At 37.5% G+C, this 143070-nt stretch overlaps 10 protein-coding genes and 2 non-coding genes across 18 annotated transcripts; 6 read left to right on the top strand and 6 right to left on the bottom strand.

Annotated features, from left to right (window-relative positions):
* Positions 1-5714: 5714 nt before the first annotated feature.
* LOC141646741 (ERAD-associated E3 ubiquitin-protein ligase component HRD3A) lies at positions 5715-13933 on the bottom strand. The gene is made up of 6 exons (XM_074454676.1): positions 13201-13933; positions 11541-12032; positions 10974-11189; positions 7419-7742; positions 6800-7042; positions 5715-6180 (listed from the first exon to the last, which is right to left on the bottom strand). Exons 1-6 carry the CDS (start codon positions 13753-13755, stop codon positions 5959-5961), a joined length of 2052 nt encoding a protein of 683 aa, XP_074310777.1. The 5' UTR covers positions 13756-13933; the 3' UTR covers positions 5715-5958.
* A 3529-nt stretch (positions 13934-17462) lies between these two features.
* Positions 17463-21597, top strand: LOC141646743 (uncharacterized). Of its 2 annotated transcripts, none has more exons than XM_074454680.1 (8): positions 17463-17707; positions 18273-18349; positions 19267-19308; positions 19756-19797; positions 19906-19989; positions 20147-20234; positions 21100-21197; positions 21326-21597. In XM_074454680.1, exons 1-8 carry the CDS (start codon positions 17524-17526, stop codon positions 21356-21358), a joined length of 648 nt encoding a protein of 215 aa, XP_074310781.1. In that variant the 5' UTR covers positions 17463-17523; the 3' UTR covers positions 21359-21597. The 2 variants fall into 2 exon arrangements, with proteins under 2 accessions (XP_074310781.1, XP_074310782.1); XM_074454681.1 differs by having other exon boundaries at positions 17466-17707; positions 21335-21597.
* Positions 21561-32339, bottom strand: LOC141646742 (elongation factor G-1, mitochondrial-like). Of its 3 annotated transcripts, none has more exons than XM_074454678.1 (20): positions 31778-32339; positions 29801-30022; positions 28509-28630; positions 28278-28428; positions 27967-28038; positions 27436-27531; positions 27271-27359; positions 27076-27142; positions 26000-26038; positions 25723-25783; positions 25258-25367; positions 25028-25171; positions 24809-24930; positions 23793-23918; positions 23480-23600; positions 23175-23275; positions 22800-22860; positions 22428-22481; positions 22218-22336; positions 21561-21860 (listed from the first exon to the last, which is right to left on the bottom strand). In XM_074454678.1, exons 1-19 carry the CDS (start codon positions 32177-32179, stop codon positions 22232-22234), a joined length of 2265 nt encoding a protein of 754 aa, XP_074310779.1. In that variant the 5' UTR covers positions 32180-32339; the 3' UTR covers positions 21561-21860; positions 22218-22231. The 3 variants fall into 3 exon arrangements, with proteins under 3 accessions (XP_074310779.1, XP_074310780.1, XP_074310778.1); XM_074454679.1 differs by having other exon boundaries at positions 22228-22336; XM_074454677.1 differs by lacking the exon at positions 21561-21860 and having other exon boundaries at positions 22119-22336.
* Positions 32340-91961: 59622 nt separating this feature from the next.
* On the top strand, positions 91962-98190 carry LOC141646740 (ABC transporter I family member 6, chloroplastic). The gene is made up of 7 exons (XM_074454675.1): positions 91962-92375; positions 94273-94323; positions 94708-94929; positions 95452-95574; positions 96005-96181; positions 96715-96815; positions 97670-98190. The coding sequence occupies exons 1-6, from the start codon at positions 92049-92051 to the stop codon at positions 96799-96801; spliced, it is 987 nt and encodes a 328-aa protein (XP_074310776.1). The 5' UTR covers positions 91962-92048; the 3' UTR covers positions 96802-96815; positions 97670-98190.
* Positions 98191-99139: 949 nt separating this feature from the next.
* On the top strand, positions 99140-104491 carry LOC141646738 (sucrose-phosphatase 2-like). 3 transcript variants are annotated; one of them, XM_074454670.1, is made up of 9 exons: positions 99140-99245; positions 100221-100297; positions 100395-100694; positions 100783-100884; positions 101464-101658; positions 101929-102219; positions 102508-102694; positions 104071-104117; positions 104212-104491. In XM_074454670.1, exons 2-9 carry the CDS (start codon positions 100238-100240, stop codon positions 104293-104295), a joined length of 1266 nt encoding a protein of 421 aa, XP_074310771.1. In that variant the 5' UTR covers positions 99140-99245; positions 100221-100237; the 3' UTR covers positions 104296-104491. The 3 variants fall into 3 exon arrangements, with proteins under 3 accessions (XP_074310771.1, XP_074310772.1, XP_074310773.1); XM_074454671.1 differs by having other exon boundaries at positions 99146-99245; positions 100180-100297; XM_074454672.1 differs by having other exon boundaries at positions 99154-99245; positions 100203-100297.
* A 265-nt stretch (positions 104492-104756) lies between these two features.
* On the bottom strand, positions 104757-104828 carry TRNAD-GUC (transfer RNA aspartic acid (anticodon GUC)). Its single transcript has one exon. It is a non-coding gene; the product is annotated as a tRNA-Asp (tRNA).
* Positions 104829-104915: 87 nt separating this feature from the next.
* Positions 104916-111433, top strand: LOC141646739 (20 kDa chaperonin, chloroplastic-like). 2 transcript variants are annotated; one of them, XM_074454674.1, is made up of 8 exons: positions 105009-105347; positions 105574-106050; positions 106579-106952; positions 108148-108329; positions 109284-109463; positions 109563-109718; positions 110751-110828; positions 111020-111433. In XM_074454674.1, exons 4-8 carry the CDS (start codon positions 108150-108152, stop codon positions 111191-111193), a joined length of 768 nt encoding a protein of 255 aa, XP_074310775.1. In that variant the 5' UTR covers positions 105009-105347; positions 105574-106050; positions 106579-106952; positions 108148-108149; the 3' UTR covers positions 111194-111433. The 2 variants fall into 2 exon arrangements, with proteins under 2 accessions (XP_074310774.1, XP_074310775.1); XM_074454673.1 differs by lacking the exons at positions 105009-105347; positions 105574-106050; positions 106579-106952 and adding an exon at positions 104916-105005.
* On the bottom strand, positions 106712-106783 carry TRNAD-GUC (transfer RNA aspartic acid (anticodon GUC)). Its single transcript has one exon. It is a non-coding gene; the product is annotated as a tRNA-Asp (tRNA).
* A 552-nt stretch (positions 111434-111985) lies between the features above and the next one.
* Positions 111986-115953, bottom strand: LOC141646737 (uncharacterized). The gene is made up of 2 exons (XM_074454669.1): positions 114801-115953; positions 111986-113384 (listed from the first exon to the last, which is right to left on the bottom strand). Exons 1-2 carry the CDS (start codon positions 115839-115841, stop codon positions 112317-112319), a joined length of 2109 nt encoding a protein of 702 aa, XP_074310770.1. The 5' UTR covers positions 115842-115953; the 3' UTR covers positions 111986-112316.
* Positions 115954-117540: 1587 nt separating this feature from the next.
* LOC141645811 (uncharacterized) lies at positions 117541-119181 on the top strand. Its single transcript, XM_074454001.1, has 2 exons — positions 117541-117759; positions 118260-119181. Exons 1-2 carry the CDS (start codon positions 117618-117620, stop codon positions 119000-119002), a joined length of 885 nt encoding a protein of 294 aa, XP_074310102.1. The 5' UTR covers positions 117541-117617; the 3' UTR covers positions 119003-119181.
* A 4442-nt stretch (positions 119182-123623) lies between these two features.
* On the top strand, positions 123624-134186 carry LOC141646736 (DExH-box ATP-dependent RNA helicase DExH3). The gene is made up of 19 exons (XM_074454668.1): positions 123624-124112; positions 125204-125358; positions 125442-125529; positions 125972-126208; positions 126661-126756; positions 126961-127149; positions 127357-127516; positions 127614-127744; positions 127933-128103; positions 128658-128930; positions 129095-129289; positions 129800-130003; positions 130441-130510; positions 130595-130743; positions 131486-131794; positions 131878-131937; positions 132398-132550; positions 132661-132771; positions 133328-134186. Exons 1-19 carry the CDS (start codon positions 123855-123857, stop codon positions 133802-133804), a joined length of 3486 nt encoding a protein of 1161 aa, XP_074310769.1. The 5' UTR covers positions 123624-123854; the 3' UTR covers positions 133805-134186.
* Positions 134187-136439: 2253 nt separating this feature from the next.
* Positions 136440-138941, bottom strand: LOC141645810 (uclacyanin 1-like). The gene is made up of 3 exons (XM_074454000.1): positions 138877-138941; positions 138490-138664; positions 136440-137270 (listed from the first exon to the last, which is right to left on the bottom strand). The coding sequence occupies exons 2-3, from the start codon at positions 138659-138661 to the stop codon at positions 136774-136776; spliced, it is 669 nt and encodes a 222-aa protein (XP_074310101.1). The 5' UTR covers positions 138662-138664; positions 138877-138941; the 3' UTR covers positions 136440-136773.
* Between the last annotated feature and the right edge of the window lie 4129 nt (positions 138942-143070).

Raw genomic sequence — 143070 nt, 5'->3', positions numbered from 1 at the left:
CTTGAGCGTCGGAGTGAGTACGCTTGGCACAAAGCCAAGCCCTCAGTTCGTTCATTGTTGCAGGAGAGGCCGAGAGGAACGATAAAGACAAGAAGGGTTCAACTCAAGACATTATTCTACAAGCCACGTGTGGTAACGATACTTGCTCTGGAATTACACCCGGAACAATTTATTTTTAAGGATTACCTGATTTTCGTCAGGGACTCGTTTAACGCGTACCTGCACCCTCAAATGTCCTCTATTGCTTCTCAAAATTTGTGTGACGGGTCTAACTGACCCGATGAACCGTTCGTATGATTTATGCACTTTTTTGTCCGTGGACCCTAAAATCCCAAAAATCATGTATAATATACTTAAATTTGAGCTGTTTGGTAGCTCGTACCGAGTCATATTTCTTCTACTTCCAGTATTTCCACCACGTGTTTGTGGTCGCTTCATGAGTTACCGTATTCGATTTCAGCCTTAAATAACAAGTGTATAATACACGGTTTTTCGGGATTTCTGGGTCCCGGAAAAAAATTATCCGGAAATCACATAGAAAGTTTCTCGGGTCAGATAAAGCGGCCACGCAAAATTTGAGTACCAACCGAAGACATTTAGGGGTGCCGGTATGCCATAAACCGGCATTCGTCGAACACCGGATAATCATTTAAAATGTATTACTGCTCGTTATTTGAGGCTGAAATCGAACAGGTTAATTCCTGAAATGAGCTCGGACGCGTGATTGAAAAACCGGGAGAAAAAGAAACAGTGTCCGGTAGGACCTCCCGAAAGGCTCAAATTGAAGTGTATAATACACGGTTTTTCGGGATTCCGGGGTCCCGGAACAAAATTCTCCGGACATCACATAGAAAGAGACTCGGGTCAGATAAAGCGGGCACGCAAAATTTGTGTACCAACGGAAGACAATTGGGGGTGCCGGTATGCCATAAATAAGCATTCGTCGAACCTCGGATAATCGTGAAAAATGTATTAATGCTCGTTATTTGAGGTGTATAATACACAGTTTTTGGGGATTCCAGGGTCCCGGAACAAAATTCTCCGGAACTCACATAGGAAGTTACTCTGGTAAGATAAAGCGGCCACGAAAAATTTGAGTACCAATGGAAGACATTTGGGGGTGCCAGTATGCCATAAACCAGCATTCGTCGAACCTCGGATAATCGTGAAAAATGTATTAATGCTCGTTATTTGAGGCTGAAATCGAATAGGTTAATTCCTGGAATAAGCTCGGACGCGTGAATTAAAAACCGGGAGAAAAAGAAACAGGGTCTGGTACGACCTCACGAACGGCTCAAATTGAAGTGTATACTACACGGTTTTTCTGGATTCCAAGGTTCCGGAACAAAATTCCTCGGAAATCACATAGAAAGTTCATCGGGTCAGATAAAGCGGCCAAGCAAAATTTGAGTACCAAGCGAAGACATTTCGGCGTACCGGTATGCCATAAACTAGCATTCGTCGAACCTCGGATAATCGTGAAAAATGTATTAATGCTCGTTATTTGAGGCTGAAATCGAACGGGTTAATTCCTGAAACGAGCTCGGACGCGTGATTGGAAAACCGGGAGAAAAAGAAACAGAGTCCGGTACGGACTCACGAACGGCTCATATTGAAGTGTATAATACACGGTTTTTCAGGATTCTAGGGTCCCGGAACAGAATTCTTCGGAAATCACATAGGAAGTTACTCTGGTAAGATAAAGCGGCCACACAAAATTTGATTACCAACGGAAGACATTTGGGGGTGCCAATATGCCATAAACCAGCATTCGTCGAAACTCGGATAATCGTCAAAAATGTATTACTGCTCGTTATTTAAGGCTGAAATTGAATAGGTTAATTCCTGAAATGAGCCCAGATGCGTGATTGAAAAACCGGTAGAAAAAGAAATAGGGTCCGGTACGAACTCCCGAACGGCTCAAATTGAAGTGTATAATACACGGTTTTTCGGGATTCCGGGGTCCCGGAACAAAATTCTCCGGAAATCACATAGAAAGTTCCTCGGGTCAGATAAAGCGGCCACGCAAAATTTGAGTACCAACGGAAGAAAATTGGGGGTGCTGGTATGCCATAAATAAGCATTCGTCGAACCTCGGATAATCGTGAAAAATGTATTAATGCTCGTTATTTGAGCCTGAAATCTAATAGGTTAATTCCTGAAATGAGCTCGGACGCGTGATTTGAAAACCGGGAGAAAAAGATATGGTGTCCGGTACGACCTCCGGAACGGCTCAAATTTAAGTGTATAATAGACGGTTTTTCGGGATTCCGGGGTTCCGGAACAAAATTTCTCGGAAATCACATAGAAAGTTTCTCAAGTAGGATAAAGCGGCCACGCAAAATTGAAGTACCAACGGAAGACATTTGGGGGTGCCGGTATGCCATAAACCAGCATTCGTCGAACCCCGGATAGTCGCGAAAAATGTATTAATGCTCGTTATTTGAGGCTGAAATCGAATAAGTTAATTCCTGAAATGAGTTCGGACGCGTGATTGAAAAACCGGAAGAAAAGGAAACGGTGTCCGGTACGACCTCCCGAACGGCTCAAATTGAAGTGTATAATACACGGTTTTTCGGGATTCCGGGGTCTCGGAAAAAAATTCTCCGGAAATCACATAGAATGTCCCTATGGTCAGATAAAGCGGCCAAATAAATTTGAATACCACGGAAGAATTTTTGGGGGTGCCGGCATGCCATAAACCAGCATTCGTCGAACCCTGGATAATCGTGAAAAATGTATTAATTCTCGTTATTTGAGGCTGAAATTAAATAGGTTAATTCCTGAAATAAGCTCGGACGCGTGATTGAAAAACCGGGAGAAAAAGAAACAGGGTCCGGTACGACCTCCCGAACGGCTCAAATTTAAGTGTGTATAATACACGGTTTTTCGAGATTCCGGGGTTCCGGAACAAAATTCTCCGGAAATCACATAGAGAGTTCCTCGGTTAAGATAAAGCGGCCACACAAAATTTGAGTACCAACGGAAGACATTTGGGGGTGCTGGTATGCCATAAACCAGTATTCGTCGAACTCCGGATAATCGTGAAAAATGTATTAATGCTCGTTATTTGAGGCTGAAATCGAATAGGTTAATTTCTTAAATGAGCTCGGACGCGTGATTGAAAAACCGGGAGAAAAAGAAACAGTGTCCGGTACGACCTCCCGAACGGCTCAAATTGAAGTGTATAATACACGGTTTTTCGAGATTCCGGGGTCCCGGAACAAAATTCTCCGGAAATCACATAGAAAGTTTCTCGGTTCAGATAAAGCGACACGCAAAATTTGAGTACAAACGGAAGACATTTGGGGGTGCGGGCATGTCATAAACCAGCATTCGTCGAACCTCGAATAATCGTGAAAATTGTATTAATGCTCGTTATTTGAGTCTGAAATCGAATAGGTTAATTCCTGAAATTAGCTCGGGCGCGTGATTAAAAAACCGGGAGAAAAAGAAACAGTGTCCGGTACGACCTCCCGAACGGCTCAAATTGAAGTGTATAATACACGGTTTTTCGAGATTCCGAGGACCCGGAACAAAATTCTCCGGAAATCACATAGAATGTCCCTCTGGTTAGATAAAGCGGCCACACAAAATTTGAATACCAACGGAAGAAATTTGGGGGTACCGGTATGCCATAAACCAGTATTCGTCGAATCCCGGATAATCGGAAAAAAATTTATTAATGCTCGTTATTTGTGGCTGAAATCGAATAGGTTAATTCCTGAAATGAGCTTGGACGCGTGATTGAAAAACGGGAGAAAAAGAAACAGGGTCTGGTACGACCTCCCGAACGGCTCAAATTGAAGTGTATATAATACACGGTTTTTCGGGATTCCAGGGTCCCGGAACAACATTCTCCGGAAATCACATAGAAAGTTCCTCGGGTCAGATAAAGGGGCCACGCAAAATTTGAGTACCAACGGAAGACATTTGGAGTGCCGGTATGCCATAAACCAGTATTCGTCGAAACTCGGATAATCGTGAAAAATGTATTAATGCTTGTTATTTGAGGCTGAAATCGAATAGGTTGATTCCTGAAATGAGCTCGGACGCGTGATTGAAAAACCGGGAGAAAAAGACAGGGTCCGGTACGACCTCCCGAACGGCTCAAATTGAAGTGTATACACTTGAATTTAAGTCGTTTGGGAGGTCTTACCGGGTCATGTTTCTTTTCCTCTATGTTTTTCTACCACGTGTCAGGGGTCGTTTCATGAGTTACCGTATTCAATTTTAGCCCCAAATAACAAGTTATTATCTATTTTTAAGGAGTACCCGATTTTGTTTGAGACTAGTTTATCGCATACCGGCTCACGCAAATGTCCTCTGTTGCTTCTGAAAATTTGTGAGGCTGCTTTATCTGACCCGATAAACCATCCGTATGATTTACGAACATTTTTTTCCGGGATCCAGAAATCCCGTAAATTGTGTATTATACACTTGAATTTGAGTCGTTTTGGATGTCTTACCGGGTCCTGTTTTTTTCTCCCAATTTTTCTATCACGTGTCAGGGGTCGCTTCATGAGTTACCTTTATCGCATACCGGCACACGCAAATGTCCTTTGTTGCTTCTCAAAATTTGTGAGCCTGCTTTTTATGACTCGATAAACCATCTGTACGATTTACGTACATTTTCGTTCCGGGACTCTGAAATCCCGAAAACCGTGTATTATACACTTAAATTTTAGCCGTTTGGGAGGTCGTACCGGGTCATGTTTCTTTTCCTCCCAATTTTTCTACCACGTGTTAGGAGTCGCTTCATAAGTTACCGTAATCGATTTTCAGCCATAAATAAGAAGTATTCATTTATTTTTAAGGGGTATTTGATTTTCGTCTGAGACTCGTTTATCACGTATTGGCACCTTCAAATGTCCGCTGTTGTTTCTTAAAATTCATGTAGCTGATTTATCTGACCTGAGAAACCTTCCGTATGATTTACGGACATTTTTGTCCCGGGACCCTGAAATCACGAAAACTGTGTATTATACACTTAAATTTAAGCCGTTTGGGAGGTCGTATCAGGTCATGTTTCTTTCCCCCCTAGTTTTTCCACCATGTTTCTGGGGTTGCTTCATGAATTACTGTATTCGATTTCATCCCTAAATAACAAGTTATCATCTATTTAAGTATGTATCCGATTTCAGCCATTCTCATTCCATTGTAATTTGCAAGCATATTCTGCATGTCACCATTGCGACCACCTTAATCGCCATCTTCATGCGCTCCCTACTTCCACAATTGTTACAAACAGAAACCTCCACCCACGAGCCAGGATAAACTTGACATGGCTCTTCTCAATACGTGAGTATTACACTCCAGGTACCCCCCTAAACAAAGGCCTGGGGTGTTGGGTAGACGGTTTGAGCTGGGGTTTAACGAGTTGGGCTGTTTGAGCTCAACCCCGAAGCTTCATTTGCACCCATAAGTTGAGTTCGATTAGAAGATAAAGTCGATTCCATCTTACTGGTCAGAGTGTCAGACACCTGAAATATGGTATTAGCAGTCGAACCAAGGACATAGTTGAGTTTTAATCGATACAACTTATCTCAGTTCGACTCTCATTGGACAATAGTTGGCTAGATAAAGAAGCATGAACCCCTATGGCAATATTGACGACAATACAAAACCGTAGGATGAACAAAGGACCGCGAACCATAATTGTTTTTAACCATCTCTGTTACGAAGGCCAAAACAATGGACCGAAATCCCTAAGGAAGGAAGAAGTGGCATCAAACAAATTTTCAACTATTCAAGTTTCAAGAACTTCAACCCCAGTAAGTTAACACTAATCTACAAATCTAATCTTTCCTTCTTTTGGGGGGAGATATACATAGAATCAGTGGGGTTTTGAAGTACCTGAAACCGAAAACGGTAATTTAAAACAAATGTATAAACCTATACACTATATAAAAGAGAAGAGAAAATAAATACGAGTTTTTTTTCTAAAAGGGTGATTCCCTAGTGAGCTGGTTGAATGAGTTGCTCATTGAGATGCTGCACTGGAGCAGCCTCTGGAGCTGGAGCAGCAACACGACGATGTTGCCACTCACGAAGGTAAAGGACGGCCAAAAGACAAGCAAAAAGCGTAAGAATAGTAGCGTTCCCTTCCTCCAACACCGTGTTTTCAATCCATGCTTCAATTTTCGGATACAATTCAGGTAAAGCATCAATTGTGTGTACCTGCAAAGGGAAAAGTTCACATCCATAGTTCAGTGCAAGTTTGCTAAAAAAAGAACACTCTCGAAGCATTTTTATTTTGGAATTATAATTCCCCTCCAATCTATCACTTTTATTTGGAATCTGAAGAATTGGTTCCTTTATTTCTGGAAAATATTCACTCTAATTATCTGATTTTATACTACACACTTATTTGAGAGTGATGAACAAGAAACTACTAATACCTCCGACTTGTAAGGTTGTGCCTTTTGAAAAATGCATAAGTGGAAGAATAATGGTTACAGACACTTGTCTAGATTTATAATCTTCGTATCAACAGCCCCAAGAAATGAATTAATGAATTACCCCAAAAGGACACAAAGTTCAAAACATGAAAAAGAAAACGCAAGTTACTCCGATATCTTAGTTCCTTTTCTCATGACATCAGCTACATAATATATGCAAAATGGTAATTTTTAGAAAAACAAGACCAATATGTATGATCGAAACATTCTGATTTTCTGAAAATATGGTACTCTCTTTTCCATTTCTCTTGACATCAGCAAGATAAATAGAGCACAGGGTGTATTAAAACTGATTATCACATTTCTGAATATTTAAGCAAGCTAGATTTAAAACTCACCATAATACTGTCAGCGTAATTCTTTCTAATCCATAAGCTTGTAAGTGCAAGTGTGACGGGCAATTTTGCAGCAGGATCTGTCTCCAAAGCTTCATCATAGTAGCGCTTAGCAAGATGAAGATCATATGGAAGTCCTTGGCCATGCTCGTGCATGTAACCTAGATTGAACAGGGCTTGTGCATTAGCCTGTGATTTTGCATGCTTATATGCCTCAGCAGCCCGTTCATAGTCTCTATCCGTTCCCTAAAAAGAATAACCAATATAAGGCACACTCTCAACAGCGATAGTACTCTCACAACATAAACTACTTTATCCCAAATTTAATATCCCCATTTGAATTTGGTAAAACCAAAGTAAACATTGACCATTAGTTTCTCCAAATATAAATTGGGTGAACAATGTAAAATTTGCCGCATCTGGTTTATGAAACAACTTGATTTTATCATCTTTCTGAAAGTTGTAACTAACTATTGTACTATATTGAGGGGAAAAAACGGTCCAAGTTGAGATCGTCTAACCACCAGAGTCAAATGGGATAATGTAAACAGAATTATGGATGGAGAGAGCATTAAATAATTGATAAACATATCAGCAGACAAGTGCATGGAACGATGCGTACCCTGCCGTAGTAATATGCATCTCCTATCAGCAAGGCAGCATGTTCATTACCCTGCTCAGAAGCCAGCCACCATAGAGAATGTGCTCTTTGATGTCTTTCAGTATCTGTGCATAATCCAGATGCTCCCAGACACAGACTTGGTTCATCAACTTTGTCAAGAATCCATGCAGCATTACTTTGGGCTACTTCATAACCCATATCTGCCATTCTCGAGTATAGAAGTAATGCTTTTCCCACATCACCCTTCAGGTAAGCCTCCAGTGCCCACCTAGATAACGAATTCCATGGTCCCCGCTCTGCAACTAACTTGTATAATGCAGTAGCCTAAGAACCATTCAGTGAAAATAAGCTTAGATTAATTTCAAAATACTCAAAAATGGACCAAAGCTCCAGCAAAATAGGCTAAACGGATATAAAGGATGCAGATACCTATCCAACTTAGTTCTTGTTGGATTCTGAGAGCATCTTCAACAACATTTTTCCGCCTTTAGGAAATATTAGTATTGGTCTACACTATTACTACAAACCACATACCTAAAGTATCTTACAAGGACCGAACTAACAAGGTAAAATGATCAGGTATATCTGACCTTAGTCTTCCTCATTACTCAGAAGCAGTGGCGAACTCAGGCGGTAGCAAGGGGTAGCGGCCGCTACCCCAAACCCGGAAAAATAAATGAGAAAGATGACCTTTTGCTACCCCGTTCTGATGGCGTTAATTTAATTATAAGTAAAACTAAAACCTTAATATTAGCGGCATTATGTGTTGGCTGAAGTGGTAAAGTTCAGTGCTTATTGCTTAAGCCTTTCACCCAGCTCACCCGCGTTCAAACCTCACAACAAGCATTTCTTATTTTTTATTTTTCTTCATCATTAACTACTAAATACTTCATACTACCTATTATGTACGAGCACACTATTTAACAAATTATTACTTGTCAGTATGTTACCCCCTCCGTTTCATAATTTATTAACTTATTTTATTCTTTGTGAGTGATATTTCAATCAAAGGTAAACAAATAACGAAGGATGAATACTTTTTTGTATAAATTACAAATTGTGGCATTTTTATTAGTAACTCTTAATATATACGAGTTGTTAATGTATATAAACAGTCACCGGAAGTGCTAAACTAAGATTAGGGCACATGCACAATAAACAGTTTCAAAACAATAAGCGCGAAAACAATGCTTAAATTGAAAAAAATAAAGCGTTATCAGTACAAAAAAATGGTGTTCATCGGTGTTTCTTTTAACAAAAGAAGTGTTACAAAAGTTTCGCTACCCCGTATAGAAAATCCTGGGTTCGCCCTGCTCGGAAGCCAACTACAAGTAAGGATAACTAAAATTGAATTGTAAAATCAATATATCAATATCTATTTCAGGCTTTTTTTGGATGTTTTACTATTAGAATTAGAAAATTATACACTTATTGTTAAGTAAATTAATTATTTACAATTTTCCTATTAAAATTAGGAAATAATTAAATATTTAAAAATTTTCCTATTAAAATTAGAAAATTATTCACTTATTATTATTATTATTATTAAAATAAATTATTTATTTACAATTTTTTCAATTAAACCCATTTTATAAAAAAAACAAAAAAAAAATATTACTTTATGTTAAAAATTAACCACTTTTCATTATTATAAAGTTACCACTTCTATATTATTATAAAATTACCTCATTTAAACATATAGCTACCATTGTCTATCATAAAATGATCACTTTTTTTTTTATCTTTTGGACCATACAATTGCACACAATAACTACTATTCTCTCTTTCTTCAGGCTTTAACTAAATGAGACAAATAGGGAATGACAAAAGAGAGTTTCAATGATTATAATATCTGAATTTTAATCTAAGATCAATATCAATCAATTAAATATAAACCTATTTAAATTTGTCTTATTCATTATGGGTAAGACATGTATCTTATAGGGCGAGAGATGACTTGTGTGTGTACTTTTGTGCATGTGTATTTTTGTTAGACGTAGGGGTAGGGGTAGGGGTAGGGGTATGGCGGGTTTTTGGGGAGGGGGGTGAGTTTCTCGAGGGGTAAGGTTAATCTTTAACGTTTAAGAGTGTAATTTTGCGAATATAAGCAGATATCAATAGAGGGAATTGTTCGTGGATAGAGATGGGGTTGGGTAGGAAGGGTTAGGTTGGTTAATTGAGTAGGAAGGGTGAATGCACGTGAAAATTTTGATATGGTGAGGTAATATTAGAACAGGTAAATAGGTATATTTTATTTGAAGGTCGTAATATGAGAAAAGGAGAAAACACACATATTATATTATTTGAAGGGGTAAGTTTCTCTAAAATATCATATATATATATATATAAACGAAACCATATATAAGTTTCTCTAAAATGGACAATAATAAGGAATGACAAAAGAGAGTTTTGATAATTATAATTTCAGAACTTTAATCTAAGATCAATATAATTTCAATATAAACTACTTAATATTTTCTTATTCATTATGTAATTGGTGTGTTTTTTTTAGGGGTATGCTGGGCTCTTCGGATGGGTTTCTACAAGCCGCATTTGTTCATTGAGATCGAGAAAATGGGCGACAATATAGAGGAGTGGACGCCTTAGAGGAATCGTTCGCTATTCTGCACAATCAATGTTTCATGCTACCAAACATGTAATATCAAATTTGCCTCTATGGGAGATACTGGTCAATCAATCTACTTCCCATCAAAAGCTTTCTTATTTACTTGTTGCTTGCATTCTTAAGAACTATTGCCTTCATTCTTACTAACGAGCATGTGTGTGTCGACTCTTGATGATCGAGACTAGGATCCCGACACATGCAAATCTAGACCGATTACGAATGCACTAGTGGGTGATCACTGACTAGTGCTCAACGCTCTCGCTTGCATTCTTGTCATGAGATTAGACAAGGGTGGGCGCCACGTTCCGGCCCAAAGTAGCCGGACCATGACACCAAGCAAGACCTATAATAACTATGAAACATCCAGAAGCGTGGCATAATGATGTCAGCTCATTTTATTTTTATTTTTATTTAACTGGAAAATATACTACTATTCTCGTTTCTCTAAGTCTTAACAGTAGTCTAAAGGCGAAAGCTTGTGCCTGAATTTTGATAGGTAGGGCACTTAAGCCTACGCACTCTATTTTGCCAAATCACGTATGGCCTATTATCAATGATTCTGATCGTTCAGTGCAAAAACAACCTTATAATTTTACAACATATTGAACCTGATAAGTGGGGGCCTAATGGCATTTTAACAATATTACTACAGTAGTTATGTTAGCTTCATAATATACCACTGTTTACTTTTTTTCCAGGAAGAAAAGCAGTAATGCCTTTCTTGGCTGAATCTCTACGGTTAATATCTAGAGGGTGTGACCAAGCACCACGCTCAAAGCCCTACGTTTGACAAACTAGTTCTAGCCCTCTTTAGCCCCAAACAACCAGGCACAAGACAGATACTAATAGTTAAGACAATGAAAGGGAGACAGAAAGGTTGACCGGGAATGTTAAGTAGATCCAACACAGAGAAGACAAAATCAACATACCGTCTCAAGATTCTTGTTCAAACCCACACCAGTGTGAAACATCTTCGCCAACTGGTAGAAAGCCTTTGGTTGACCATTATTAGCAGCCATCAGGAAATATTGGCGTGCCAGCTTCACATCCCTTTTCACTCCAATCCCTTTGAGGTACAATACCCCAAGATTATAGTAGCCGCCAGAGTCCTCATTATGAGCAGCCTTCTCAAAAAACTCTCTTGCCTATTCAAATAAACAATAAATAAATTAGGTAATTTAAATAAACAAATCCAGTATATCTAGAGAACGAGATCAATATGTTGAAATAAAAAAATGTCGCTAAGCAAAGCATTGTTAAAATCAGGACAGTTATAAAAACCATTTAGGTGCCAGAAAACTTCCAAAAAACCTACTTAAAAGCCATTTAAGTATGCCATTAATAAACTATAACGCTAACTATAACATGCTAACATAGTCTCAACGCTAATTACCAACAAAATTATATTATGAGCAACAACTTATTACCCATCTAAAAGGACGTTAATTACAAAGCTAAAACAAGAAACCCAGCTGTGAACCATAACTTGATCTTACCTTGGTGTAGTTCTTCTTCTCTATTCCGTAGCCTTTGACATACAAATATCCAATGCCATTATAAGCAGAGTAAAGTTGCTGTTTAGCAGCAAGAGTAAGCCATTCCAAAGCTTTAGTATAATTCCGTTCAACCCCAACTCCCCTGACATAAATCTCACCAAGGTATTCCATCGACCTAGGTTCTCCTTTCTCAACAGCTTTCGAGAACCAAGACAAAGCCTTGGCAGGATCACGGCGCAAACCTCTAAGGCCAAAATAATAGAATAAACCCATTTTATACATTGCCCCGGCATTGCCCTTTTGTGCTTGATACTCCAGTATTTGAAAATCCTCATCATCCTCCCCTCTAGACTTCCTCAAAGCTTCCTTGTTTTCCTCTGCGCCAACATGGATCCTCACCGGTTCTATAACTAGCGAATCCTTTGAAATCAAGAAGTTTTTCACCGCAACTTCTGCTAGTTCACAATACAGTTTTGCTGCCTTTTCATGCATCTGCACCACTTTCAACAAATTAAAGCAAACTTGAAAAGAAATATGCTACCTTAATCCATATTAGTTATTAAAGTCAAATGTACATCTCCATTTTGTGCTACTAACACCTTATTTATCAAAAGTAACAGAAATAACACAATACAGCAATTAGCCAAGCTCTCTACAGCAGACGAAAACAAACAAGTATCCACGTTTATCAAATTAAACCTGTTTTTCATATGGCTTTGATAACAGTAAAACATTGCATTAACACCTTAAAATGTGGTTTTCTGAACATAGAGTAATCAAACAAAGAACATTGAATTTCCACATACATCTAGTAAATTCATTCTACCAATTCACTACCGCTAAAACATTCCACCAATTCAATTTTACCTCCTAAAATGTCTGCATTACTACTCTAGTTCTGTCACTCATCAAGAACACATGCCTCACTAAACGAATTCAAATTAAACAAAGGGCTTACACCAAATCATGGTGGTTGTACAAAATACACCCAATTCATGTGCATGAGTATATGGAAATTAATCCATTTCGCTTCCTAAAACCGACCATATCTACACCAAACTAAATAACCTCAATAAAATCAAAACGAACTCAAACTAAATAACTCTCTTCAATCAGGCATGTTTCCTCTACAAAATGCCGGTTTGATAACATCAACACGTCAAATCAGTCATTTTTCTTCATAAAACCGATCATCTGAACACCAAACTAAACAACCTCAATTCAGTCAAAGCGGACAAACGAATTATGCTAAATAAGTATAACACATCAAATTACTCCAACTCGCTTCCTAAAACCGACCATCACTACACCAGACTAACGATCATACACATTACAAAAAATAAGCATTAACTCATCAAATTACTCCAATTCGCTTCCTGCAAACCTCCATTCAATCAAAATCAAAATCGAACAAAGAAATTACGCTAAATGAGCATTAATAACACATCAAACTTCGCTTACTGAATACCTCAATTCAGTCAAAGCAAAATTGAACAAACAAATCAAACTACTCCAATTCGGCCCTGAATAACCTCAATTCAATCAAAACAAACTAACCACGCTAAAAAGCATCAACAACACATCAAACTACTCAAAGCCGCTTCGAAAACAACCTGAATCAAATCAAAATCAAAATCAAAATCAACAGCATTAAACATACATGTTGTCTAGCATAAGTATGAGCAAGCGCCATCTTAGAATGCAAATTCCCACCACTCGCAGCAAAATGATGATACAAAAACGCCTTAGCTTGATCTCTCTCCCTACCAATCCCTAATTGATACAAAAACCCTAACACAGACCTCGCATGAGGATCACCTCCTTTCGCCGCCGTCTCGATTTCGCTTGACGCCTCCTGCATCATCATCACGTCACTGGATGACACCGCGTCGATCAACTTCGATAATCCGGAATAATAAAGTCCCCGGTCTGGTACCGATTCCGATTCCGGTTCAGGTTCGAGGACCGGTCGCCATGAACCGGAGTTTAGGTCATCGGAGGATGAGGAAAGTGATGAGTCCGAGTCGGATTCCGAGTCGCCGAACTCGTCCCACTCGGACGAGTCGGAATCGGAGGCGGCGTTGGAGTCAGGGGTGTCGCGGAGGTCGTCTTGGGTGAGGACAAGGACGTATGGGCGTTTCGCGAAGGTGTGGAGAGGGAGTAAGAAGAGGAGAATAAGGAGGAGGAGAGGTGGTGAGTTGTTGCGCCGCCGCATTGTGGTGGTTGTAGTGGTGGTGGTAAAGAAAAAACGATTATCCGATATCCGCTTTGAATTAGAGGGTCGTGAAGTCGTAATTATGTTGTGTGATATTGCTACGTCAACGGTCGTGGTCTGTTCCAATCAAGTCTAGCCATGTCACTTTGTCACCTATTTGTGTTTGAGTAGTATATTAATATAGACCTAACACCCCAACTTGTATAGCTAGGTAAAATTTGGCCTTTATTATACTTCCTCCAATTTCCTATGTTTGCCCCATAAAATAATGAAATGTGAGGTATATTTTAATGAAATGGGGCAAACATAGAAAATTGGAGGGAGTAACTAATTTTCATTTCCCAATCATACCTATATTCTAATCAATCTCTTTCAACATCTTATTTTTCGTCTAAAGAACATCGTTCACCCAAATGATGTCCAAATACCAAGGACACGCGTCGGACATGTGCCAAAGTTAGACACAGCTTTATAGGTGTTCGACACGTTTAGAGGTGTGTCCGACGAGTGTCGGTGTCGGACACGGGACGGCTGATAAAGAGAAGTGTCCGTACAACCTAGTTGTATAGTTGCAGCAAATTTTTGGTTAGTTCAATCCATTTTGTTTTTGCCTTATATATGATATTTAACCCGTTTTAAATTTAAGCGGATATGTTCATTTTAAATGAAAATTTGCAGTAAGAGTTTGCATGGCCAGATTTGCCTAGAAAATGACAATGAATCAGTTAAAGGCTGGTACGACCTCTCAAACAGCTCAAATTTAAGTGTATAATACAAGATTTTCGAGATTTTGGGATCCCGGGACAAAAACGTCGTTAAATCATACAGATGGTATCTCGGATCAGCTAAATCAGCCAAATTTTAAGAATAAACAGAGGACATCTAAGTGTGCCAGTATGCGATAAACTAGTCTCCCACGAAAATCGAGTACTTCTTAAAATTAGGTGATAACTTATTATTTAGGGCCGAAATCGAATGCGGTAACTCATGGAGTGACCCAGACACGGGGTGGAATGAGAGGAAAAGAAACATGACCTGGTATGACCTCCCAAGCGGCTCAAATTTAAGTATATAATACACGGTTTTCGGGATTTTAAGGTCCCGAAACAAAAATGTTCGTAACTCATACGAATGGTTTCTCGGGTCAGATAAAACAGCCACACAAATTTTGAGAAGCAAGAGAGGATATTTGAGAGTACCGGTACACGATAAACAAATCTGGGACGAAAATCGTGTACTCCTTAAAATTAGATCAATAATTCTTATTTAGGGTTGAAAACCGAATACGTTAACTCACAAAGCGTCCCCAGACATGTGGTGGAAAAATTGGGAGGATAAGAAAAATGACCCGGTACGAGCTCCCAAACGGCTCAAATTTAAGTGTATAATACACGGTTTACGGGATTCAAGGGGTCCCGGAACAAAAATGTCTGTAAATCATACGAATGGTTTTCTTGGGTCAAATAAAGCAGCCACACAAATTTTGAGAAACAACAGAGGACATTTGAGGGTGATGGTACGCGATAACGAGTTTCGGACGAAAATCAGGTACTCCTTAAAAATAGAGGAATAGTTCCTAGACACGTGGTAGAAAAGTTGGGAGGAAATGAAACATGACCCGGTACGACCTCCCAAACGGCTCAACTTTGATTGTATAATACACGATTTTTCGAGATTTCAGGGTCCCGGAACAAAAATGTCTGTAAATGATAAGGATGGTTTCTCGGGTCAGATAAAGCAGCCACACAAATTTTGAGAAACAACAGATGACATTTGAGGGTCCCGGTACGCGATAAACGAGTCTCGGACGAAAATCGTGTATTCCTTAAAAATAGATGGATATTTCTTATTTAGGCCTCGAAACCGAATACGGTAACTCACGAAGAGACCCCATACATGTGTGGAAAAATTGAGAGAAAAAGAAACATGACCAGGTCCGTCCTCCCAAACGCCTCAAATTTAAGTGTATAATACACGATTTTTGGGATTTCAAAGTCCCGGAATAAAAATGTCCGTAAATCATACAGATTCTTTCTCGGGTCAGATAAAGCAGCCTTACAAATTTTGAGAGGCAACAAAGTACATTTGAGGGTACCGATACGCAATAAACCAGTATCGGACGAAAGTTAGGTACTACTTAAAAATGGATGAATACTTCTTAATTTGGGGTGAAAATCGAATAAAGTAACTCATGAAGCGATCCCTGACACATGGTAGAAAAAACTGGGAAGAAAAGAAACATGACTCGATACGACCTCCCAATCGGCTCCAATTTAAGTGTCGGGATTTCAGGGTTCCGGAACAAAAATGTCCGTAAATTTTACGGATGGTTTCTCGGGTCAGATAAAGCAGCTACACAAATTTTAAGAAGAAACAAGGACACTTGAGGGTGCCGGTACGTGATAAATGAGTCTCGGGGGAAAATCAGGTACTCCTTGGCTGGAAATCGAGTACGGTAACTCATAAATCGACCCCTGACACGTGGTAGAAAAAGTGGAAGGGAAAAAAATACGTAATTTATTTTCGCAGTACGTATTTTACTTATTACAGTACTTTTTGCACTAAACTTTCCATTCCTTTACCCTTGGCTAAAAAACACAAACCTAATTCTCTCTAATTTCTCCCTATTGTTAAATCCTTAACTTTCTTCATCACCTTAGAATTCTTCAATTATGAATGATTATTCGAGTATGGAGCAAGTATTTAATTCAGTAACACATTATCATTAATAATCAAATTGACTCTATTATAATTTTGTATCTTTTTTAATTAGGGTTTATGCTGAAATTAATTGAAAAATCATCGTTTATATTCAATTCTCAAAGATATTACAATCATTTACTTTGAAAATCTACTTATCAAAGAAACACATAACATTCAAATGCAATTTAGAACTCAAACTATCATGTCCCATTGTCCCATCAAACGTATTAGAAATCTACTTACGTATTAGAAATAGAAGCTTGCCCCTTGAGTAAATCTAAAGGCCAAGATAACTCTACATTATCGATTAATTGGGTGAAATATGCGACTATGAATACAACGTTACAGGAGGAAGAGAAAGGTGAGCAGCGTAGGTGTTGTTAGTTTAATTAGATCTTTTTTTCATCTTTTTTCAATTTAGTATTCCGTTTATGAATGCAATATATGCGTTTGTAAAAGTTATTTATCAATTATGTGTTTGTAAAAATAAATTTTCAATGAAGTAAAAAAGTTATGAACACACTACTGAATTTATCAATGGAAAATAGGTGTGTTTAATTAGAGAGAATAAGTTAGAAAGAGATTAGAGAGAGAAAATGAAGGGGGAAATAAAAGGGGCATAATTGTCAATAATGTACTACGATGAATAAAATATGTACTACGAAAATCAGCACCCAAAAAAATATTACCCCATAGTTACAGCTCCTGTCAAGCTTCCGAGTAAATGTATATAAATCAACTCAAGTGAAATTAACATACTCGAATTCTTCTAGGCCAAAACTTGCCTATTCATAAATAATTATATTACCCTAATGTCTCAATGACTCCTACAAATTACAGATAAAAAGAAATCAAACTTGTACAGATTTACCCCTTATACTAGCAACATAATATTTCAAAATGACACATGATAAAAATTCAAACTAATTTAACCCGACCTGACCCGTTCGAACCATTTTAGGATCTTGTTAAAAATGAAATGTCCCACATTGGATAAATGGATGAGAAATAATGAAATATATAGTGGGTAAAGTAGATAAAAGGCAGTAGGTGTGACAAACAGCCATGGCCACACATAGTATTAATGGAGTTTGCATCAATGAAATCACTACTTCATATCTTCATTTTCCCAAACTATGTTCACCATTATCATCCCTCTTTACAAGTACTTCTCCCTCAGCTTCTCCATTTTCTTACTCTTACTCCGTCTGTAACAAAGTTTGTCATAAACTCAGAGTTTCTTCTGAAGGTATGCATGCCTACTTCACCTGCTTTTTACTTTGACATTTACTGATTTACTGTTGTAGTGTAATGTTCTCCGAGGGATTTATTCACTGCATGACTCATTAAACTTTGTTGTGAAGTAACGTTTTTTGACGCAATTTTTATCATGGGTCATTCGAAAACAGCTTATCAGATCCCCGTACCCCACAATTTTCGGGAACCTGCAAGGCACTATGGCAGTGGTGGAGCCAGAATTTGTAGTTAGGGCGGCGAGAAATTTCAGCGGGGACGGATAAGTAATGTCATAATCTAAACTTGAAAACAGTTCCAAAATTTAACTAAAAATTTTGAAATTTTCAATTTTCAGCGGGGCGAGCCCCCCTCGCTCCACCAATGCACTGTGGTAATGTTGTTGTTATTGCTACTCATAGTAAACAAAGTTGTCTTGGAATACAAAAGAAATTGTCCTTACTATTTTTAGAAATAAAGCGGATATCTCCGTCCTAAACAAGACCTATATATTGATCCATCATATATGAATGCTGTCCAGTGAACTATTTTTATGATATCTTGTACATGATATTAAACAGGACTACCTAGTAATGTAGAAGAAGAAGAATCAAAGTTTGTTCCTATTAATGATGAAGATCCTGGTTTCGGGCCTCCGGTGAGCTTGCTTTATTTTAGTTGCAGTTTTTTATTCTTAAATATTAATGAAAGGGCTGTAATAGTTCTTTCAGTTATGCACTTATGCCTAGGAATTTGAAGCCAATGGTGGTAATCTTGTGACTGTCAATCAACTACTGGTTTCAATTGGGATTGTATCTTCTTATGACTGTCAAATTTAGACGACTGTCGTTTAAATCGGCCAAAAACAGCTTTTGGGATTGTACCCTCTTATGTCTGTCAAATTTTAGGGGACTGTCGTTTAAATCGGCTAAAAACAGCTTTTGGGATTGTATCCTCTTATTACTGTCAAATTTTAGGGGACTGTCGCTTAAATCGGCCAAGAGCAGCGTTTGGGATTGTATCCTCTTATGACTGTCAAATTTTAGGGGACTGTCGTTTAAATCGGCTAAAAACAGCTTTTGGAATTGTATCCTCTTATTACTGTCAAATTTTAGGGGACTGTCGTTTAAATCGGCCAAGAGCAGCGTTTGGGATTGTATCCTCTTATGACTGTCAAATTTTAGGGGACTGTCGCTTAAATCGGCCAAGAACAGCATTTTATAGGAAAGGGTTTCCCGAATGGAATTCCTTTAATGAGAATGTATGTGCTTTATTTTCATTTTCGATGGAGCCAATGACTAACTATATAATGATGGAACAGACAAAAATTGACTCTTTATACTGTTTGAGCTTCTTATATTGTGAAAATAACACTTTTGGTTGATCATTGATCAGTCGAAAAGACGTAAACTACATCCATGAATTTTCAACACAGTAATAATGTATAAGACCTGTTAACCAGTCATAAGGGGGAGCCTTTAAGAGTTTAAGGCACAATGATAATGGTTTCGGTGTCGTTGTAGTGAATGTCTTCTCTCTGAATTAGACATGAGAAATAATGTCTTGCTTTTACAGGCCATATTGCTTCTCGGATTCGGAGTTGAAGAGGCAGATAAGGTAATTACCTTAACTACTCTGCCAGTCATAATTATATACAGAAACCAGCTTTACATCTCCTTTTTTTCCTCGTTTCATTCGTTACTTCTATATAAAGCACGAATTACAAACGCCCTCCGACATGGTAGGATTACCCAAAAGCCTCCTTACCATACTTGCCCTAAAAATGTTTTGAAGCCTAAATATGAAGTTTGAGCTTTGCAAAATTGCAAAAAACAGTTAAAACTGACAGATTTGCCGCTTCAGGTACACGCTTGTGAGTTTACTGTTCAGACGCGCAAATATTAGACGTCTTCTATGAGTTTCTGTTCATATGACATTTCCTATGAGTTTAAACTAAATGGGCAGTAGCTCATGTTTCCTATGAATTTCCCGGTTTTTCTCTTTTCGAAGCATCTGCAATGCTACTCATTTTCTAAAGATGAAAAATGTTTCTCCTGGCTGTAGATAAAGCAATTCCTGAAGGATTTGGAAGGGGAATTCTTACAGGTATGGTTCAAGTTTCTATATCCTTCTGTTCTATGTCTCGGAACAAACTTGACAACACATTGAATTTGCCGTCATTTATGGAGGATATATGTCTCGGCGTTGAAACAGGTTATATACTGCACAGAAGATATGATCACTCGGTCCCTGTCGGACGCATTGAACAGCAAGCAAGAGAGCTTGGATAAATTGAAGGTTAGATAGTAATTTTATTCGTCTATTACGCTTTCTCGTCATATAATACAGCATCAGTTGATATGGTATCATACTTCTCTCTAACAAAAAAAACATCATTTACCTAATATAATTTACCCTTGAAGATCTCGATGTTTTACTGTGTTCTTTTGCGCAGATTGCAAAATCAGTACCTCGGCTATGCTTTCTCTCAGGGCTAACTGGTGAAGAGATGATGATGTTCATTGACGGCTTTGAAGAAACAGGTAATACAATGCTTAAAACAGTTAACAAAATAAGAACATGGTGCCGGCGACCCGTCTCCTCTCTTCCGATTAACCCTCCTCCCCTTTCTTACCCACACCCGGTTCTGGATCGTACGGGTCTGCCCGTTCCTCTCGGTCTGCGTGGTGTATGTGGGCTGTTCGGATCTTATCGGACGAGTTTGTTGAGGTGGTGTGGCAGGGTGGTGCTTGGATCTGGCGGTGTTGTGGGTTGGTAGGGAGGCGGTGGCTTCCGTTTTTTTCCTGTGTTCCGCTTTGTTTCCTTTATGTTTTTGTTTAATTTCCGTTTTCGTTTTTGTTTCGTCTCTCCTTCTGAGGGCTCTGTCCCCGTCTATCGGTGGTGTCCTTCTCTCAGTTTGAGAGCTTTCGTTTTCTGGTTCGTTTGTAGTTTTCTAATAAGTCAGCAGAAGATCAGCGTTGTTATAGATCGTTGTATGGTTTTACATATTTTGTCCGATTCATGGCTACAATCAATCACGTCAGAAGAAATGGATACTCGTCAAGGAAGATTCGGAGACCCTCTTATGGATGAAAGCCTTTTGCGGCGAATCGATGATAGAGACTCTGTTGCAGTGTTTCATTCTTTTAACAAGAATTTATTTCCTATGGTTGTAATCGATTTGTATCCGATTGAGCTTGGCATATGTTGTAGATGTCGTATGACTTTTTATTAATGATAATGATCTTTTCTCAAAAAAAAATAAAAAAAATAAGAACATGGTGCATTTTTAGTGATGTAGCATTTCTTTTCACTCAGGAAAAAAAAATGCATTTCTGTAGTCGATTTACAGAATCGTAGCCCTCCGGTTTTAGCTGGTTTCTAAAATGGTGTGTTATTATGTTTCAGATCTAGAGGAAGCAGTGTTCGCTGCCCATCTCCCAAACAACTCCAATAGGCCATTGCAGGAGGTAATAGATGAGGTTATGGGGGATCATGAGATGGTGGTAAGTACGCCTATTATCGTTCTTATTTTCCGTCATCTTCTCTTTAAATCTTCATTTTGTTAACTAATTCTATCGTTTCTTAGTTCTTTTACTCTGTTTTTGTTTTTGTTTTTGTTTTTCTATTGTAGTCGGGAGAGTCGGGAGATTCGGAGGAGACATGAGTTAGGAATGTTCGGCAAGGATTGTTTTAGACATAACGAGAAAGAATCCTGTCTCAGCTTAGTCCCATTCGTGGATCTTACCCTTGCGATAATATGCCATTTGTGGCGGAGGTTCATGGATTTGGTCTCTTAGAGGGTGGTTTAACACGAACCACCGAACTATTTACTAGTTCAGATTATGAATTTTTGAACACAAATTATCTTTGCTAATCGAAGCTTATCAATTACTGTTCCATAAATTGGGAGGACCATTTTCAAGAATATTTAATTGATGAGTACGACAAAAATGGTCTCTCAATAACTTATTGAGAGACCGTCTCTCCAAAGTTTTAATGTTTGTAGAAATAGGTACAGTCGTACAACTCTTAACTAGTAAACCAAAAAGATAAGAGCTTCAAATTTGTGCCATACAATCAGCTTCTCTTGTCCTCCATACTTGAGCAGTGGCGCTGTGGCGCCACACCACATGAGCAATAGTTACCCGTCTTCTAATATGCTTGATCTGATTAAACCCGAAAAAAACACGATCTGTCTCATCAAACAATTTACGTAATCCTTTTAATTTGTCTGATCCGATAATTGATGTTTACCATTTATCCATTATCAAATAACTGGACTCTTGCCCCCATTTACAAGACACGAGAAGTATTACAATTAGATTCAGGACAAACCAGTAAATCGTGTACACGTTTTACGAGTCAGAGTTTTTGATTTCAAATTTACACTTCATGCAGACATGTAGAGAATGTGGTTTCAGATATAGGGCAAGTTTTTAATTTATTAAAAATACGATGAAATATCATTCTAGTTATCAAAAATTGGTATCTATACTAATTTAAGCTGGTCGTAGAAGGCGTACAGAATGTTACATTGTTACTGTTCTCCCTTGGCGAGCTTGTAATCATTCATCAATTCCATTTGCACATCTTGAGGAACCGGAGAATGCTCTTTGTATTCCATTGTGAATTCACCTTTTCCCTGCAATTTGAAATAAAAGAAAACGATCACACATCCCAATCACGGATTGAACAATGAACATAGAAAGGTATCCCAGAGCTGATTTATTCACCTGTGTCATCGAGCGCAGGTCGGTGGAATATCCAAACATTTTGTTAAGAGGAACCTGTAAAAGGAAAAGGGGAAAAAGTCTTCAAACAATTGTCTCGTAATGAAACGACTGTCTCGTAATTCGTAAACATTGTTTTCCCTCCAATTAATTGAGGGTCTAATACTTACGAGTTACGACAGTGCCTATCTTGGAACAAAAACTAAACGGGGCCAAAATTCAAACCCTTAATCTAAAGTAACAGCCCAACAGGTTACAATGTTGCATCAGGCAGAGATTTAGGGAAAATCATACTCCGTAGTTCTTATTTCTCACCACAATTACATAGAAAATAGAAGGTGAAATAAATCAAGCAGTCAGCGAAGAGGTGCTTACATGCGCAGTTATTACAGAATCATCACCATCCTGGTCATTGCCAATGATCATACCTTTCCTCCTTTATATCAAACAACAAAATATATTAGGCACAGAGATTATAATTTATAGCAACTACATACTACAAAACTTTCAAAATTTCACAAATAGTCACAACATAAGACTTCTGTGAAAAACTCAATGTTCAGTTTTGAACATTAATGTAGCTTGACTACATCAAGAAAATAATTAACATTGCATGAACAAATTAATTTTGCGAAAATCTTATACAACAATTTTTCTAATGTTAAAAGTGAAAATTCAAAAGACGTGGTTACATGAAAATCCTACATTGTAGCATTACTTGGGGAAGTTTAACTTAAGAAAGGAACTCACTTGTTTATGTCACCAGTCACAGAACCCTGAAACTCCATAGGTACTTTCACCTCCACCAACATTATTGGTTCTAATACCACGGGCTTAGCTTTCGTATAGCACTGTTAAGTATGATCATAAAAGCCAAATATAAAGGTAAACACTGGAAAACATAAGCATGTTCACACAATAATTAAGAACCATCTATACTTTAGTAGTTTAGTTCTTTTGAGGAATGTCTTGGGTCACCAAAACTAGGTTAATCCAGAAATATGAAGCAAAGAAACACAAGACAAAAGATTAAAGCATTTAGGCATGGGCGGGACCTGTCTAAATGCATATATGGATGCCAGTTTGAATGCAAGCTCACTGGAATCTACAGCATGTGCTGCGCCATCTGTTAAGCAAATACGAATATACTCCACTGGATGCCCAATAAGTGAACCCCTACGTCAAGTTCAATTTCAATACTATAAGAAAACCAACTTAAAGCAACACTATTAAGTAAACCACCACTACCACACCCGGAGAAACTGTAACAAAGAAAAAGGTGTGTTAAGAACAACCAGGAAGGCAGGAACTCTTCTTTACAGTTTAGACTTTAGAGTTTAGATGACGGAATAAAATACTGATACTCACGAATTTGCTGCTTCTTTGAATCCTTTCTCAATTGCTGGTATGAAACCTGATGGAATAGCTTGCCCTACCATCATATTCTCAAATTCAAACTTATCAGTCGATCCAAGAGGAAGTGGCTCAATAAATCTGCAACAAAAGCAGCATGATGAGCCAAATTAGCTTGAAGACAAATTCAAAATGACTAGCCGGCAAACTTCAAACAATGGCATTTTCTCAATTTTCAAACTCAAAGCGTTTCCTAACAGAAAGGAAGGTCAAGTCTACTGGAAACCTAGTCGCATTTTGGTCGCCATATAAAGGTCTTGAAATAGGCTTTTCCAAAAAAACTCAACTTTGATATGATGGCCCACATAAGCATGCGGATTCAGCCCCACTCTGTGTGAATACACACAACACACACAATCTGATCATTTGATACGCATAACATGGTATAAAGATAATTTGGCTTCTTCTACTTCATCCCTATCAGCTGGTGATTTTCCCACCTACCTTCCCATCCCTCAGAGAGGAGAAGTTTATGTCTGTCCTCATACACACTGTCTCTCCTTACCATGGTTACCATATTCGTAATATGTCCAATTCGAATACGCGATTTGCTCACAATAGTGAATCCCATACATTTGTAGATATGGCTTGTGGCTTGACCAGGGTTAACTACTAATTAAGGATTAGTACTAGGGCCTAGGTTAAGTACATTTGTGATAGCTCATAGTACTAACCCTTACTTAGTAGTTAAGCTGAAATACTGTGTGCTTAGTTGTTATACTTAATGTCACTTCCTCGTTGAATTATAAATTATGGCAATTTGTGAAACAGCTTTCAGGAAAATCATTCAAGGTTAGATCCTACTGTTGATTCCAGACTGATGAACTACAGAAGTTATTATGAAATTTACTTGCTCTTTTTAATTTTACCACAATAGGTCACACCAGAAACAAGGCACCTGCCAGCAGATTAATTATTCTCAAAAACTTAAAAACGCATATGTTCTGTCTTCTAGTCCAGTTAATTCTTACCCGCACACTCTACCGTACTGCCCCTGACCCCCACTTTGCTTCTTATGTATATAATCAAAATCAGCGCGTTGAGTAATAGCTTCTCTGAAATTAACACGAGGCTTTCCTGTTTGGGCATCAACCTACAGCAAAAGAAAGACGATATATCTGAAATGTACAAGTAGGTACTTTTTTATTTACACAGAAGTGACAATTTAAATATATTAAGAAGTTAAGAACCTTATACTCTCGTCGGATGCGCTCCACATAAATGGCTAAATGCAACTCTCCCATCCCTGAAATAATAGTCTGTCCGCTTTCCGCATCTAATCCGACACGGAAGGTTGGATCCTCCCTCTGGAAACGATTGAGAGCTTTCGAAAACTGTCAAAAGTAGATACTTCAGCAAGAATAGAAATAAGATTACTGAGTCGAGTACAGAAAATACATAGCTGATTCTCTGTACTCACTTGCCCTCCCGAGTCCTTAGAAACAGGTGAAACAGCCAAAGACATCACAGGCTCAGGAACATTCATGGATGTCATAGTGTACTTCACTGTACCGTCGGTAAAAGTGTCTCCTGGTATTAAGCACAAATTTGTATAAGAAATCTGACAGAGTGCAAGAGAGCAGCTCACGAAGAATTGTTAAGATGGAGAAACAGGTTATATGAATACAAAATTTGTTAAAGCTGACTTGCATGTCCTGTCCATTAACGGGATATCAAAGATTTGTTGTTCTTTGGTTTTGGAATACAGTGAACTAAATTAAAATGGCTCGTCGACGGTTAATTTCGAATGAGAAAGGATGTGCAAGTCCAAGCCACCCCACTCCTTCACTTGGAGGGAAGCCTCTTTGGAGACAAACAATGATGATAAGTAGATCAGAGATCCTTAATTTAATTATATACAACAAGAAAGGCAAAGAGCACAAACCTGAGGAACAATCAACTCCAAATACGGCAACAATTTGCCCAGCATGTGCTTCTTGAATGTCCTACAACATTAGATTTCCAAGTCAACTAACAAGTGAAACAACCCCCGCTTTTAGCATAAAATTTCTAACAATTTGAAAAATGGAACTGGATGCCTAGATAACCAGTGGACATGCATGGGTGACAAACATTCGATACCCCACAAGAAGCATTCTTCAAATTCGAGTAAACATTGAACCAGATAAACTTGCCAAGGTTTCATTGAAGTAAGAACTAACCTCCATCTCATTAGAATGCATCCGAACAAGACGAGGAACCTGCAGTTATAAAAGAAAAGGAACATTAGACAGATGCTATAATCAAGTCAACAAAACCAAGTTAATTGTGATGAAATAATACTTCTACATGCTACAACAGCTTAAAAGGAAAAGGAGGAGTTGCTTGCCCACTACCCTTTCAAAACACCAGATAAAATTTAGACATTTTCCGATAATGTCGGTAATAGTTGCTCTACTGAAGTGCCAAAGGACGTACAAAACTAAAACTAACAACAGCAACAACATTACCCTAGTGACTCTCAACTAACAGTGGAAGAGCAAGGAATCAAACGTACATAACCTTACTCTTATCTTGAACAAAATAACGAGGGTGTTTCCAATTTAAATTTCATCAACGCTCACGAGTTGCATCAATCAACACTTACAACAATATAAGAAGTGCACACAGTTTAGTGAGCCATTTATCATATAAAAAAGCTAAAAAAATTAGCGGGGACAAATTAATTAATAGGGCAAACAAAGGAACTATCACAGTTAATCATGTAGATTGTTGATGATTACACTGAAATAACACGGACATGTTAAAGTACAAATCAACCTCACATTTACACAATGATGTAGAAAAATGATACACAGCATACTATCACATTCTGGAAACTAGTTACAAGGTACAAATAACAATCATTTTGTCCCTTCAAATATATGCTTAACACTCCCTCTATTTCAATTAATACATTCTTATTAGACTTTTCTTCTCCTCACTAAAACTGTCAAATGGGGATTATTCATTGAAATGGAGGGAATAAAAAACAAGCAAACCTTATAGAAAATAAGGGTGACTAAATGCACTCACGAACTTAATCAAGTGTCATATATATCACCCATATGAAACTTTCGAGTTGAAAAGAGACTAGAGATTTGAGGGTCTGAAGTTTTGCTCAAATAGCTGAAACAGCACATAAACACCAAAAAAAACATGTAACTTGAATGCCACTAGAGTCATAGACTCATAGGCATCCCACCTCCTTTCTCCGAGTAAAATATATACAATGATGATATTAGTAAAGATACTATACCTTAACTTTCTTGCCCGTATTGATATTATGTATGAAGTCGCCTTTCTTGATAGCACCTTCATATATTCTGCACAAATTTAAACGACTCATGCCATATGAATAATAGATGTATAACACATGGCTTACTAGTTACTACTCCATTAAAAATAAAAACTACCATAAACAAGACTTCTCAACAAAATTGCCTTTTAATACCTCAGATACGTTAATTGTCCGAATTTTCCTTCTTCCAATTTAAAAGCCAGTGCTACAAGAGGTCCAGTTGGAGACCCAGATAGCATAACCTAACCAGTAAAGGACGGTCAGAAAGTAATTTGATCACTTCTATCAGACTAGAGTTGACATGGGCAGGACAAATACCTTCTCTTCATCATTGTTCTGATCAAGAGCATAGTTGCTGACTTCAGTGGGGCATGGCAAGTAATCAAGGACTCCATCAAGAAGTGATTGTACCCCCTGTTACTCAAGAAATGCAAACCAATTATAAAATAGACAACTATCAGAATTCAAAAAGAGGATGGAGAATAGGGTTTCTTTGACATATGGTAAACGAGCAGAAACAAAAATATTACGAAAACCTTCACTAAAATGCTTATGATAATGTCCACTTTGTTGGCCGTGGTGACTGGAAACGAATTCAACTATCCAAGGTTCACATTTTTGAAAGTAGTAAAGCCGCCATGGGCTACACTAACTACATCAAAGGGTTTTGGTTTTTGCTTTTGCTTATTCAAAGTAAGCCTGGAAGCCACGCTTACCTTAGACTCTAAGACAATAGGCACAACCAAAACTGACTTTTGGTGAGTGGAGGTCTAATGAAGAACTCAATATAGGCAACAAAACAAAAGGGATAATTGCAACAAGATTAACATACAATAAAAACCATCATACCTTGTTCTTAAATGCACTCCCCATGAATACCGGAACAAATTTCCGTGATATAGTCACTCTTCGGATAGCATCCTACTCAAGAAAATATAATATTAATAATAATTATCAAATACTCCGTAATAAATAAGAGAGCTCTCGTACTAAAGTCACCATTCAAATAGCTCCATAGCACAAGTTACGAGACCTTGCCATGTTAAACAACCGAATTTTAATCAGATATGTTCGAATCAAAACAAAAACTACCTCTATTTTTAAGAATCACGGGACTCTCTGATTCGGAGTCATTTCAAGAAAATGCATCATCAACTTACCTCAAGATCAGAAGAAGAAATAGGCTCATCTGCAAGAAACAACTCGGCCAATTTATCATCAACCTCAGACACCACCTCTATTAACTCGTGCCGCTTTTCAGCCACTAAAGCTTCCATGTTCGTTGGAACTTCATCCGTAACCATGTTTTCACTGAAAATTAGACAATTTAGTAATAAAGAAGAGTCTTTAGTATTGAGCCGTATCATTGACTAACGAGATAGCATGCACACCCGCTTGACCCACGGAAGTAGTAAGCTTTTTGTTTCACGAGATCCACAAGACCCTCAAAATCCTCTTCAAGGCCAATAGGTACTTGAACAGCAGCACTGTGATGCCTGAGCTTTGCTCTAGCCTAAAAGGTCGGAAAATCATAACCAAAAATCAGTATTCGCAAGAGCCCAGGCTTGAATGTCCTCAATATGAGAACAATTAATACATAAACACATCTCAGAAGAGAACAAAAATATGATCAGACTTAACCAATATCCTCAAGGGGTACAATAATTGGAGCAAAAGATGCATCAAGTACACCCACCCATGCCTGTAAGAACATATTACAGAAATACAGACTAACCAATGTTGCAATGCAGGCAGAGCATCCACTGAAACTTCAGATTACAAGATAGAACGCAGTAGAGATGTGAACACTCATCCTTTCTTTATAAGTAAGATATAATCTTAATTAAAAGGAGCCAAGGGGGTGACACCCACGTACAAAAGATATCATAGAATTGTACACCTACCCGTGTCTCTAAGGATTTACTATAGACTAACGAAAGTGGCAATGCAGGCAGAGAAACCTCAGAAACTTCAGGTTACAAGAAAGAGCACAATACCAGAAGTGAAAATTATTTTTCAAATGAGAAAGTGACAGGAAGGTAAAATATAATATGCAATGAGAAAACCTATTCTGGCAACCGTAAATTTGAAATTCAGAAACAGTCAAAATGGCAAAGACAAAAAAAAAATGTAACTTATCCTCAAAAAAAAGTAAAAAACAAATGTAACATAAACTCAATCAGAAATTAGAAAATAATGACCTTGAAAGTAGAGCCACAGACAAACAGACAGCAAGTAAATAAAATAAAAAAATTAAAAAAAAAGAGGGAGAGAAACATACACAAGTACACAACCGTCAAAATTTAGACCTCAAAGCCATATTGTAAAAAAACTACTCTTCCTAGGGTTTTGTCTTTTCAACAGATCAATAAGGAAAAGTAGTGACTCCAACCAGATGGACATAGTAATACATAGTGTTGGTTACTGATACATTAAAAAGACATCTTAATTAATTGGCATAGTGGACTTGGGCATCAAAAAAGTTTCCCCCTAAAGTATATTTGAAAAGCAGCCACAAATTACTCCAGTTAAATTATTAAACAATTATTCCTTCTAATACCAATAGCTGGAAGGAGAAACTTGCAAGGGAAACAACAGATACTCGCACATTTACTCAGTGACGCTTACACAGTTATACGGATACAAATCAATGCCCAATCTAAGTTCGAAAATTAGTGCATACCTGGTTGAGAACTTTCCATGGATCTGCTCCCATTCTATCCAACTTATTGATGAATGCAACCCTGGGAACCTCATACCTTCTCATTTGCCGATCAACAGTAATTGACTGACTTTGAACACCACCGACACTACAAAGGACAAGAATAGCGCCATCGAGCACACGTAATGCTCTCTCTACTTCAATGGTAAAATCAACGTGACCTGGAGTGTCGATTATATTGATCTGTAGTGAGGAGTTTTAAAGAGTAAGAGAGAAACGAAATGATTGAACTGAAAAACAACATATTTCATATCTTGGTAAATGGTAATACCTACAGCTCATAGGAAAGCATATATGAATACAAAGATATTGCATCAACCAAAATTGTAGGCAAGACCAGCCCAACTGAGTAATGTCTTATTGTCTACTAAAAAATTACCATGATCAACAAAATATCTAACGTCTCAGATATTTCACAAAGTGGAACAAGAGTCAAACTCTTAATTAATAATATCCCGGCACATTATTCCTAGTTCAGGTGGTCTTTACTGTAATAAAATGGCATGCAAACAGCGTTTTAATAAGAAGGAAAAGTACATAGATTCAGCCTTTTTAAAATTTCAATTCATTATAACTATTTGCTTAAACTACTAGCTGAATTGTACTACAATACTATAACCTGGGAGAAAATAGAAATAAATAAAGAAAAGAGGCATAAAAAATGCAGAAGATAGGGATTTAGAGTGAAACTGAGCATGGGAAAAAATCTGTACAGCTTGTCTGGGTAAACAAGTAAGAGAGAAAAGGATGAGAGGGTGGTATGCGGAGGGAAAATAATTGTGGGGGGTGAGTGAGAGAAAACGTCCTAATTTTGGTTCCCAGTTAGTGGAAAGTGGAGACTGAGAAAAGAGGAAAAGAGAATGCTAGTCGAAGGAACGGAGGTAGGGTCATGAGAAGGTTGACTCCCAAACCCAAGGAGGATGGCAAAAATAGATCCTGTTTCCTCTGTTCAGAGCTACAATGGTATTCAATAGCATGTTATTGCCATCGTCATACCATTGTTGTTATTCAAGGCTTGTTTGGATACAAATACTCAAGGAAAGGGAAGGTGAGGGAATAAAAGGGAAGAGAGAAGAAAGGAGCTTGCTCTTCTGTAGTCATTTTCCGGACTATCGAGGGTTTTTTTATTAGATAGGCAAAGAAAATTGACCCCTCAAACTACCTCCCCGTCCTCAAAATCGTTTATCCAAATAAGGGAAAATGATTCCTTCACTCCCCCCCAAATAAGGGAAAATGATTCCTTCACTCCCCCCCCCCCCCCCCAAATAAGGGAAAATGATTCCTTCACCCCCGTGATGATCTTTTGTCCCATTCTGTATCCCACTCCACACACATCTTGACAACTCAACACATTAGCGTATTTGTGGTATATTTTTTATTTGCATTAAGTGATGTGTCAAGATGTAAGTGGAGTGACACACATAATGGAACACCAAAGTGGGACAGAGGATCCTTATTGCCCTCCCCCTCCCTTTTTCATTTACTTGCCCAAAGAGGCTAAGACGGTTGACGAACAAGTGTGTTTGTGTTAACACCTAGGTTACCTGATTTGCTAAACCACAAGTGTGACTCCTCTGTAATTCGCCTGTATTCTATCACGGCATTTGCTTAAAATCTATATATCACTACTCGGCTAACAAAGTATCGCGAATTGGATGGTACATAGGCATATCAAACTAGCTAACCTCTCAACATAACACCCTATATCGCGCTATTGAACACAAATTCACACCAACCATGCTACATCCTATATCGGGATATTGAACACAAATTCACATCAACCATGCTACATCCTATATAGCGGTACTGAACACAAATTCACATCAACCATGCTACATCCTATATCGCGCTATTGAACACAAATTCACATCAACATAAACTACAAACACACATCCGAAAACATCAAAAAATGCCGAAAAATTAAACAAAGAAGCGGACCTGGAAATCTTTCCAAGTACAGTAAGTAGCAGCAGACTGAATAGTAATCCCTTTCTCCCTCTCCAAATCCATGGAATCCATCTTCGCACCAACACCGTCTCGGCCTCGAACCTCATGGATCTCATGAATCTTACCAGTATAATACAATACTCGCTCCGTAAGCGTAGTCTTCCCTGAGTCAATATGCGCCGATATTCCAATATTCCGGACTTTCGCCATTGATTCCTCCCATACCGACGCCTTGTCATTCTTACGCGTCGCCGCCGCAGCTCCGGCGGAGAAGAATCGAAGCTTGTGGCTAAGGAGAGCCGTACACGGCGGCGCGTGGTGGTGGAGAGATTGGGAGTTGGAGAGTGTGTAGATGAGGCGATTTGCTAGGGTTTTGGATGAACGAGTCGCCATTGTTGTGAGGTTGATGATGGTGAAGCAGTAACAATGGCGATTGTAGTTGATCTGTCGGGGAAATGGAGTTCGTCTCAGTAAAACCCTTGCTGTGTTGGTTTCATGCTCGCATTTTATCTCTTAAACCCTATTTTTTGTTTTTACAAACAAAATAAATAAATGTTTTTTTTTTTCATTTTTGCGTCCAATTTGATTTGAAATGGTGTGGATGCGTCACGACTCACGTGTTGATCAAGTGTAATACCCCGTACTTTGGGAGCTTAATTAATAATTATTATAGTAAATATTTTGTTAATAAAATTACTACTCGATAATCGTGTCGGGTTAAATAATAATTGGATAATATTCAGTTGTATACAGGGTGAGACGGAATGATGATAGTAAAGGTAAAGGGTAATAATAATAGTTATATTATATTATTAATATTATGGGTGTTATTATTATAATAGAAGTTAACCTACCCCACGGCCCACACTATTTAAATATTAGTATTATTAATATAATAATAAACCTCAGCCTAACCTAAATATATATACTCCTGAATTTCTATACTCATAAAGACAAAAAAACACAAAAGAAGCTGAGAGGAAGAGAGCGTGGTGCGGGATTTGCTTGGGACTCAGGGTCATCAACATCACGGTACTCCGTCACCGCTATCATTATATCATCATCATCATCATCATCGTTTTATTCCTTCTCCATCGTCATCGTTCCCTAAATTAGCTAAGGTAAGTTGTACGATTATATGACCGTTTTATATCGTAATTTGCTAAGTATTGTCACCAATAAACTTAGACCGTAGAATAGGTTTATTTGGAGTCTGTTTAGGGGCGTTTCGAGATTTACCTTGGGGTTTAGTATAGCAGGTTTAAGACAGGTCGTACTGTTCTCTTTTAGTACGCTTTCGACTAAAACTTCATCGAGACCGTGCAACTGGTATGGACAGAATTAGGGTGCGATATTGATGCGCTGCGTCGGGTGGTGGTTGGGCCACATAGTTACAGCGAATTTTCTTCAGGTTGTTGTCGTTGCGACAACGTCGTATTTTGGGTCCCCTGTTTTGGGTCGTGAGAGGACGAGAGCGAGGCATCTGGTGAGTCGTAGTGTGGTGTGGAAGTCGTGGTGTTAGCGTCAAGCTTGGTGTGGTCCATGGAGTGGTTGGTGGGTTATTCGTGACGGTTAGTGGTGAGCGTGGTGTGTGTGACGGTGCGTAAGATATATTAGAGGTGATGGGTATGTAGGGTATGAATAGTAATCAATGGGTATGCTACGATCTAGTAAGAAACTTGATTTATGTATGAATTATAGTCATGATAAGTTGGGACAACACGCTTTAATTGTATCGTGTTGTCATGCATGATGATAATAATAATTAAGAATGATTAAGTTAGTTTTATTTGTTAATAGTAGTACTGCATAGATAGTGGTGGTTGTTTAAGGAAGTGTAGTAAGGAGTTAATATATTGGCTATTGACACTATTAACTAAGTCTTAATTCATATAAGATAACGAGTTAGCTAAGCTAGTATTAATTTATACATGTTATTAATTGTAGGATTCGATTCTATTGAGGAGCATTTCTAGTATCGCGTGCTAAGCTTGTTGTGAGAAGAATTTGCTAAAAGGTAGGAAACTACTCAATCTTGTCTTATTTCTATTATTGTTAAAGATGGATTAAATGTATGAGGCGGTGGATAGGTGAAGGTTATTTCTTTTATTATCTTTCTGGATTTTCTGCCTTATGTCATTATTATTGATTGTTGTTGGAGTTGGGAAATGAGTTTTGTGTGTATCCAGACTGTGTGTCTGAGGCGGGACTGTGTGTCCAGTATAACCGATTTGTGTGTCCGAGGCGGGATGTGTGTCCATTGACCGTGTGTCTGGGTAGTATTTGTGTGTCTAGAAGTGGAGTATATTGTGTGTCTAGAAGTGGGTGTGTCGTGATGGGAAGTGGGCGAAATGTGATTGTGGAATCTATTTGCGGAGTTCTTTGTATTTTTAATTCATTGTTTAGTTTTCTACTCAACCTCGTGGTTGACAGTGTATTCGTGAACACCTGTGATGAACCATAATGGGGAGCAGATTTGACAGGTATTAAAGATTAGCTGACTCAGGAGCACTGGGATGAGAGCTCGACTTGGACCATAGTTGAAGTCTAGATCACATAGAACAATTATATCACTTAATTTATTGCCGCTGCGAGTTGTAATCATTTTATATTAAGTTTTAAGTTGGATTAAGTTGTAATAAACGTGTAATCGCTAAGTTTTAATTTAAAGTACTTTGGTATTGTTGTACTTTGTTGCTCACTACCTCGGGAAACCGAGATGGTAACAGTCCTATTTATTTGGGAATGTCTAGCTAAAGGCTCCTGAATAAATAGGGGTGTTACAAAGTGGTATCAGAGCAAAACGATCCTCAGGCCTAACCAATGAACATAATAATGAACATAGGATGTCTAATAAAATGAATCCGGATAGAAACTGTTAGGAGCCCACTTAAGGTTTGGGATGAGTTAGGGGCCCCTCACACCAAACTTCTGGCCCTTTCAGTTTTGAACCGGTTTCCCTTGAGAGATATTACAGAGTGGGGTAATTTAAATGAATATTGTTTATTTTGTCGTGGGGGTTTTGGTTGCTTTGTTTGAATATTGTTTTCATTGATGACTGAGTTTACGGGACGTAACCTTGATTTTAAGGGGTGTGGAATGAATGAAATGAGGAGTTGATGTTGAATTGTTTTGATCATGAGCATGAAAGTAATTATAAATTGATATTGATTACATGGTTGAACGTTGTGTGATAGTAGAATCATGTCTAGTGATATGCGGTTGTGTGAATCCCAAAGCCATGTTATTTAAAATATATTATAAAATGATTAAGCTTGTGATATGAATGCTTTAGAGTATATACTAGTCGTGTGTGAAAGTTTATCGACCAAGTTGTGTTGATATAGGGATAGAAGGGTGTTAATAAGGGCTAATGACCTAGTAGAAAGGAACCTAGAGCTGAACTTTATTCCGTCAGATTTTACCTCTATTAGATTTAGTTGCCATTTGACCTCCGTTCATCATACATGGTTGAAATATTTATGAGTGATAACTCAGTGAGTTAGCTTACCAATGCCGTTGGTTTTATGTTTAAAAGTTTTATGGTTTGGGAGAATTAAATAATTTAGTGGACAGTGGTCAGAATGTTCCTGTGCAGTTATGTTTTCGACAAACAATTTTGCAAAATTTCTCATTTAATACCTACTTAATATTTTGCTTAATTCCAACTCCACTGTTTAAAAGATTCAAATATGTGTCCAAATTGATAAAGAGCGTGGCAAGGTAAATTATTGACAATTAATAGTGATTTTTACAAGTTGACCCAAGGTTTTGGCAAATTGCTGATCGGTTTCTGTTTGGACCCACTGAATTGTAAAAATCTTTATAAAATGGTCGTTCGAGATTTGGACTTGATTATTTTTCTCATGATTTGAAAACTCTTTATATTTTCTGGAAAGTATAAAAACTCAATGTAGAATGTAACGGTTATTTAATGGTGATTTTTGAAAGTTACAGCTTGACTTTGATTCCGAAAAAAAAACGCGAGTTTACCAAAAGTTTAATATAAATGTTTTGTCGATTCCTAACTTATGATAATTGAGAGGTAGAAGTGATGATAGGAGGACCTAAAGAGGGGTGAGAAAGGATAGAATTGACCAAACCTTGTTTTGTAAGTATAGAATATTTAAAAATGTTGAGCCATCTTTTCCTCGGGTAGAAACTTATGTTGTCTTGTTTTGATTTTATAGAACCATGCCTCCAAAGAGATCTACACCTACACCCTCTACCATGTCCCAAGAGGAGATTGACCGTTTGATATCTATGAATGAGGCCTTGACTGCGGCACTAAAGGCTAAGGGGTCACTCGGGATCCAAAGAAAGATGAGTGCTAATATTGCAAGACACAACCCGACTAAATATGACGGATTAGGTGAACCATCCTTACTAGGAGATTGGCATAGAGAGTTTGACAACCTTTTTGAGCTGCTAGGATGTCCTGCGGAGTTGCAAGTAGATCAAGCTGCTTACTATTTGAGGGGAAAAGCGGGTTTGTGGTGGAATCGTAGTAAGGAGGTCTTAAGGGAAGCTTGGAGGGAGAGTGATGAACCTTTTATCACTTGGAAGGGTTTTAAGGAGACTATGAGAGCTGTATTTGTGCCAGAACATATTAGGAGTAAGATGAGAGCTGAATTTGATTCTTTTAAAATGACTGATGAAATGACGGTGGAGAGCTATCACAATAGGTTTATGGAATTGTCAGAATATGTAGCTGATTTGAATTTTAGTGATGAGATGTTGGCACTCAGGTTTGAAAAAGGGTTAACAACCACTATTAAGAAGAGGCTTGCGGTGGTCAAAGTACTATGGATGATGTTTACCGTGAGCCGGGCACGCAGAGAGGATTCTTGACATGTTAAAGGAAGAGAAGAAGGAGAAGGAAGGGAAGAAAGAAAAGGGGGAGAAAAGGAAGACTGAGGCTGTGAGTGATGAGGGAAGAAAAAGGACATATGGTGGATTTGGGTATGATGGGAGCATGGGAACTGGCAGTGGAGGTAGTGGTATTGCAGGAAAGCAAGTATGTTACACATGTGGCAAGTACGGACACAAGGCAAGGGAATGCAGAACACCAGCAAGGTACAACAATGGAAATGGAGGCTATAGGAATGGAAACCAAAGGAACTATCAAACCCCGTTACCAAGTATTGGGAGCAATAGGAATCCAGGGCAATGGGGTACCCAGAAAAGCTATAACAATAGACAAGGCAATGGAGGTGATCAGAGTAATGGTGGGAAGACATTTGGAACAGTTAGTACAGTACAAAGGAATGAGGAGAAGGGTAACTAGTTTATTTGAGAGGATTAGACTCTTCTCATTTATATAAGTATTAAGTTGTTAGTAGTTTCAATAAAGTAGTAGTAGTTCCGAAACTTCGGGACGAAGTTTATTTTTAGGGGGGTAGAATGTGACACCTCAAGTTTTAAGTTTATTATGTGATACATTTTCGTGTTTTGAGTTAATTTTGGGATATATTTTGATAAGTATGATATGGTTTGATAATGATTAAGTAAATTGATTGTGTTGCAATAATAATTAGTTGGAATGGCATTTAGATGTATCATAGTTTCATAAACCTTTTGTAGCATTTTTGGGTGAACTTCGGGGACGAAGTTCTTTTTAAGGAGGTAAGACTGTAATACCCCGTACTTTGGGAGCTTAATTAATAATTATTATAGTAAATATTTTGTTAATAAAATTACTACTCGATAATCGTGTCGGGTTAAATAATAATTGGATAATATTCAGTTGTATACAGGGTGAGACGGAATGATGATAGTAAAGGTAAAGGGTAATAATAATAGTTATATTATATTATTAATATTATGGGTGTTATTATTATAATAGAAGTTAACCTACCCCACGGCCCACACTATTTAAATATTAGTATTATTAATATAATAATAAACCTCAGCCTAACCTAAATATATATACTCCTGAATTTCTATACTCATAAAGACAAAAAAACACAAAAGAAGCTGAGAGGAAGAGAGCGTGGTGCGGGATTTGCTTGGGACTCAGGGTCATCAACATCACGGTACTCCGTCACCGCTATCATTATATCATCATCATCATCATCATCGTTTTATTCCTTCTCCATCGTCATCGTTCCCTAAATTAGCTAAGGTAAGTTGTACGATTATATGACCGTTTTATATCGTAATTTGCTAAGTATTGTCACCAATAAACTTAGACCGTAGAATAGGTTTATTTGGAGTCTGTTTAGGGGCGTTTCGAGATTTACCTTGGGGTTTAGTATAGCAGGTTTAAGACAGGTCGTACTGTTCTCTTTTAGTACGCTTTCGACTAAAACTTCATCGAGACCGTGCAACTGGTATGGACAGAATTAGGGTGCGATATTGATGCGCTGCGTCGGGTGGTGGTTGGGCCACATAGTTACGGTAATTTTCTTGAGGTTGTTGTCGTTGCGACAACGTCGTATTTTGGGTCCCCTGTTTTGGGTCGTGAGAGGACGAGAGCGAGGCATCTGGTGAGTCGTAGTGTGGTGTGGAAGTCGTGGTGTTAGCGTCAAGCTTGGTGTGGTCCATGGAGTGGTTGGTGGGTTATTCGTGACGGTTAGTGGTGAGCGTGGTGTGTGTGACGGTGCGTAAGATATATTAGAGGTGATGGGTATGTAGGGTATGAATAGTAATCAATGGGTATGCTACGATCTAGTAAGAAACTTGATTTATGTATGAATTATAGTCATGATAAGTTGGGACAACACGCTTTAATTGTATCGTGTTGTCATGCATGATGATAATAATAATTAAGAATGATTAAGTTAGTTTTATTTGTTAATAGTAGTCTTTGCATAGATAGTGGTGGTTGTTTAAGGAAGTGTAGTAAGGAGTTAATATATTGGCTATTGACACTATTAACTAAGTCTTAATTCATATAAGATAACGAGTTAGCTAAGCTAGTATTAATTTATACATGTTATTAATTGTAGGATTCGATTCTATTGAGGAGCATTTCTAGTATCGCGTGCTAAGCTTGTTGTGAGAAGAATTTGCTAAAAGGTAGGAAACTACTCAATCTTGTCTTATTTCTATTATTGTTAAAGATGGATTAAATGTATGAGGCGGTGGATAGGTGAAGGTTATTTCTTTTATTATCTTTCTGGATTTTCTGCCTTATGTCATTATTATTGATTGTTGTTGGAGTTGGGAAATGAGTTTTGTGTGTATCCAGACTGTGTGTCTGAGGCGGGACTGTGTGTCCAGTATAACCAGACTGTGTGTCTGAGGCGGGACTGTGTGTCCATTGGACCGTGTGTCCTGGAGTATGACTGTGTGTCTAGAAGTGGAGTATGATTTGTGTGTCTAGAAGTGGGTGTGTGCCGTGATGGGAAGTGGGCGAAATGTGATTGTGGAATCTATTTGCAGGTTGCTGTATTTTTAATTCATTGTTTAGTTTTCTACTCAACCTCGTGGTTGACAGTGTATTCGTGAACACCTGTGATGAACCATAATGGGGAGCAGATTTGACAGGTACTAAAGATTAGCTGACTCAGGAGCACTGGGATGAGAGCTCGACTTGGACCATAGTTGAAGTCTAGATCACATAGAACAATTATATCACTTAATTTATTGCCGCTGCGAGTTGTAATCATTTTATATTAAGTTTTAAGTTGGATTAAGTTGTAATAAACGTGTAATCGCTAAGTTTTAATTTAAAGTACTTTGGTATTGTTGTACTTTGTTGCTCACTACCTCGGGAAACCGAGATGGTAACAGTCCTATTTATTTGGGAATGTCTAGCTAAAGGCTCCTGAATAAATAGGGGTGTTACATCAAGCCTTAAATACAAGCATTAATTACAGCCTAGGTTGCACCAAAACGGACACGCACACTGACACGACAGGGACACGTGACACGGCATCTCATGAAATTTAGGACACGGGACACGTCATTTAAATTTAATAAAATATAGAGTATATTTTATAGTTATATATGTGTGATTTTATTTTTGAAAAAGTATTGAATATTAAATTTAAATAAGGGAAAGTAAAACTTACGTTAATTATAACTCATTCTCATTTCCAAAACCAAAAACCAACTTATAATCAATTTATGTCGACATCTCATTACTAGTCTAAACTCTAAAGAACATCATTTGTCTCCAATTCAGCTTATTTCCCCACCAAATTCAACCATATAACAATTCTCGCCATTTATCTTAAATTCAACTTGATTTCGTTTGGAGATGTGTCTAAATACCATGGAACGGCTCAAAATACCATGGACACGTGTCCAAATAAAAGATGAAAGTTAGACACGGCTTTACAAGTGTCCGACACGTTTTGACGTGTGTCCGACAAGTGTCGTGTCTGACACGGGTGTCCGACACGGGAATGCTGATTAGGAGGAGTGTTCGTGCTACCTAAATTACAGCTCAGCATTAAATATAAACATAATAAATGATACATAAATCTCAGCAAATTATTAATCAGAGTTTAATAAATGTATTATAAAATTACAAATAATAATTACGATGATTTGATTTTAAATTTATAAAAAAAAAAATTGATAAAAATTCTAAAATGTAAATCATTACCTTTATCGCGAAAAATGTTTTTACCTTTATCGCGAAAAATATTTTAAATTGAGTATACTTTGCATTATATTTATTGAAATATATTGATATGTATAGATGAAAGTGAGTGTCTCATAGTGTTAAACATTTACTTAAACAAAAACATTTTAAGGAAATTATAACAGTTAAACCATTAAAAATCATTGAGAAACATAAAACTGATTATGAACAACAAGATAACACTTCTACTTTTGAAGACATGTTTAAGCAAAATGACGACGTATTATACTAGGCTAATTTCATAACAAAGTCATAACTAATAATGGAGACATGATGAGGAAATATGAATACATGTATGTATGAATTCAAACAAATTAAGGTCACAAAAATAATGGTTACATTATCATGAATATATGATACATAAATATGTTATCACTCATACTCTGAAGACATTTTCAACCAAATTGGTATCATTTTAAGCTCTTTAAAATTACATAAAAAAGTCACAACCAATAATGGATACATAATTAAGAAAACTGGATACAAAAAAGTCTTTATGAATTTAAAAGGGTAAAAATGGATATTATGAACTCATTAAAAATAATGGTTACATTATCCTGAAAAACGGGGTCATTAATTTGATTTTCAAACAAAACAAGTCACAATTTATATGTTCAAAAGATTTTCAACCAAATTTGTAATATAATCAACACTTGTATATTTTAAGACCAAATCAATCAGCAATAGTAGATATATGATATGGAAAATTGGTCACAAATCAAGGTTAACAAATTGGTCACAAACAAAGGTTAAAAAATCAGATTCATCTTTACTTACCCCATCACGTCGTCTTCCATATCTTCTTCTTCAACAACCTTTCTCTTTCCAATGGCTTTCACTTCAATGACAAATCTTCAACACTTGCATGTGATGTTTGCGTTTTCTTGTTTAGAAGCGTTTTCTTGTTTTTTCATTTATGTTGATGAAGATGATTTATTAAACTTTTTATTTTTTTTCCAGTGAATTTTCCAAGAAGTGAAGAGAGGGAAAGACTAAATTGGAGGAGAGATGAGAAAAGTTCAGAAAATGTGAGGTTGTTAGAGTGAGTTGTTAGAGTAGTGTGTGTAGTACGCTAATTTTGAAAAAATTACACTCTACAATCTATCAAATCCCCTACACATTTGCATGCCTATAAGCAGTCTACTACACACTAGCCTACTTTTTAATTAATTACACTCCCCAACCCGTTTTTAGCTACTTGACCGATATTGTACAATGTGATATCAAAATGACCCGTCTTATTCTTAAGTAAGACTAATTGATATTTAAGTTACATTGAAGACTGGGAGTGTTTTGAATTGCCTTTAGTCTATTCAAATCTTATTTTCAATTGTACTTTCGTAATTTCTAATTATTTATATTGCTGCTATATGATTGATTATCTGTTTCCTTGTAAGTGTTCTAGTTTTTCAATTATGTTTCTCCAATTCCCTTTTCTTTATAATTATTAGTATATGTTTCCTCTTTTGCTGTTTGATCGTCTTTTATTTCCATCCGTAATCTCTAAGATTTTGATTAAATTGTAGTGTGGATCCAATTTCCGATGAATTATACTGTATTAAAACGATTTCGGACGAAATCACATGTTGTTTGTGTAAATTGATGTATCATTTATTTCAGATCTATTAAATTATGCATTTGTAGTCTCTAATTATTTATATTGTTGTTATATTAATTGATTATCTGTTTACTCGTAGATTATTATGTTTCTTTAATTCTATTTTCTTTATGACTATTATATGTTTCCTCTTTTGCTATTTGATCGTCTTTTTTATTTTCATCTGTAATCTCTAATGATTTTGATTAAATTTTAGTGTGGATCCAATTTTTGATGAATTATGTATGAAAATTATTTAGGATGAAATTACATGTTTGTATAAAACTAGTTGTAGCAGGACATTGGAGGAGTGTCATGGCCAAGGATTGTACCGTTTTATGCATTTTAGGTTTTTTTTTTCTGTGTTTGTTTTTATGTTTTCGTCTCTTTAATTTTGGGATTTTCCCGCTCCTTGTAACCAAAAAAATAAAATAAAACTAGTTGTTCCTCCGCACGCGTTGTGCGCGGAGTTCCAGGGACCATATCCGTCTAACTTAGAGATATTAAGGTTGCATATACTCATAAACGTTTTTGCATAAAAAAATTTTACGTAACAATTGTCTTATGTACAAACTGAAACAATTGATAATTCAAATCCCCAAGGCCATGTCCAACTCTTTTCAAGCTATCGCTTGCCTATAATTCGAAAACAATTATCGTATAATATTTTCTTAAAGAACAATTGTCTCAAGATCCATGGCAATATAGGGTTCATACTTATCCCAGGAAACATCATCATCTACAACCTGGGTTAGAGAAAGCTGTGCATAAGTCCAGTTGACGAGGCTAGATATGTACTGTATTATATAAAGCCCCACCGGAGTACTCCCCGTTTCCTCAAAGTAGATAGAATCTCCCAACTTCGAGCATGACTCTATTCCTGTACAATTGATCATTCAGAAATAGTCGGTTCAATAAAGCAAACATGTTGGCCACTCTCCGAAAACACACTACAACCGCAGAAGCTAAACCGCATTCTAAAACTATACAGTCAAAGTGTCTTAACATAATTAATGCAACAGTTATTAACTGTGATATATATCTCAGTTTTGGTATTCTCTCAAGAGACTAACCATAAAAATGGTAATTATTTCAGTAAGCAAACCTGTTCCATATCAACACCAGAACGAATCAAACAAAGTTCCCCATTTATGGTAGCTTCTCCCTCTGGAAACTGCATGACCAAGTGGAAGTATGTAGATCATTACACCTGGTTCGGTTCCCCTTCGTATACCTAAGACACCATTGTTCAGTGGGCGCTCATAGTAATCTGCATATATCATTTCTTTTCTCCATCTAAATAGGTTCCGGGACACCTGAAACATTAGTGATACAAAGTTCAATAATGCTCCGATCAATGTATCAAATTGATGTGTTTAACAAAATGTTACTGAGTATCTGTTTTGAAGATATTTGAATTTTTAACTGAAGTTTATAAGAAAGAAAGACACAAACCTTTAGCATATTGTATGTTGTACAAGTTTCTTCATTCACAGTGTGTAGCCAGTCACCTAACTTTTTCGGATTAGTCCTGTTGATGAAACACATTGATTCTTAACATTTTTGAATTGTAAGTAAGTCGATGAAACGACTTATACCTGGTCATTCTAAAACTCGTTGACAAATGACGGACCTGATTTGACCAACCCTTAGTGCATAAATAATATACTAAAATGACTTGACTCTAACTGGACTCAAATAACCTACTTGCCACGCCTATTTAATACGATTTAAGCACACAAAATTTGAGTAGTAGTAACTATTTTTAGTTATCAAAGGAGTACCAGAATTCAGACACCAAAGACCACAAGTTGTGAAGCTATGTCTTGAGTTTACATCATCCAAGAAAAATGTCCCTATTTCCTACTCAATTAATTAAATTACCCGGCTAAGTAAATGGACATATCTTATTCCACCTTGTTGGAAGCAGATCATGACACTTTTAACACAAGGCAAGATGTGCCAACTGCAATATGTCACCGACCTTATGCAACTCATCAATGGTTACTTCATATTGCATTTGAGCACCAATGACTACCCAAATGTGAGTGTTTACATGAAAGCGTGATATATCGTCAGCCTTCAAGACCACACACTACAAGAAAAAACTAAAACAGGCGACCGAAATTTGGCGACTAATAGATGTAGTCGCCAAATTGGCGACTGATTTTCAAATTGGCGACTGAAATCAGTCGCCAATCTGGCGACTGTCTTTTTTAAAAAGGGAATCAAACGTGGCGACCGAGGTTTTAAATTTGGCGACTGATTAGTGGGTAGTCGCCAATTTGGCGACTGAAATTCAGTCGCCAAAATGAATTTCAGTCGCCAAAATTTTTAATAGAAACCAGCGTCTCTCCTACTTTACTCTTTACGAAACAAAAAAAAAAAGGGAGAGCGTCGAAACAGCGGCGACGACACAACCAACGAACAACACCACACAACCACCCTTCCACCGCCACATCCACCCTCTTCAATTAGGTTAGTTGTTTTTGTTTAATTTCAGTTTAATTAGTTTAATTTGTTAGATTAATTTGTAGTTAGTTTGATTAATTTGTGGTTAGTTGGTTAGATTTATTTGTAGTTAGATTTAGTTTAATTTGTAGTTAGATTTAGTTTAATTTGTGTTTGAATTAAAAGGGAATGATTAAGGGGGTTTTTGTCTTGGTTTAGGGTTATGGGTGGGGGTGGTTTGGTGGGTGGCGGTCGGCCGGCGGTCGGCCGTGGTGGGCGTGGTTGAGGTGGGTCGTGGGGTGGTGTTTGGTGTTGGTAGCTAAGTGAAACCGTCTCATTATCATTAGTATTAAGCTAAGTGGAACCGTCTTAATTAATATTATTATTATTATTATTACTAAGTTAAGTGAAACCGTCGTATTATTATTAATATTAAGCTAAGTGGAACCGTCTTTTGCATTAATGGAATTAGCTAAGTGGAACCGTCTTTTGGATTAAGTGAAATTAGCTATTAGCTAAGTGAAACCTTCTTTAGGACTTGATTTTGATAAATTTAGTTTGATAATTCATGTTATTGATGAATTGAGGTTGAATAACCTTGTTTTTTTTGTTTTTCTTTTCTCTTTTCAGGGTTGTCACCGCGGTAGCTGTTGCTTCTTGTTTTCTTTTGATTTTTGCTTTTACTTGATTAGGTAACCTCTTCTTACCAGTTACCTTTTAAATTTACTAATTTTAGTTCAAATTATGCTACGGACTTTAGGATAGAAACCTTTATTATGTGGTTGAATTGTGCTATTGATTGACTTAATTAATTTAGTACTTGATTGTGTTGTTGTTTGATTTGATGTTGACTTAGTACCCGTTCAAGAATTACTCATTAGGATTAATTCTTGAATAGTCCCCATTTTGGGACCTGTTTTGTACGTTTCAAGTCATTTAGGTAGTAAACACGTACTTGTGATTTATTAATGAGGAATGAGTTTGGTGGCGATCCCTTTAATGTTCTCCGAATACATGTATATGTGGAGTAATTAGTTATTCTACATAGATGTGCATTTGGAGAACTGAAGGGAATTGCTGCCGAATTTTTTCCCATTAATAAATTATAAGTGTGTTTGCTAGTGACTTGAAATGTACATTGACGGGTTTAGGTTGGAGTGATAAGGACCCCATTCGAACATGGATTACTTATTGACAATATTTATATATTCTTTTCATATGTTTATTGTATAATGTGGAGTATAATGTTTAAATTTTGTATGTAATATTATTGTTATTTTTTAAAAATGTTTAAATTATTGTGGGGTCTTCTTTAGATTAAAATGAAGAGATTGGAACGTTCATGGATGTATGAAGGAAGATTAGACCATTCCAATAAGAAAAGACGTCCTACCGGTAGATTTATAAAGGGTGTTAGCGAGTTTATTGAATTTGCTAAACAACAAGATTAATATGACTTGGTAGACAAAAAACTTAGGTGTCCTTGTGCCAAATGTAAAAACCTGAAATACCAGCTTGACATTGTAGTAGAAGAACATCTCATTATAAACGGGTTTAAGCCAAATTATTACAAATGGATTTCACATGGAGAAGCATATTCTCCAATTCATGAACAAACTCACACCCATCAAATACAAAATGATGAGAACCCATATAGAGAGATGGTTGTTGATGCTATGGATTCCACTATTTTTAATAGTGATGACCATACAACCATTTCTGAAAAACAACCGCCACACCCACAAGCAAAAGCCTTTATTGACATGTTAAAAGCCTCAGAAAAACCCTTGTATGAAGGAAGCAGAATGACATTGTTACAAGCCGCTTCTAGGCTAGTTACCTTGAAATGTGAGTTTAATATGCCATTTGTTGCTGTTGATGGCATTGCCTCGTTCCTTGAGGAATCTTTCCCCTATGATAATATCATGACCCGAAGTTTCTATACTACCAAAAAAGTAGTTAAAGGTCTTCAGTTACCGCATGAAAAGATTGATGCATGTCCTGAAGGATGTATGCTATTTTGGAAAGATGATGCTTTGCTTGACAAATGTAAAGATTGTGGGGCGGATAGATATGAGACAAGTGAAGGAGATACTGATTTTGGTGTTGAAAAAAAGGCAACGGTAGTAAGAGGGCCAAAAAGAGTAAGAAACCAATAGCATGTAACCAATTGTTTTACTTTCCTCTCGCACCAAGACTTCAAAGAATGTATGCCACCAAAAACATTGCCGAACAAATGAGATGGCACAAAGAAAACCCACGTGCTCCGGGGAAGATGAGTCATCCTAGTGATGGGGAAGAATGGAAACGATTTGATCGGATGTATCGATTTTGCCAAGGAACCCCGCAATGTACGACTTGGCTTGTGTACGGATGGATTTGATCCTTTCGGTAATTTTGGGAGGATGTATTCTTGTTGGCCCGTTATGGTCACACCATACAACTTACCATCTTGGTTATGTATGAAAAGACCATTTATCTTCTTGTCACTTATTGTTCCCGGACCAAAAAGCCCGAAACGTAATTTGGATGTTTATTTACAACCATTCTTTGGAGGAGTTGAAATATTTGTGGGAAGTTGGGGTGGAAACTTATGATGTGTCTAAAAAACAAAATTTTCAACTTAAAGCTTCCCTTTTGTGGACAATAAATGATTTTCCCGCCTATGGTATGCTATCTGGGTGGTCTACACAAGGACAAAAAGCATGTCCTTGTTGCATGGAGGAAAGTAAAGCATTTTGGCTTCCCAATAGCAAGAAAATAAGCTGGTTTGATTGTCATAGATGCTTCTTACGAGAGGGAAATCCACATAGGAGGAACAAGAAAGCTTTCACAAAAGGTAAAGAGGTGCTTGATGCCCCTCCGAAACGAGTGCTTGGGATGAGATATGGAAGACGGTATGTGATTTACCATCCCCTATTGATGGTAGTTAGAAGAAGAATTTAAAGAATTGAAAAAGCTGAAAAACGGTTGGTTTAAAAGAAGCATTCTTTGGGACCTTCCTTATTGGAAGACAATGTTGATAAGACATAATTTGGATGTAATGCACATAGAAAAGAATTTCTTTGAGCAACTAATTGACATGATCATGGATGTAGAAGGTGAAAAATGTGATAGCATTGCTTCTAGAAAAGATTTGCAGAAATTTTGTCATCGTCCCAAATTACACATTCGCGGCGACGGGTCTAAGCCAACATCTATTTTCACTCTCGACAAATCTAAGAGAAAGGTATTGTGTGAGTGGTTACAAAATTTGAAGTTTCCTGATGGGTATGCATCAGATTTTAGTCGATGTGTTGATCTTAAGAAGCTGAAGTTGCAAGGCTTGAAAAGTCATGATTGTCATGTATTTATGGAGCGATTATTACCCGTTGCTTTGAAACACCTCGTGCCGACAAACGTTTGGAATACAGTTGTTGAGATTAGTCAATTATTCCGAGATTTATGTGCCTCTTCAATATGTGTTGATGACATGATTAAATGCGGAAGAGCAAATACCACGAGATATTGTGTAAGCTTGAAATGATCTTTCCTCCTGCATTTTTTAACTCCATGGAGCATCTACCGGTTCATTTGCCATAAGAAGCCAAAGTTGGGGGACCCGTCCAATATAGGTGGATGTATCCATTTGAAAGGTAATTAAGATAATCTAGCTACTTTTAAATTAAAATTAATAATAATAACTAATCTATTTATTTTTTGTATTCTTTATTATTAATAAAACTCATCATTAACTTTTATAGGTTTCTTAATCATTTGAAGAAAAAAATTGGTAATAAAGCTAGGGTGGAAGGTTCTATATGCAATGCTTATTTAACGGAAGAGATTGCAAACTTTTGTTCTCTTTATTTTGAAAAACATATAGAAACCAAAGCAAAAAACTTGAATGTTGAGAAACCGGATGAAATAGACGGAATTTTACCCGATTTTTTTCAAACTCAAGATGATGAAGGGTGTTCATCAAAGGGCAAACAAGATATTTGGATGATAAGGAGTATAATCGTGCCAACCTTTACGTGCTATCTAATTGTGACCTCTTGGAGTCATACGAAACACAGTTTGTTACTGATTTCATTCAGAGGAATCCTAATATAAGTAAGGATGATGTTTGGGACAAACATGAGGACCAATTTCCAACATGGTTTCAGAAACATGTAATTGAGTTGAATATTCAAGATGATTTGATAAGAAGTTTGGCTTTTGGTCCTTCAAAAATGGTAAGAACGTGGAATCGATACTCGGTTAATGAGTTTAATTTTCAAACATTCAACCACGGTAAAGGTAAGGCTAGGTGCAATTGGGGGTTACTATTTCTTCTCTTGATGACAACGAATACTATGGTATAGTTGAAGATATCTTTGAAATTAGTTATAATGGACGTGATCGAGCTTATAAAACTGTCTTATTCAAGGTTGACTGGAAGGATAATACGTAGGTGGAATGAGAGTACATGAACAATACAAGCTTGTAGAAGTGAATCGTACTAGAACATACTCTAAGTATGATCCATTTATACTTGCACATCAGGCTCATCAAGTGTATTTTGCTACTTATCCAAGCACAACAAATGATAGAAATCAAAATGCGTGGTGTGCAACTTAAGATAAAGGCACGGTCACAAGTTGATACAACTTTTTTCCAAGAAGAAAACGTTTCAAATGAAACCCTTTTGTCTCCACCCGATGAAATCAACTATGAGCATGAGAATAAAGATGGTGAAGACATGGAAGAGGAAGAATATTATTGATGAGGCATATTCTGCACCCGCTGACCGAGTCAACATATTGAGCAAGGTTAGAGATATCCACAGCAAGTCAACGACTTAGACAGCCTAGCCGATGCAGCCCATCGGCCTGTCACTTGGGTCTCGGTCAGACAACCAGCCAGCCGGGGCACATATCCGCGTACTCATATCCAAGACCCCTCGGTCGGCCTGCCATAGGTCCATCGGCCGAGGGTAGAACGATCTTTCCACCTGCTAGCCACTTGGCCACTTGGCCACTACGTGACAAAAGGTGAAAGTCTATAAATACTCCTCAACCCTCATTGAGGAAAGGATCCACATTTTAACCTAAGAATCACTATTCATCTGGTTATATCTCCCTTATCTCTCTACACAATACTCTTAGCCAAGTAACAACAACTTATCTCTCTAAGTTTACTGACTTGAGCGTCGGAGTGAGTACGCTCGGCCAAAGCCGAGTCCTCAGTTTGTTCGTTGTTTCAGGAGAGGTCAAAGGAGGACTCAAGTAAAGACGTCATTCTACAAGCTACGAGTGGTAACTATACTTGCTTCGGAATTACACCCGGAACAATTGGCGCCGTATGTGGGGAAGGCCCCCCAAGCCGAAGGGGGACGGTGACACGAGCCAGTACTGTGAGTACCACGGCCACACCGGTCACCTTACTGACAACTGCCGGCATCTAAAGAATGCCATTGAGGAGCTGATCCGGAAGGGGAGCCTCGGCAAATATGTCGCCAAAGGCCAAAAGACAGATGTCGGCGGCTCGGATAAGAAATCCGTCTTTGAACGGATAGGAGTGATCCATGTTGTCATCGGGGGCAACGAGAACGGTGGGTCCGCTCATGGGCACAAACGGCACCTGAACGAACTATATCAGGCCATCAACTTTGTGCCCAAAACAGCGGCCCCCGCTTCCAACATCCCCGACATGACTATTGGGAAGAAGGACTACGAGGGAGTCATCGCCCCTCACAGCGACCCGCTTGTAGTCAACTTGGACATATCCAACCACCTGGTCAAGAGGTGCCTGATTGACACAGGTGCCTACACGAACATCATGTTCAGGGAGTGCTTCCTCAACCTCGGTCTGAAAGTCGGGGACTTGAGCCCTGCACGCACCACCCATCCTTTGTACTGACTTTTCCGGCGGCCTGGTACCCCTGGGGTCAATCAGACTGCCGGTGATGTTCGGCGAAGGGAATGCGGCCAAAAATTTCCTAGCTGAGTTCGTGGTCATTGACGGCTCGTCCGCCTACAACGTTCTCATAGGCCGAGTCAGTCTGAGCGAGGCCGACGCAGTGATGTCCCTCCGGGCCCTGACACTGATGTATGTCTCGGACCGGGGGGAAGCGCATAAGCTCGTCTCAAAGACGAGAAAGACGAGGTGGTCAACGTCCAGATATCTGCCAGAGGATGCAACATGCAATCCCTCAAAGTGGCAAAGAAGTCAGAGAGGGGGAAAAGCCCATCCTTACAACAGAAGGGCGACCTCATGGATGCAACTGACGGCTAACTGGGGAGGGTGTGCCTTTGACGAGCCATTAGGACACTTCCAATCTCGGGAATAACTTTGTATAGCGGCGGAGGTGCCTAAGACAATTGTGGGCACCCCGACGCATGTTTATATCTAATGAAGAATCGTCCAAGTTTTCCATCAAAGTGTTCATTTCCCCCCCATAGTCACTATCAAGAAGCAGACGTCGTCGCAGTCACCCCAAGAAGTAGACGCCACGGCAGTCACCCCAAGAGGTAGACACCGTCGCAGTCATTCCAAGAGGTAGACGCCACGGCAGTCACCATCAAGAATAGGCACCGTCGCAGTCACCCCAAGAAGTAGACGCCACGGCAGTCACCCCAAGAGGTAGACGCCGTCGCAGTCACTCCAAGAGGTAGACGCCACGGCGGTCACCATCAAGAATAGGCGCCGTCGCAGTCACCCCAAGAAGTAGACGCCACGGTAGTCACCCCAAGAGGTAGACGCCGTCGCAGTCACTCCAAGAGGTAGACGCCACGGCAGTCACCATCAAGAGGTAGGCGCCGTCGCAGTCACCCCAAGAAGTAGACGCCACGGCAGTCACCCCAAGAGGTAGACGCCGTCGCAGTCACTCTAAGAGGTAGACGCCACGGCAGTCACTATCAGGAAGCAGACGTCACGGCAGACACTGCCAGCGCAATTGATACTCGCAAAAGCGATCAACATGCCTTAAAAGACGTTAAACACAGTTGAGATGTGCATTCTAACTGCCTCTGCCATGCCAAAGGTAAAAACGAAGGCACTCAATTAATAATGCAAGAGGACAAGTGAAGGATTGTGATCAAAGCCCCGGCCAAGCCGAGGGCCAATAAGGCAAACTTTATTAAAAATGATAACAGGTTACAAGTGAGGAGAATACAGACGACGGCCGTCCCCATAGGGATAAGCCAAAACACAACCTACCAAAGTTGTACAAAGTACAAGGAAAAGAAAAGCAAAAGGTTTCAGATATCATTTGAAGCGCCAAAAGATGGCAGGGAGGAAAGGCTTAATAATTGGCTCCCGAACAGCTGAAGCTATCCGAGACGCCGGGTGAGCCTGGTGACGACCGTCCGTCTCCCTATGCCTGTCGCTGCTTGCCATCAGCAGCGGTGGCAGCATCATTCTTGATGGGCGACCCAGAAGCTTTCTTAGCAGCCTCAGCCTCAGCAGCCTCAGCTGCCTTCATCCTCTCGGCTTCCTCCTTGGCCGCCTTAGTCTTCTCAGCAAGGGCTGCCTTCTCCGCGGCCACCTCTTCCTCCTTCTTCACCCTTACCTCCTCCTTGGCCTTCTCCTCCGCGGCTTTCTCCTTAGCTTCGAGCTTGTCGTCAAACAGCTCGTCAAATTTGTCCCACGGAAAGGAGCCATCAAGAGGGAAGAGCTCCCCAATCACTTCCCTGGCAGCTTCTTCGGCCAGGTCCCGGTATTGGGCGTACATGTTAGGGAGGATAACGGTTTGGAGCGTCTCAATGTCCTCCTCCCTTTGGGCGATGATAGCATCCTTGTTCCGAACCACCTTCCCCTGGGCCTGAAACAGCCCCCTGAATTCGTTCCTCTGCTTAAAGATAGGTCGGCGTGCCTCTGAACAAGGTCACACTTCTCCAACAGCTTAGCAGCTTCAGCCGCCGCAGCCTCGGCTTTGGCTCTCTCGGCAAGGACCTCCTTTTCAGCGTCCTCCCTGAGTTTTCTCTCAGCACGAACTGCCTCTTCGGCCTCAGCCTTGGCCCTCTTAGTCTCCTTGTTCACTGCGTCGAGTTCAAGCCTTAGCCGCTCGAGCTGTGGGGCAGCATCGGCAATGGTCTTCTCTTGCTCCACAATAAGAGCACCGGCCGTACCAGCCCACGTCGCCAGTGACCTGATCAAACTTCGGCCCTCCGACTTAATATGGAGGGGGGTAGGCTTCGGGAAGGAAGTGACAACGGTGGCGCCTTGACCACTTGCCTGCGCAGTTTTCTTCTCGGCACGCCGTTCAACAGTGTGACCGGTAGACGGCGGCGGTGGATCTAAAAAAAAAAAACAACAAAAATTCAATCAAGGCATTTGTGTCAACATATGTGGACATGCCAGAGAGACTGTCATCAGGAACACCTAACTAACCGGCTAAATCTGAGCCACAGGTTAGATCCGTACCAGTTTTGGCCTTCTTGGCCGGAGGTTCCATTTCTTTGCTGGCCTCGGCAGCAGCAGCAGCGACAGTAGCGGCAGAGGCTGTCTCCTTTCTCTTACGGACAAGGGGGGATCCCTCCGCATCAGAGTTCCCCCCATCGGTAATATCAACGATCACCACCGTCTCCTTCTGTACTAAAGGGATGGGAGGTGGAACTGATGTCACCGCCGTCGCCGCCGAAGACTTTGTTTTCCGCGTTCGGCGCGGCATACTACTAGCAACCTTCACCTGGGCCGCCTCCACATTCAAGCCTTTCAGCTGCTGATCCATGAGATCATTCGGCGGCGTTCTGCGATCACGAGCTAGAGCCTTAGGATGCAAATCAGCAACGGTCTTGTCCTTGGCAAGCCCCATTCTCTTAAGAATATCCTCAGACAGGTCCGAACCAAAATAATCTGCAAAGGAAACAAACCAAGATTTAAGCGAGGAATAAATCAAAGTTCAAAATATAAAAACATTGAGAGCAGAGATGGGCCTTTCACCGACCCCACTCACCCTGCGCTAGGGCCGGTATGAGACCGACATGGCAGAGCAGCTCATCCTGAAGAATGATCTGCGTTGGGGGAATCCATCTTTTCGGCACCCCACTCTTATCCGCCTCAAAAAGCCGCATCGCCAGCTTCTCATCCGCAGTAAGAGGGACCTTGCTGGCGTCAATCTTAAGCTTTTTCCGGGAGACCCATTTGTCATGCTCCGCCTTAGTCTCGCACCGCAAATTAACTTGGTGCTGGAAGGACCGGGGCAGCGGATAGTCATCCGGCACCTCAACGTACACCTATCGATCTTTCCAGTCTTTGCAGGAAGTAAGCTTGTCAATGGAGACATAACCCGGCTCCATTTGCACGTTGTACCATCCGACGCGACCAGAAAACGACGGCCGAAGGTGGTGAAGCCGACGGAATAAATTAACCGTTGGAACCTCCCCCTTGAAGAGACAGAGCCAGACAAAGCCGACTATGGTCCTAATAGCCAACGGGTGCAATTGGGCCACGGCGACGTTCATGGCTCTAATGATGGCCATAACATATTCATTCAGCGGAAACCGGAGCCCATACTCCAAGTGTCGGATGTACACGCCGGTGCAACCCGGTGGAGGGCAACAGACGGCCTGACCCTCCTCAGGGATAACAATCTTGTATCCCCTGCCAAAGTGGAAATGGCCCTCGAAAAGTGTCTCGCCGGAAGAACAGGCGAACTTATGGGTCCAAGCGCGGTCAGGGCAGACCTTACAGGCGTCGCCGTGGTCCATGACGTACTGCCTCCCTACATTAGGACGAGCCCTTTCAACATCATCGTCGTCATCATCAACATCATCATCATCCTCCCAATCCTCCAAAGCTTTTGGATCGACTTCGGGAGAAGGAGACCTAGGGCCCCCGGACCTTATCGGGATGGCGTCTCCTCCTCATCAAGACGCGACGGGGAACCCCCCGGCGCACGGTTACTAGGTCCGGCATCAGCAGAAGACATGTTCACAACAAATAAACTTAACAAATTAAAAGTTGGAAATTTTTTTGTTTACCTTGAAGAAAAGCACTAGCCGAGGTGACAACTCTGAAAATTAGAAGAAAAAGAAGCCCTTGAAAGTTTAGAGAGAAGAAAATTTTGGAGAAAATGAAATTGGTGGCCAATTTCAGGGACTAACTGCCCTATTTATAGGGGAAAGCCCATGAAGAAGGACCAATCAGGGCACAGCCCATGAAGCGTCAGCCAATCAGCGAACAGACACGTGTCGGACATGCAACCACGGAATGTCAATCGTTGTAACAGTTGAACGTCAATCAATGCAACAGTGACCAAGCGTCTTCAACACGCCCCTTCATATCTCTTTACCTATTCATCTTCCTCAACAAATTCCTAAGTATCTGCTCTCCGCCGGCCACATGATCAACCAAGCTAGGTAGCACCAGCCGGGGGCAATCAAAAACAACCGGCACTCTCAACCCGGGTCTCGGCCAGCGTCACTTTCTTTTCCACATCGGATGCCCTTTACACATCCATGTGGAGGGGGGATATGGTACGGCCGAGAAAGAATCAAGCCGAGATAGAAGAAGCCGGGGCAGAAAATTTTTACTGGCGCAGAATATACGCTCAACATACATCGGAGCCCATACCACGACATAGACTACGCTGGGGGCAAATTGATGGGGCATATTCTGCACCCGCTGACCGAGTCAACATATTGAGCAAGGTCAGAGATATCCACAGCAAGTCAACGACTTAGACAGCCTAGCCGATGCAGCCCATCGGCCTGTCACTTGGGTCTCGGTCAGACAACCAGCCAACCGGGGCACATATCCGCGTACTCATATCCAAGACCCCTCGGTCGGCCTGCCATAGGTCCATCGGCCGAGGGTAGAACGGTCTTTCCACCTGCTAGCCACTTGGCCACTACGTGACAAAAGGTGAAAGTCTATAAATACTCCTCAACCCTCATTGAGGAAAGGATCCACATTTTAACCTAAGAATCACTATTCATCTGGTTATATCTCCCTTATCTCTCTACACAATACTCTTAGCCAAGTAACAACAACTTATCTCTCTAAGTTTACTGACTTGAGCGTCGGAGTGAGTACGCTCGGCCAAAGCCGAGCCCTCAGTTTGTTCGTTGTTTCAGGAGAGGTCAAAAGAGGACTCAAGTAAAGACGTCATTCTACAAGCTACGAGTGGTAACTATACTTGCTTCGGAATTATACCCGGAACAATTATGATGTGGAAGAAAGACTGCCGGGGGAGGATGAGGCGGAGGAGGAGGAGAGAAGGGAAGAAGAGGAGGAGAGGAGGGGGGAAGAGGAGGTGAGGAGGAGAAGGGAGGAGGAGAAAAGGAGGAAGGACGAGGGGTTTGGAGATGAAGATGATTATGATGATGATGATGACGATGATGAGGATGAGGATGAGGATGAGGACGAGGGGTTTGGAGATGAAGATGCAGATGGCTGGAGCAGGTCGAGGTAGGAAGCGTGGAGGCGGCTCAGGTCGGAGTACGCGTGCGGAGGAGGAGGAGGAGTTTGTGCAGGAGGATCCGATGCAGACAGACGGTGACGGTAACGGTGAGGAGACTGACGCTACCGACGAGCCAGTACGGGTGCCGATACGGTACACTTCGGATCATCGGATGATTCTTGAGCCGACGGGATTATGGTAAGTCTTATTATTTATTAGTCTACTATTTTTTTTTATTTTTTTTTTATTTTTTTTGTACAATAATAATTGTTTCTAATTTTACATGTTCAAAATAAATGCAGGTTTATGGACGATTGCGTGGTACGAGGTGTCACGAAAAGCACGAAGACTAATTTCGTGGGTCCAATTTCTACATCGTGGACACAAGCTTCTAATGCACAAAAAGAGGCGTGGTTCAATAACTTTCGAGTATATATTTTCCGTAATTCTTTGTTTTAGAAACCAAATAATTAATTTTGATAAATTTTTTAAGAACCAAGGTTATACTTTTATTTTATACTAATATGAAATTTTGTCGCTTTTTTTTGTAGCTATCATTTGCTTGGTCACCGTCTCAAGAACAGAATGTCCGTAACAGGTACAATGACGTCGGTACTCGACGATATCGGGACGTGATCTGGAAGACGATCAGGCGCCCGAAGGAACCAGATCACATGAAAGGTATTTAATTAACTTGTTTTGTTATTTGTATTAATTAGCATATAGTCTCTTATATTAAAAATAATATCAGTAACTTATTAGTTATGATTTCATATGTGTAATTGCAGGTGACAAGTATGAAGATTTAATTAAGCATACCAAAAGTGAAACTTTTCAGAAGAAGTCTAAGCAAACATCCCTCAACAAAAAAGGAGGAAAGGAAGATGCCGTGAACGAGCCTACTCATTACGCGGGTTCATGATCGTTTTGGGATCGTGTATTGGGTGTAAGTTTGTCTATTATTTCACACTTTTTTTTTGTTTTCATTGCAACATGTTTATTTTATGTTAGATTTTTTGTTGATTTTCTAACATGTATGTTTTTTTTTTCATTAAGAAAGGAAAGAAGAAGTCAAAGTCGATTGCGACGGTACCGGAACTGTTTCTGGACACGCATTCTAGGGTTGACCACAAAGGGGTTAGAAGTTGGACTAAGCCAAAAGACAAGCAATTATATGTAAGTTTTCCCTAACACTTAATTTTTGTTAATTTATTCTCTTTTAAAACGTCGTATATAAGGTGGTTACCATATTAAATTACAACCATTTGTTTAATATTGTAGGAAGCATTTGAACAAGAAAAAGCCGCCAATCCAAAAAAACCGGATAATGATATATGGTATGAGTTGGTGAATGGTTTCAAGAAAGGGCACGTGTATGGTACCGGAAGTTCAACACCGGCTTTCTATGAGAAAACGCGTAGGAGATCGACTTCAACAATTCCCAGCAAGGCAGCAACACGTATCAACCGGGAATTATTAGTCAACTTCAAGCTCAAGTAAGAGAGCGTGATGAACGTGAAGCCAAACGTGATGAAGAATTGCGCCAAATGAAGGAAAGAATGACAATGTTTGAGACTTGGTGGCAAGGTTGTAACCCCGGACCTAGACCTAACTACGATCCAAATGATCCGCATGGTCCACAAGGAGGGAGTGGAGCCGGTGTTGGCTTCCAAGTAAGATGATTTTAGCATGTAAGCTTGTAAAACTTGAACTTTAGACTTGAACTTTAGAATAGCTTAGTTTGTAAAACTTTCATTTTCAATATATATATGAAATGAAGTTTGAGAAAATGGGTGGTGTTGGGTTGAAATGTATGGTGTTGTGTGTGTTGAAATTTGGGATGTATGGCGTTGTGGAACATCGGTTTGTATGCAGGTTGTAAATATTTGGCTAGTAATGAAAACGAAAAAAACCACCAAAACATACAGTGGCTTTGGCGACTGAATAAGGCTTCGGCGACTGAATTTCAGTCGCCAAATTGGCGATTGATTACGGGTAGTCGCCAAAATGGCGACTGAAATTCAGTCGCCAAAGCCTTATTCAGTCGCCAAATTTGCTCAGTGATATAGGCTACGTCACCCAAATTTGGGCGACTGATTCCACATTTAGCGACTACATTTCAGTCGCCAATTTGGCGACTACCTAAAATCAGTCGCCAATTTGGCGACTACTATTTCAGTCGCTATTTTTATCATTTGGCGACTGATTTGTCAGTCGCCAAATTTAGCGACCGTCATTAGTCGCCAAAGTTAGAAAAGGCGACTAAGGTCTGCGACTGACGTTTGGCGACTGAAATCAGTCGCCAAATTGATTTTGGCGACTGATTTCAGTCGCCAAAATCGGTCGCCTGTTTTAATTCTTTTTGTAGTGACAAAGAGAGGCATAAAGGTAAAGTATCATGTACATTAAAACATAGTTATTGTTCTTAGCCTTACAGAGAATGCTGAAGAAAGATTTGTAGAAAGGATGTTGAGTACCTTCAATGCATCTAATCCCAAAAAAAACATGGTTTGTCGAAGAGATGAGCCAGCATCAAGTGCTTTTGATCATTCTGTATATAGTTGATGAACCAAGATATTTGCCGTTAATCCTTTTCATCAAAAAGATTTATAAACCCAATTAAAAAGTAGTATTAATCGGGGTCGAACCACGAGGATGGAGGGGTGTATATTCGATCTACTACGAGCCTAGTTTAGTCGGAAAAACAAAGGGAGTTGATTCAAAACTAAGTATAAACTAAAATGAGTAAAAGCAAGAGATGTAAACAATTCAATTAAAGACTAAGATCGTTGGGTTCATCTAAGTGGGATGAAACGAATATGGTTGAGTGAAGGGGTCTAGGCGATTGGCTCAAAGTCTTGGCCTTCCTAAGGATTACACCTAATCATCATTAAGCATACAATCCCCAACTAATCATGTTATCAAAATCCCCCATAAACTCTCATAAACAAGGGACTTAATCAAATAGTGAAGAAAGACATAAACTTTCACTTATGCAAGTCATCAAACACCTTATATGCATGAAGAGGAGGACCTAACAATTTTACCCAAAACCCACATGTTAATCACCGAACCATTCCATTTACTCCCACATAGAATCCCCTTAAACCCTAGGGGTCACTACTCACACATAATCAAAGAACAAGTGCAAACCATTTGAGAGGAACAACTAAACATAATTAAAAACATGGTGTAAATTATAACAATGAAAATATGAAATGAAATGTAAACTATTGATTTAAACAAGCAAAGGAGAGGTAGATTATCCCAACAACAAGGAAAGATTGATACTTTGACTGGAATAAAGGAAGAATTCTTCAATAACTTCATATGCAACCCAAATAACCAAATGTAAACAATTGAAACTAAGTAGATCTATATTAATTTAGTAGGTAATTAAAGAGTAATTAAGAAAATATTAATACTTGCTTAATAAATATTGCATAAACTTAGAAAATTATGAAATCTAGGGTATTGTTTCTAAAATGATTAAGGGAGGGGGTATTTATAGATTGCATACAATTAGGGTGAAAATTACAAAGAGGCTTCAAAATGCGGAATAGTACTCCCAGCCGGTGGGCCGGCCGCCGGTGCTTGGCCCGGCTGGGAGTTCGCTAAAAGAAATTTCTTGAAATCAATCATCAGGTGTCTTCAGCCGGCTGACCGGCTGCCGGTGGCCACCGGCTGGGAGTGCATCTTGACTTTTTCCTCTCCTAGTTTGACTTCTTTGATTTGCTTGTGCTCCCAGCCAGGTGGCCGGCTGTCGGTGTTAGCACCGGCTGGGAGTTCTCTGTAACTTAATTAATTTCTTCCTTCCTCATGTTCTCCCAGTCGGGTGGCCGGCTGCCGGTGCTAGCACCGGCTGGGAGTTCGCTATAACTTCACTCCAAAAATGCCACAATATTAAGTAATGGTAGTCCCAACCGGCTGCCAGCCTACTGGCTGGGAGTACCTCCTCAACAACTCCTCCTCCTTCTTCATGTTTAGTCTATCCAAAGGCCTTGCTTGGTCCGATTCTTCCAATTCCACTCCAAATCCTGCGAGACGGGCGTGATACCATAGACTAGGGAATCGGGCCACAAAATGCAATGCAAGACATATAAAACCGACTCAAATTGAGTCGGAAAACATGAAAATAGAGAGGGCATTTAAACACTATATCAATAGTCAACAGTAGAGCAAGAACATCAGCTTAAATTCTAAACAATTCTACCATGATTGACTGAAACAACATATAGCCCTGGAAAAGAAAAGCAAGATTGACATATGGAAGCCCGAGTCACCCCGTGCCTCGACGCAAAGTGGGACTAAAGTCTAAAGAGCAGTCGACCAAGGGTAACGCGGTGTACGCTGAGTAACTGTAATTTATTATACCCTGCGGTGTTTTTTTTTTTTTTTTTTTACTTTTGCATAAACCTAGCTAAGATGCTTGAACCCTTACGGTGTTTTGTTTGATGACACATTGGGATAACTAATACAATCAACTTATTTAACAAATTTTAGAGCTATATAAGAGACTACAATTACCCCCAGAAATAGGCATTCATTGCTGCAATTTTGTTCACATAGGCAGTTAAACAAAACATGCTAATTAATACGGTAATAACAACGTATCTTGTCCACATAGTTACTAAACAAACCCGAATAGCATAAAGAAATCAGAAATTTAGGTGTAATTCGAAGCCTAATCCAAACCCCCAATTTAAAAGACCAAAAACAAAAACTAAGGAATCAAAAGGAAAGTTTCAGAGGTTTCAGCGAAGTTAAAGCTTTTGCAAAATTCTATATCAATGTTTCAATTTACATAACCAATGCATTACATAAAATTAAATAGTACCAACTGGAGTTATATAAGTCACATTTGATATCAATTTGTTGAGAAACAAAAGGTAATGCAATACAGTTACATAAAATAACAGATGCTTGTATAAACTACCATCCCTAATCTTATCAATGGAAATAATATTCCTATAAAAACATCTCTGAAGAGTTGCATAGATGGCTTCAACTATTTGAAAGTCACGGAGCTTGAACCCACACAGTAGACACACACGATTGACTGACCCAGGTTTAAAAAAAGTAATACACAATATAATCCATACATATTCCACCGTATCTAGTTAATCAGATTAATCCACCGTATCTCATAGGATAATACATAAAATAATTCATACATATTACCTCAACAATTTCAAAGAACTTAAATCATATAATTATAAAAACCAACAATCTTCAAAACTAATCAAATTACAGCCTCACTCGGAGCAAATAGATCTACCCTAAATTCCACCATTGTCCATTAACAGCTAGTCAGTAAACAAGGTTCTCTAAAAAACTCGCATTCAATGTTAGGGTAAGGAGTTTTAAGCACTTTTAGATTAAACAAAAGCATAATTTAATACATCCAAGCTAGAAATCAAATTCCGCCATTGGAAAACACATGTAATTAAGTTTATATATATTGACGTTTTGAATACCTATTTATTGCAGCCTGAAACACGACGACAGTTCATGTGGAGCGTGGGCAGTATTTAAACTAAAACGTAGGCCATATGTTTAAGCTAGACTAATACCTGTTTCAACTATCCAAATTTCTTAGCCTAATGCCTGTCATTTACATCTATAATCAGCATAACGTAGCGATCTTTGCTTACACTTCAAAATAAGCAAGCCTAAGATGAAGGCATGAAAGACGACGACAGTTCATGTAGAGCGTGGGCAGTATTTAAACTTAAATGTATGCTAGATGTTTAAGCTAGACTAATACCTGCTTCAACTATTCAAATTTCTTAGCCTAAAGCCTGTCATTTACATCTACAATCAGCATAAAGTAGCGATCTTTTCTGCGCGGTCTAGGTATCCGCCAATATTTGGAAAACGGTAATCTAAGTGTCGTTATTAAATGCATTAAACCGTTGTGATACGCTCCTTATTGATTGCCAGATTTGGCGTAGTGAATTTTCAACCAAGTTATGTAATTTTCAATCAAGTTCGTTATATTAGTTTTCTTGAATTATAATAATAAAACTTTCAAACAGGCCGTGCGAAGCGCGGGATATTACGTAGTTTAATAAAATAATCAAAATATTTTCAAAATTATAGATTTGAATTTATTATCAGATTATTAGTATTTCATTAACTTTCATTAAGTTTCGTATTTTTAGCGAACATTTTTTTACGTTTGCTTTATCATGAACATAATTCGTGACGAAACAAATATTTTGCCATGGACGTGATGTAAGTCGTGGCAAAAAAAAAGTATTTGTCACGGAACAAATTCGTGGCTAAATACATTTTAGCCACGGGTATGAAGTATTTCATGGCATTATTGCTTTTTTGTTGATGAATTGGGAATTTAACAGTGCATTAGAGTCGAGTATGATGGGCTCCCTATGATGCAGCAGAATACAATGTCTCAAGGTTTGTTCATTAATGTAGGAAAATGGAGGAAACGCAAAAAGTAAGTTAAAATGACAAACTAGTGACATGGATAACTAGCTGCATAGTACTTCGTATGTGTTAAATGCTTTTAGGCGTGTCTTATAAGTTATAACCATATTCTACGCATGTGCTCATTGAAATTTTGCCTTGTGTTCTTGTATGTTTGCCTGAAATGCATGCATAGCTCGTTCTAGGTTTGTTCCAGGAGGTTTAAGTTTTATGGATGGATGCTCTCACAACATCAATTAGGAAGATTGTATGATCATTGTCCTTCCTTTAGATTCTTTAACATGTAGTGGAAAAGGGAGGAAACGATACTATTATTGCATTTCCAATCGATAAAATCTGACGTAAAAAACTGAAATTAACAGAAAATTGGGGGAAGAATCGTGCAATAAAAATCCCAATTTAAAGTACACAAAACCTGACGAAATCAATAAAAATTCATACCCTGTCATTCCGTGTATCGTTAAGCTCATGCAGTCCTGCTACGTGTAAAATCTCTGCTCACACCATTTGCATTGCCAGTTTTGTTGGTCGCCATTTCCAGGGTTGACTACCATTGCTGCTTTGTTCTCTTATGATAACTCTCTTTCCTCTCTTAATCTATTTGCTTATTTCTTCCTAAGTTCTCTCTACCATTTTTTCTCTATTTCTTGATATATATGGACTAAAAAATTTATTATCCATGACATAAGGGCTCTATTAAGCTCAATATCCATCTCGATCCTAATATTTATTGATATATATATGTTCTAAAAAAATTTTGACCGAACAATTATTGATTCCTTGCCAAATTATCACGTCCTAGGATGGATATTGAGCCTAATAGAGTTGTTACGTCATGAGATGACAAATGACAAGTTTGGTTACGCGTCCAAGTAATCAATTAACGCCTAAAACTGAGTTTAATTGACGAAAAATAAAGTTTAGGAGTACACTTAGTGATAATGACAACAATTAGGGGTACCATGTATGTTTTAAAAAGTGTAGGGGTACCATGTAGAAAGTCGAAATATTGAGAGGTACCAATTAGGAATCGACTAATTTTTTTTCAAATTGGTTATCTCTTCGCGGTCTATAGATTGATAAAATAAAAATGGTCATTTGGAAATTTAAGATCGAAAATATGGTTGATTTGAGATTTTCGGTTAAAAAAAACCTATAAAATGTCAGTTGACAATTTTTTTCTCAAATTGTAGATTATGCGGAGATAATCATTTCAGGAAAAAAAATTTGCCGATTCTGAATACCGGTCTAGGAGTTATGCGCAATTGAGTTTTTTTTATAGCGACAAAAAAAGACACGTTGTACATGAAAATCAAACATGGAAGGTGTCGTGTACACAAACTTAAAAAGTTGGGTACCACGTGCAAAATTGCAAAGTTCGAGGGTACCACATGAATTTTCGGGTCGGGTGTTTTTGGATCGGGTCATTTCTGGCTGGGTCTGTCTGAATCAATAAAGCTCATATCATGTTTCGGTCGGGTTCGGTCAATTTGGATTTCGAGTCAAAGTTGAGAGTTCAGCTCAGGTCAATTTCGGGTCTCGGGTCAGCCTTTTTGGATCGAGTCAATCGGATCAGGTTGGTTTTGCCAGGTCTAGTCTATTCTAACTTGTAACAAAGTTTTACACTATTCTTGCATAAAACGGGTACTAGTCACATGTAAATAATCCATACAGGCTAAAAGGTACTCCCTGAGTCCGGTCATTTGTTTACTTATTCTATTTATAGGCGTCTTATTCATTTGTTTACCTTTTTATATTGTGAGTGTTTATAAAAAATAATGTGATCATTCACACATCTAATGCTCACTTGTGATTTCAACAACACTATATCTATAAACGGTTCCCTCTACATCTCCTATTTTTTGTGCCAAAATTACGGGTAAACAAATAACGTATTAATAAAGAGATATCAATACCATATATTAAATCCAGAAACCAAGGGACTTTAATGTAATTAAAGAAAGTTATACAAATTAATTATACTATATAGTTTTAAATCACTAGTATCGTGTGATGGACTCGATTAAGGGATCTGATAAGTCCATAATTTATACATATCTACCCCCATTATTTAGCTCCATATTATATGCATTATGCACTATCTTTAGTGTGTATGAGCTAATATTTGCTTTCTTATTCCATTTATATGTTTTCTCATGTTTTGTAGGAAAATGAGCTAAAATGAGCCAAATCTATACAATATAGTTAAAAGGCTGGATTAAAGCATTTAATTTAATTCCATATGGCATTAGCATTTAATTTAATTCCACATGATATTGTATACCCCGTTAATTTCTATTCATTTTTATTGATTATTTAATTATTATTTATTATTTATTAATTATTATTAGATTATTGGTTATTTGATATAATTCTTAAAAAAAAGAATGATTACTAAAAGTGCTTACAAATATGTCATCACATATTGTCAAATAAAGAAAATCAAAAGACATCATTAATATTTTTAAATTAAATGTATATATTAAAGATTTGATAAGCTAAAAAAACTAAAAAAAAGAAGATGTAACTTACCAAAATTCACAAAAAAGTTTCATAATTTACAATTATATTTCACATTTTAATTGAAATTTTTGGAAGAGAACATAGATATTAGTGAATCGGTTAAAATTTTCATATTAACACAACTCGTAAAATTAAAGTATACATTTATTTATTTCTTTAAAATCTATATAATAATAATAGTATAAAAGGCTAACATTGAGTACAATATAGTTAAAAGGCTAGATTAAAGCATTTAATTTAATTCCACATGGCATTAGCATTTAATTTAATTCCACATGATATTTTATACCCCATTAATTTCTATTCATTTTTATTGATTATTTAATTATTATTTATTAATTATTATTAGATTATTGGTTATTTGATATAATTCTTGAAAAAAAATGATTACTAAAAGTGCTTACAAATATGTCATTACATATTGTGTAACATACAAATAAAGAAAATTAAAAGACATCATTAATATTCTTAAATTAAATGTATATATTAAAGATTTTATGAGCTAAAAAAAAACTAAAAAAAAAATGTAACTTACCAAAATTCACATAAAAGTTTCATAATTTACAATTATATTTCACATTTTAATTGAAATTTTTGGAAGAGAACATAGATATTAGTGAATCGGTTAAATTTTTTCATATTAATACAACTCGTTAAATTAAGGTATACATTTATTTATTTCTTTAAAATATAGGAGTATATAATAATAATAGTATAAAAGGCTAACATTGAGTATATTTTTAAATGACATGTGATATAACCACACAAGTCCCATTATATCATAGTTATTTTTTTTTATCTCCCCTAATATTTATTCTTACAATTACAATATTAGAAAAAAATTAAAGAAGACAATAAACTTGTTATCTTCTTCCATTTCAATACTTTATTCAATTCACCGCAAGCATTTAAGCATACTTTTCATCTTTTTTCTCCATATCTCATTTCTCAAGTTCCTTTATAATGATTCATATTTTTAGTTTACCTTGAAAATTTTGATGATTCTTCTTAATTACTACTTTTTTTTTCTTGAGATGATAATGTTTATTCCATGATCACAACAAAAGACATGCATTTTTATTATAAATTTTTATCAGCCTACAGTTCATTCGGTTTTCTCATGTTTTCTTTTCCATTATAAGATTTTACTATATTGATCAAACTCATTTGATAATATGTTAAGATTATAGAGAGTGAGATAAAGCATAAGGGAGAATTGTATTATTGAGTTGTGATTTTTATGATAAGAATACATCTATTTATAGTACCGAAGTCTGAACCCTAACACTCTAAACCCTAGACGGTAGCCGCCATATCTTGTAACCTAACCCTAATGGGCCTAATATCCTAATACCCTCCCGCAATCGTAAAGGCAGTACGTAGTACGAACTTTACGATTGGAGAAATACAAAGAACAAAATATAAAAAGAAAAAAAATGAAATCTCAATCTTCATCATCTTCGATCTTCATTCATCATCTTCTCGCCTTCAAAGGTAGGTAAGAAACGAGTATAAGACTCGTTAAAATTTCTCGAACAAGAACGTTAATTTTTTCGGACTTGTCGAAAGTATGAGTTAATTTGCAGGAACCCTAATCGAACCTGACAAATTTCAATAAAACGGAAAATTATCCGTTAATTTCAAGATCTGGAGAACGTTAATTTTTTCGGACTCCAAATAAAATAAGTACCACCTTAAACGACGTAAAAGACGATTAATCAAATTTCAAATGAAAAGAAAGATTTTTTTTTTTTTTTTTTTGGAAAAGCTATTACCGCCGACCATTTTGGGATGCAATTTTTTTTTTAAAAAAAAAAAAAATTGTGTTTTTGATTAAGTATCCTACCGGTGGGTGTGTAATTTTCCGGCCACCCACCGGTAAGAATGCGGAAACAGTTTTTAGAGTCCTCAAGAAAGAGGCTCTGATACCATGTTAAGATTATAGAGAGTGAGATAAAGCATAAGGGAGAATTGTATTATTGAGTTGTGATTCTTATGATAAGAATACATCTATTTATAGTACCGAAGTCTGAACTCTAACACTCTAAACCCTAGACGGTAGCCGCCATATCTTGTAACCTAACCCTAATGGGCCTAATATCCTAATATAATATTTTAAATATACTCTTTATATCTATGCAATTTTATATTTCGTGTACAATTGATTTTAGCATAATACTAATTTGTACAATTGATTGAATTTTCAGGAGCATGACATACTTGGATATCAATACGTGCAAATGACAATCGATAAGTATGTGGATTTTTTAAGAGATAGCATGATGTTTCTCATTTTTTTTCTAGGAATTTCTTTTTTTGGGAGATTTTTCTATTTTAATTAATAATACAAAACTCATTTGATAATGTTTTACATATACTTGGTATATCTTATGCAATCTTGTATTTCGTGTAGAATTGATTTTGGCATAATACTAATTTGTACAAATTGATTGAATTTTTAGGAGCATGACATACTTGGAGATCAATACGTGCAAATGACAATCGACAAGTATGTGGATTTTTTAAGAGGTTGTTTCTTGGAATTTCTTTTTTTGGGAGATTTTCTATTTTAATTATTAATACATGACAATCGGTGAGTACAAAATACAATTTAAGAATTATCAAGTTTTTTATTTCATATATTAGTTCAATATCAGTTAACGCGATATTTGATGTTGGAGGATGTATTCATATGGATGATCAAATCTGCAGCTCTTGAATGGAGCAATCACCATATTGAGGATGTATTTTTATGCCGTTGATCATTTTAATTGATATTAGCCTATCTATTTTTGTTCCAATAATTATGCTAAGGGATTTAGCCTATTAGTTATTTTTGGCCTTTTAGTTGTAGTGATAGATAGTATCGACACAACATTGACGGATAATTCTTACAAGAGAAAACAAAAACCATCAAATGATAATTAAATTTGAAATGAAGAGACACGTATTCAATGTATTCAATTACTATATTAGTCTTACTTCATTCACTTTGTTAGGCTATTTTTCTTTTACCTATTGAAGGAGAAAAACTAGACCGCCTTTGGTAAATTGGCGGTTAAAAAAGTCCTCAATCTCCGGAGTACCAATATCTTGAAGTTACATAATACATAACCCATATATAAGTATTAATCATAGATTTCTATATAAACAATGTATGTCTATATACATGTAATTAGACTATTTAATTTGAGTATGATGAATTGAGACTGCAAATCATTACTGGATTTACGAATTAGCATAAATCATGAATTGTCAGAGCATGAGCAACGTCATTCGTTCAGCAGTTTATAGACTATACATCTGAGGTAGTACCTCTTATTGTTTATTTTCTGAGTTTTATTTTAAATTTTTTGAGTTCTGCTTTAGTATAAAGTTTTAGAACACATTTACTAAAACATTACACTAAAAAAATATAATATTGCTCAAAAACTATATTTATAAATGGTAATATGCTCAGAAAAAATGTGTATATGCTCAAAAACTACAAGGTCTGAGGTATTACCTCAGATGCGTAATTCATGGGATTTTTCAACTCTCATAATTTATGAGGGGCAACCAAACAAGTACTAAGTACGCGAGCCTGCTTGAGGTCCTTTAAACCAGTTTCCAAAAATCTTGATAAAACTAAATAAAAGAGTATGAATATTTAATAAAATAATCAAAATATTTTCAAAATTATATACTCTCTCCATACTTGAATATATGACGTTTAACCAATTTTCACACTTATTAAGAAAACATTTTACTAGTCATCACTATGCCTTGGGAATAAGAATTCTATAACTAATGTCTACTACACATTGATACTGGATAATAGTGCTGCAAAAAAAGAGGAACCTCTGCCTCTTCATCTCCATTAACAACCAAATCCACCAAAAGATTTTCCGCCAATTTTTTTGATGAAAATCTAAATTGGAGCCAAAATTTTAACTTGAATTGAAAAGAATGTTTGCAACTATGAAGACACTGTATTGTGTTTGGAAAAAAGCTAGTGATACTCAACTTAGTTTTTGTTGAAAAAAAATGGAGAAAAGAATTGGTAATTGTTGAAAGGGAATTCTAGTCATCTATTGAAACATGAAAGAATATTTTTATACGGTTGAAAATGGTAGAGGAAGGAGCAGTATGTAAAGAGTTATTGTTTTGGAAGTGAAAGAGGCAATGTGAAAAGTATCAGATTAAAAGCAAATTTATGGGGAATGGCAAAACGTCATCTATTCGGATCATTTATTTTCATATTATTACTATTTTATTAAATTTCAATATGTTTTTTGTATTCTTAGCGAACATTTTTTACGTTTGATTTAATATGAACATATGTTGATTGATGTTTGAAAATATTTTAGCTACACGAAAACTCTAGAGAGACGGTCTGTCGGTGAGGGACTGATATGTTCATTTTATATATACTTATATCCCTCATTTTAGCTCGTTTTCTATTGGTTTATCATAATTTAATTAATATATTGTGAGCTAATCTTGTGTTATAGGTGTATTGTTTGCATTTGTTACCTTTTGTAGGAATCTAAGCATTTAGAGGCTTTTTCCTATCACATTAGCATACACCAAGTTCACTAAGCTAAGTGGAAACAAGATGGACCAAGCATGACAATGAAAGGTATTTCCAAGCCCAAGCAAGTGTGTGTGAGAAATGCAAAATGATCCTACAAAGAGCCCAATAAGAAGTCCAAAAATCATGTGGAAAATATCAAAGCTTAGGTGCTCATTTGGATGCTCTTAGAAGGATTTATGAAGCATTAACCAGGTGCATTAAGGATCATTTATCGCAAACATTGGATTCCTTCAAGCATTAAACAAGAATTTAAGCCAAAGTACTCGGATAACCACAACCCCAATCGGGGCCGCATGCTCCTCGATTATTTACGTTTCTTCTTCCTCTCCTATAAATAGGAGAGGCATTCCAAGGCTTAGGGGATCCAATTTCTACGTCTCATTTTACTTTACATTGGCCTTAAGCATTATATTTCTCTCAATAGTTTTCTTATTAATTTACAATATTGTTAAGCTTGTAGTTCTTCAAACTTCTAGTCCTTAATACATTTTCAAGCATTTGGTTATTATTTGTTCTTCCATACAAGTTCATCTCTTTAAGGTATTCCTATTTATAGTTTACATTTCTATTTAGTTTACACTTAGTTTATAATTAAACACTCTATTTAGATTACTTTAGTTTTATTTCTCTTGCATGTTAAATCATTTAGTTTATATAAAACATATAATCATGTTTATCATTCCTCTTAATATAATTTATAATTTACACCTTGACATGAGTAGCTAAATCTCTTAGTCTAAGGGCTAGAGGAGCCATGCATAAATCAAATATATAACATGATAAAATAGATTAATAATAATATTGTTCATATTGCTTCTATCACATGTTTGCACCATAATGTTTAATCTTTGTTTAAGGCCTTGTTCGTAGATTAAGTGTGTTTATTCATTCTAAAAGTCGAGAGGCATGGAATCGAATTAGACAAAGCATGTGTAGTAGGACAACCTAGTCGCATGGACGAGAGTTTCTCTAGGACCCGGTCTATGGTTGATACTAATGTCGTAAGGTGGGTATCTTTAAGCCTAAACAATTGACAATGTTATTAGTACCAAGTTTATCATGATCATATGTTTACCTTTGCATGTGTGACCCGAACCCCTTAGACTCTCTTTATTATATAATTTACATTATAACCTTTGTTCATCATTAAACAACCAAACCAAACTAAAACCGAAATCGACCTTGATAAGAATCCACCCATAGCAATTCACGATGTAATTCCCGTTTCCTTGTGGTTCGACCCCTATTACTACATTTATTTGTGTCTAGGGAAATTATCTTTGCATAGGTACACGATAAGCCTATCAGGGACCCACTGAATTTCTTTTTTTCCCTACTATGCGTCCCACTAAATTACTGTTTTAGCTAAGAGTGTTTGGTGATTCGTGATGAAACAAATATTTTGTCATGGACGTGATGTAAGTCGTAGCAAAAAAAAGTATTTGTCACGGAACAAATTTGTGGCTAAATACATTTTAACCACGGGTATGACATATTACGTGGCGAGAACGATTATTAGCCATGTTTGTAGCCTAATCCGTGAATTGGCAACCGACACCGCTGATTTGTTGCGAAATATATCTTTAGACTTTCAAGTCTCAACATAAAGTTCCTGAAGTTTAACGAGACTCGAATAAAGTTCAGGTTCATATGCATCACATTTTTATAAATTGTTTTCCTAAGGCAGTGCTAAGCCATATGAGCGATCGACAACACCAACTAAAGTTTATAATGACGTCAATTAAGGATTATCCTCATGGTCTCACTCGTCCTACAACGGATCTCCAAGTTAATTGTCGAAAAATGCACCTTACACTCAAGTTTGGGAACTGCATTTCCACCCCGAGAAATATCCACCACATCCCTATACTCGCCAATTCACTAGCTATATGAGCGACCATTACACTGTCAACATCTATTAATCAATTGAATTCAAATAAAAAGAAAAATCAATTAATCTAATGAAAAAACGTGAACACAAGAACTTCGAAGGATCGTGCAATAAAATTCAGTGCACACATTAATGAATAAACAATTCAATTATTGTTCTGCAATTATGATGCAAAAATCGGATAAATACTAAATAACTACCAACTTGATTGTACACAATTTAGTATTGGAACACAGTAAACGAGAATTATACTTTACCTAGCTAAGCTTGGAAACGGCATGTGATCTGCAAGTTCCTGTTGGTTCTTGAATTTCAGGTCACATCGCGACTGCATTTCCAATCGTCTTTCTTCTCGCCATTTTTAGGGTTTGACATCTTGTGTATGATTTTTTCAATGTGATGGTTTAATGTTTAATGTAATTCTGTCCTTCACTTCTCAATTTGTCATTTATATGTATATACTGATAGTAATGCACTAATGCTTTGTTAGCCAAACACAATGCTCTACTCAATTATAAGAGAGTTTATTGGGAACAAAAAGTTTGTACAGCTAAAGCAAAATTTGGCGATAATAATACAAATTTTTTTCAACATTATGCCATTATTAGACGTAGTAAAAATGGTATTAAGCAATTTATTAATAAAGATGGTGCATGTTGATGTGTTCATTTTATATATACTTTTACCCCTCATTTTAACTTGGTTTCTATTGTTTATCATATTTTAAATAGTATATTTTTGAGCTAATCTTGTGTTCTAGGTGTATTGTTGTGTTTGTTACGTTTGTGTAGGAATCTAAGTATTTAGAGGCTTTTTCCTATCATTTTATACACCAAGTTCACTAAGGTAAACAAGACCAAATATTGGACTAAGTATATAAAGTTGCTTGGGTTTTGCATGAAGATTTAGTGGATTGAATTAAGAAATTACAAGTGAAGCCAAATGTAAAGTCAAGCCCAAAATGAAGGTCCATATTAAGGTGCAAGCATTGGATGCCAAGAAGCTTAAGATGCTATGAATTTAGAGCATTACCGGGCGATTAAGGAGCATTAAAGCACGAGTATAGAGATTCCTCAAGTAATTAATCAAGGAATTAAGGCAATTAATCAGAAATCACACGTCCCCGCTCGGGGCCCCCAATCCGGATCGGGGTTGCATGTCTCCAAGACTTTTTACGTTTCACCTTGCTCCCTTATATTAGTAAAACAAATTAAATAAAATAAAACAACGAAGATAATGGAGAGGATAGTAAAACAAATCCACATTTAACATACATAAATTTAATTAATTGATATATATACATAAACTTAATGCATTGCTAAAAATACAATTCTTAGATGTTCATATAAGGATGCATTCTCTTCTATGATATTCATCCTCTCCTCCTTTGCTATTTGGAGATTTCGTTCCGCAGATGCAATATCTTCATATAGCTGCATTATTTACGGCTCTAACAAGCCATTTTTTTGGCCCCATTGAGTGCGATCCGAGCTTCCTCAAAGAAGAGCCTGTACTTCCTCTCGATTTCCTGCAAGCGGCGTATGAAACTTTTGTTGTACTCGGTCATAATGCATATTAAACGAATGGTATCATTCATTATTGAATAAAGTTTGGAGTTTATTAGGTTTTAAAGATTTAGGATTTGGAGTTTATTAGGTTTTAAAGATTTAGGATTTGGAGTTTAGGGTGGAGATAGTGATATAATGGATTGGTTATTGAGATAGTGGAATGAATTTATAATTAGTATATGTGTTTGAGTTGTTTTTTAATTAATATGTTTAGGGTTTGATGCTTAAATTAATACGACGTATATTTTTGTTTAGGAAATTGTGCCATATCCCTGCTTCAAATCTTATAACCCTTCGCATTCTATATATTGTGTTCTTTCATGCAGGGATTTTGGCAGTAATTAATAATGCTATTAATTGATGCAGGAGGGATTTTGGCAGTAATGCTTTGTATTTTTATTTTTTTTTATTTTTTAAAAAACAATAACAACGGTTATTTAAAAAAACCCATTGTCTTTAGTTATAACAACGGTTTTTTCTATTGTAACCGTTGTTATAACTTTCCCACAAAAATTAGTCACACTTTTCAAAACGAATGACTCATAACGACAACGGTTTTTAACCGTTGTTAATAGTTTTCACTTTTCACAACGGGTTTCTTAAAAAAACCAACCGTTGTTAAAACCTTTAACAACGGATGCTTTAACAACGTCCGCTTTTTTATATAACAACGGTCTTTAACCGTTGTTATACCCTATATCTATAGTAGTGATGTATCATTTCTATTTTGATAAACTTCTTTTAGTTTGAATTAATTACGTAGTTTAATTATTTTTAATAAAATAATAATAATAAAAGGTAATCAAATGACCGGGATGGGGGAGTATAATAGAAAAGAAAATAAAAAATCGAAAATAACAATAATAACAATAATAAAAATAATCTTGACAAAACACTAATAAATGTAGTAATATTCGGGACGAAATACTAATAATTTGTGGCAAACGTCTAGTAAATTGTGGTCATATAGATGACATAAATATATTTTTATGATCTGATAATCTGGCATGAGGTTTTACTCTCGATTTAATTATTTGTGGAGTTTTGTGATTTATACATCGTCGTGATATAATCTAATGAAATCAAACAATAAGAAAAATGCGAACATGAGAAATAGAATCGTACAATAAATAATGTCTGCAACTCAAATGCATACAATAATTATGTCTGCAACGCGACACATTAATTGACCTGACTCTGAAAGACCATGTTCAAGGGGAAAAATTCTTGTGTCCTCCTCAGTGACCTTGAATTTCCCCATTGTTCTTGCCTCTTTTTTTTGTTGTTCACTTGAAACTTTTTTGTTAGAAGTATTAAAGATTTTGAGAGTGATATTAGACCTTTTATAATGGCGTTTCAGAATCGTCTTAAGTTAAGACGGTTTTTTTGAGAGAAAAAAAAAGGTTAATTGTAGACGAAAAAATTCGAAACTTATTATTATTTCATAAATGACAATGTAAAATTTAAAGCGAAATTCCCAATTAGGTTTATGTGAAAATTGATAACTGGGTATGCCATTCTTATCTATTCAATCAAAGATAAGGTCACGTCTTTCGCCCTCTCAAATTTTATAATCAAGAAACTAATTCAGTCACGTCACTAATCATTAGAACAATCAAATCAATTAGGGTTTGTTCAGCGTTTACATGATTCGTAAGTTCTGCTTGCGTTGCAAATCCAACTTCTGGTTTGCAATTACTGCATTTCCACGACACTAGATCCTTGAAAATGTCACTATTTGTAGCCTTCGCTTTACCTCCATGCTTGGATTTCCCCATTATTTCTTGTTTTTTTTGTTTGCTGTTCACAACTTTTTGTTAGAAGATTTAGTGTAAAATCTCTGCTCACACCATTTGCATTGCCAGTTTTGTTGGTCGCCATTTCTAGGGTTAACTACCGTAACTGCTTTGTTCTCTGATGATAACTTACTTTCCTCTCTTAATCTATTTCCCTATTTCTCCCTAAGTTCTCTCTACCATTTCTCACTACAACAAATAAGGTCAAAGGCGACTGAGAACAGTCGCCATTAAGAATATAGCGACTAAGGCACGTCGCCCGCACTTCGTAGCTAGGTTTACTCGCTTTTGGCGACGGGGCTTCGTCGCTATATTTGGCGACGGAATTTTTTAAAGCGGGCGACAGAAACTCGTCGCCAAATATGGCGACTATCTAGTCGCCAATTTAGCGACTGTCATTAGTCGCCAAATAACACGCCACGTCATGTCCAAAACATCAGAATTGGCGACGGAATTTGGTCGCCAATTTGGCGACTGTTTTTGGTCGCTATTTTGGCGACTGTTTTTGGTCGCTAATGTCCCTAAAATTAAATTATGGTCAGAAGGTTAGCGACGGAATGCCGTCGCCAATTGCCCAGTATCAGTCGCCAATTTTACATGTTTTTTAGCCTAGAAATCGTTTTTGACCTAGTCAAATACGTAAAAACCTGCAAATAAACCAACACTACCAGCAGAGAACACATGGGAAGCCAACACGACCAAATTTGATAAAGAAAATCATGTTCCATACACACAACTACGAGTTTTGGTCATCTAACATTATCCGGGAATAACATGTTCTCTAAAAAACTACATAACTTAGGAAACTTGCTCCCGCTCCACTACCACCTCCATAATTAGGATCTCTAGGATCCTTTGGTTGCGGGCGCCACCCACTGTTGCAATTGGCGAAAAAGGAGTTCATCCGGTCCATTTCCTCCTTCATCCTCCGAATTTCTTCTTCTCTCTCGGCATCCCGCATCTCCCTCTCGGCATCCTGCCTCTCCTTGGCGGCTAATTGAGCTTGGAGCACACTTACGATACTTGGGGTATAAGGTTGTTGTTGGGAGGAAATTGACCTTCTTCTTCTTGGAGTAGGGTATAAAATCTCCTTTGCCGACCCGGGTCCATACACATCTCCTCTTTGGAACCCCTCAACAAGATCAAACCATAGCTCGTTGTCATCAATTTTCGGGTTGTTCTTCCTACGGACAAGGAATCGTTCCTAAAAAATTGATAAAACGTTAATGGTTAGAGGTTACTTGTCTAAAAATTGATAAAACATATACTTTAACACATTAAGAAATTTTTTTTTGACACTTACGTATAACTCTTGATCTTTTGCCTTCGTGAAGATCAACTTGCCCTTGCTTGTCTTCTTTGCGTGAGTGTCAACAAAGAGATCAACAATCGTGGGCATCTTGCCCTTATTCTTCTTGGTCTTCCGGAAAAAAAAAACAAGGAAATTGTTACTCAAACATGATAATTAATGAGACTAAATTAGAAGACTATTAAATTAAAAGCTAAGACAAATAACTTACATCTGACAACACTCGATCATGAAAAGATTGAGACCCTCCATAATGAGTAGGCTCAACTTCCGCGTCCTTTTCTCCTCCTTTCCTGTTGACTTTGTTCTGGGCCGATGCTTCCTTGAACTCAGGACTATTCCGGTACTTGGTAAATTCCTCATATGACGCACCTATAATCAATAAAATATCAATTATTAATTAATATAGTTTCAAAATATGTAATGAATTTTAACAAATTACGGGTATTAAAATAAACTAAATACCTTTCATGAAAGATGGCGCCTTCTTCCTCTTAGACACCTTATACATGTTGTCCCTTAGCCTCTTCTTGCCAATGTCATTATACCTTTGCCAAACTAGGCGCTCAATGTAACATCCCGGCCCAAACCGGGTCGGGAGCGGTTACTTATGATAGCTCACCAGGCTGTGTACATGGCCCACAAATCAACACGTGTCCTTTATAGCGCATTTTGTCCTCACTCATGCGCATCCCAAAAACCTTCCCAGGAGGTCACCCATCCTAAGACTACTCCCAGCCAAGCACGCTTAACTTTGGAGTTCTTTCGCATGGATGACCATAAAAGAAAGTGCACTTTGTTGATATGAGTAGTACTTCCAATCCCTTTAAGCACTAGTCATTTAAGCCTATCACTGGACCTCTTCAATTACCGTGGGGTGTTACACTCAAGGTCGGTTGGCCAACAGAACACACGCTACAAAAAGTAAACAAATTCATGAGAAACAAATTAATAATAAGGTAATTAGAATAAATAAATTATATTTAATAATATATATTTTATAAATAGATACCCGGAAGTTGTTGAACCACATCTCCTTATCTTCATCAGTAGCGTTACTCCAACAAGTAACGCCGTGTGTCATGTTCTCTTGGGTGCTAGCAGTCACACCACGAACAACTGTTTGACACCTAAACCTGAAATCAAACATGTTAAAAACATAATTATATAGGAAAAAAATAATGTATAATTAACATATGTCTAAAAAAAGTCATTTATTACTAAATAAAAAAATTACAAACTAGAATGAATAAAAAATTACCAAAGACCATTCGGATCAAGGATCATCCTGCCGTCAGTATGTCGGGGTATAGCAACCTCCTCCTCCTCTTCCTCACTCACCTCTGTAGTAGAACGGTCAACGTCCTCCTCCTGCTCTCGGGAGCTACTACCTCCCTCACTATAGCCTCCCCGCTGCCTACCTCATCCACGAGCCATTGATATAGGGATTTGTCGTCACTTCCCAATCAAAAACAATTTATAAAGAACCCAAATTAAGTAGTATAATTAGGGTGTCGAACACAAAGATGGCGGGGATTAGATACTTGGTTTGTTTTAGTCTTTAGTTTAGTCTAATAAATGGAGGAAGTTTGATTAATTGTAAACTAAGATGCAAATAAGATATCAAATTAAACTAAATGAAATTATAGTTGATCAATATGAGAAACACTAGAGCTTTCGGGTTCACTCGGGTTATTGGGCATAAAACAAGGTAAATATGGGAAATGCGTGATTCAATTAGTCAAGGAATTATGCCTAATGTCTTAGGACATCTAGAAATTCATTAACCCACTTTCATGCGATTAACTAAATCTCGTCACACACATACACAAAGATCATCCAATAGTCTACACACCAAGATTGTTCATCCACTAGTATAGACACCAAGATAACCAAACATGTGAGAAAATACTCAAACTTTCATATGAGCAATTATGCAACCACTTCATGTGCAAGAAAGTAACAACCATTAAAACACCTAAATCTATATGTTATCAACCCAAATTCACACCCATTTATTACCCAAGATCCCCCTAAGCTCTAGATGAGGACTACTCACACATGTTTAAGGATGAAAAACTAACAATAAGATGGAACAATACACACACAAACATGCTAAACATAATAAAGATAGAAACTTTGAATGAAAACATTAAGTAAAGAACAATAAATGTAAACTAATGAAATAATTGTGGATAAAAGATGAGAATTGTACCAACAAAGAGGAAAGTGCCAAGCTTGGATAAATATGGAAGATGAATTTCTTCTTGTCTTCCAAATACAACCCAAATGACTAAATGTAAACTATTGAGAAAAATGAAGAACTAGCATAAACAAGAGAATAATTAAACTAATAATTAAGGAAAGATTACTTTTTATTGAATGAAAATAAGAGAGGAAGTATTAGGGTTCTACAAATATTTGAGAGGAAATAATCTAAGCTAGTCTAATTTCTATTCTCAAAATTGGTAGTCTAATGTAGGGTGGTGTATTGTAAGGGTGTAGTCTTTATATGCTAGTAATTAATCTAATAATAATAATATTAAACTAATATTAAAGATAATAATAATTCTAATGCTTAAAACAAATTACACGGTTCAAAAGCCAAATCAAAGAAAAGCAAAGACAAAAAAGGGGGAAAAGGGGAAACGACGGAGCAGGAGTTCTTTGCCGGTCCACCGGCGGCCGGCAGGGGCACCGGTAGCGAGACCAATGAAGCAAGGGGCAGAAATTGATGTGATGTGCGTTATGCCGGTAGGCCGACTGCCGGGGCACCGGTAGAGAGGACAAAATTGATGCGAGATTGTTGATTTTAGTGATGTGTGCCGGCAAGACGGCTGCCGGTAGCGAGACCTTCACAAAAAAAAGGAGGAGAAATGGGTGTGTTCTGCCGGTTGAGGGAGTCGGCTGCCGGGGTACCGACATAGAGAGCAAAGCTTCATAAAAAGCTCAGTTTCGATCCCGAGTCAAAGATGGCGAAATTGATGGTGGAAATGATCAGGTGGTGGACGAGGTGTTGGTGCAGGTGGTTGAATGATGGATTGATGATGGTGAGCACGGATTGAGAATGGGCACAACTCAATTAATGGTGAAATGTGGTGGTTTTGCTGCTTGTCCTTGATCGTTGTTGTGATGTTGGTTGTCGATGGTTAAAGCTGTAAATGGCGTGATTAAGTTTGTGGTGGATGAAACGAATGGTGGTCGTGATGAAGTGGTGTATGAATGGTGGTTTGCAGGTGAGATAGCGGTTCGGAATTTGGGCTGTTCCATGGTGAAGGTTGTTGATTAATGGAGATGATGGAAATGGTGATTGGGCTAAAGGGAAGTTGAGCTGGTGTTGAGGAGCTATGGTGAAGTGATTGCTTGTGAGTTCTTAATGGTGAATTTGGGATGTGATGGATGAATGTCGAGGTATGGAAGAGCAGCTGCTTGTCGTGGATTGATGTCGGGTTTAGTTGTTGCCGCAGTTGCTGATTAATTGGGCTCGGGGATGCAGAGTGAGTGAATGTCGGGTTTTTGGGTTGGTCTAATCTGGAGGTTGATGGAGATGGTGATAGTGGCGGGCTGGTTACAGGTTGAAGACGATGAAGGTGATGAACTTATGAAGGGATGTTGACTTGAAGGTTTAAGGTCAAAGGTTGACTTTGTATTTGCAACCCTTTTATTTCACTTGCTTCGTGGGCATCAATCCGTCTTTGACCCGTCTTGACTCTATTAATATCCGCCTTGCTTTCCGTCTCATTTTACTCTAACTCGAATCCTGTCTTTATTATTCCCCCTCACCTGCAAATTTTATAATTAATAATAATAATAATAATATTATATAATAAACCGACTAATTATTAAATCTAATTAAGACGACTAATTATTATAAATTAGTTATTAAAATGAGCTATTTAGACATTTAAGCACACAAAATCAAGTCGGAATAAGGTATAAATGCGGGATAAAATACGACTAAAATGCTACTTATCAGCCATGTGTACTACAATTGAATAAAAAGTGTTAACAAATATTACATGATAATTATTATAAGATACAAAAAAAAACCTAATAAACAGATATAAAAGAAAAAATAAAACGCTAATAATTGTTTCCAAATTTTGATATGTATATTTTCAATACCGTCTCTTACTCATCATCATCATCATCATCATCATCATCATCATCTTCTTCTTCTTCTTCTTCTTCTTCTTCTTCTTCTTCTTCTTCTTCTTCTTCTTCTTCTTCTTCTTCTTCTTCCCATCCCTCTCCTTATCAGTCTCTTCTTCTTCCTCTTCTAACTCCTCCTCAGCTTCTATCTCATTTGCATAAATAATTTCATCATGATCAACTGGGGGACAAAGCTGTTTCTGATACAACCTCTTCTTAGAAAAAAAGATGTATCAACTTCTGATCGCGCCTTTGTTTTAAAAACGGCGCACCATTGCTTTTGTTGTCTATCATTACTTGTGCTCGGAAGAGATGCAAAATAAACTTGATGAGCTTGTTGTGCAAGTATAAACGAGTCATATTTAGAGTAGGTTCGAGTATGATTCACTTCCACGAGTTTGTAACGATCATGGACTCTCGTTCCAGCTACGGAATTATCCCTCCATTGAATCTTGAATAAGACGGTTTTATAACTCCGATCCCGGCCATTGTAGCACAACTCAAAGATATTGTAACACCCCGTGTTTTATTAAGTTGGATAAAATTCTTTTAATTGCTATTTTGAATTTAATTACATCATTTAACGATTTATATATATATGCTTAGCTAATTAATTAATTTCATCATAATTCGATAAGTTAATTTTAATAATCATTAATAAGTTTATTTAAAGTTAGTTCGAGTTTATTGCAGTTAGTTCGAGTTTATTTATTTAATAATTTCCGTTTCTTTACGAGTCCTTATGAAAGTTGTTTTAAGTGAACCCGAGATGGATTTTGGGAACAAAACCGTCCAATTAGCTATTTTGAGCTTATTTCACTAAATTAGCAATTTTTATTAATATCCGTTAGTTTCGTAAAAATCGTTAATAACTCCGATTCGAATCGAATTCCTATCATTTCCGTTAGCTGGCTGAGTTTATTTTATTTTCACTCATTAAATTTATTTATTATTGATTCCGTTTTATTACTGAAACTTTTACTAAAACCGATTTTATTAACTCGAGACGGTTTTAAAAACGAGCGAAATTACTTAACGATGAAGAAAGATACGTATAATAAATAGCAGGCTAGCAGGCTGCTGTCTCATTTCCAATTTCTCACTCTTTTCTTCTTTTTCGTTCTTTTTTTCTTCTTCTGGCGATTTTTATTTCCTTTTCAAAATTTGATCTGTTAATCGACGTCGGTGCTTCGTTCCTTATCCGTTTTCAACTATTTTTGTTCCATAGCGCTCCTCTCGTCGTTCTTGTCATTCCGATCTAAGTAACATTCATTTTCGTCATGTATTTTTACAAACCCAATTTATACTTTCAGCTTTATTTATTTGAGACGGTGTATAATTATATATAGGGATCCTTATGGATGTTAATTAGTCAGTTGTATAGTTGAGACGGTGTACACTGATATGTGGAGATGATTGAGACGGTGTATACTGACCTCTAGGGATCATTTGGGATGCTAGCTAGTAAGTGGTATATTTAAGACGGTGTATGCTGTCATGTATGGATTGTTTTGGGTGATAATTGGTGTGTTTTATAGTTGAGATGGTGTATACTGACATGTAGGGATTGTTTTGGACTGATTTGGACTCTGTGTTGGGGCGATTTTTGTAGTCTTTAGGGACTGTTTTTGAGTTGCTTTATACTTGTGGATTTCCGCTCTAAAACCGTTTTAAATGCTGACTTAGTTGGCTCCTAGGATTTGTTTTTAGGCGCGAGAATGGAGTCTTAAGGGGACGATTGGTACTCTATTTTGGGCGGGGATGGATGAGAGCTGTCATCGTGGGTTTTTACTTTGCATTTGAGGACTGGAGTTGGGGTCGAACTTAGGCATCTTTTGGGTTCTTTTGGGTGATTTTTGGGTCGAGGTTATGAAGTAGGGTGAAGGGTGGCTATGGGTAGTCGGGTGATGGTCGTGTCGGACTCCTTGTGGCTTGCTTTTAGGCGAGTCGATGGCCTGGCGATGTGGCCCTGGTTGTAGCTTAGCGATGGCGGCCGTGGCCTAGGCAGTGGCCTAGGTAATTCACGAGTTTGAGGCCATGTGTAGTTGGTGGTTAGGCCGAGTTTGAGGTTGTCATTATAACTTTTGAGCCGTGTCTATAAATTGTTTTGACGCTAGTTTGGTTTATTTAAAATATAATTAAATTAATTTTCGTCTCATATTTTATATAAAGATAATTCGTTAATATCGTCCTTTCACATAATTATTTTAGGTGGCTCATATGTGGTTGAAGATGAAGAGTAATTTTGGGTTTTAGAAGCTTTCTCAAGTTATTACTTGTCTCTTTGCTAGCGTAAGGTAACTATTCCGAGTTACTCGACGAATTAATGTCACATTAGTAGTTAATGTTGTGTTTGGTGTTTGTTAAGTGTTTAGGTGATTGGTAATGTGTTACTTTCGTTTTTCACATGATAGAAATTGGAAATAGCATGAGAATGATATTGTGATAAATTTTGTGATTTGGGCCAAAGTAGGCCAAGACTCTGAGCTGGGCCAGATTGACCGAACGAGTTTGGTCAAACTAGGTTTAAACCGGCCAGCCTCGATTTGACCGATGACCCGTCGCGGGACTCGGGTCGAGGGTTTGTCTTTGAGGTGAGATTAGTTGTTATTGAAGGTTTTATGTTATGCCTTGATATTTGTAATTATCATTTCACATGTTGGTTGTTGGATGCTTTGGATGCCTTATGCTTAGTCTTGTTGCCTCTTTGCCATTTTAGCTTGTTCTCATGAATTATGAGATTAACGGTTAGCTGGAATTTGGATTATTATTGATATTGGAGATATTGTTGGATTGTCAGCTAAATATGCTCTTGCGTAACCTTTCATATGCTAGGGTGTGTATGATCATTTGAGTGTGCAAGTTTGGACTCTTTGCCTCTCTTATGGTTAATTGGGTGTCCTACTTGTCTTGTGTGGTGTGGTGTGGGCTAAAGTATTCAAGCTGGGACTAGCTGGGACTAGGTCCTAGGTGAGTATTTCGGCCTTCATCATAGATAGGTCTTTATAGTCTTTGACGAGTGTTTGTTCACTGCTCAATAGCCTTTGTGTTCCTGACTTGGTGGGTTTATATCCAAGTTGGGGCATGACCTCGTTACTTATTTTGAGAGTAAGTGGTCAGCTTAAGTACTAGCCAACCCTTTGGTGGACTCCTTAGGGTACTCACTTGGTTTTATGAAATAGTGGGTCTTGGGTGCGGTGGTGTGTATCCGCATGTCTAGGTCTGCGCAGATTTAGGACTAGGGTTGTGTTGTGTCTTGGCCATGTTTTGATAGAACCTCTGAGCCAGGATACCGGTTCGATTACCTTCCCTACCTCGTGGTATAGACTCGAGTTACAGAGTGACTATTGACCGTGCTAAGAACTTATGCCTGTCTTAGATATATTGTCCTTTCTTGTTTGATGATTCTATGAATCATAGAAGGTGAGATGCAAGCCGACTATGGTTGATAGAGTTTGGATTCCTGGATGTTATGTGATTCACATGATAGTGTAGTATGAGTCGGTCTAGTATTCACTGGCTAGGACTATGTGTTGTTATATTGTTGTTCACATGATAAGCACGATTGTCTAGCATCTATATGCTAAGGCTATGTGTTATTCATATTCATATTCTTATGTTTACATGTTATATTAATTATGACATTTCGTGGCTGGGAGAACTCGGAGTTACTCCCCACTGACTGTGGCTTTCGTATTTGTATAAAATACGGGGTACATGGACGAGCTAGCGAGCAAAGTAACCTTGGGACCTAGACTGGTTTTATTTTATTGTGACCCTTAAACCCTTTTTATGTCACATACATTTTAGGGACATATGTCTCCCTTTCTCATATTTGGTTTGTATAACTTTGTTTCGCGACTTTAGCGATGTTTCATTCATGAGATTTATTTTGGACCTTGCATGTTTGACTCCTTCCCTTTTGGATATCTTTATAACAGGTTCAGATTTTAAAAATTACAGGTTTTTACTATAATGAACCTATTACAAACATATCCATGCAGTTTTATTCTAGAATTACGTGTTTACTTTTCCGCAATAAATGAGGGTGTCACAGATATCCTCTAATATGCCATAATATTCATTGTCATCAAGAGAAGAAATAGTAACGTCGTAGTTGCATTTAGCCTTACTTTTGCCATAGTCAAATGTTTGAAACTTAAACCCATTAAATGAATATCGATTCCACGTCACAACCTTTCGAGAAGGACCCAAAGCCAAGCTTCTTATCACATCATCTTGAATATTTAGCTTACATACATGCTTCCGAAACCAGGCTGGAAATTGATCCTCGTGCTTACTCCAAACATCCTCTCTGTTCACATTTGGGTGTTCTTTAATGAAATCTGTCACAAATTGAGCTTCATATGGCTCAAAAACCTCACAATTAGATAGCACATAAAGGTGGGCACGGTTATACTCCTTGTCATCCAGAAATCTTGTTCCCCCAGCTGATGAACACCCTATTTCATCCTGCATTTGGAAACACTTGGGTATACTTGTGTCTAGTTCATCCGCTTCATCAATATTCAAGTTTTTTGCTTTGGTCTCAATATGTTTTTCAAAGTAAAGAGAGCAAAAATTGGCAATCTCTTCCGTTAGGTAAACATTGCATATAGAACCTTCCACACGAGCTTTATTACCGATTTTTTTCTTCACATGATTAAGAAACCTTTCGAAATGATACATCCACCTATATTGGACGGGTCCACCAACTTTAGCTTCATATGGCAAATGGATAGGTAGATGCTTCATCGAATTGAAAAAAGAAGGCGGAAATATCATCTCAAGTTTACACAAAATTTCTAGTATTTGGTCTTCTAAACGACTCATGTCCTCAACTGATATCGTGGAGGAACATAAATCTCTAAAAAATTGACTTATTTCTGTAACTGCATTCCAAACTGTAGTCGAGAGTAAATTTTTAAAAGCCACGGGTAATAAGCGCTCCATGAAAACATGACAATCATGACTTTTCAACCCTTTCAACTTCAGTTCCTTCAAATCAACACAACGGCTCAAATCGAATGCATATCCATCGGGAAACTTCATGTTTCCTATCCAATCGCACAATACCTTTCTTTGAGCTTTGTCAAGAGTAAATATGGCTTTTGGTTTAGCCCCATCCTTACGAATATGAAGTTTAGGACGATCACAAAAATTTTTCAATTCTATTCTTGAATTAATATCATCACGTGTCTTTCCTTTTACATCCATAATCGTATGAATAAGTAACTCAAAGAAGTTCTTCTCTATGTGCATCACATCCAAATTGTGTCTGATCAACATTGTTTTCCAGTAGGGAAGCTCCCAAAAAATACTTCTTGTAAACCAACCATTTTTTTTTCTTTTTCAACTCTTTAAACTCTTCTTCAGTCCCATCGACTGTTGATGGCAAATCACGTACAGCCTCCCATATCTCATCCCCTTGGAGTCGAACCGGAGCATTGTCACGCACCTCCTTACCTTTTAAAAAAGATTTTTTGTTCTCTCTATGAATATGTCCATCCGGTAAGAAACATCTATGACAATCAAACCAACTAATTTTTTTGGAATTAGGAAGATAAAATGCTTTACTCCTATACATGCAATAAGGACATGCCTTTCGCCCAGCGGTTGCCCATCCTGATAGCATACCATATGCGGAAAAATCATTTATAGTCCATAACAATGAAGCTCTTAGTTGGAAATTTTGCTTCTTCGACACATCAAATGTTTCTACACCAACTTCCCACAAATACTTCAGTTCTTCCACCAACGGTTGTAAATAAACATCCAGATGGTTTTTTGGGTTATCAGGACCGGGGATAAGTAAAGAGAGGAAAATAAATTGTCTTTTCAGACAAAGCCAAGGAGGTAAGTTGTACGGCGTGGTCATTACGAACCAACATGAGTAGTTTCTACCAAACTCACCAAAAGGGTCAAACCCATCCGTACACAAGCCAAGTCTCACATTGCGAGGTTCCTCGGCAAAATCGGGATATAACCTATCAAAACGCTTCCACTCCTCCCCTTCACTCGGATGACACATCTTTCCTGGTGTACGAGGATTTTTTTTGTGCCATCTCATTTGGTTAGCAAGATTTTTCGTGGCATACATTCTTTGAAGTCTAGGAGCTAATGGAAAATAAATTAATGTGTTTACTGATATTGGTTTCTTTCTCTTTCCACTCCTTTTATTACCCTTCTTCCCCTTCAAAACAATATTTCCTTCACTTGTATCATATCTATCCCTTTGACATTTCTTACATTTGTCAAGCAAAGCATCATCTTTCCAAAAAAGCATACATCATTTAGGACATGCATCAATCTTTTCATGTGGAAGCTGAAGACCTTTGACCACTACTTGGTATTATAGAAATTTCGGGTCATAACATTATTATCGGGTATAACATCCTCAACCAACGTAGCAATACTATCAACGGCTTTAAATGACATATTATACTCACATTTTAAAGCAACGAACTATCCTGGATGCAACTTGTAACAATGTCATTCTACTCCCCTCATATAAGGTTTTTTCGGAAGCACTTAGCATGTCAAAAAAGGCTTTTGCTCTTGGGTTTGGTTGTTCTTCATCAATCATTGGTACACGGTCGTCATTAATGAAATCATTAGACTGAAAGGCATCAAGTACCATTTCTCTATATGGGTTCTCATTTTGTTGGATTTGAGGCTCTTCGGGATAATATTTTTCTCCATGGGAGATCCAATTGTAGTAGTTTGGAAAAAAACCATTTGTAACAAGATGCTCTTCTACTTCAATGTCAAATAAATATTTTAAGTTTTTACATTTAGTACAAGGACACCTAAGTTTATGTTGTTCCAAATCATATGAATCTTGACATCTAGCAAATTCAATAAATCCACGAACTCCCTTTACAAATCTAGCGATATGACGTTTCTTCTTATCTACTCTTTCTTCGTACATCCAGCTACGTTCAGATCTCTTCATTTTAATCTATAGGCAATATATAGCAAACTAACCATTTTAAATAATAATATTTAATTTCAACAAAAAAACAATGGTTATCTCATCCTCCATTTTATGCTAATTTCAAGATTTCAATTGGGTCCTTATCACTCCAACCTAAACCCATCAATGTACGTTTCAAGTCACTAGCAAACACACATTTGTGATTTATTAATGAGAAAAAAAATCGGCAGCAATTCCCCTTAGTTCTCCAAATACACAATGTGGAATAGATACATATTCCACATATGTATTTAGAGAATATTGAAGAAAATTGCAACCAAATTCTTTTCTCATTAATAAAATCACAACTATGTGTTTACTACCTAAGTGACTTGAAACGTACAAAGACAGTCCCAAAATGGGGACTATTCAAGAATTGCTCCTAATGAGTAATTCTTGAACGGGTACTAGGTCATTATATATTAAACAAGTTGTCAAAATTATAAGGCAAATTTATACAATCCACTAATCAAATGACATTACTAATTTAACAAATTTATACATCATGCTCATTCTAACTTAATTTCGTCAATTATAAGGCAAATTTATACAATCCTAACATTATAATACCTTCATAAAATTATACTACCTTCAACAATACTACTTCAATATTACTAAAACTAAGTTACTACCTTCAATAATACTAATATTATCAAGATAACCTTCAATTACATCCCCTAATCAAATGACATTACCAATTTAACAAAAACCCCAATTTCTAACCCTAACTCAAATTAATTAACAAAAATGCTAATTAAATTACAACTACATGCATTAATAAGCATCACTAATGTATAAATTACAACTAGATACTAAATAAGCATCACAACTTAAACAAAATATGAAGGATTGAAGTAATTAAATTAATTTGAGTCGAAAACAAACCTTTATGAAAAAGAAGAACAGTGAAGGAAGGGTCGATAGTGATGTGGTGTGCGGATGGTGGCGTCGAGTGGTGGCGTCCGATGGTGGTGGTAGTTGATGGTGGCGTCGGGTCCTTAGCTTTTTTTTTTGTTAAGAAGATGAATGAATGGTGACGGGTCAAGAAATGAGAGTTGAAAACATAGCAGGGGATTGGCGACGGTTTGTGTAACACCCCGGCCCAAACCAGGTCGGGAGCGGTTACTTATGATAGCTCACCAAGCTGTGTACATGGCCCACAGATCAACACGGGTCCTTTATAGCGCATTTTGTCCTCACTCATGCGCATCCCGGAAACCTTCCCAGGAGGTCACCCATCCTAAGACTACTCCCAGTCAAGCACGCTTAACTTTGGAGTTCTTTCGCATGGATGACCATAAAAGAAAGTGCACTTTGTTGACATGAGTAGTACTTATAATCCCTTTAAGCACTAGTCATTTAAGCCTATCACTGGACCTCTTCAATTACCGTGGGGTGTTACAGTTTGTGGTCGCCAATTTGGCGACGGGTAATGGTCGCTACTTTTGGCGACGGTTTTTGGTCGCCAAAATGGATAATATGACGTCGCCCGTGGATTTTCTACAGATTTTCGGATAAAAAGCTACAGTCGCCAAATTGGTGACTGTTTTCCGTCGCCCGCCTTTTTTTTTCTGTCGCCAAATTGGCGATTGTTTTGACAGTCGCCTACTGTAGACGCCTTTACGTTGTTTTCTTGTAGTGTCTTCCCTATTTCTTATTTTATAACAGATTCTTTATTTTAACATTAACAATAATAATTGTGCGTTTTTGAATTAACAAAAAATTCACATGGTATCCTCAAACTTTGTCATTTTGCACGTGGTACCCAACTTTTTAAGTTTGTGCGCATGTTACCTTTGAGATTTGATTTTGTAGCACAACGTACCCTTTTTTATCATTTTTAAAATTTTCAATTGAGCATAAATCATAGACCAAAAATAGGAATTGACTAATTTTTTTTTCAAATTGGTTATCTTTTCGCGATCTATAGATTGATAAAATAAAAATGGTCATTCGGAAATTTAAGATCGAAAATATGGTTGATTTGAGATTTTCGTTTAAAAAAAACCTATAAAATGTCAGTTGACAATTTTTTTTTCTCAAATTGTAGATTATGCGGAGATAATCATTTTAGGAAAAAAAATTGCCCGATTCTGAATTCCGGTCTAAGAGTTATGTGCAATTGAGTTTTTTTATAGCGACAAAAAAGGCACTGATATTTGATTAGTTTACACCATTTCACTTCCCGTTTCTCAAGCATTTTGCCTTCTTTAGCACGTTTCTAGCTCACTATCGCTCGTGTTTTGCCCTTCATTTCATGTACATCGATATTATGACTCCCCATACTCTTTTGTAGGGGATTGGCCTTGGAAAAGGCAAGACGTATTGAAGATCGAGTGAAGAAGCTAACTCGTGTTAGCTTGAGAATAAAAGGAGTGAAAAACCTGAAGAAGCATGTTCTGCCGGCAGACCGGCAGCCGGTCCAGCCACCGACAGAACACCCTCACCTGTCACTACAAGGAAAAATGAAAAAATCTGAAGAAGTATGCTCTGCCGGCAGCCGGTCCACCGACAGAGCACAACAACCCCTTGAGGATGAAGATAGAAGAAGAAGAAGAAGAAGAAGAAGAAGAAGAAAGCAAGAATTATTTGGTCTCGCTACCGTTGCACGAACACGTAGCCGGCCATCCGGTAGAAGACGCATCAAGGAAGAAATTGGAGTATAGAAGAGTGTGTTCTGCCGGCAGGCCGGCAACCGGTCCACCGGCATAACACGCACGCTAGTTAAATTTCCAAGTTTCAAGTCCAAATTGCAAAAGGCGCGCTACCGGTAACCAGACTGGTAGCCAGTCCACCGGCACAGAGCGACAGCTGCGGATTTATGGGCTTTACTTCCTCTTCTTCTCTAATTCAATGAAAGACCATAAATACCCCTTCCCAAAATCAATTGTACAGACAACCTTAGACCTATATTTTTCCTTGCCTAGTTTGAATCTCTCCTAATTAGTTTGCTAATCCTTCCTTAATTACAACAAGTTCTTCATTAATTACTTCATTATTAGTACTAGAAATTGGGTTGTAAAAAGATTGAAGATTTCTCCTTTCTTATAATTTCAATCCAAGTTCCTTTCTTTTCTATTGAATTAGTACAATTTCTCTCCTTAGTTTCATTTGTTTACATTTGCTTTCTTAAGGACCGGCAGCCAGTCCAGCCACCGGCAGAACAACCTCACCTGTCACTACAAGGAAAAATGGAAAAATCTGAAGAAGTATGCTCTGCCGGCAGGCCGGCAGCCGATCCACCGACAGAGCACAACAATCCCTTGAGGATGAAGATAGAAGAAGAAGAAGAAGAAGAAGAAGAAGAAGAAAAAGAAGAAGAAGAAGAAGAAAAAAAAGCAAGAATTATTTGGTCTCGCTACCGTTGCACGAACCGGTAGCCGACCATCCGGTAGAAGACGCACCAAGGAAGAAATTGGAGTATAGAAGAGCGTGTTATGTCGGCAGGCCGACAACCGGTCCACCGGCATAACACGCACGCTAGTTAAATTTCCAAGTTTCAAGTCCAAATTGCAAAAGGCGCGCTACCGGTAGCCAGACTGGTAGCCAGTCCACCGGCATAGAGCGATAGCTGCGGATTTATGGGCTTTACTTCCTCTTCTTCTCTAATTCAATGAAAGACCATAAAAACCCCTTCCCAAAATCAATTGTACAGACAACCCTAGACCTATATTTTTCCTTACCAAGTTTGAATCTCTCCTAATTAGTTTGCTAATCCTTCCTTAATTAGAACAAGTTCTTCATTAATTACTTCATTATTAGTACTAGAAATTGGGTTGTAAAAATATTGAAGATTTCTCCTTTCTTATAATTTCAATCCAAGTTACTTTCTTTTCTATTGAATTGGTACAATTTTCTCTCCTTAGTTTCATTTGTTTACATTTGCTTTCTTAAGTTTTGTTTAGCTGTTTATGTTAGAATTCTTCTCTTTGTTGTTTTATTGTTTTTATCTCTCTCTTGTTCATCTTTTCCTTGTTCACCATTGTTGTTTTCACCCAAAGATTGAATCTTTGAGTTTTTTGTGTTAAAGTTTGTGTCTTTTGGCTTAATCCTTACCCATCTTAAACTAATTTGTCTTTCCTCATAATCTTGTTGGTTTGTTGCATGATTAGTAGTAGAATTATTAAGACTCTTCCAAACTTACTATTATTCGAAATTTAGGCTAATGCGTGAGTTTAGAAATGATTAGCAATTCATCATATGAATAATACTATGAGTTGCTTCATTGTTACAAAAAGCTTTGAGTTGTCCAAATAACAGCCAAATTCTACTTCAGTTCTTTTCGATTTCGTTTCTCGACCTAATGATCTCTACATTCTTATAGAGAGTAAATTGATGAAACAAAAATAGTAGCATTTATGATTTATATACACACTCCAATGATTATTTAGTGACTATATTTCGATGAAATCGTAGTTTGTACTCTGTGTAACTACGTAAGATTACATTACATCATATTAACATAACAATTTAATCAAATAAATTCATTATTTATCCGTCAGCTTCTGAAATTTATTTTAATGCTAGAATACAAACTACAAATGTATGATACCATAAGTGGGGCAAAAATAAAAATGATAACTTGAACTATTACAAATGTCCATTATTTATTTGATAATTTTAATCTACTTATATTAGGATACTTTTATTAAGATACATTTGATCTACTTCTATTAGGATAGTTTTATTAAAACTTGTTTTAAATATTAAGAAATCTATTTTTCTTAGGATAATTTTATTTGTTAATTTTTTTCAAAATCTGCTCTTATTAGGATTTCAATTTATTAAAAAATTGTTATTTTATTTGTCAATTTTTTTTCGAAATTTACCTAGTTAAAATTTCTAAAAAAGTTGGATTCTCTGCTTGAAAAGTTCTTACTTATATATACACTCTATATGTATGTATTGATTGATTCCCCAAAACTACGGACTGCCAAACTCAGTAAAACACTAAACAACAACAAAAAAAAAGTCATCCTTTCTGTGGATGTGAAGCTCAAACAACAACAATGGCGAAATGCGCAAACCCTAATCCAATCCTCATCTTCTCACACACTTCTCCACAAAACACCCCTCGAATATCCAACTTAATTACAATTCCTGCCACCACCGCTTCTAGAACCTTCCCCTCGTTTTCTCTCTCTTCCTCTACCTCCCGCCGCCACCACCGCCAGCCGTTATTCGCCGCCGCTGCTTCCGCCACCGAGTTATATTCGGCGCCGTCTCATTCCGGCGATAAGAAGCTTCTCCTAGAAGTTAAGGATCTTACTGCTGTCATCGCTGAGTCTCAGCAGCAGATTCTTAATGGCGTTAATCTCACCGTTTACGAAGGCGAGGTTTGTGCTTTAATTTTAATTTGTTCGATTTTGTCTTGTGAAGTTTTTGCTATTTTGTTGGATGTAATTTGATGTGATTAGTATATAATTGGATGAGATTGCGTGGTTATTATATAATTAAACATGTATCATATCATGTTCAGGAGTAATTCGTCGATTTCGACAGTATTTTAGCTTCAGGTAAGAATTTGAATTTGTGTTATTTTAGTTGAATTCGTCAAATTCGACAGTATTATGGCTTTCGGTAAGAATTTGAGTTATTTCAGCTGAATTTGTCGAATTCGACAGTATTATAGTTTCAGGTAAGAATTTGTGTTAGTCCAGATGAGATTCTTTACACTGATTTGATGTTAGTTGTAGATAGAAGATATGGTCAGGGATTCACTCGGAGCTAATAGAATCGAAGGAATTGTTGCCTCAGTGTGGATTAAGTAGTGTTTACGAAGTTAATAGATTCGGAGGAATTATTGCCTCAGTGTGGATTAAGTAGTGCTTGCGAAGTTAATAGATTCGGAGGAATTATTGCCTCAGTGTGGATTAAGTAGTGTTTACGAAGTTAATAGATTCGGAGGAATTATTGCCTCAGTGTGGACTATGGATTAAGTAGTGTTTACGAAGTTAATAGATTGGGAGGAATTACTGCCTTAGTGTGGATTATTGAATGAAACGAGGTTATTGTATGAATAACATGTATGAAATCATATTCAGAAGTAATTCGACAGTATTTTAGCTTCAGGAAAGTATGTGTTGTTTCAGTTGAGATTGGCGGAGTTTGATTTGATGTTAGTTGCAGACAGTAGATATGGTTAAGGATTCATGTGTATGTGTATGTATGTTTGATTAAGTTGTGTTTGCGAAGTTAATGGAATTGGAGGAATTACTGCATTAGTGTGGATTATCGAGTTCTAGTCAAGCAAACTCGGGACTCAGTGTTCTATCGAGGTCGATAAAAAATATCGGACCTCAAAATTTGAGACTACGAAAGCAGCATGAAACTGGATTTAGTGGAGAACTTTCACTTTGAATCTTAGACACTGAAACAAATTAGTAACGTTAATTTTAGCTGTAATTTGCTTCTATGGCTGAATATGTTTCGTTTTTGGTAAAATGTCATGGTAAAAGTTGGTTCTGGCAAATTTTAATATTGGCAGTTGCATCACGTAATGGCTTATAATTCTGCCAATTAGATGTCACCACGGAGAGTATTACATGTTTCGAAAACAAAGTTTATTCTCAAAATCAATCCATGTGCTACTAACAGGCATTGCATACTTAGGTTACCAGGAACAGATTATTACTTTGATATTAACCGTATCGCCTCTCTGGAGCCTGCGGGCCTGTGGCTTTAGCTCATTTGTGTTAGAAAGTCAATTATTAGATCATAGCTACATTCCACTTTTCGTATCGTTTTATTTTCGATGGTTTTTTTTCCTGGCTATTACAAGTTACAACCTATGTTATCCGTGTGCGGCGTTAAACACTAGGACATGGTATGACACTCGAACACGTCATATTAAGGCAAAAACATGTGGATTTTCCAGAATGATTTTGGACACTTGGGCACATACTCATGTTGGATACCTCTAAATTAGTAAGAGTAATATAGATCATCTAAATGCACGAACAATTAACCTCCCTTCCACTCATAGAGTTTTGTTTGAATGTGACTCCGTTGAATGGTTTTCTCTACTTAGTTTTACTTCCGATTTCTGATTATTGTTGGATCAACATGTTTGAATATTTGTATATATGGCGATATTGTTTCAGAATCTTCCATAGTAATACTCATTAGGGTTATTTGGTTCTGTAGTTTAGTTATCAATGTGCTCTCTATTGCTTTATCAATTGTGGGTTGGTTTTTCAGCAAAACTTGTTTGACATCAACTTGTTGCTGTAGGTGCATGCCATAATGGGGAAAAATGGTTCTGGCAAAAGTACATTTTCCAAGGTTAGTGGTTTCTTAGTTGTAGTCTTTCATATACCCTTTTAATTATCAGAAGTTAAAGTCTAGTGTGCTTCTTGCTGGATATGTTATTGTCGGCCGGAACTTCAGGAACTAGTTGCTATACAAACATGCCGGCACTTCTATTTTAATATTTTAACCTAAAAGTTCCTCAAGTATTATTTGATGTGTAGTGTCCATAATTTACTGCTTACTATTCACGATGGGTTCAGTTGAGAATCTGTGTTTCTTCGTTTTCCCTATTGGCTTTTATGATGTCACTGGGGAATTTGCAATCCGTCAGCTGCGTTTTATATATTTTATGATGCCAATTTTCGCAATGTTTTCAAATTTCAATGATCAATTAAGCAGCCTTGCTGTAATATGTAGGTTCTTGTTGGACATCCAGATTATGAAGTTACAGGAGGAACGGTGACTTTTAAAGGTCAAAACTTACTTGAGATGGAGCCAGAGGAAAGGTCTCTATCAGGGATTTTTATGAGTTTCCAGTCACCAGTTGAGATTCCGGGAGTGAGCAATTCAGAATTCCTAAATATGGCATATAATGCACGACAAAGAAAACTTGGTCTTCCCGAATTAGGCGTTATAGAGGTACTCAATACATTTTGAACTGATATGGACCCAGCTATGTGTTTTTTCCATCTTAAGATTTTTGTAGACGCTCCTACTTTAATTTTGTGTGTAAAGAGTCTAAGGATGGCTATGCCATTCTTGCTGTTAGTGGTGTTTATTGTATTGATAGTGTTTCATTCTGTACGGTCCCTCTTTCTCTCGATTTCATCTTTGCATCTTATTAATCAACTAACATGGTAAAGACCCTTTTGTTTGACTAACAACTAGATTTTCTGCTTTACTATTTTCTATCATCTTCACGACTCCATGAAATTAATCTCACAAATTTGTATGTAGCATCTATAAAAGAGGCATTTGATAAAGATAATTGGAACAACCTCCTTCGTCTTTTTCCCAAAAGACGGAGCAATACGTATACGTTATCTCATGCTTGAATTTTGTATTTTAAATTTTGTCTATGTTTTTCCCTTTATTAATTAGTTGGCTTACAATTTATGGAAATATTAATTAGTTTTGGGATATTTTGTTTACCTTTTGCAGTTCTTTCAGCATGTATACAGCAAGCTTAAAATGGTGAACATGAAGGAAGATTTTCTAAACAGAAATGTCAATGAAGGTTTTAGTGGCGGAGAAAAGAAGCGTAATGAAATATTGCAATTAGCGGTATGTTTCTATTTTTCTGCAACAAATATATGAAAAAAACTTGGGGTGAAGGGATTGTTCTGGTATTATTTTCATCGTAGATCCTATCTCTTCCTGAGGGTAATGTGTAATAGATATTCGTACTCAAAGAATAAACAAGGCTTATAATGAAGCATGGAATGAAAAACATTTAATATCTACTAGTGTCGGTTATTTTTTTTTTTAAAACGAAGCGATTCCCGATCTTTCCATTACATGGGTACACTGCTCTTAGTAGGACAGAGGTCAAGTCCTTTTTAACTTACAATGGACTAGTGAGTTATGGTGGGACCCTTCCCAGATCCCCGATTTGCAAGGACTCCATCGTGCACCGGGCACTAACGAGTTATGGTACTATTTGAGAAACAAGTCACGTTGTATTTCTGCATCTAATGACATCTCTATGATCCAGGTTTTGGGAGCTGACTTGGCAATACTAGATGAAATTGACTCTGGGCTAGATGTAGATGCACTCCAGGATGTCGCAAAAGCAGTCAACGTGCTGTTGACTCCAAGTAACTCTGTGTTGATGATTACTCATTATCAGCGTCTTCTAGACTACATAAAGCCAGCGTATATTCACATCATGGTAAGTCAAGAAGTTATGATCAGTGTGTGTTGTATTTTGTGAATTTAAAACGACAAATTACCAATGTTATGTGGTGCCTCAACTATGTAGGGGGAGGGGATTATATCCTCTTCATAAGGACTTCTATGTTAACTAGATCATACTGCCATTCACTGAATTAAGTTGTAGTCTATTAGGAGGAAGATTGCATGGAGATAGTATTCTACTGTCGAAGGCTGCAATTTCATAGTCACAGTTTCAAAAGTAGCCCTACTGACCTAAACGGCCGATACTGGTTATATTTACAGATATGTGAAGGAACTTTATAAGTACCCACAATGGCTGATAAGCTCTATACTTTGCCTTTATTAACCGGCATGGCAGATCCGTGGCCAGTATATAAACCGACACAACCAATATTATTATAATACGCTGCTATGACCAATGAAGAACAAGCCCCCCATCCCCACCCACTCCACAAAATATATTTCACCCCTCAACCCCCAATTCTACATTGGCCACTGCTAATTCTAATTGTTTATCCTTTCTTTCAGAAAAATGGAAGAATAGTGAAGACTGGAGATAGTTCCCTTGCTTTAGTCCTTGAGAAGGAAGGCTACAAAGCATTATCAGCTTCATGATTTCATTCCAGATGGTATTACATGCTTTTCTCCTCTTGTTTCTGCGTTGACTTGGAAATTAAGGGTACACATTTTCTAAAAAGTTGAATCAAAACTTGAACGTTTGTCACTTCTTTCCCTATCTACTTTTTGTGATTTCTGTAATGGCCTGTTGTTGGATCTGTTTGATGTTGCTACCAATTTGTGATAACACTTGTGACGTAAATGACTTGTTAACATCTTTTTTAAGATTAAAAATACTGGGTTTCTCATAACACGGTCAATGAGTCATGTAATCTCATTGCCTGCTTAATAATGATTTGGTTTTCCTGGTTTTAAAATAAAATATGGTTTTTGTTAGTACGTAAACTGTACTCGATTTTGCAAAGTATTACCCAAGTGTTTTTTGCCCAGCACTGCCTAAAACTTCAAGATTTTATTTATCACGGGGCCAAAGACTTGCATTTCTTTGTCTTTGGAGTATGATGGAATAATGCAAAAGAGCTCATTAGACTCTCTTTGCTTCTTGTATCATGATAGCATCAAAGTTATCACCGGGAACATATTTGAGCTAATTGAGGAGATTTAACAAACAAACACCTATTTTCTTTAATTAATACTCCGTATATGCCTTCTCTACCATTTTGTTTATCCAATGATGTCTCGCTTTACTGGTAAAAACTGAGGCTTTACCATCCGCCTTAGACTCTATTGGTAAAAACGTCATCAAAGGTTAAGACCATTGCCAATGGGTCAGCTGTTCAAGCATTGTTACAGAAAAGGAAAACTGAGGGCTATTATTAATAGATAGATTGTACGTTTGAATCCCCCTCCCCTCGTGTGCATCTTTTACACCTTAAAAGCTTATTCTGACCATTTTTTTGTTCAGAGGAGTTACTTGTTGGCGGCGATCTTCAGTTGTGCTGTACAGAAGAGGGCTTTACCAAATTTTGTAGGCTGACATCCGAGGGGGGAATATATTGTCAAACTCGCCATGCCTCTTGCAGTTGCCCTAGTACCATCCTATTTATATTTGGTGGATTTTTATACTGCAAATTGATTAATGTAGTCTTTTTTCTATTCTTGCTGTATAACTGTAGCATAAACAGTGGTATTCGGAAAACTTCACTTTGTCTGTGTCAGACACTCCGATGCTTCGTTCAAGTCCAAAATATGATGTTCTTCCACAAATCAGTCGTGCCTGACAATGTACACCATTTCGGGTTTGATACTTGCAGCCAAATCCAAAAAATATAGCGGGGCACATTCTTGCACTATAGTGAATAAGTGTTTCTTTGTATGTCCTCTGTAAAATGTACTATCTTGTAATAATTTCTTTGTAAAACTTCATAATCGCCGCCTAATCGGTATAGTGCCAAGTTGTTCTCTATGATTAGCTGAAATTTCAGTAATTATGTGAATTTTATGTAAAGCAGGCGTAAAATTTTAAATGGGGAGATATTCACTTGAATTGTTCTCTGAGTTTCAATTGTATGAGTAAAAGATTACTTTAAGACTGAAACTATTTAAATTGAAATAGTTTTTTTTTTTCTGAACAAGTGAACATAAACTGAAATGAATTAGACTCGACTTATTAATGAGCAATTGTAAACACGACTGAAGTGAACATGAAGTTAACGCGAAATTAACATAGGAGTAATTATATTACGATTATACTAGATCGAATTGTTTTTTTGATAACGGTATTAAGTGAGACCAAATTTTACGAAGCCGATTGTATCATTGTGAACATGTGAGTATCTGGACTCCTCGAGCACATTTAGGCTACCTAGTTGGTCTCACTTAGACGGACCATTTTGGTCTGAAATAAATAAATAATAAGATGATATTTTGTGACCATTTAACGCTAAATATGACCACTTTTGAAAAACGAGTTCCATAAACTGTAATACTGGTCCACTGGCAAAAGCAACCGACCCGATCCGATAAGACTGACTCGAGGCCTAAAGTGACCTGTACATCACCCGAATTAACCTGTCCCGACCCGAACATGATTCGAGCTTTCTTGACCCGTAACCGACCCGACCTGAAAATGACCCGATCTTAAACCACCAAACCAAAAAATGGTCCGACAAAATATAACTCTAATTGAACCGAAAAGATTTGAAATGACTATTTCTCTATTATTCATTGACCCGAAACAACCCGACCCGCTTGACCTGAAACAGACCCGACAAACCCGAAATGACCCGTCCCGACCCGAATTAACCCGATATCATTGTGAGACCCGAACTAACCCGACCCGAATCCGATCGATTAACCCGTTTTACCAGGTCTAACCTTGCGGTCACATTTGAGTATTTGACCATAAAATGGTCACAAAATCCCGTCTTAATGTTTTAGACAAAAATGGTTGTCTCGAACTTGGGTAGGCTACCAAAGCAAGATTAGCAGGATTCTGAACTCTGAAGTACCAGAAATAACTTCCAAAGTCGCACCATCTGGTAAATCTCCTTGATCTTGGTTTCATTTTTGTACTTTGGCCATTTACAATTTCTTTGATTATCTCACTTTTAGACAGAATTTTGTAATTCTTGCCCGTTGATTTTTAATTAGTTACTCTTTCCGTCTCAGTCATTTATATACCTTTCATATTCATTGCGCGCGAGTATTTTAATTAAAGGTAAACAAATGATTGGGACGGGACGGAGGGAGTATTTGTTTGATGTTAATCGCTCTTAATATATTGATGAAATTTCAATGGACATGTTTGTTTGTGAGATATTATGTGTTGGAAATTAGAGCTGTTATTTACCTAATTTGCCGTTACTATGACGGTTTCGTATGATGATTCATGTTATCCGACCCAAATCATATTTGATTATGTAGCTGTTCATGTTATCCGACCCAAATCATAATAGGCGGTTTCCGGATGACGCATAATGCAATGGGAATAGTGAGAATTGCAATGAGAATTGAGTCCGGTGTTAGTGAGTCATTTTGTTTTATTCCGGCATATGCACAATTGAGGAATAGTGAGTCTTTAGCTCAATCGGAAATGGAAGTAACTTTGCTAGTTGTTTTTGTTGGTTTGATGAAATTTAAGTGGTTGAACCGAACTTTTTGCTAAGTATCCATGATTAATATCTGTAGCCGATTTGAACAAAGTAGCTTTTTGGTAAATCAATTATATGAAGGGTTTTGCTAACATGTGCCCTAAGGGCACATGCTAATAAGTTAATTATAGAAACTTTGTTAAGAATAGGAAAATCCGATGAAGGGTTTTTCCAATTAAGAAGGGTGGGTTGGCAAATTGATCTCAATATGCATCATATCTCTTTTTTACGAGTCCTTACCCAGTTACCCTTGTCGAGATTAGCGCACCTTTTGATTTTATTTCAGTGAAACTTGGTTATGTTGATCAATGCTCTTGCACAGTTAATCAATCTTCTGAATTCTAGCATGTCCAAATTTGGCAGTCACTAAGGGCAACACTATGAATCGGCTTAACTGTGCTGCGCGTCTCATGCTGGTTTCAGATCTTGACTATACAATGGTCGGTAATATTTAACCTCGTCATATTATTATTTAAAACTAATTTCTTTCAGGAAGATCATTAATTTTTTTGGATATGGGTATGGTACTGGTCACAGGTTGATCATGATGATCCTCATAACGGTGCTCTGCATAGATTCAACTCATTGTGGGAAGCATACTATCGCCATGATTCCTTGCTAGTTTTTTCGACTGGAAGATCTCCGACTAGTTACACAAAATTGAGGAATGAGAAACCTTTGCTAACTCCAGATATAACTGTTATGTCTGTGGGAACTGAAATTGCTTACGGCGATTCAATGGTGCCTGATTATGACTGGGAAAGATCTTTGAACCATAAGTGGGACAGGGAGATCGTGACAGACGAAACTGCCAAGTTCCCTGAACTTGTTTTCCAGGTCTCTTCTTTCAGCATTAATTATTAAAATGTTTGTTCTCGTAAAATGTTGAATTTATGCGTCGCTGATCATAAAATGTTGAATTCAGTCTGAAACTGAGCAGCGCCCTCATAAGGTGAGCTTCTTTGTCGACAAAGCTAAGGCTCCTCAAATCATCAATCTTCTTCAGGCACGCCTCGTGGCACGTGGGGTGAGATACTGAAAACTGAGAACGATACTTTAAACATTACTCCACCCATCCCAGTCAACTGTCTGTATTCCTAATCCATCAAAATTGTTTCAATCCGTCTCATTGTAGACGGACACTATCCGTCTAAAGCTGTAGACGGATAGTGGCCCTCTCACAAAATGCAAGTGGGAAGGCAAGTGGGGGTATCCATTTCCCACCCACTTGCACTATCCACTCTCATTTTGTGAGAGGGACTATCCGTCTACAGTTTTAGACGGATAGTGTCCGTCTAAAGTGAGAATTTGTGAAATTGTTTACACTTCCAGTTTTCCACTGTGGGGACTGTGGGTAAATTTTTGTGTTATTTTCTAACCAACAACCTTTGTTATTGGTGGACCACAAATCTGTCTCATGTTTTCAAGTAAATATTTCCGAAACACTCTCGTTCTCATTTCCTTGGTTTTCGTGCCAAGAGCAAAGTAAAATAGTTGAATGGGAAGGAGGTAGTATCTCATAATGTCTGGTTCAGTCTGTAAGATTGTAGAGCCTTTATTACCTTACAATGTCAATGATATCGGTGTGAATAATCTTATTGCTCAGTTAGATATTAAAATTATTTATAGCGGTGGCGAAGCTCTGGACGTACTACCTCGAGGAGCAGGCAAAGGGCAGGCTCTTGCTTACCTGTTGAAGAAATTTCAAGCTGATGATAAGTACCCCATAAACACCCTTGTATGCGGTGATTCTGGAAATGATGCTGAATTGTTTACCGTTCCTGGAGTATATGGTGTCATGGTTAGTGTTAAAGGTTTTTATAATTTCACAACCTATAAATTTACCTTGACTTTGTATTATGTTTCGCTCTCCCTTTTGTTTTTCATTTTTCCCTTTTCTATTTTTTTCGCATTTTGAGGTGTGCGTTCACCCATGGACGGTTCTAAAGGATGATTCATGTCAGCCAACCCCAAATCATTTTGGGATTAAGGCTCTGATGGTGTTGTTGTACTTCATGAGTTGTGTAGTTCTTTCTCGATATGACGTTGACGATTACCTTTCATTTTGCAGGTCAGTAATGCACAAGAGGAGTTACTAGAATGGCATGCACAAAATGCAAAGAACAATGAAAACATAATTCATGCATCTGAAAGATGTGCCGCTGGTATCATGCAAGCCATTGGTCATTTTGATCTCGGCCCTAGTTCATCACCTAGAGATGCAATTGACTTATCTCAGTGCATGACCGAAAATATGAATCCAGGATTTGAGATTGTAAAATTTTACTTGTCTTGTGAACGATGGCGACGTGGGGACGTAACAAAGTCTGGCGATTTCTTCCAGAACTTGAAGTCACACTTTGTATGCCCCACTAGAATCTGTTTCTTTCTTTTTCAGCTTGAAATAATTACATTTCATACTAAAGTTGTCCGTTTTTCTTACATGGTCAAAACCAAATCCAAAGCATTAGAGTTGGTACATGGCCTTGGGGAGATATGGGTTCGGATGTTATTGCTGATTGCGCTAGGGTAGGCTTTATTCAGAATGAGTTCCTTCTCTTAACCTGTTTAGTGTGTGATATTAGTAATATACTGTTTTTTTCAACAGACACGCTGTTACTTACGCTGCTTGTTTGATTTTTCAATTCAGCATCCATCCGGTATCTTTGTTCATCCTTCTGGAGTGCAGAAATGTTTTGATGAATGCTTAACTGCACTAGAGAATTCATATGGGAATGAGAAAGGTTGCGGCTTTTGGTTGTGGTTGGATCGCATTAGTTCTGCTCAGATTGGTTCTGATACATGGCTAGTGAAATTCGATAAATGGGAACAATCAGGTAATTAAGAGTTTGCTTTCTATGTTTTTGGATCGGGAGCAGATAACTCGTTGCTGCCTCAGCTGTACTATTGACTTCATGATTTCTTGTTTTCCCCTCCTCCCAGCATGTTTCCAAAACCATATAACATGAAAAAAAAAAAAAAAAAAAAAAAAAAAAAAAAAAATAAATAAATAAATAGTTGGGACCCACAAATATATTAATTTCAGGGAGTGGGAAGGAAAATTCTTCACTGACTAGAACTGAAGAATTAGTATTGTTGGGCAATTCTATATTTCTATGGTAAGACCGTCTTTTTATATGAGACTATTAATAGTAACTATGTTATACTTGAAAAATAACTTAAAATGATAGTACTTGTAAACTTAAAAATTTAAGTTACTTTTCAATTACAACATAGTTACTTTTAATGATCTCATACACAAAGACGGTTTTACCATAGAATTTGTAAGTATTGTTTGTCCGTGTCATTACAACTTACTTACAAGCTAGTAGCTGTACTGATTACCTTTTGTATCCCCTATTATTATCATCCTATAAATAATAAGCTACATCTGTTTGCAACTTCAAGTGTGTTAACTATGCTACTCACACTTGATTAGAAGTATCTGACAACGGTGTGTGTCCAAGCGTTGGCTCCTGTATAGCAGAAAATGAAGTGTCCAAGTGTCGAGTGTCCGACATAACTTATGTAGTTCCGTTCCTAAAGGTTCAGCTCTACTTGCAAGTACAGTTGTGTCTTGTGCCTTGGTTATGTGTTGGAAATGGAAAACTTAGATGGGCGGAAATGCTGAATATATGTAGCTTTAACCTTGAAGGCTTGACCAACCAGTTCCAATTAGAACAGAACAACATTGATTTTTCATTTAATTCCCTTGGGGAGCGCTGTCGGCTGTCCACTAACCTCTTTTTTATTCAAATTACGCGAGTGTGTGTATCAAATCTGCATGAAGTGTCATAATACAAATAACATGTATAGTTTCTCTTCCCCTGATTTCGGAGTCAGAAATTCCCATGGTTGGGAATTTTGGATTGACAGTCGTGTCATCCTGTTGTTAAGATGACTCGATTCTTGTGGCATTTTCCCTTTTATCTTCAATTTTATTTTTGAGCAATATGACTTTTGTTCTCTATTCGATTTTCATCTTGAGTCATCTAGAAAAAAGTCGGTCTATTCAACCTATGAACAAGACTACTTACATCTGACTCCTATTACCCTGCCATTGGCAAAAGCCTTTGAGGCGTCACGCACCAGGGTAGTCTTTTGTTGCTTTATAGTTGAATAACTAGGATAAATGCTCGATCCTTTTTTTTTTTGGCAGCCGATAAAAAAGATAAATGATCTATCCTAATATAAATATTTGATTTTCATGTAGGTGAGGAGCGGCGTTGCTGTTTAACCACAGTTCTACTAAACTCAAAGGTACAGTTTCAACATCTAACAAATCTGCTAAACCTCGTCTCATTCGACTCTGTAAACTGAGCATGACAGTCTGGCTCACGTACTCAAATTTCAGGCCGATGGGTATACATGGATGCATATACATCAGACATGGATGAACGGATACACTGCAGATGGTCCAGGAAACTGGCTCTTCTAAAGACTTGGCAGTTGGCCCTGTGTTCTACCAATAATTGCAGCTGGATACCTTTCTTTACAGGTGTAATCGACAATCATTGTTGAATCGGAGGAATAACCATGTGTATTACAAATTACAATTTACAATGGATGCATAATTCTAGTCAAATTAGCAATGTTCTTCCTTTCTCGCATCATATTTGATAACCGATGGACTTAACATTCGTTCCTATCAGGTTGACGATGGGCTTAAATTAACAAGTCTCTTAAAATAACGTCTCATATTCTCGTACTAAAAGATTTTAAGACTCGCAGCTAAATGGCTAAATATACAAAAAAAAAAAGAAAAAAAAAATAATAATAAAAAAAAACAGTACCCAAATAGTGACGGTAATTAATATCAGGTTGATGAAGGGGTAAAAGCCGTAAAACCGTAAAACTAAACTTGTGCACAGAAAAAGGTGAAAATAAAATTTAAAAAATCGCCGTTGCCGGGGATCGAACCCGGGTCACCTGCGTGACAGGCAGGAATACTTACCACTATACTACAACGACTGGTTTGAATAATTACACAAACTGTTTTTATAAATACAGTAAATTAAAACATTCTAGAAGCTTCCAAACTGAGGTGTTGAGGATAAACCCCTTCAACTACCATTTACACTCACTTCTAACAACTCTATACCAACATTCTCAACACCATTTCTTCTCTTCTCAACTATTTTCAACTTGGTTAGTTTCTAACTCTTTTACTTTTTGTGGTTAATTTTGCCTAGTACAATTTCATCTTATCTTCTCTTTGTTAGGTGTTTAGCGTACTCTCTCTGTCCCAGTTAATAGTTACGGATATAACTTTTTATTTGTGAAGAGGATTTCAAATAAGAGTTTCTATTGACTGGTACGGAGGGAGTAGTTATAAATTGGCTTACTCATTTGATTGAATTTAATTCTTAGGGAAATAAATTGAAACTTTTCCCCCTTATTATCCTCATTTTCAGCTTTGTGAGCTTTTTGGTTAATGCAGTTTTTGTATAGCCAATTTACCGACTCCGTCCAAATCATTTGTTTAGCTTTGTTTAAAATACCTTCACAATGATTGAGACGGAGGGAGTACACGGTAGATTTATCTACCATGCTCAATGTACTCCTTTCGTCCCACACATTATATGTGAGGGGTATTTTAATCAAAGGTAAATAAATGATTGTATGGGAACTTTACAAAAACTGTGTTAAGACGATTTCTTGACATGGTCAGTGTGACCAAGGTCACGGGTTCGAATCTCACCCCTCAATTTTAAAGTGGACTCCTTTCGTCCCACACCTTATATGTGAGGGATATTTTAATCAAAGGTAAATAAATGATTGGATAGTAACTTTACAAAAACTGTGTTAAGACGATTTCTTGACATGGTATTAGAGTCAGTGTGACCAAAAGGTCACGGGTTCGAATCCCACCCCTCAATTTTAAAGTGGAATATTAACACCACGTATGCAGTTGCATTCACACTTCAAGCCCAAAGGACATTCGTGTGAGGGGCGTGTTAGAGTATAAAAACCAAACCTCGCGAAGCTGAAAATGTCGTTAAATGGGACTTTGATGCGTGAGTAAATTACGTTAGATTTATAATTTCAATATTTATTGTTTAGCATGCTTCCTCTTGATGCCAAGAAGAACACTACAAGTCTACAATCCATTTCTTATATTATTCAGTATTCACAAATGCTTATTTAAGACGCTGCTATATGTTTTTAACTGAAAAATGGGTCAAATAGATAGGTGAGACTAGGGGTGCTAACGAGCCGAGTCGAGCCCGAGCTTGGCCTTGCTCGGCTTGTGCTCAAGAACCAAAACTCGAGCTCGAGCCGATCTCGAGCTTACCCGAGCTTGAAAAAAATGTGCTCGTTATAAAGCTTGCGAGCTTTAACGCGAGCTCGAGCCAAACTCGAGCCCAAATCGAGCCTATATAAAACTGTTTATTTTTTCATTTTTTTCTTTCGATATTTTCAATAACAGGGCTCAAGGGTTATATGTAAAAATATTTGGCAAATCAGCGTGACATTTGATATGTGTGATACAAAAAATATAATTATGATAAAATATTTTTATAAAATATCACTAATATCTTATGTAATCAAACAAATTCGAGCTGCTCGCGAGCTTTTCGAGTCGAGCCAGCCTTTGCTCGACTTGACTCGTTAAGTTCTCGAGCCGAGTCCGAGCCCGAGCCGAGCTCGCACGAGCCGAGCTTTGACCGAGCCGATCTCGAGTAGCTCGCGAGCTGTCTCGTCTCATTAACACCCCTAGGTGAGACATAAAGCAAAACACCTGGAAATGAGAAAAACTTTGTGTGGTAATGTGGTATGGTACTTAAACCATTTTTGTGAAGACGATATTACCGTCTTAATGGAGACTAATGGTCAAAATAAAATAAAAAAATCGCCGTTGCCGGGGATCGAACCCGGGTCACCCGCGTGACAGGCGGGAATACTTACCACTATACTACAACGACTTGGTTGATGTAAGTTTTTCCACTTAATTGTTTTAACCTCTTATTTAAGAAGTTCTAGAAGTGCATTGAGGATAAACCTCTTCAACTACCATTTACACTCACACTTCTAACAACTCTTATACCAACATTCTCAACACCATTTCTTCTCTTCTCAAATATTTTCAATTTGGTTAGTTTCTATTTCCTTTATTTTTTGTGTTTTTTCTCATTTTAATTCCATATTATTTGGTTAGTTTCTATTTATCTTCTCTTTGATAGGGGTTTAGCGTACTCCGTGTGTCCGGTTAATAGTTACAAAGTACTCCCTCCACATTTCTATGTTCTTTCCATTTCATTATAATACTACTCACATATAAAGGAGAAATGGAAACAACATTAAAATGTGGAGGAAGTATAATTTTTATTTGTTAGGAGGATTTCAAAAAAGGGTATTTGTTGACTGGTACGAAGGGAGTAGTTATAAATTGGCTTGCTCATTTGATTGAATTTATTTCTTATAATTTTTATTTGTTAGGAGGATTTCAAAAAAAGGTATTTGTTGACCGGTACGGAGGGAGTAGTTATAAATTGGCTTGCTCATTTGATTGAATTTAATTTTGTGAGTGATGTTTTTGACTAATTGAATTCTTAGGGAAATAAATTGAATCTTTTCCCTTCATTATCCACATTTTCAGCTTTGCGAGCTTTTTGGTCAGTGTGGTTTTTGTAGAGCCACTTACATACTCCCTTCGTTCCAATCATTTTTATACCCTCACAATAAATGATTGGAACGGAGTGAGTACATGGTAGATAAGCATGTTTACATTGGTATGATCTGATAAACATGCTTGCTTATCTACCATGGGCAATGTACTCCCTTCATCTAATTCATTTTACCTTTTTTATTCGTTGTGGGGTATTTTAATCGAAGATAAATAAATAATTGGGACGGAGGGAGTAATTGGCTTTACAAAGACTGCATTGACCTAAAAGCTCACAAAGCTTAAAATGTGGGGAACTAGACTTTGATTCTTTGGAGCATGACTTGAGCTTTATAAGTTTGATATTTATTGTTTAGCCTGCCTACAATCCATGTTATTCACAAATTCTTATTTAAGACGTTGCTATCTGTTTTTAACTGAAAAACGGGTCAAATAGATAGGTAAGACAGAAAGCAAAACACCTAAGGAATGAGAAAAGCTTCATCCCACCTATTTATATGGTATAGTACCTGACCCGTTGTTTTTAAGATGGATATTACCGTTTTGAGGGAGACTAATTGGATTTCACTGATTATTAGCTTTGGTCACTGCTTCTTTTGTACCTGACAGTTTGCCCAATTTAGGGCAAAATTACTTACTGTACATGTTAAATTTTTGCTGCAGGAATGGCAGCAACTCAGCTTTCAAGCGCTTCAGCTTTAACACTCAAAAGTTTACCTTCATATGAAGGCCTTTGGTCTTCTAGAGGTTCTCCAAGTGTTAATGTTTCTGTAGTTTACCCGAATTCAGCTAGAAGGTCATTCCATGGTTTGATTGCTAGTGCTGTCTCAGTATCTGCAGCCAAGGTCAGCTTAAATCGTGCATATTCTTTTCCTGAAAAATACGCCATGCCTTATTGAAAAAAAAACGTGTGGATTGTTTCATACCCAATAATAGAATGGTAGTGAATTCGTTGAATTTTTTTCCAAAATGGGGCGTAAACACAAACAAATTAACGAAATGGGTTGAGTTTCAAAGTATTTACCCAAAATGGGTCCACGTCATCATCGAAGCTAGGCTCGGATTCAAGTCGCTCTCCCGCTCAGCGACCTTACCCAAAGTGTCACTTAATGTCCACCCAAACCTCAGTATGCTACTTAAAGGGCAAGTCGCTCCGGGAGTGAGCGATTTTAGCTCAAATCGCCTTCCCCCACAGCGACTTAGGTGCTTGCGCAAAAAAAAAAAAAAAAAAAAAAAAAAAAAAAAGCTGTTACGCAGAGTCGAACACAGGACCTTCCGCAAAACTAACACTTATTCAATATTACCTAACCATCAATGCAAGAAAGTTTATATGTTAAAAGGAAGTGATTAAAGATAATATTAAGTAATTGTTATTCAAGTCCCAAAACACATTTATTGCTGTTAGCATTAAATATGGAAATTTAATCCCCTTAATAAGACATCATATTACACTTGGTGTTATGGTAAGGGTTGGGAGAGAAATGTTATTAGATTGCGTGTTCTATTCCCATCAGCTACACTTCACTTGTCTTTTTTTTTTTTTTTTTAGTTTCAAAGTTATCCTATTTTGTTAAATTGTTTGTTATTTAAACCCATTTTGGAAAAAAATTCGAATTCGTTTGAAAAGCTCAAAATGAAACACAAATTCTCAAAAGAGACGGTCTCAGACACTATGTCTCATAGTTTATATATGTGAGACGGTCTTGGAAGAGACTAACCCGAAAAGGAAAAATAAAGTTAACTCGATGGGTTTACTAGTATATGAGATGTAACTCATGTTTTACCTTTCTGTGGGACAGTATACATCAATTAAGCCGCTAGGGGACAGAGTTCTGATAAAGATAAAGACGGTTGAGGAGAAAACTAGCAGTGGTATTTTTCTTCCATCATCAGCACAGAAAAAAGAACAATCAGGTGAAGTAGTCGCTGTCGGTTCAGGGAAGAGAGTTGGTGATGACAGGCTCCCAGTTGCTGTTGAGGTAGACGCTTCTTTGCTTGATTATTTAGGTGCTTTTATCATTCCTTCACGGCTTCACGTAATTGAAATGTAGACTGATTTTGCGTGTTTTACTCCGTAGATTGGCAAGGAAGTTGTATATTCCAAGTATGTGGGAACCGAAGTAGAAGTTGATGGACTAAGTCATCTTATAGTGAAGGAAGATGATATAATTGGCATCTTAGAAACTGATGATATCAAAGACCTTAAACCTTTAAACGACCGACTCTTAATCAAGGTTGGTGAATCTGGCTAATATGTTTTTTTATGCGTTTAGTGATGCATAAATGATGATATTGTTGTAATCTGTCCCGGTAATTTGTTGTCTTATTCCATTTTTGGGTGTCTCAGTCAATTGTTGTCCTTTCTATTTTAAGAATAAACTTGATGAGCAATTTGATCATTCACACTCAATTTGGTCCACTTGTCATTTAGTAATTGGCCCCCTCCTGTTTTATTGGTCTTATATGATTTTGCTATGAGTCTAGTTCATTTTAATTTGCTCTCGCTTGGTATTGTCTTTTACGAAGTCTAGAAGCTTTTATCGGAAAACAGGTACTCTTTGACGAAAAGATAGAATTAATGTTGCAATTACGCTTGGAAATTTCTCCCCGCTGCCTAGGAGTCTAAGACCCATGTTTTGTTTTTCATCTCCTGCGCCTTTTTCTCCGTTTATGTTATCCCAAAGGTTCCATATGACTGTATTATAGACTTTCTTCTGCTTTCCTGTCTCCGCAACTTGCTTTGTCCATTTTCAGTGAAACCTTTATCATCTCCGTTTCCTAAGAGGGCGCTGTCTGCACACCGCCCTGTCCCACTGGTCTCAAACGGTGTGTAGACAAGGCCTTCTTAGGAGACACAATCACACAAAGGCATTTAAACTGAACTTAAGAGCATCACCATGGCTTTCATAGTTGGTTACCGGGGATAATGATGGTGACTCGGTTAACATAACACCTAAATTTGTTGAACACTCGTATTTTTGCTTCTGATAGTGGAAAACTTGAAATTAAATGGAGGTTCGTTTCAGCTTGCGTTACCCCGACTCTCTGACACGGGTGCCGTGTCTGACGTGTGTCAGTGTCGGATACAGCTATTTTGTGCAAGTTTTTCAATTTTTTGGTCTAAAATGAAGTGTCAAAGGTGTCGTGTCGGTGTCGGACACGCGACACGGCAGGTAAGTGAAGTGTCGGAATAACGTAGGTTTCAGCCCCACTTTCATATTTTCCCGGACATGTTTACATTTTGCATTCTATTTTTGTATCGACAGGTAGCTGAGGCTGAGCAAAAAACAGCCGGGGGTTTGTTGCTGTCTGAATCAGCCAAGGAGAGACCTTCAATCGGAACGGTAATACTCTACCTTTGAACATTGTGCCCTAATCCTAACAACTGAAAAGTATGTAATCCAGTAATAATTCCTACGACGACTTTGTCAAGCTCTCAAGCCAATGTCTTGCAGTAGACTTTGTTTTCGATCAGTTAGAGCGATTAACTGAAAAACGCAGAGCAGTTGAGTTAAAGACTCTCCTTTATTTACAGGTAGTAGCAGCTGGGCCTGGTGTCCTGGATGAGGAGGGAAACCGACAGGCATTGCCAGTTTCGACAGGGAACACAGTGATGTATTCCAAGTACGCTGGTAATGACTTGAAAGGTGCTGACGGTTCAGACTACATTGCACTAAGAGTGTCCGATGTTATGGCCGTGCTTTCTTAAACCGGTCTCTTGCCCAACTACTCGTAGCTAATTCTGCATTACCCTCAAGATTTTGCAGCAATGGAATGTTGGTTCGAGTAATTTTTTTTTTGCGAAAATGGTTTAATCCCAAGTTTAGTATCCTTTTGGTAGGCATTATAACGAGTTGAGTTTATGCGACACGAATTTGGTTCCGAAGAGTTAGTTGTCAATCAGTTTTACTATGTGGGTTGCTATCAAATACTCCATATTACTTGCTCATCTTCTATGATTTTTTTTTTCATTTTTTCTTGTTTTATTCATTTTTTAAAATTTAGTTTAATTTCTTCGTCTCAGTCAAGTCGTCGCCATTTACTTTTCCTCCTAACCTCTCCTCTACTACTGTATAGTAACCGTATATTACCGCTAACATTTGGTGGTTGCCGACTAATGAGTGTCGAGGGTGTCAACCTACACAGTTGTAGTAAAACCAGTCTCAGTCCCTTCATTTGGAACGTTAGTGGATCAGGTAGCATATATGGAACGCTACGCTACGGGATCCAACTGATCAAAATCAAAATTATTTACTTAAGTTTATTGAAATTATGAGAAGTTTAATAATGAACTGATTACTCATCCGAAATACGTTGATCTATCAACATAATCATTTTTATGTGACAATATTTAACGCTTAAAATATCCAAATTTGGATATTTTGGGTATTTAAGAAAATAATCTAGGAGTTTAGGGGTGTAGTAGATGTTTCTTAAAAACTGAGCGTATATGGTAGAACTGGAAAAAACATAAGGGTACGCGGTATCAAATCTTTCCTCAATGCACTGCGCAGAAGAAAAGCGGAACTGGAAACTCCTCAGCCCTATAATTAGACAAGGAATACACAAGAATTTGGATACATCTCCGTTTCATACAGGAGTCGCCGAAAAAATTTATTCATGAACAAATGTATAAAAAAACAGCTCGGCTATACGAGCAACCAAAACCACTGGCATAGCTAAACGAGATTTCTAAAAACTACCCAAAACAAAATGCACAAGGCCTACATACGTAAGACGGAAGCAAGAGCGACATTCAAAGTCCTGTAGGGCACGAATACAGCGTTCTTTATGGGTTTCTGCAGAAAAACAGTGAGTTCAAACATACCTAATTATCTCCTTCTTGGTCTATTGTTGTTCATACTAATTCCTTTGATTGAATCGGTTGCCATGAGCTTTATGCTGAGAGAATCGGATGGAGTAAACCCTTGGTCTTCCATCAGCTTCAGTATTCTACGGCCGTCTCTCTCAAACCCGCCATGCAGAAGACCGAGTATGATTCTCTCAAAGTCGTTTTGTTCTAATAGGTCCTTTTTCCGCTCTACGACTCCCAAGGCCTGAAGTGCTTTCTTCTCGGCCCCAGCCCTAGCATACATGTCGCAAAGGCTTACTTGTAACTTCAACGGTGGGGCCTCACCCAACTGAGAAATTTTAGTCAGCATTTGCTCGGCTTCATCTATTAACTGCAACTTACCTAACCAATCAACTAAAACACAGTAGGTAAAGATTCCGGGCTCAAACCCGTCTTTCTCCATTTGCACGAGAAGGTCCAACGCCTTGTCTAGTTCGTTTCTATCCTCATAAGCAGAAATTAACATTGAAGTGGTTTTGTCATCAGGTTTGAACCCGAGTTCCATCATGTGATCAAAATTTTTTCTTGCATCGGTGGGTTTACGAGCCCTGGCATATGCCTGAATGAGCAGAGCGCAATACTCTGCAGTTGGTTGGAACCCGGAAAATTGCATAGTGGTCACAATTCGCTTGGCCCCATCAGTATCGCCTCGGTCTGCATATGCTTGCAACATAGATATATAGATATCTTTCGAGGATTTTACGCCTCTAACCTCCATTTCTCTCATAAGGCCCTCAGCTGGCGTGAGTTGACCCGCATTCACATAAGCCATAATAATGGAGTTGTACATTTTCGTATCGGGTATGAACCCTTGAGCCCTCAATGCTTCATAGGCCTCTTTAGCCTGATCAACTTTATTGGTCCTGCTGTATAAGTGGAATAGAGTTGTCAAAATTATAACATCCGGGATCAGTCCTTTTTCACTCATCTTCTTCAGGAGTTTTTCTACGTCCTCAGTCTGGTTCTCTTTAGCATGAGCGTCAATGAGTAGAGAGTAGTCTCGGATATCTGATTGGAAAGTAGGCTCATCCAGTACACGTTCGGCCATCTGTAGAAATTTTAAGATTGACGTAAACTATGATGAGAAACACGTCTATGGCGCATATAGCATCAACAAGCCTAAAAAAAATGTCCGGTAGATTTGAACGTGACAGACAACAGCAAGAAACTACAAATATTGGATCATACCCAAACCTACAATTCACAACTCAATTGAAATTAAAGTTTTACACAATCAACGATTTGGAAGGATGGGAAAATGGTCAAAGACATAAGATTTACACGTCTCAGTAAAAACCATCCAACCTTCAATTATAATCAGAGTGCCTTAACTTGTCGAGGCAAAGCATATGCAGACCTTATTTGTGGCTCCGGCCTCAAACTGACCCCTTTCTCAAGAGGTAAATGGTTAAGGTAAATGGTTCACTTTAGTGTAACTTATTTGTCTTTAAAAGTGTGCCCTTTCTCAAGAGGCTGCTCGATTGCCGGAAACATGTCTCATTTCAGTTAGCAAGTCAGCTCTTTGCCTTAAAACACAAGGCGTCTTTCCACGACTCATGGAAAGAACTAAATTCCGTGAAGAGCAACTTTACTGTCAGCAACAATGACATAATCACTTTAGCAAGCAACACACACAAAAAATTGCCTTTCAACCAAATTTTAAAAGGCATGTGTCTCAAAGAACTAAGACTCCGACACAGAACTTCACCATTCAGCAAGTGTAATGACTGCAATAGCAGGCAAGAACAAAAAAACTACATTCATATGATTGTCTAAAACAATCGACCACTACAATAGCACGCAAGATCAAAAACTACATTCATGTGAGTGTCTAAAATAATCGACCTATACTTCCAACTTCCCGAGTCCACAGAAACCAATCGATCACCACAACAGCAATCAGGGGTAAAACAACATTTATGGGATTGTCCAAAGCTCTAAAACCCGGACTTCTGCTATAGCAGGAAAGATCAAAACCTACATTTATTTATTTTTGATCTAAAGGGAGCCACAATGGCGATTTTAATGAGGAAGGGACTTGAACTCGCGTCATAAGCACCACCCCTCCTGACTTTACCCAATAAACAAGTTGACATCTGCTCAAAAACTACAATAAGTGATTGTCGAAAACAATCTACCTACACCTCCAAATACACAGAAATTTCACAAATCATATATTCTCAAACAATTTATCAACAACAATCCACAAAAACATCAATTGCCATCCGTCTGACTATCTCCAAATACACAGAAATTTCACAAATCATATATTCTCAAACAATTCTCAACAACAATCCACAAAAACATCAATTGCCATCCGTCTGACTATCGACATTCATTCTGTGAAACATATTTCCACAATACAGTTCCACTATCAACATACATACACCATACAAACACATTATCAACAACAAAATTAAAATCCCAATTTCATCAAATACACATAAATCAACAACAATTATACCTTCAAATAAACAGCATAATTCCGCGCCTTAACATTATCAAGCAATGCAACCCAATCAACCCTACTAGGCTGCAACAACTCCATCCATTCCTTCAACAACTCCGAAACATAACCTTCCTCATAATCCGCCCCTAACCCTAACCCTAACCCTAACCCTAATATCTTCTCTGTAACCAGCTTACACTTCCCTGTTATCGCCTTCGCCTCACTCGGCCAAACCACTTCTTCCGCCGCCTGCACCTTCTCCGCCACCTCCCTCCACTTCTCCCCTGACAAATCCAATCCATACAACTTATAATTAATCTTCCCTTTCCGCTTCGGCAATCCCTCCCTTTGATTATTCTCCGCATTTTCGCCTTCCACACCGCCTTCAACATCGTCCCTTTCGGTTTTTTCGGCTTTTTCCTTGAGTTCCTGCAATTCGGCATAAAATTCGGCATTCTCCATCTCTTCTTTCGCCCATTTAACCCTCATTTCCCTCAACATATCACCTTGAACACCGATTTCACGCGCGAATCGCACCATAGCTTTAACTTCTTCAGATTGAAAGTAATAATTCAACTTCTTCTTCTTCTTTTCACTCTCCATTTCCTGGAATACGGTATTACCTACCTCCAACATTGTTCTCGTAAGATCTTCGTTTCCGAAATCATCAGTGGCGGAGATGTTCTCGAAGGATCCGCCATTGTTCTCCATCTGAGCTACAAGCTTGTCGACGACGAGGATAAGCATGGAGTCAATTGTGTGTTTGTCGCACGCAGGGTATGCTTCAGTTAGTTTTGATCGCATTGAGTGGACAAAGCGTGAGAGGAACTCGTTCATGGCGGCCGTGTCTTCGTCATCGTCGGATTCCACGGCGGTTGTTGCGGCGGTGGATATGGTGGATAGGGGAGGGGTGGAGTGGTAGGGTTTGGGGAGATTGGAGATGGAGAAGAAGGCTGGGTTGACGATTGCGGTGGTTGTTACGGTGGTTGTTGTGGTGGTGAGATAAGGGAGGAGGAGAAAGTGGTGGCGGCGGCGGAGGAGGTGGCGGAGATACATGGTGGTTAGGGTTTAAGGATGAACCCTAATTGGGTTGGGAAATGTGGATGATTTTAATTACTCGAGTGTGATGAATTAGTGATGAACGGAATGCAACTTCACTGTTTTAGTTAAGTCAGCCCAGTCGAGTCGGGTTCTGGTTGGATCAGTTTCAACGTCTTTTGTATTCGGGACAATATAATTGGGATAGGTTATAGGTTGCTTATGGTTAGTTTCGACTTTTGAGTATTTTGAGTTGGGTCATCTTGTGTCAGATTATCAAGTCCATGAGACTATGATTAATATTTTATCATTTAATCTAACAAAAATAATGTTTTGCTTGATTTCAAAGACATAGATTAGGTGTGACAATTAAGTACTGTGTATCTCTAAGTTTGATTTTAAATTAGTCATTTTAGGCCAAATCAACTATTCGAGTTATTAAATCGGGTGGTTTTGGATAGAGTAATTTTGGACAATACACGCGTTTACAAAGTTAGGGTCAAGTCCTTGTTAAGTACGATCAATTGGGATTACAGGTCTTATTTAAATTTTGTAATTAGGTCAACTCCGGATCTCGGGTCAACCTTTTTAGATCAAGTAAACCACACACTACGAGCTATTTGACAAAAGGGCTACAGTTTGTCAAAAAATTTAACCATAGAATATTCTCCGTTTTGTAATCTATTAGACTTTTTAATTCTTTTGTTCTATCTAGGGCAACTATATTTGAGATTTTGGTTTTTTTTCGCACTCCTTATTCCTAGAAATTGAGAATACTGCATTTATTATTACAATATTGAACAAGTTGTATATACAATCAGTTGAATAACCAATTAATTGCATATTTTAGTCAATCCTATAATAGTACTTAAATATAGCTAATCATCAAGGGCGTTTTTGACGGCGGTGCAGGGGCTCATTTACACCCCTTTTTCCGAAAAATAATTACAATTTTGTTTACTAAAGGAGCACATAAATCATGTGGGTCTAGTGATTGTTAAAACTATTTCTTTCTAAGAGGTCATGGGTTCAATGAAACAATTTTTTTCCAAAAACTCAATATTTTCATTGCTAGAAAATTTTAAGAACCCCTATCCATCAAATCTTAAAATCGCCTCTGCTAATCATTACACATTACAAAATAAAAAATACATTATCCAATAAAAAAATAAATGTAAATGGATAATAACTAACGTTTAGACTCTTGTGTAAGATGATCTTATACAAGAATTTTTGTCTTTCAAAAGACTTTTTGTTTAGTATGAGTAGTAATTTTTCAAATTTTGCTTTCTATTTAAAATAATATAATTATCTTGTTCGTTTATGAGTCGATTTTACACTTCATCCATATAAAACGACCTCGTCGGAACGAAACAAACCAATTAATTAGGCTCATGGTGTAAACAGAACAAGAAAAGGAATCACCTAGCCCACATGATATACATTTCGAAAAATAATGAAAACCCAACAAAAGGGACAATTCACATCATTTGTGTTCTTAATAAAAAAAGGAAAGGAACCTTGTGCCTTGCAGTAGGATTGATCAACAATGCATGCATATACCTTGTAAATAAATTAAAACACCAATAAACCAACTCCAATTCCAACAATTTGGAATTGTTTCATTCATAAACAATCAATAAAAATTAATTATACGTCCAATTTAATTAAATTATTAGTTGAACATATTGTGTATAAATAGGGAGTTGTAATAATTGTTTGTATACATCGTCCTACTTAAAACATTATACATTTATACATTGTTAAATCACTTTTTTTTTTTAAAGAAAAATAATGTCTAGTATGAGGTCAAGAGGTGGTGCTGCGGGGGCGAGGCGTCCCAGAGTTGGTGTTCGACCGGTTTATGAGGATTTTAAGCCCATGTCGGAATGGAAACATGAAAAGGGTGTCGATTCCTTACTTTATCATCTTCCGGGTAAATTACTTTTACAATTTTACATGACTTTTTGTTAGAGTTATGTTCATTTCATTTAGGAGTATGTCATAGTCTCGAACCTACCAAGATATAATGTATATAAACTCTATAGTGCAACACGAAAGAAGAGAATTAAGATGAGTAGTTATATGTTCAAATAGGGGGTTTTATTAGTTAAGACGGAGGTACTGTGGATAATAGGTGTCAGGTTCGAATCTTCCATGCTCTCTATTGTAATGCCGATGACTAAGTGCGTGCTTCGTTAGACCCAACTAATAGGTTTAATGGAGCTTCATAAAGGTCTACATACAATTGAATTTATTGATCTCGCTTTCATATACGAGGAAGAATAAACAACAAACGATTAACTAAGTTAGGCTTGAAATGTTGGCTCTCTCATACTCTTATTTTCTCTAAATTTATTTATTGTCCCTAGCTTTTACAACATCAAAGCAAGAGAAAAATAGATTCAACATATAACTTATTTGGTGAAAATTCAGGATTCGTCAAAGAACAAATTAGGATCATTGCCGAGAGTAAGGGAATTCTAAGAGTTCATGGAGAACGTCTTGTTGAGGGTAACAAATGGAGTCGTTTTCAAGAGGAGGTTGTCGTTCCTGAAGGTTGCAATCTAAGTGAAATCCGTGCCAAGTTTGAGGATGGAACTTTAAGAATCATCATGCCAAATAAAAACCTAAAAGTTGAAAATAATCAACATACGGTTGAAAAAGAAGTCAACAAAATACGTGATCCTCCCGCATCAAGTGCGACACCATCTTCTTTCATGCATCAAAAGCCTCAAGAACCAAAAGTGAATTTACCATCGACTCCTACTTTACCTAATAATAACGCGGAAAAATCACCAATAACGGCCAATGTCCCTCAACACCTAGGTCCTTTGAACAATGTAAGTGAGCCACAACATAAGGAGTTACATGATGCAACCAATATTGACTCAAAGAAAGTTACACATGAAGAAATTTCAACAAATCTAAACAAAAACAATGAGATTAATAAGCAAAAATACAAGATGAATGATGGTGTTGGTGATCGAAAAAAGGATAATATCGTCGACAAAATTAATGAAAGTCAAGGATTTTCGAACTTGAAGAACTTGGCAAAAGGTCATATACCAAGAAGATTGGATGAAGATAGGCAACTTCTTATGAATATGGGTGCTGCAATATTAGTGATTATGGCACTTGGAGCTTCCATAACATATTCTTTGGGGCTTGGTGATTAATTTAATTGATTTACACTTCATTTTAATTAAGTTTGATTATGATTGTAAGTATTTTATTTGATCAAAAGTTGTGTAAACAAATTGTATTATACTTGTGAAAGTGTGATTATGTTGATAATCCTTCTCCTTTAAAATGTAACAACTTCACTAAAATTGTTCTTATGAATAGTGTTGCACTATGAATAGTCCTTAGCAATAGTATTGATGTTTAATCCTAGCCACTCCCTAATGGATGGTGTTCAATCTCAGCCACTCACTTATATATTGTGCATCATCTCAGCCGCCCAAATTTTCTCTTAATCTCATCTCAGCCGCTCAAATTATTCGTTTCGACAACACACAAAAACGCAAAGAACAACATGGGTCTCGGCCGGCTCACCAAGCACAAAACCCATTTGTAAACTTGAGGTGAAATTGATAGGATTTAGAGCCGGTTGAGGGTGTCGGCAGACGGTTGACCGGCTGAGAGCCATCTTGAGAATTGTTGCGGGTTGGGAGCCGGTGGGCCGTCTGGGAAACAATTGTTTCCAATTTTGATGATGAATCATGATGATGGAAATGAGTCGTGGTTGCTGGTTGTTGTGAATGGTGAGCATCGCGGTGGTGGATCGAATTGATGCGGGTTGTTGATGTGGGTTGTTACCACCGCTTGCTTGTTGTAGTTGTCGTGGGAAGGAGATTAGGTTCCGACATGGTGGTGAACGGGTTGATTGGTGAATGAGATGGATTGAATTGGTGGTCGTCGACGTTGTTGACGCAGTGTGACGGGTTTCTTGCTCAATTGTGGTGAGAGCGAGGTAGATGACGGGTTTTCGGCGAAAGTGGAGATGCAATTGTCGTGGTTGTGGTGATGCGATGCAGGGCGCGCGAGTTTGAGGGAGGAGCGGTGCGATGGTGATTGAATTGGACTCGGGTTTAATGGTGGTGAATGGTGGATTGATGATGGTGAGCACGGAGGGTGATGGAGGTTGATGGGCAATGACGATGGAGGTGAAGGTGGCTGATGCGATGCAATGGTGCGATTTGTGACGGAAATGGAGGTTGATGGTGTTGATTGAACGGTGGGAAAGAGCCATTGCAGCTCGAGCGTGGTCTTCTTGATGGTATGGAGCTGCACTTAGTCGGGCCCGCTTGAATTGAGGACGTGGTGCATCGAGGGTCGATGTCGAGTTGAGAATTTAGTGGTATTTTAATGTTGATTGGTAATGGTGAATTGAAAGAATGGTGAGTTGATATGGGTGATTATAGTTTGATTGGTAAGGGAAATTTGGAGTCTGATTTTGGGGAAAATAGAACTTTAATGGAGGAGGTTGGGTTGTTGGTGATGATGGTGGGAGCAGATGATGAAGGGTCTTTGAAATGGTGGTATTGAAATTGCAGGAAACGAAGAAGCGAGCGGGGAAAGAGAGTGTGATTTTGTTTCCAAAGGTCAAGGGTTGACTTGAAATGCTTCTTTATTTTATTTCCTTTGACCCGTCTTGATTCCGTCTCGTTTCACTTGCTCAAATCTCCACTTTATTATACGTCTCACCTACAAATTATATTTAATTAAATAAAAGTAATAATAGTAATAATGCTAATATGATATAAAACCCGACTAATTATTAAATATGACTAAGATGACTAATTATTAAATTAGTAAATAAATGATCTATTATGTCATTTAACGCACACAAAATCGAGTTGAATAAGAGTTAAAGTACGGGTAAAATACGACTAAAATGCTACTTATCAGATATTGATTTCAAGGGAGATATTAGATACAATTTGAATTGGGGCCAAATTTCACTTTATGTATAAGTATTGGGGCTAAATCACTCCAATGTCATACCTTAGAAGAAATTTGTGGTCTACTGAAATAATGGAAGCATTGTTGGTGTTGTACTTTATAATAAGCATCTTCTTTTCCTATTCCTGTTTGATAACTTCACCCCATATGGGTATTGCACTTTGCAATGTGTGTTAACCGCCAACTGTGACCATTGTTAGTCCTTGAACTTGCTATTTACAAAATTACAAGCCAGTAGTAGTTTCAGACTTTGGGATGAACCCGAATGATTTCTTGTGGCCTACATCTACGATTGGTGTGTAGTTCGGAACCGATTTAGCCTGTGAAATAAATCTGAGAGTTTACTACTTTCCTATCCTTTACGCTACAAGTTACGATGAACCCTTATTTCCACGTTTCAGTGCACACGTAGAGGGCAGCCAGTGTTACTGACAGTGCCAAAAGAACTGGAAGACCTGGGTTTCGTGCGTTGTTTGGGACTGACTTAGCATGTGAGCTATATCCTTGCTAACAACAGTGTTCCGTTATTCCTTCCCTCGCCAAAGCACCTAACCTTACTAATTCTACTACCTCACATCTACCTAGAGCAACTTTCCTTAAATAAATCTTAACATCTACTACCATTTACTTACTTTCCTTCTTTTAGTATGACATGGTGACTTTTAGTATGACGGGATCGGGAGTAGGCCCCGCAGAGGGGGTGACGATGGTGAGTATGACATGGTGACTTCTATGTTTATCTTGGCTCACGCTCGCATGAGGTATGTCAGTTGGTGTCCGACAAGTTACTAATGCAATTCCCTTTTTCCAGTTTTTGAACAAGTACATCAGTTTAACCATTTCTTATAGGCATGTATCCATGGTGTTAATCAAATTTCGATGGAAAATCTAGAAATCGTGGATACAGCAACGTCTCCGCTTTCATATGGTTAAGACACTCCAAAGGATTATATGAGATGCATCAAGAAGGAACCGGCAATAGCCTCCCTCAAAAAAAGAAACCATATACTAACGTAGCCGGTGCAACATCACAATCTACCATGGCCATAACATGTTCAGCAAGCACCGGTTCCAAAACATATGAAGTAGCATAGTACCGATGGATACAAGTGCGCGAAAATATCAGATGTTTGGTTAATGCTTTTAATTTAAGTTGGACCGTAACTGGTTAGAAATGATGTTTTCGTTCGATGCCTGAACGAAGGACAATGAAAAACATGCATAGGTTAATCAGAATGAAAGCAATGTTTTTTGCAATCAATTTATTTGAACTATTTATTACTTCAGTACAAACAATACAACAACGATTAACAACATGAAAGTAATACATTTCATGAAGAATTTCACAACTACAAATGGAATCGGCAAACAACTTCTTCATCTGCAAAATATTTTCAATAGTTAGACCCACCGTCCTAGAAAATTCATCTTCAGCAACCCGTACGCAGCGAGTTTGAAAATATTGTTGATTGTGATGTGATGTTCAGACAACCACATTACAAATTCGTTACAATCTAAGCATTTGTGTTTGAAATATGGCTTTCTAGGGTTGTTAACGGAACCAGAAATCTTAATAATTGCATTATTCCCACATTTTAGGCACCTTTGATTCATAAATTTAAAACCATCTAATGGTGAATTTTTCCAAGAGGATGAAGACGACATAACCAAATCAAATGAAGGAGAGAGAAAGGGCGCGCAAAAGCAAGGGAAACGTAAATTACGAGGAGAGTTTCTCTCCATTTCCTAAAAAGAAATGGAGAGGCCATTTCCTTTCGGTGGTCCAGATCGAATTCTGGCATCATCCAACGACTCAAAATTTATGAGTAAAAAAAAGGGATAATGAGGTTTTGGAGGAAAAATATTGTTAAATAAGTTTAAGAGAGGAAATGGAGGGGAAATGGAGAGAAAGAAATGTAGAGGATCCATTCTCGTAAATTACAATGGAACTGACAGAATGTCAGAAAGGAGTACAATATAAAGAGAATTAATAAATAAGTGTAGAAAGAAATTTGGACTTTTTGGAGGGAAATTGGGGAGATTTTGGAGGGAAAAATTAAGAAAAATGCAGGGATCTATTAAATGGGAAAATTGAGTAATTGTTTATACAAGATAGGCCATATGTTAAATTCTACCCAAGTTAATTATAAAGATTAGACAATTACATTCACAATCTCGGAGATAAACGTCAAAGTAACGTCATAGGATACCGCGACCGTTAGGTCGCGGACACCCAACTAGTTATAATAAATAAATGAGTGTTTCCGTGTGTTATTACTTTGATGAATTTCGCTTGGATTTTCCGATGACAAAGTCTTTGCTACTTGGAACAAAAAATCTATTAACAAAACCTCATCTTAAAAGGCATACATAATAGTCCTCCCATCACCATTTTTCTCCCAAAAATGAAATCCTTGTTATTACTTTTGACTTACTACACGATCATAAAGATTCGTATATTGTCATCGTACATCCAAACTAATGAGATACCCATTTATGCAATTTAGTTAACTTTTAGTCTGTTACTACTTACTACTAATAACTAATAAGCGATAAAATTATACATTTTTCGGTTAATTTGAGTAAGACGTCGATAATATAGTACGTCTGATATGCTCGAAAACTTACACTCCAATGTCCATACTCAACCAAAGTTGGCCGGTATGACTGAAAAAGACTCTCATCTCTTAAACAAGTGGTCAAACTGTTAGAGGTTCGATTACTGACTCCTACGAATGAAAAAGCCAAACTTAAAGGATCAGCCATTAAATTATCTTCAATATCCGAAGAAGATTGTCCAACTGTCGGTAGCCTTATCAACCAAACAAAAATGTCCATACTCAGTAGTCAGTAGACTAGACCCCCAATTAAAACAAACTGATAAACCCTAAACCCCTAAAATTTTGAACGGGAAATTGCAACGATCTTAATTCATAAAAATAAATCCCCAATCACAAAAAATTCAAAACTTATTCGCCCAATTTGGATTCCCATCAAATAAAAATCAAAACACTGTAACAATTTATTCGGGCATGGAGTTAAACCCATGTTCGATTCATTAGAATGCATTCGAAGCTTCAATTGTTCTTACAATGCGGAAAATCAATTCACTCTATTTCCAAAACTCGTAAATTTTTGATTTCAAACAATGCCCTTTTCAATTTTCTGGGTTCTAATGTAATTAAACAACCTAATTATACTTCAAGTTTGGGAATTTTGTCGAATTGTTGTCATTTTCTTTCGCAAAATCGTCATTTTTCTGGGTATCCCGTTGAGCAGTTCTCTGACGATGAATATGACTGTGATTTCGATTCGCACACGGTAATTTCTCTTCTCTTTGATGATCACTTAGTGGGTTTGTTAGTGTTTTGGCTTGTGAAATTTGATATTAGATAAAAATGATTTTTTGAGTTTTTGGTGCATTTGGATGCTTAATTTGATATTGGTATTGGTAATGTACTGTGTAGAGTGATGAATTCGGGTGTTTTTTTAGTGTGTGATCGTTTTAAGCTTAAGACGATATCTTTTCATACTAGTTATGCTATAGCTGAAAGGGCTTGCTTGGATTGAGGGTAAAAGGGGTAATGAATAGAAGAGTGATATGTACGGTACATTTTGCATGTTTGGTATAAGAGTAATTATTCACCTTCCGACCCTCATGAAGGATTCCTCCCCGGCAGTGATTAAAGGAGTAAAACATGTCTTCAATAATCATTACTTCTATATGCCAAACCTATTTTCAAGGAACTCATTACAAAGTAATTAACTTCCCCAGTAATTATCGCCCAATAAAAATTTACCCCATGATTATTCCATGGATTCCAGGCAAGCACTTAAGGTTAAGACGGTCTGAAGCAAGACTGGGTCGTTTATTTTGTGTTAGGAATTGGAATAATGTTGGGTTTGTATGTTACATTATCTTTGAATTGGATACACATTTGGTTCGAGTGACTACTATAGCAATAGGGCAAATTAGCTGGAGTTCTAGTGTTTGGTTTACTAGTGAAAGTAGTGGAGGTATCATCAAAGACAACGGCATGGGAAATATGGAGGATAAGAGAATATGACTGAATTAGCTTGCTGGAGGAATGTATTATTATGCTTGATACTGAGAGGAAATTTTAATCAGTGTTGTGGTGGTTTTGCGGTTATTTATTTGTTACTACAATGTATTAATCTGAATTTAAGAAGGTTAGAAGAAAAAAGGCAAGCATATTGCCGCATCTGTATTGAACTAAGTCACGGGAATGCTAAGTTTATCATATGGCTGTGAGGTGTAATGAGGCCTCTTATCGAGTGGTATGATCTATATGGCTTGTGGCGATAATGCCTTGTCTAAGAAAAGCTATTTGATCAGACCAAAATGAATTATGTTGCGTATAGTTTTGACATATATCCCATTTCATTGGTAGGCATCATCTTCAGTTGCCAACGTTGATGAGTGGAAATGGAAACTTAGCATGCTCCAACGAAATGAACAAGAGCAAGAGGTTGTGTCAAGGGATAAAAGAGATAGAAGGGATTTTGAGCAGATATCTAATCTCGCTAGAAGAATGGGGCTTTACTGGTATGAAGCAAATATTATCATCCTCCCATGTGTACACTTTTGTATGATGTCTTTTTTTAACAGTCCTTTTGTTATGTTTTCAGTGAGATATATGGGAAAGCGGTGGTTGCTAGCAAGGTTCCCCTTCCAAATTATCGTCCAGATCTTGATGATAAGCGGCCTCAGAGAGAGGTAATTACTGTTTTTAGCTGTCAAGTTTTTTCCGTAGAAATTATACTTCTTCCAAATTCCTTTTTATTCTACTTTTCTTGGTGTAGCAAGGCTGTCGGCTAACTGGCTGTCCTGGCCAATCTATTTGTTTTACTACTCCATGTCTCTCTTCATCCGATTTATATTGTCCACATTTAACTTTGGTGGTCAATCAATGTCGTCTTTGACCAATATATTATCACAATAAACAGAGCTGCGAATTTTGAAAAATCATAATAAGGAAATAGTTGTTTTAACAAATTAAGCGTGTTTGTCGTTGTATCTTTACATAATAGGCAGAAATCAGTGGTCAAAGTTGATCATCAATTTCAAACAGGACAATAAAGTTGAGATGGAGGTAGTATCTTTTTGCTGTGGCTTTGTTTAAATACCTAAGGAGATTAATGTGTCCTCTACTATACAGGTGGCTATTTCATTGAGTGTGCACAGGAGAGTGGAAGGTTTACTGCAGGAACATCTTGATAGAATTCATCAACTTTCTCACAGTCGAAGTGATGGTACTATCGAAGGCAGTGTCTCTAAAGCAGATAAGAATTTAAATTTGGTTGAGAATTCAGAATCTGTGTTGGATGATTCTGTCATGGAAAAGGTTCTTCAGAGAAGAAGCCTGAGATTGCGTAATATGCAGAGAACTTGGCAGGTATATCCTGTAGGTGACATCTATATAGAATGTAATAATTGTGCGTAGCTTTCAGGAGGATTATATATAGTTCTTGCATGTAGAGAATGTTAGCATAATCTACCACCACGTCCACCAGTAGTCTTTCTGTTCCAAGTAATCCTCGTGGAAACTTGGGATAAGTTAGTTATTAAAGAAGTTGAATATTAGGAGAAATTCAACTGTATCTAAAATAACATGTCTGATTGATTATTTGCCACATTTAATTATGTATGAAATTACAGTTCAGGTTCAACATTTTTTTTGTTCTTGTCTTGGATCTTTCTGGCTATTACGTGGTTCTCTCTGATTGATTTAGAAATACTATAAAGGCAGCACGATTATTTTGGCAAAGCTTCCAAGTAATATAGTTTTTCTTGATATTCTGAGCCGGTTTCAATGCTAAGTGTTTTCTTTATATTCTCGACGTCTAGGAATCACCTGAAGGTAGGAAAATGCTCGAATTCCGGAAATCACTGCCTTCATACAGTGAGAAAGAGAGGCTACTTCAAGCAATAGCAAAGAATCAGGTGTGTGCTGGAATAACTTCAAAATTGAAATGAACAGTTAACCACATACCGGCTTATTCTTAAAACCTGTATAGTTTCGGTTCTTTTTCAAGAGCTAGGCAAGGGCTTTTCTCTGGCACTGCAGTTTCTAAGAATCTATATCACATATAGTTAACTAGTTAAGGTACAAAGTTACTTACATACTGTTTTATATGTTATTGTTAGGTTATTGTGATTTCTGGTGAAACTGGGTGTGGTAAGACCACTCAACTACCTCAATATATATTAGAGTCGGAAATAGAATCTGGCCGTGGAGCATTCTGTAATATAATCTGCACACAACCACGGAGAATCTCTGCCATGGCCGTTGCAGAAAGAGTGTCAGCAGAAAGAGGTGAACCTCTTGGGGAATCGGTAAGTCCTATCAACTGATGTTGATCTTTCTACACTATGACGTTCAGCATCTTCTTACTAGCTTCCTCGATCATTTTACTTTGATATTTATAATATTCACATGGCAACCGATGGTTTGTGAGTTATCCTCTCAGTTAATTATCTTTAAGTCTTCTTTCAGAAATTCATTCAATGATCAGTTGTATCACTTGTGCTTACTTTTTTTAGGTTGGCTACAAAGTTCGATTAGAAGGAATGAAAGGGAAAAATACCCATCTGCTTTTTTGTACCAGTGGTATTCTGCTACGGCGACTGCTGAGTGACCGCAACTTAGACGGCGTCACCCATGTATTTGTTGATGAAATTCATGAGCGTGGCATGAACGAAGGTGTGGATTATTTGTCAATCTTGATCAATCCTCTATCTCAGCAGCTCGTGTTCTTTAATCTTTATCCTGATGTTTGTTGCTGGTACTGTTTCTACAGACTTTCTGTTGATTGTGTTGAAGGATCTTCTGCCACGTCGTCGAGATTTGAGATTGATTTTAATGAGTGCAACACTGAATGCGGAGTTGTTTTCCAGTTACTATGGTGGCTCTCCAATGATTCACATACCGGTAAGTAGAACAACTCATTCTGAAATGAACAAGGAAGTAGGAAGCATTTTATTTTAGTGTAACTTGTTTTCTTGTTTAAATAGTTTCAACCTAGTCTTTTTTTTACGAATATTTTGGCAGCCATATCTTGTTTTTCGTTTAATTACTTTCAGTTTAGTATTGATCTTCTAATGATTCCATTTTGACAGGGATTCACGTACCCTGTTAGGCCACATTTTCTAGAAGATGTGCTGGAAATTACTGGATACAAATTGACGTCATTCAACCAAATTGATGATTATGGCCAAGAAAAAGTCTGGAAGACACAAAAACAATTGGCGCCAAGGAAAAAGAAAAATCAGATTACTACGCTGGTTGAGGTCTGTGCTTTACCAGAAGTTCCATTTCCTTCCCGTATACTCTCTGTTCTGCCTCCTACCTTATCCTCTATGCTTATCCAAACAAAATATTTTTCCCTTCCGCCCCTTTCCAATTTTATATTCCATCTTCCTTTGCTTCCAGTTCCCTCCTATGTCGATAACTAAACGTGTTAAAGGGAAATTTTCTCTACGCAACATGACCCTGGTGCCTCAAGGCTCCCGCTTATGGCAAGGTAAGGGGAATCGGATGTCCACAACCTTCTAGATGACCCATAATCAAAATAGTATTGAGAATTTTATTGACCAGTTGTAGTTCCACAATGTAAGAAGCACAAATAAATTAGCGAGAAACTCTCCATGGTCTAAAGAATTTGCTCTTGCCTTCCTGTTTCCACTGTCTAGGTTATTTACTAGTACCTTATTTCTTGTGTCTGCATCTTAAAAGTGTAAATGGTTCTGATGGCGAAGCTTTTTTCGTGTTTCCGTATAATGTCGTAGCAGACAATGTTTGAGGTGAATATTTCAGTCCCGTATTGATGTTATTGTTTCTCCAGGATGCATTAAAAAACACAAGCTTTGAGAACTATAGCCCTCGTGCACGTGATTCTCTGTCATCTTGGTCCCCTGATTCCATTGGATTTAATCTCATCGAAGCTGTTCTATGTCATATATGTCGAAAGGAACGCGCAGGTGCTGTTCTGGTTTTCATGACTGGGTGGGAGGATATAAATTGTTTAAAGGAACAACTTAAAGCTCACCCGTTGCTGGGAGACCCTAACAGGGTTTTAGTACTTACCTGCCATGGTTCGATGGCCACATCTGAACAGGTATTTTCATGTGTATCATGGCTATTTTTTCGTTTCTTGCTTTAGTTGACTTTGAGCCAAAATTCATGCACCTCCGTGGATTATTTTCTTTTCTCTTGCTTTTTTCGGAAAAAACTCCCGCCCCCTGGGGGATAATGACGTCCGTGTCATTTACTGTTTTGCAGAGATTGATATTTGAGAGGCCACCGCTGAATGTTCGTAAAATAGTTTTAGCTACAAATATGGCAGAAGCTAGCATTACAATAAATGATGTAGTGTTTGTTGTTGATTGTGGAAAAGCCAAAGAGACGACATATGATGCGTTGAATAACACGCCCTGTTTGCTCCCTTCCTGGATCTCTAAGGCTTCTGCTCGACAAGTGAGTCCACAATATCTCCTCTCTTCATGATTGGACTTTCAAATATTTGGTCATTGCCATATCAGGAATCCCTCTGGCCAATGCTTCATATCAGTCTGATAATTTATCTCATTTAAGCTGATTTTGGCTGTTTGGGTAAGGATATCAATGCTGGGTGAATGTTTAATGAGAAATTTCATTCTTATGTCTATCTGTGGTTTCCAACTTTCCGTAAGTTCACTAATGGTGGGATGAGCTGAAGCATGGCGGGGGGAAGATTTGTAACTGACAAATTATTTTATGCTTTTGTTAAAAATCATATAGTTGTGCCCATTCAAACAAATAGCTACCTTTTACCTATGTTAATCCGACTCGGTTATTTTGTGAAAAGTTTCATTATTTTGGCTTTTAAGGAAATATCGAATTGTTGTCTCAGAATGATGGACATGGGACACGATGCCAATGTGAAGTATCAAAGTGAAGTAGCCTTTTCCTAATAGTTTAACATGTTTACTATCACTTTGATTGCAGAGGAGGGGTCGTGCTGGCCGTGTCCAGCCAGGAGAATGTTACCATTTATATCCCAGATGTGTTTATGAAGCTTTTGCTGACTACCAACTTCCCGAGCTACTGAGAACTCCTTTAAACTCCCTTTGCTTACAAATAAAAAGTTTGCAGATTGGAAGTATAGCAGAATTCTTGTCGTCAGCTCTTCAGCCTCCAGAAGCATTGGCGGTTGAGTAAATTTAACACTTGATACTTTCATCATTTTTTTTACTCCCAACTTTGGCTCATTAGGTGCTACAAACCACTTATATTGAAGTGCTTGTAGCTTGCATGTAAACCTGCCATTTACTCTTCAGTTTATTCCCCTGCCTTTTTAGGAGTATAATTTCACCGGCACACATTGAGTAGTACACAGCAATACCCAGTCCATAGAGAGACAACTGATATTCAACTGAATATTATTTATTTTTGTATTAGTAGCAGCGACTGTCTGAAAGTCATTCTTAGTTGCTTTCTGTGGGCCTCCTTGAACACTGTCTAATGTGCATATATCATTACTATGCTGAATCTTGTCCTTGATATTAGAGGTAGAAACCAAGGATACATGGATATGGTGTATCTTGTACAATCCCAATTATCAGTAATTGTGACAATATATTTTGCAGGTCCAAAATGCTATTGGCTTTCTAAAATTGATTGGTGCTCTCAACGAGGACGAACATTTGACAAATCTTGGTTAGTCTTGACTCCGAATCACGTCCGTAGGTTTTATAGGCTTAGATGAAAATGCTCTTACAGTTTCTACACGTGCCTTATCAGGCAAGTATTTGGCAATGCTGCCCGTGGACCCAAAACTTGGAAAAATGCTGATTATGGGAGCGATCTTCCGCTGTTTTGATCCAGTCCTTACAATAGTGGCAGGTCTTAGTGTTAAGGATCCTTTTCTTTTGCCTCAGGACAAAAAAGATGTAATTTCTTGCCTTCTTGCAGTCCCCCTTTTTTTGGTGCCTTCTTGTTTTTGTGTTCAACTTTTGTGCATTCCAAATTTTGAGTTCATCTAATTGCTTATGGTTAAGACTTAAGAGAGTGGGTTTCCCTTATGTACTGGGAGCTGTCTATTTGCAAAGCAACTGGCAAAGAAGTCAAGGGAGGGAAGGGAAGGGGAATGAGTTGATTATTACCTTGCCTATGATGTTAAAAAGAAGGCGAAGGGGAAGTGAATAGAAGGAAACAAGGTTTGCGATTGACTGGAAGGAAGTAAATAGGTAAGCAAGTGAAAGTATGGCAAACGGTTACAATTATTGGAGGGTCGACATTTTACATTCAGTACCTTTTGGTACCCAAGTGGCGAGTGCTCAGTTGCCTGTAGGTTTAGGTATGAGTGGTAAGAAACCAAATCTGACTCAAACATTTGAACCGCTTATCTTCTAACCGACATCACCACAATGTTTCAAAGGGGAATTGGACTCGTAAAGTGAAAATATGAAATGTCAATAATTTTGTATGCAATTGGAAACTGTATTTTGGATCAAGTATAGCATTTGGAACTTGGGTGTAAGTGTGTGACATTACCTTAATAAACTTATAGGATTCTTATCAGAAATCAGGACAACGAATTTTTCATCCATGCTTATCCCTCTCCTTGCCTTGATTTCCTTCTATTCAAACAAACTATAAGTGATGTTATACTATCCTTTATCTTTGGTTCAGTTAGCTGGCATAGCAAAGGCCAGGTTCTCTGCCAAGGATTACAGCGACCATATGGCTCTCGTTCGTGCATATGAAGGATGGAAAGATGCTGAACGTGAAGGATCAGCTTATGAATACTGCTGGAGAAATTTTCTTTCTTCCCAAACACTCCAGGCTATCCATTCCATTAGGAAGCAGTTCAGTTTCATATTAAAGGATGCGGGTATAATTGATGATGATGTGAGCACAAATAATACACTTAGTCATAACCAGTCATTGGTTCGTGCAGTTATATGTTCTGGCCTGTTTCCTGGGATAGCATCTGTTGTGGTGAGTATCTGTACTCTCAGTATCAGCAAATTTCTGGTACTACCATTCAGCTAGTTGACATGTACCCTCTTTGATGCATGCAGCACAGGGAGACATCGATGTCCTTCAAAACAAAGGACGATGGCCAAGTTTTAATCTATGCGGTATGTTGAGGAGCCAATTTCTGGTACTAATATTCAGTTATTTGACAAGTGCTCGCATCTGATTTGTGATATCATCCCTATTAAAAGTATTTAAAAATAATTATTTTGGGTCTATGTCTATCACTGTGGACCCTGAAAGAGAATTTTGGGTTTTAATAGAAGTTATAATCTGTTAAATATTGCAGTGGCTCTTATAAGATATTTGAAAAACTCGAAAAGATCATTGTACCTTTGGAGTTCTGATCATTAAATTACCATTGGTATTACTTTTGTAGTGTTAATATAATTTTTTTTTTCACTTTTTACTTAAATATATATTTTGATATTATCACTGTAAAAATATTCGGTTGAACTTGACATCGTTTGACCATTGAAATCAAATGGGACCAAACACAAATTGGATGGAGGAGTATTTTTCTGTCTACCTGATCTGAAATGACAATTGTTTATTTTGTTTCAGAACTCAGTGAATGCACGCTACCAGACAATTCCTTATCCTTGGCTAGTTTTTGGAGATAAAGTAAAAGTGAACACGGTTTTCATACGTGACTCTACTGGTGTATCAGATTCAATATTGATCCTCTTTGGTGGCGCTCTTAGCTCTGGTGGACAGGTAATTATTTCACTTGTCTCTGCTCCTTTACTTATTTGCTTTGTTTTTTCTTTTAGCGTGTCGTAAAAGTTATGGTGGATAGAATATGAATACACTCTTTGCTTTTGTAGCCTGGTCACTTGAAGATGCTCAACGGTTATGTTGAATTTTTCATGGATCCTAATATGGCCGAGTGCTACTGCAAGCTCAAGGAGGAACTTGATAAGCTCTTACAAACAAAGGTATATCACCGTTTACCCTATTTAGCTGCTTGAAAGTGTAATTACTTAAATATGCGCGCTTCTGGTTATTTAAAATAAAACTTTTCTAGCCTTTCCATTAACTCCAACCCTTGCTTCTGGTTTCATTCGCTACTATGTTGCATCTGTTTTTCCATAGCTAGTTTCTGGGACGGCTGTATTGGTGTTGGCCAATGGTCATTGCCACTAGCAGGAGCGAACCTAAAAATAAAATTTTGGGGTAGCGAATTTTTCTAATATTGTTTTATACGGAGTATTTATGTTAAGGTCCATATATAAGAATTTTAAGATAGCAAAAACCGATAATTTTAAAAAAATTCCGAAATTTTGGGGTAGCGAGTGCTACGCGTTGCTACTAGCTAGGTTCCCCTCTGGCCGTTGGTTTCACTTCTGTTTATTATGAAATATCTATTACAATCAGCCTATCGAGGTCTATGTGACGGAAAATGTAGGAAACATTGATATCGCTACGTTTCTCATCCCATGATTGATAGGTTCTCATTATTTACTAATAAATGACAATGGTATCACAATGCAGCTTGAAGATCCTACCATTGACATTCTGAAGGAAGGCAAGTACCTTATGTTCGCAGTCCAGGAGCTAATATCGGGAGATCAATGTGAAGGAAGATTTGTTTTTGGACGGGAAAGCAGGAAACCTAAGGAACTTTCAGACAACAACAACAGTAAATTCTCGAAAGACGGAACAAACCCGAAAAGCTTGTTGCAGACATTATTGATGAGGGCGGGCCATTCTCCTCCGAAATACAAGACAAAACACCTTAAAAGCAATGAATTTAGGGCATTAGTGGAATTCAAGGGGATGCAATTTGTAGGTAAGCCTCGGAAAAACAAGCAACTCGCAGAAAGAGATGCTGCCATTGAAGCTTTGGCCTGGTTGACTCACACTGACAACAAAACCCAAGATGAAGATGGCAGCCCCCCTTTAGATGTGACTGATAACATGCTGAAACTTCTTGGTAAACGTCGGAAATCAAAACGCCGTCCTGGTTAATACTTGCAAACCATCAGAAATCAAAATGTCAGCCCGGCTTACTATTTCTTGGAATGTGAGATTAGCCATGATCATTCCTCCTATATATGGAAATTGCAGTGGTGTAAATATTTGGTGGATCGGATCGAATGTAGCTCAAGCATCATCATATTGTTGGAGGGACTTCAAGAGTTGCATTTGGTGCAATTACGATTGTGATGAACAACAAAATAACTCGGGCATGCGACAATTCCGGGTCATTTTAGCTTAATAGGAACTCAAATATTGTACTCCGTACTGTATTTCTAAAGGTTATCATTCATGCTCCTTTCTGTTACAGAAAAAATGTATAATTTCATAATTATATCGAGTTGTATATGCAGTTTTGCCGCGATTTTTCTCTCTTTTTATTGTTGATATACTTCAAATATAACTTGCAAGACTTTGTACATCTAAAAACCCCTAATAAAATTAACTCTCGTTTCGTAAGTTGTTACACGCGATCGAAATGTACTCACCGCTATATTTTGAAACATTCTAAATTATTTTCAATTTTTTCAAAAAAATAAAATAAAACAAAATTACATCAAATTAGAAACATTCTAAATTATTTTCAAATTTTTCAAAAAAATAAATTAAAATTACATCAAATTAGCTTATAACAGACGGAGACATCGTGACAATAGGTTACACTTTCGAATATAAATCCCCCTTCCACGTAATTAGAACTAATCTTGCACTTCATTTGACAAAATAATAATAATAAATAAATAAAAGAAAAACAACACTCTCTCTCCTCAAAAATTTTCCCGCCATCCTCACTATTATCAAAATTAGCAATACTCTGTTTTTGTAATTATAATTGTAATCACTCGAAAATTTTTTGTTCGTTAATATTCGAGTTCTTGAGCTTGTAATTGATTCAATTATAGTGTATAATTTGATTTCTTTGTTGTTTTTTGCAGGAAATGGAAGGAGCGAAGATGCTGAAAGCTATGGTGGCGATAATAATGGCGGCAATGCTGTTTGAAAGTGTTTCGGCGCAAAATATTACCGTTGGAGGTTCAACTGGTTGGGATTTGAACACTATTCTCACTCAGTGGTCTTATTCCACTCCGATTTTCGTCAATGACTCTCTTCGTAAGCTTCGATTTCTCGCGCCTCGATTCTCGCTTTAAATTCATGTTTTTTGATGTTTCTTTTCTTGATATAATGATTACTATTGAGTTGAAATTCGATTATGATTAATGCTTCGAACTTCGTTTGATGCTTTTCTTGATTTCCATTCTCGCTTTAGGATTATGAGGTTCTTTTCTTGATAATTGATGATTGATTTGTTGATTTTTGCGATTTTGAGTTGAGCTTTGATTCTTCGAATATCAGTTAATTTATTGAAGAAATTATTTGTTTGTCGTTTTTTAAAAAAAATTAATTATTGTATCTGCTTATTTTCTTCAATTCCTGGATTACGTGAAATCGAGATTAATTCGTCGAGATTACGTGAGCGGATTGTTATGATTTTCTTGGAGGTTCATTAAAAGATATGTGAGGTTCATTAAATCATTTTTGAGTTGATATTTTTCTCGAACTTCATTTACTTTGATTTCGATTCTCGCTCCTAAGTTCGTGTTGTTTTCTTGATAATTGATGATTGAGTTGTAGATTCTTGCGATTTCAATTCATGCTTCAAACTTTCAGTTTCTTTCGTTAATTCATGATTTTTCTTTCATGAAGTAGTTACTGTACTGCATTTATTTCCTTCTGATTCCGAATCTTATGTGAAATTACGATTGAAGCGTCAATTACGTTAATGTTGCATTTTAGTTGATCATGATACATAATTCAAGTTAATTGATAACATTGTTATGATTTTCTTGGAGTTTCGTCAAATGATCTGTAGGAGTATGATTAGACAGGTCTAATTAAGAGTAACATTAGTCCAATCGAAGATCATATACCAAATTCTCGAAAAATTATGTGAAATTATGATTCAACTGTCGCGTAACTAGTAGCAAACTAAAATGACTGACTCTATCTGCTCAACATTTGTTTTTTCAGTGTTCATCTACACGTCAGCACACGTTCTGATAGAAGAAAGTGAATCTGACTTTAGCACCTGTGATCGAACCAGTCCTATTGTCGCCTACAACGGAGAAACTCTGAGGCTAAGGTACTTTATACGTGGCAGGCTTGACCACTGCAGCGTAGGCCTTAAGGTCCGTGTACAGCCTCAGCCTAACGCATCGAGTCCAAACTCTGAGGCTAAGGAGGTTCGTCCAAATTCATCAGATGGTGAGGAACTTACAATATTTTGGGAATTGGGGCAGTTGCTTCTTCTCATCTCCCTTTATGACGCAACATTTGAAGATGGTTTTGCGCCTCTTTACTGTTTCGTGGTGTATGCAGGCATTCGTTTGTTTTCCGGTATCTTCTCGGGTACCTATTATTAATCATGGTTTCAGGATGGATAGTGTCTCATGAATTCTTCCCTTTTGAGATCTGCCAGATGCGAGTTGCGACCTTCTGCTGTGATCAGTCTGCTAATAGAATAGCCGGTGAATGTCGACATTGACTACATAGTACAGTAGTTTCCATTAGTAGTAACTATAGTAAGAACTGTATGAAGGAGTGAATTCAGTCATCTTTGCACTGTAAATCTGTAAATGATATCGAAAATCACGGTTATACTGAAATTGCCTTGTTACTGGGAATACAAGTGAAAAATGAGCTAAGATAGCTACATTAGTAGTAACTATAGTTACTGGGAATACAAGTGAAAAATGACTGATTTTTCTCCTCCATAAAGTTGTCTCTTACAAGGCAAAACTCAGTATTTCATAAACCATGCAACACAAATAATGATGAGCTAAGATAGCTACATTTGTCAATCCGCTCGAAAATTTCAATGTTATTAGCTATTAGCTGACTGATCACAGGATTCACAGTAAAACTTCACAACTTACATCTTGCAGATCTCTAAGGAGACGAGATTATCCGGCTCGAAACCAGTATTTATAGACATCCATCAAGACACAGAAGAAGAAATAAATGCCTGCACGCAGCATGAACCAGTAAAGAGACGCAAAACCAGTCGCAAATGTAGCATCATAAAGGCAGATGAGAAGGATCAACTGCGCAAAATCCCGAGCTATTGCAGCTTTTTGACCCGCTGAAGAATTTGGAGGAAGGTCCTTAGCTGGCTCATCAGAGTTAGTGCGGTTATTATTAGGCTGATTAGCAGGGTAGTTTGGGCTTGATGCGTTAGGCTGAGACTGTGGACGGTCTAGAACTTGAACACGGACCTTGAGGCCTACGAAACAGTGGTCAAGCCTGCCACATATGAAGTACCTTGGTCCAGGTTGGGGTAGAGGGATCAGTGTTACTCCATCGGCATTGTTGTAGGCGCCAATGGGTCTGGTTCGTTCACAGATGCTAAAGTCAGATTCACTTACTTCAATCACATCGTGTGCTGGCGTGTAGACGAATACTGATAAACAAATAAAAGAAACAAATGTTAGCGCGAAATGACACTGTGATCGAGTTGAACAGTCTGTCTAATAGATCTTCCACAAAATCTCATTATAGACGGCACATATCCGTCTATAACTAAAGACGGGCCAAATACAATACCACATTCCTAATAGGACAAGCAACACGTGGGGTGGCGGGGGCTAAAAATGTCACCACTTTCAAGCTATTTGACCCGTCTTTAGCTAGACTAGCTGTAGATCTTCATTCAAAGTTCATGATTATTGAAAATTCATCTAAAACATTAACCTAATTCATACTCATGAGAAATTAATCAAGTTGAACAGTCATGGTCACTGATCATCGAAACTCGATGACATAGATGAACACAGCAAAAGCTCAAAAGTTATGCATCCAGTCATTGAATTTGTAGGTCAGAATTATATTTCATGAATCAATCAAAACACATAGTTCATGAGACAATTATTACGCTTCAGTACGATTTCTTACACGATAATATTTACGAGAATTCGCTAAATTGATATTTGATTATACTAATATTACTCTTAATTAGATCCGTAATTATACTCCTATACACATCATTTAACGAACCTCCATGAAAATCGTAACAATCGTCTCGATTAATAACTTGAAAAATGCATCATGAATTCATGAGCAACTAAAATGCAGCATAATCAACGCTTTAATCTTATTTTCAAAGTAAATGATGAAATGAAGAGAATCAGCATTAATCACAATTTCTTCAGGAAAGAAAAATCACGAATTAACGAAAGTAACTGAACTTTGAAGCGTGAATCAAAATCGCGAAAATCAACAACTCATTATCATGAAAACAACTCGATCTTAGAGCGAAATCGAGAAATAAAAATCGACAACTCAAAAATCGTAACAATCTGCTCAATTAACTTGAATAAATTGATCATAATTAATCGAACATAATCGACGCTTTAATCTCTATTCCATGTAAGTGACGAAATGAAGAGATATACAACAAATAATTTCTTCACGAAAGAACATTGCGGATTAACGAAAGTTACTGAAATTCGAATTTCGAAGTATGAATCGAAATCGCAAAAATCAACAACTCAATCATCAATTATCAAGAAAAGAAGCCTGAAACAACATAATCGGAGCAATAATCAAAATCAACAAAAGCAAACGAACATCAAACAACATGAAATTAAAGCGAGAATCGAGCGCAAGAGAGCGAAGCTTACGGAGAGAGTCATTGACGAAAATCGGAGTAGAATAAGACCACTGAGTAAGATTAGTGTTCAAATCCCAGCCAGTCGAACCTCCAACGGTAATATTTCGCGCCGAAACACTTTCAAACAGCATTGCCGCCATTGTTATCGCCACTATTGCTTTCAACATCTTCGTTCCTTCCATTTCCTGCAAAAAAAAAAACAACCGCAACGAAACTTATACACTATAATTAAATCAATTACAAGCTCATAAAATGAAATTATTCGCAAACGAACGATTTTCGATTAATTACGATTATTCGATTATCGTATTAAGAACAGAGTGTTGCAATTTGCAACATAATTTCAAGTAATTAAGCGATAAATTACGTTAATTATAAAAATTAGAGAGAATTTTACTCGCTGTTGCTGTAAATTTGTTGTTGTTCTAACGAAATTTGATAACGGTGAAGAGAGAGAGAGTGGAAAATATTGAGGAGAGAGTGTCGTAAAGTATGAGTGTGGGTTTATATTCAAGTGGTATAACTGTATGACGTCATCACACTTCACATGGGAGGGAATCTGTTATAACTTCTCACAACTTCAGAATTTTGTCAAGCCCCATCATGATTATTTTTTTTAGGGATATTTTAGGTGGTATTCCTTAATTTTTCGACTTTCTACACAATATTTCTATACTTTTTAAACATACATGGTACCCCTAATTATTGTCATTATTATTAAGTGTATCCCTAAACTTTATTTTCCGTCAATTAAACTCAGTTTTAGGCGTTAAATGATTACTTGGACGCGTAATTAAGCTTGCCATTTATCATCCCATGACATAAGAACTCTATTAGGCTTAATATTCATCTTTGGACGTGATAATTTGGCAAGAAATCAATAAATTTCCCGTCAAAAATTTTTTAGCCCTTATATATCAATAAATATTAGGATCGAGATGGATATTAAGCCTAATAGAGTCCTTATGGCATGGGATAATAAATGACAAGTTTGGTTACGCGTCCAAGTCATTACCTAACGTTTAAAACTGAGTTTAATTGATGAAAAATAAAGTTTAGGGGTACACTTACTGATAATGACAACAATTAGGGGTACCATATACAATATGTTTTAAAAAGTGTACGGGTATCATGTAGAAAGTCAAAAAATTGAGAGGTACCATGTAAAATATCCCTTTTTTTTTTATTAATGAAAAATAGTGAAAGAATTTATAGCATTAAATACAATCATTAAAATTTAATTTTTCATTTTAATAATAAATTAAATAATCATTAAACATCAAAACAAATATTAAATAAATTTTTGATTTTTGTTGTTAGAATAAAATTTGCGGACAAAATAATCATTTGTTTCTTCGACGTTTATAATTCGCACCATATTGTTTGAAAACAATGCTAACTGTTCAATCTACATACCTTGAATTATAGTTCGCAAATAAAAAAATAAAACTTACTCCCTCCTATTCGGAATAACTTTTCTATTTTTCATTTCCGTCTATTCACATAATTATCCCATTTGCCATAATTGGACAAGTTTAATGACTTGCTTACCTTTGACTCTTTTCTTTATGGGATATTCTATATGGTACCCCTCAATTTTTTGACTTTCTACATGGTACCCCTACACTTTTTAAAACATACATAGTACCACTAATTGTTGTCATTATCACTAAGTGTACCCCTAAACTTTATTTTACGTCAATTAAACTCAGTTTTAGGCGTTAAATGATTACTTGGATGCGTAACCAAGTTTGTCATTTATCATCTCATGACATAAGGACTATATTAAGCTCAATATCAATCTTTGGACCTAATAATTTGGCAAGGAATCAATAAATTTTTCGTCAAAATTTTTTTAGCCCATATATATCAATAAATATTAGGATTGAGATGGATATTGAGCCTAATAGAGTCCTTATGTCATGAAATAATAAATGACAACCTTTGTTACGCGTCCAAGTCATTACCTAGCGCCTAAAACTGAGTATAATTGATGGAAAATAAAGTTTAGGGGTACACTTACTGATAATGACAACAATTAGGGGTATCATGTATGTTTTAAAAAGTGTAAGGATACCATGTAGAAAGTCGAAAAATTAAGGGGTACCATGTAGAGAATCCCTTTCTTTATTTACGACCCCAAACACCCCTAACTCATCCTATTAGTAAACTTTTTATTATTTAACTCTCTTATTTCCTTACCCTTATACAATACTTTTCGTGTTTGGTTTGGGATCTAAGAGAAAGGGAAACGAAATAAAAATTCATGATTCCCTTTGTGTGTGTTTGTTTGATATAAACAAAGGGTATGAGAATCCCTCCCTTTCCCTCAAGTCTCTCTACATTGTTACCTCTCACCCCCCAGGGAAACCAATCCCTTTCCCTCACTCACCTTAACCACCCATTATCAACACCTACCATTGCCACCACGACATCAATCATCACCACACTGACCCTCCGACCGCCGCCACTCCGGCGACTCTCCCACCATGCCGTCGCCGGAACTACCACCACCCTCATAGTGGTGGTTTATATATCCCTTTTTCCTAAGCAACCAAACAAGCATGAATGATTGGGGTAATCTCATTCCTTTCCCTCTATTACTCTTTCTTGATTACATTCCCTTTTCCTTTTTCGTACCAAATTATTTAACTCCATTCCTTAATTTTCGTGTCATTGTCCAAATGGGACGGTTATTCCGAATAGGAGGGAGTATATTTTAAAAAAATTATTTTTGTTTGAATTAATTACATAGCTCAAATGTTTTTATGCTTTTATTGCGTCCCGCTTGCAGTCTGCTGGTTTGCAGGCTAAGCTCCTCGGCCCTTCTGGTGTTGTAGCTGCTGGCCCTGCTTTTGATGATGCTGCGCAGGTGTTTACTGCGACTACAGGTTCTGATATTTTAGGTCACCCTAGTGAAATTGCTGCCCCCAAACTTATGAAGAAATTGGCAGACATTTATTTCACGATGGTTGCTGCTGCCTCAGAGTCTGTTTTCTCTTTGACACCGCGCCAGCTTGCTTTATGGCAGTCTCAGCAGGGTTCTCACTCCTCCGATTGGTTACGTGCGGTTTCTATCTCAGGGTTGGGGAAGACTATGAACGGGAGGGCTTACCGTAGTGTGCTGGGGTATCGTCTAGGTGTTCCGTTATTCACGGTATCTAGGCCGTGTCCTGCTTGCTCTCGGGTTTTTGCTGGGGATGTTTTTGGGGACCACGCTGTTTCTTGTACTGGTACTGTGGGCGTTAAACATCGGCATAACCTTGTCCGGGACACTCTTTTCGACATCTGCTATAGATCTGGTATTTTTGCGGGGAAAGAGGTTGATATCGGTTTGGTTGATGGGCATGGTGGCTCTCTTCGTCCTGCGGATTTATTGCTTTATTCTTGGGACAGGGGGCGTGATGTGTGTGTCGACTTGACAGGTCTTCACCTTTGACTCAGACTGGATTGGCAGATTTTGTGCCGGGCCGGGTTGTCGCTGATGCTGCTCAGCGAAAGTGTGCTAAGTATGGGGATTTGTGCGCGGTAGCGGGTTATGGTTTCCTACCTTTCTCTTTCTCTTCACTGGGGGAGCTGAGTTCGGATGCTGTTGCCTTGCTCAAGCGGATCCAGAAATTCTCGGTATCTCAGGATGTTGGGGCTCGGGTAGCCGCTTACATTTTTACTCGTCTTAGCTTTACTATTGCTAAGGGTGTGGGAGCCCAGATTGTCTCTCGGCTCCCCACCAATTTCATGTAAACCTTTTATTTTTATTTTAATGAAAGTTGCGCGCATCTTCTATAAAAAAAAAAAAAAAATAACAAGGCAAATGATAACGATAGCCCCAGGGCGCTTGTTAAGATGAGGAAATTGGGGGAAATTAATGATGAAAATATTAGATTAAAAAAGTAATAACAAAAATATTGTTATTATTTGCCCTAAACATGTGGGAAACTAAATATTCATCCACCAACAACTTCAAAGTCATTAAACTGACTACATGACCCAAACTCGTATTCCGTTCGTCGGCTATTATCTACCCAAAACCATTCCCTCTAATGACTCGTTGACCTTTTTCCCTAACAACCGCGACGAGTCGACAACCCTTTTTAAAACCCATTCTCTAAAAGGGTTCACCATTTCCCTCCTAGGGTGTCTATTGGTTTGGGATCCGGCGGTTTCGTCGCCGGGGTCATCGGAAAATTTTTGGGAAAATTTTCAGGTACGGAATTGAAGAAAGACATATGATTGAACCGGTGGTTCATGTGGCGGTTGTGATAGTTATGGACCGGTGGTTTGCGGTGCAGTGCTCGAGCTTTGCAAGGAGCTTTTGGTGGTCGGGGGATAAGCTTGGTAGAGAAGGGGAGATGGGTGGTCGCCGGAATGCAGCGATCATGGTGGTTAGACTTGGTTGGTTATATATGATGGTTGGGAAAAAAGGTTGTGTTGTATATGATGGTTGGAACTAGGCAGTAAATAAAATAATTAAGTCTGATGATTTGAATTCATTACAATCTTGAGCTTGCATTACTACAGATACAGGCTATAACAACGGGTAAAAACCGTTGTAAAAACAAAAAGCGGACGTTGTTAAAGCGGCCGTTGTAGA

This window comes from Silene latifolia, chromosome 3 (assembly GCF_048544455.1).
Source record: "Silene latifolia isolate original U9 population chromosome 3, ASM4854445v1, whole genome shotgun sequence".
NCBI classification, from domain to species: domain Eukaryota; kingdom Viridiplantae; phylum Streptophyta; class Magnoliopsida; order Caryophyllales; family Caryophyllaceae; genus Silene; species Silene latifolia.
Note: the sequence above shows the minus strand (reverse complement) of the source record. Positions and strands in the feature narration are given on the sequence as shown.

Bases quoted from the DNA above. Each gene is read 5' to 3' on its own strand.
- LOC141646743 (XM_074454680.1), top strand. From the start codon at position 17,524: ATGGCCACACATAGTATTAATGGAGTTTGCATCAATGAAATCACTACT. The intron at 18,350-19,266 runs GTGAGCTTGCTT...TTGCTTTTACAG, and splicing joins ATCCTGGTTTCGGGCCTCCG to GCCATATTGCTTCTCGGATT. The intron at 19,309-19,755 runs GTAATTACCTTA...TCCTGGCTGTAG, and splicing joins GAGTTGAAGAGGCAGATAAG to ATAAAGCAATTCCTGAAGGA.
- LOC141646736 (XM_074454668.1), top strand. From the start codon at position 123,855: ATGCATTCGAAGCTTCAATTGTTCTTACAATGCGGAAAATCAATTCAC. The intron at 129,290-129,799 runs GTGAGTCCACAA...CTTTGATTGCAG, and splicing joins CTAAGGCTTCTGCTCGACAA to AGGAGGGGTCGTGCTGGCCG. The intron at 132,551-132,660 runs GTAATTATTTCA...TTGCTTTTGTAG, and splicing joins CTCTTAGCTCTGGTGGACAG to CCTGGTCACTTGAAGATGCT.
- LOC141646739 (XM_074454673.1), top strand. From the start codon at position 108,150: ATGGCAGCAACTCAGCTTTCAAGCGCTTCAGCTTTAACACTCAAAAGT. The intron at 109,464-109,562 runs GTAGACGCTTCT...TTTACTCCGTAG, and splicing joins GGCTCCCAGTTGCTGTTGAG to ATTGGCAAGGAAGTTGTATA. The intron at 110,829-111,019 runs GTAATACTCTAC...CTTTATTTACAG, and splicing joins AGAGACCTTCAATCGGAACG to GTAGTAGCAGCTGGGCCTGG.
- LOC141645810 (XM_074454000.1), bottom strand. From the start codon at position 138,661: ATGGAAGGAACGAAGATGTTGAAAGCAATAGTGGCGATAACAATGGCG. The intron at 137,271-138,489 runs GTAAGCTTCGCT...TTTGTTTATCAG, and splicing joins TTTCGTCAATGACTCTCTCC to TATTCGTCTACACGCCAGCA.
- LOC141646741 (XM_074454676.1), bottom strand. From the start codon at position 13,755: ATGCGGCGGCGCAACAACTCACCACCTCTCCTCCTCCTTATTCTCCTC. The intron at 12,033-13,200 runs GTATGTTTAATG...AAAGTGGTGCAG, and splicing joins ATACTTATGCTAGACAACAT to ATGCATGAAAAGGCAGCAAA. The intron at 7,043-7,418 runs GTACGCATCGTT...TATTCTTTTTAG, and splicing joins ATGCATATTACTACGGCAGG to GGAACGGATAGAGACTATGA.
- LOC141646740 (XM_074454675.1), top strand. From the start codon at position 92,049: ATGGCGAAATGCGCAAACCCTAATCCAATCCTCATCTTCTCACACACT. The intron at 92,376-94,272 runs GTTTGTGCTTTA...TTGTTGCTGTAG, and splicing joins TCACCGTTTACGAAGGCGAG to GTGCATGCCATAATGGGGAA. The intron at 94,930-95,451 runs GTACTCAATACA...TACCTTTTGCAG, and splicing joins CCGAATTAGGCGTTATAGAG to TTCTTTCAGCATGTATACAG.
- LOC141646742 (XM_074454678.1), bottom strand. From the start codon at position 32,179: ATGGCGACTCGTTCATCCAAAACCCTAGCAAATCGCCTCATCTACACA. The intron at 30,023-31,777 runs GTCCGCTTCTTT...TCCTCACTACAG, and splicing joins GTACTTGGAAAGATTTCCAG to ATCAATATAATCGACACTCC. The intron at 23,276-23,479 runs GTCCCGCCCATG...CATACTTAACAG, and splicing joins CCATATATGCATTTAGACAG to TGCTATACGAAAGCTAAGCC.
- LOC141646738 (XM_074454670.1), top strand. From the start codon at position 100,238: ATGAATCGGCTTAACTGTGCTGCGCGTCTCATGCTGGTTTCAGATCTT. The intron at 100,695-100,782 runs GTCTCTTCTTTC...TGTTGAATTCAG, and splicing joins TCCCTGAACTTGTTTTCCAG to TCTGAAACTGAGCAGCGCCC. The intron at 101,659-101,928 runs GTTAGTGTTAAA...TTCATTTTGCAG, and splicing joins CTGGAGTATATGGTGTCATG to GTCAGTAATGCACAAGAGGA.
- LOC141646737 (XM_074454669.1), bottom strand. From the start codon at position 115,841: ATGTATCTCCGCCACCTCCTCCGCCGCCGCCACCACTTTCTCCTCCTC. The intron at 113,385-114,800 runs GTATAATTGTTG...AAATTTCTACAG, and splicing joins ATTATGCTGTTTATTTGAAG to ATGGCCGAACGTGTACTGGA.
- LOC141645811 (XM_074454001.1), top strand. From the start codon at position 117,618: ATGTCTAGTATGAGGTCAAGAGGTGGTGCTGCGGGGGCGAGGCGTCCC. The intron at 117,760-118,259 runs GTAAATTACTTT...GTGAAAATTCAG, and splicing joins CTTACTTTATCATCTTCCGG to GATTCGTCAAAGAACAAATT.